The sequence below is a fragment of the Lynx rufus genome, unplaced genomic scaffold, assembly GCF_022079265.1.
Source record: "Lynx rufus isolate CCGP_SWC_20201006 ecotype Redwood Valley unplaced genomic scaffold, mLynRuf1.p SCAF_7, whole genome shotgun sequence".
Classification (NCBI taxonomy): domain Eukaryota; kingdom Metazoa; phylum Chordata; class Mammalia; order Carnivora; family Felidae; genus Lynx; species Lynx rufus.
This window is the reverse complement of record NW_025814889.1, coordinates 49,334,678-49,478,856: the sequence shown is the minus strand read 5'-3', so window position 1 is coordinate 49,478,856 and position 144,179 is coordinate 49,334,678. Positions and strand designations below refer to the sequence as shown.

General features: G+C 38.0%; 1 protein-coding gene across 1 annotated transcript; it reads left to right on the top strand.

Moving 5' to 3' along the window:
* The first annotated feature begins 62,050 nt into the window (after positions 1–62,050).
* EPS8 (epidermal growth factor receptor pathway substrate 8) lies at positions 62,051–133,834 on the top strand. Its single transcript, XM_047065971.1, has 20 exons — positions 62,051–62,125; positions 64,019–64,095; positions 73,035–73,102; positions 74,691–74,852; positions 76,883–77,032; positions 83,288–83,370; positions 83,967–84,103; positions 87,851–87,924; positions 89,174–89,300; positions 91,479–91,567; positions 91,942–92,016; positions 97,833–97,981; positions 100,742–100,925; positions 105,696–105,826; positions 111,365–111,473; positions 112,364–112,507; positions 122,154–122,376; positions 129,366–129,546; positions 130,680–130,809; positions 132,588–133,834. Exons 1-20 carry the CDS (start codon positions 62,067–62,069, stop codon positions 132,699–132,701), a joined length of 2,466 nt encoding a protein of 821 aa, XP_046921927.1. The 5' UTR covers positions 62,051–62,066; the 3' UTR covers positions 132,702–133,834.
* Positions 133,835–144,179: the final 10,345 nt, after the last annotated feature.

Sequence of the window (144,179 nt, the reverse complement as noted above, 5' to 3'; positions counted from 1 at the left end):
TTATCTGGAATGAGTCTACAAAGAAAAACTCCCCCTCATGTACTATTTGTTTAGCTAATTGTATAGTTTATATGAAAGAGTTTGGATAAATGCTTCATTCTTTATTCCTTTCTGAATTTTTATTTTTTTAATTTAAAAGATTTATTTTTTTATTTTTATTTTTAAATATAATTTATTGCCAAGTTAGCTAACATAAAGTGTTTACAGTGTGCTCTTGGTTTCAGGAGTAGATTCCCATGATTCATCGCTTACATACAATATCCAGCGCTCATCCCAACAAGTACCCTCCTTAATGCCCATCACCTGTTTTCCTCCTCGCCCCAGCATTAACCCTCAGTTTGTTCTCTGTATTTAAGAGTCTCTTATGGTTTGCCTCCCTCTCTGTTTGAAACTATCTTTTTCTCCTCCTCTTGCCCCATGGTCTTCTGTTCAGCTTCTCAAATTCCACTTGTGAGTGAAAACATGATATCTTTCTCTGACTGACTTATTTCACTTAGCATCATACCCTCCAGTTCCATCCATGTTGTTGCAAATGTAAGATTCTTTCTCATTGCCAAGTAGTACTCCATTGTATATATATACCACATCTTCTTTATCCATTCATCAGTTGATGGGCATTTAGGCTCTTTCCATAATTTGTCTATTGTTGATAGCACTGCTATAAACGTTGGGGTACATGTGCCCCTATGAATCAGCACTCCTGTATCCTTTGGATAAATTCCTAGTAAGTTTCAGAATTTGTGATAGTAGGAGTCATTGGGGAAATTTTGACATATTTAAGCAAAGCATCTGGACAATATAGAATAGTTATAGAACCAAATCCTAAACATGAATTGATAAACTAGCAAAAATGGAAAATTGGTTTTGAAGGAATATGAAAGTGTTAATGATTATAGCTGTTTTTAAAAAATGTTTATTTATTTATTTTGAGAGAGAGAGCATGCATGAGCTAGAGTGAGCAGGGGAGGGAGCAGAGAGAGAGAGAGGGATAGAGAGAATCCCAAGCAGGCTCTGCTCTGTCAGCACAGAGCCTGATGTGGGCCTTGAACTCACGAACTTGAGATCTTGAGCCAAAAGCAAAAGTCAGTTGCTTAAGTAACTTAGCCACCTAGGTGCCCCGATAGTAGCTCTTTTTAAAGCAAACAATGTGTGGTACTTTGAGAAGTACACCTTCTATAAGAGAGTATATCTTTACGCGTTTAGTACACTCTTAGGTATGCAGTGATGAAAAGCATGGATTCTGAAGCCAAATTTCCTGTATTTTAATTTTGGTTCTTTACTTACTGGTGTAACTTTGGGCAAGTTATTTATAGTCTGCATGCCTCCATTTTCTTAATTTTAAAACAGGATAATAATAGAGCCTTCATCATAGGGCTGTTGTTGAGAACTGAATGTGTTCATACATGTTAGGCCCTTATAGCTGAGAACACAATAAATTCTCAGTAAATATTAACTGATCCTCTTGTCAATAGTTTTCTTTGCTATTATAGTGGAAAGGAGGGAGGGAATTTCTGATACTTATCTTTAATCCATGTCATAGTTTTACTTTTGATATATTTTTTTTCTCATCCATTTTATATATTCCAGCCTTCTTGAAGTCACACTTATGACCCTTACTGAATTAAAGTGTCTAGGCATTGCACATCAATGTGCAATAATGTTGCACGTTGGTAACATCATAAAAAGAGAAACAACCAAATATTATATGTCTCTTGCTTATACCTCTGTTACACATCTAAATAGTATTAAAATTTAATTATATATATGGTGGTGTTTTCTACTGAACTATGAACCTTATGAGGGGAGAGACTGTTTAATATAGTGCTTGGTTTTAGTTATGAGGCCTAAGTCCCTAATATTTGCTCATTTAACTACATTAACATTTCATTTATCAGGTTTGCCTAATAATATGCTTTCCAAGTTCAAAATAAGTGCATTTCCTAGCTATATACTTCAGAGTTAATACTGAAGTATATTATAATTCTGTATATATAATTCTGTAAATATTAGAATTTTATTTATTTTTAAACTGTTGGTAATTTTTCTTCTAAGTATCAAGTCCTTTTTAGTCTTCTTAAACAGAATGTTACTTATTACTATGCATACTATTTATTTGGATCGTAATATAGTGTATCCTTGAAATTAATGTATGCATGGGTTCTATGTCAAATATTCTAAGGATGCCTTATACAGTTTTTCTTCCCATTGTGTCATAATCTCTCATTACAATCTACCAATTTCTTTCTGCTGTTGTTTCTTTCTGTTAACCTCTAGCAGTCCTAGCTCCCCAAATTCAGATTTAATGCTTCTGATCAGTGCTTCTCCCTGCTGTGGATTGATTTGACTACCAAGTTCATTAGAACTTTTTCTACAATAAGATTTTAAAAGATCTAAACTGAGCTTCAGGGCATCTTCTCAGAGTCAAGTGCAGAAATTTAGCACGTAGATGATGTGGCATCTATTTCACTAGCCATATAACTTTTTAATTTACTCTTTGACATTGCTGAGGTTGTCATTTATGTGTGGCCTCTAGGCAAGTGAGATTATATTATATTAGGATATGAACAGAAGAATGAGGTGCTGGTCTTCAGTGTTTCCATGCTGATACAGAGTTGGGATTTCTGTTCGAACTCCTGTACTCCAAAGTCTGTTTTCATTGCTCTTACAGTCACATGTCAAAAAAGTCCGTACTTGGGGCGCCTGGCTGGCGCAGTCGGTTAAGCGTCCGACTTCAGCCAGGTCACGATCTCACGGTCCGTGAGTTCGAGCCCCGCGTCGGGCTCTGGGCTGATGGCTCGGAGCCTGGAGCCTGTTTCCGATTCTGTGTCTCCCTCTCTCTCTGCCCCTCCCCCGTTCATGCTCTGTCTCTCTCTGTCCCAAAAATAAATAAACGTTGAAAAAAAAAATTAAAAAAAAAAACAAAAAACAAGTCCGTACTTGAATTATTATAGTTCTTGAACATTATATGGTATTACTGATTGTTTTTTATTTACAGCACGAACTCTCTGTCTTATTTAACTTAAAAAATGTTTTTAGTTGTTTTTGAGAGAGAAAGAAAGAGACAGAGCGTGAGCGGGGGAGGTGCAGAGAGATGGAGACACAGAATCCAAAGCAGGCTCCAGGCTCTGAGCTGTCAGCACAGAGCCTAACAGGGGGCTCAAACCCAAGGACTGTGAGGTCATGACTTGAGCCGAAGTCAGACACCTAACCGCCTGAGCCACCCAGGTGTCCCATGTCTTATTATTTAACTTAAAATTTTTTTTCACACATATGGATTCGTTAAATATCTGATGGATAGGTACCTGTTGAAGATATATATTATTATATATCAGTTATTATCAGTGAGATTAATATCTGCGATATTATCAGTTACACAGATATAAGTCATTTGATAACATGCCCTTACAATGTTGGGGTGTGCATTTTAAATGTTTGTTTATAGACCTTGAGCTGAATATATAGGTCCAACTATATATAGGAAAAAATTGAATATGCCTAATCTACATATAGTTTGTAAACTGCTAGGAAAATGTTAAAAGTTGCAAAATAAAGTACCTCTGAGGCATTTGGTCCATTCAAATCCTAGTGTAATAAGTCTTAGAATTGTAGTTTGTTTGGAAGTTAGTACTTCTCAGAGTTACTGCAATGCAGGACTAAATCAGAGGGCGTGTTAATATGCCCATCCCAATATTTGATCCCTTATTCTTTCTTTCTTTTTTATCTTTTCCATCCATATAATTTTTCACTACATAAAGAGAACAAAAAATTTAAAAGAGAACATACCTGTTTTACGCAAAAACGACTGCTGCTTTCATACTGTGCTTCAAAGTGGAATTTAATTTGTATTCACTTATTTCTATGTACAGGTCATCTTTAACACAGCTCTCGTTGGACTGAAGTGGAAAAATGAGAATTGGAGCATATTTTCATTTTTGAGGTGAGTCCACTTGTAGAGAGATGAGTGTATTTCAAGCTGTCGGCTGTTTCTCAGGAAATTTTGACATTTGCATGTACTCTGAGAAACACTACAGTTACACATGAAGTGCTGAGTGTGAGCCTGAGAGTCCCGGGCTGAATCTAGGGCTTGCCCCTGACTTCGTGCCCAGTCCTGCTGCAGGGGCCCTTGGTGTGGTGCCCTGCTTACTTGACTTCTTTGTGTCAGTTTGCCTGTTTTTAAAAGAGGGATGATGGGACTGTTGACTTGGCTTACCTTCCAGATTACATGTTTTGAAAATAAATTGAGATCATGGATATGTAAGTGTTTCATTAAGGAAAATGTTAGGTAGAGGTATTAAAACTGTCAACTGTCAGTAAGTTCAACGGGTCTTAACAGTTATATGCATAGAATCTTTTTGAGTATGAAATTTTTGGATGTTACTGTAGCCTACTAGCAGCAGAACGGTAGGAAGACCGTGCCGTCTTCTATATTATTTCTGAGAAAACTGGCAAGCACAAAAAGAAGAGGGGAAAGTAAGAGGAGGAAGAAGCAGCAGAGGAAAGAAAACAAAACCACTTGGGTGGCTTTGAAAGTACTGGCATTTTTAGAATTAAAAATTTCTTTATTTACTGGGATGTATTTGAAGGAATTGTTAATCTGGGGATTACTAAATGCATTTTCTTTGTGTGTATGTGTGTGAAACAAAGTATTATTAATAATAGTTCAGATGTACTGAATTGTTCACTTTAAAAGGGTGAGTTTTATGGTATGCAAATTATATCTCAATATTTAAATGCATTTTCTATTAAAAACCTGTACACATTATTTTCAATATTTTTATATTCTGTATTTTACATTCTTTTTTTTATTTATTTATTTTTTTATTTAAAAAAAATTTTTTTTTCAACGTTTTATTTATTTTTGGGACAGAGAGAGACAGAGCATGAACGGGGGAGGGGCAGAGAGAGGGAGACACAGAATCGGAAACAGGCTCCAGGCTCTGAGCCATCAGCCCAGAGCCTGACGCGGGGCTCGAACTCACGGACCGCGAGATCGTGACCTGGCTGAAGTCGGACGCTTAACCGACTGCGCCACCCAGGCGCCCCTGTATTTTACATTCTTGATGTGGGGGAAAAAATCTAGTTCTGATTTTTCTCTTCCTTGGAGTTTTAGCCATTCATCTGGATACCCTGGTATAGGTGATCTGAGGCTTGTTTGAGTAATACTGAGTGGGTGTTTCTTTTAGCTTCATAAATTTGTTTGTTTTGTTTGTCTTCTTAACTTCCTTTATTTCTCTTGTTTTTCTTCAACTCACCCGGCACACGTCATGTCTTTATCTCTTTTTGGGCTTAGGATTTGCACATAACCTTTTATTCTGGGTGTCCCAAATTGTATCCTGAAGCTTTTTAAAGGTGCCAGGATACTATTTAGCAATTGTGGTTACGATATTTCTTCCTAGTAACTATGTTTTAAGAGTATTTCCTTATATCTTGGGAGAGAAATATCGGTCAGATGGTAGTAAAATTAACCGTCTTCCTGCACTCTGTCTTCAGATATTATGGATTCTAGTGCAGTGGCTGTTGCTGTAGCTAGATGATTTGGTTATCTTTTGTCTAACATTGCAGTTGCTGACTCTCTCTGTGTCTTAGTCCAGAAGAAAATGTTAAAATTTTCTCGTACAATGTACTTACTCAGTTCCTTGTTGAGTGACTGCGGGGGCGGTGTTCAAGGTCCCTCACAGCCATCAGCCACCTGTCTTTTAATCTTCAATCCGGTTTCAACAGTTTTAATTCTCTTGCTCTAACCTCTAATTTATTGCTTGGCTGAGTCATCTAGCAACTACTTTTGTGCTCTGTTAATACAATTGCCAGTCATATTCTTTTGTATTTTTAAGAAATGTTGTTTGTGACTTACTAAACAACTGGCTTATTTAGTTCCACCTAAAAGTCATTTCTTTGGTTTCCCCCAAAAAAGTAGTTGACCAGTCTAAAGAAACATAATTGTAGAGGGGTTTTACCAATTGCCTTTTTATCTAGATAGTGCGTGTAGGCTGTAGGAGCAAAGCCTGTTCACAGCTTTCACCATCCAACACTTGTAAAATTTAGGACATGTAGTCTCTTGAACCTCAAATTTTATAGTTGTAAAGTAGGTATAGTGTTACTGACATCATAGAATTGTAAGGATTGAATTGAGATAGCATACAGAAAGTGCCCAATACAGTATGGAGCACAAATTTGTGCTTAGGTAGTTATTGTCATTGCTGATTCATCCTCTTCCTGCAATTTATCATCATTGTCATGGTTGTGAGATGAAGCCCAAAAGGAGTTTTGTACCAGTGAGCTCCAGACACAATGCAGTATTGATAAAAGTCTGCTGTTGAAATTGTGTGTAGATACAGATTCTTTGATACACCCTTCGTCTTCGTTACCATGAGAAGGTCCAAGCCTAGAGGTAGGTCAGCATGTGTAAGATTACTAAAGACTTACAGAAATGGGTTAATTGGTAGCTAATGAGCTGTTTCTGAGAATAGCACTAGAGTTTTAGGAAATACACAGTTTCACTTCAGACTTAGCCCTTGGAAGTAAGCAGTTATTTAAACTGTTTACCTTTGCAGAAACAATACACTAAAAGTATTAACCACTTAAAAATTTTACCTTTTTCAGTATGTGTTTCTGTTTTTTGGATATGATGAAAAAATTCAGCTACAAAATCAGATTTTAAAGAACAGACATATATAGCAATTAATCATTCAGCTTTCTTTTGCCTGCATACAGGCACACTTTATTTTCTTTCATTTTAGAGTGTGAGCATACAAGATGTCGGGATTAGATAACAGCACATCAGGTGGCTTCTTGCTATCAGTTTGGGGATGATTGAAATTACTGACACATAAAATGCAGTGAAATCTTTTTATGCAAGAATACCAGAAAAAAAGATGTTTCTATTTGGAAAATACCCTAGCTCTTTGAATCTTTGGTGTGAGGTTTGCATGAGGTGAGAAAGACCTGAGTGTGTGAAACATTTAAAATGGTGAAAAGTTTGTTTTAAAGTTTTATATTCTGAATTTAACTCTTAAAACTCTTTTGAAAAGGGAATAAATATTTCCAAGATGACAAAGATTCTGTGCAGGGGATTTGATTAAATCAACAAAAAATTGGGGGTAACAAGATTATTCTATCCGAAAAGGATTTATTTCCAGATGATATAAAGACAGGCTTTTAAGATACCATAAGATATATTGTTGACTGAACTTTCTGCCTGAGATGCATTTCTGAAATGAGTAAATGGAATATTTAAATGTCATATGTAAACTTGTCATTTGTGAATCCATTTTTGAAGCAATACTTAACGTCTAATAGACCTTTTGTGCAATTAAAGATTTTCTTAAAAAAAGACTCTCTTATTTACATGGAGATAAGGGAGGTGATGCTGTTTGTCTGTATTTTTGTAGTTATATGGGAAGCGTAGTTATTTTCTGAGGAGGGGTGAAGGCAAGGAGGAGCGTGCTCTATTATAACTTGAGAATGTGGTCACTATGGGGAATATGGTGTGGAGTCCACCACAGTCAGAGACCAACTAAGACTGATACAGATTTATAGTGTGTCTCATTATCAAGTTTATAATTCTCCTTAGTAAACCAGGAAGCAAATGTAAAGAAGGTTGAGTAGTACTAGGCCACAATGAAGATAAAGTCTCTGCCCTCAAAAACTTCATAGTTTCCTTTACAAAATAGAATGTTCTGTCTTAAAGTCCCCGAGTTTCTAGGCTCCCTGTAGACATGAACAACCTAGTTCCAGTGTATCCTATTGAATCTCTATTTTTTTTGATCATCTCCAAGTACCTAGCTCAAGTACCTAGCTGTTTGGAATGTGCACTGATTAAATTAAACTGGCAATATGGAATCAAATGCTAAAGGGAAAGGCTGTGCTGTTATTCTTTTTATTTTTTTATTTTTGAGAGAGTGAGAGAGGCAGAGAGAGAGGCAGACAGAGGATCTGAAGCAGGCTCTGTGCCATTAGCCCAGAGCCCAATGCAGGCCTTGAACCCATGAACCAGGAGATCATGACCTGAGCTGAAGTTGGATGTTTAACCAACTGAGCCACTCAGGCACCTCTGTGCTTTTATTCTTAATAGTGGCTAACATGATGTAGCTCACCTTTAGAGGAATCACACTGGTCTTCTCCTCAAAAACCATGTAAGCAAGAAAAGAATATAAAGTGAAATACTTAAAGTTATGGGAAAACCATGGAGTGCGTGGGTGGCCCAGTCGGTGATGCATCTAACTCGATGGCAGCTCAGGTCTTGATCTCAGGGTTGTGAGTTCAAGCCCCGCATTGCACTCCATGCTGGGCATGAAGCCTACTTTAAAAACAAAACAAAAATGTTATAGGAAAACCAAATCCAAACCACCAGTCTAGAATTCTGTATCCAGGAAAATTATCCTTCAAAAATGGAGACATAAAGACCTTCTGAGACAAAAGGACAACACCGCACTGGGAATTTGTCACCAGTACACTTGCCTTGAAAGAAATGTTAAAAGAAATATGATTTGTAAATATTCTAGTCTGTGGCTTGTCTTTTTATGTTTTTGTGTTTTTTAGCATATTTTTACCGGCTTAAATATTTTGCTCCCAAAGTTTGATATCAAAATATATTGTGCTTTAACTGTTTCTGGAAATAGTATCTCTGAAATGACTATTTTCAGTAAAGCTTACTTAAAATCTTAGATATGGCATGATTAGGCAGTGGGGCGGGGAGTCAGGTTACATTGCAGGACCAATTGCAGACTGCTGACATCACCATGAGTTTTGGAGCAAAAATGGCCTAAAAGTTGTCCTGCGTTGGGCTGAAATGGCCAAATGTCTGTACCCCCACCTTGATCACTCATTGGTCGTGGGCCTCCCTGGGAAGGGCATGACCTTGGACTTGGTAGCTTACTGCCCCTGAGGCAATCCCTCAAAGGGCTGATTGCTCAAGGCTGTCTGCTGACTGTACAGCAAGCAGCTGGAACAAGGAATCATTCCTTGAAGGGATATCTGGGTGGCACCTCTCCAGGTCTACGTCAGATCTGTAAGTCTGGGGCCCATTTTATGTTTGGTAAGAGGCCCTGTAGATCTGGGGCAAGAGGACTCTAATAAATCTGTATATGTGGACAAACCAGCGTTCCCTTAGAGGAGCCACCTGCAAAGCAAAGGGCTCAAAAGCAGAGCTTGGGGAAACAGTTAAAGGAACTAAGTACAAAAAACAGTAACGAAAGTATAAAGTCTTAGATTTGTAATGTTCTTTTGTGTTCAACGCGTAAAGCAGAACTATCAGACTTAAATTTTCACCCAAAAAGGTACGTGCTTTCCTAAAGTAGATATGGTGCCCTGAAGAGACATGCCTGACCTTTGAAATTCAATTAATGACTCAGCACCTGGGAGGATGTTCCTGATTATTGTCGTGGTGCTTTTGTAACATCCTTTGTGGTTCTTTGCCTGAGGAGCAGATTACCTTAGGAAGCATCAGGAGTCAATATTAAAAGGGCCACTGCTGTAGTTTCTGTAAGCTTCATCTCTTGGACTGTTATTAGTTTGGTACAGGACACTGATTAAATTATATACATGCATATACCCCCAAATCGCTGCCTGGTTTGAAAATGGAATCTCTGAATTGGCTTCTGTGTCTGTTTTAAGAGTTATTACCATGGGAATGAATAGCCTGCTTAGTTTTATAGTTGGCATGGTTCTTCCAGGTTAAGTCACCTGTGTTTTCTTATGACCAGTTGGCCACACTAAAAAAAGCAAGTAGTTAGAATGCAAAACTAGTGATTTAGTAGAATTAGCCACATCAATGCTTTTAATCTGTTGATTATTTCCTTTCATGCTAACCAGCAGGGGTTTCCTCGTTTCGGTTTTAAACTTGTCCATTGCAATCAGAACGGGTGGGGATTTTTTATCCTGTGCTGTAGTTGTGAACTTTTCTTCATTTGTTGAAGCATAATGGGGGAGAGAGAAGAAAACGGACAAAAACATCATGATAAAAGAAACAAGGTTTATTCATTTTTAATTTTCTTAATTCTTACTTTTGCTTAATTTTACTGAGTCATCATTTCATATACTTTGCTTTACTGTATGTACATAAACTGTGGCAGTGGATCAGCTGTCTTAAACCTGTAGGTTTCTACAAACATTAATTAAGGTATTTCAATTAGGTTTACAATATAACACAAGAATGAGGAGGGGCAAATACAAGCAAAACAATGAATTGGGGGTAATGATTTGTTGATTTGGAGATAGACACACACATACACGCATGCACGCTCTATTTTGCCTAATGGCCGAACTGGATATGATGAGAGTTTCCTGCTTGGGGTCAGTGCTCCTATAGCGAACCCAGTTCTGTACAGCCCGAGATCTTTAGAAGTTAAATCAGCTGGGAAAACAATGAGAACCCCAGATGCCACAGGCCTTGTGAGATTTAAACAGTAAAACTGTAGTTACTTGTGTATAACTCAACTTTACACAAATTAATAAGATTTCCTGAGTGGAATGAGGATTTAAGAGAGCTAGTAAATTTCAAAGCCTGAAAAAATAACCACCTACTGAATTACAGTCTCATCTATTTAATAATTTAAATCTGAGGAGTCACATATGCAACAAAGTTTAAATTAGTTCAGTTCTGGTTATGATACGTCCTCTTTAACTTATGACTCAGTAATCAAAATGATTTTCCATTTAATTAGTTGCAGTTGAAGAGATTTTTCTCTTTTATCTCTACATCATTAATAAAATTATAGGGGTGCCTGGGTGGCTCAGTCAGTTAAACATCCAACTTTGGCTCAGGTCACGATTTCATGGTTTGTGAGTTGGAGCCCCATGTTGGGCTCTGTGCTGACAGCTTGGCGCCTGGACCCTGCTTCAGATTCTGTGTCTCCCTCCCTGTCGGCCCGTCCCCTATTGGCACGTGCGCTCTCTCTCTCAAAAATAAACATTAAAAAAATTAAAAATAAATAATTAAAATTCCAATCATTTCTGCTTCTAGGATGACTATATAATTTCATTGATACCTAATATAGTACACACTACATAATAGTGTTACTGTAAGTATTTATTTATTCCTTCTTTCAGGAGGCAAGGAGAGGCAGGATAATTAATCACCAACTTGCATCAAATAAATTAAAGGAGAAAGCTATACACTGTCACTTCAAAACCTGCCTCTTATTGCTATTTAACTGTTTTGAGGAATGCCTACTGTATCACTAATGTGTCCAGCACGAAAACATCCTGTATGTGTGTATGCATGTATATACATATATATGTATTTTTCTTCACTCCTTGCTGTCACTGTATAGACAAACAGGCTTTTGACAAAACCTGGCACTTCCCTCTTGACTGTTTTTCATAAATCCACCTGGCATGTATTACTGTAGAACTTTTGTTCTAGTTCTTTTCCTGACTTTGGCACATATTTGAATTCGAAGCCAGTGCTGCCTTTTCCAGGTGATTTGTTTGTAAGATGTTTTTTCCTGCTAGCCACAGGGACTGAACTTCCTATCCCATAGGTGAATATGAAATTCGCAGCCCTCTCCCCAAAACCCACCACTCTGCCGTCCTTGACAGTAATGAACCCTCTTCTTTCTTGATGTTTTTCTGTTTGTATTCTTTTCAACTTGTCTGTCATGTGAAAGAAAACAATCCTCCTTGCTTTATCAGGCTCTTCGGTTTTTTGGGGAAATTATCTTCAGATATTAAACTCCCCACGAAGGCTTTCTCACCTTATTGGAAAAGAAGTGGCAATTTGCTTCCTGAAAACTTTTATTTATTCAGTTTTTATGTAAACTGACTGACTCCTCACTGGTCATCCTATTAAAGTCTTCTGATCTTTTATTTATACATAAGTGTGATTTCATTAGATTTATGTGGTGTTCAATGTTTATGCATATACCTGTGCTACTTGTATGCTTTTAGCGTATACATGTACTTCTGTAATACAGATTAACCTGAAGGGCAGTCTGTATTTAGAGTGTGTGTTTATATCTCTAATACAACCTAAAGGGAGAATTCTACATTTTCTATGAGCAAGTCAGCACACTGATGGGTTCAGGACAGGCTGCCCCAGAATATACCACTTTGGCATAATGATTATTGTGGATTAAAGTCACTTAAGAAACAGCCTGTGCCAGAAGGACACTGACCTTCTTCTCTCCCTCTGAAAGCAGGAATTAAATTCTCCGTGTGAAGGATACCCTCCCTGCACCTGGAGAGTAAAAAGCATCCTTATTTACCAAAGAGAGGGAATTCAAGTCTGAGAAGCTTGTATAAACAAACCTTGTTACTGCTTCCTTACTAATTTCCTACCACAAGCACAAACCCCTTTGTCTTGTCATTTCCTCACGAATGTACTTTTTCTTTGTCTAAAAGATGTAAAAGGTCCTTGTTTTGGTGATTTCTTTGAAATTCATGTTTCTTTGAGCTCCCATATGTATGAATTAATTTTGTTATTCTCCTGTTCATCCGTTTTATGTCAATTTGTTGTTAGACCAGCCGGAGAACCTGGAAAGGGACAAAGGAAAAGTTCTCCTTCCCCTTCAGTACTCACCTGAGACAAATTTCAACAAATGTTTAAGACACTGTTTATTGACAGAGCTTATGAATTTTTAAAATTCATATTTCCCCCCTCATTTGTATTTTTTTTTCTTCATTCATCTCTCAGTTCTTGGTGAATCAGGGCTGTTGTAATGAGATTTCTACAGGTCTGAAGTCCAAGGTCAGTACCGAGTAGTGGGTAAGGAACTGTGTGACTAAGAGTTGCTAGTGTAACCCCATTGTATAATTTTTGATAAGGTGACAAAAGTCAAAGAATTAATAACGTAAGTGAAAGTGCTATGTAAACTATATACTGTGTGTGCCCACACATCCTCTGAGAGTGATTTCAGTCTTTGCAAAGCTAGTGGTAGAGATAAAGCATGTTGCTGCTGTAATTACTGGAAGTCCCTGTGAATGAACTTGGTTTGGAGATCTAGCAGGTAAGTATAAGATCTGCTGATTTATCCTGATTTATTGGCGTGGATCCCTGGGCTAGTGGTATCCTAATAGAATGCAGAAGAGTATTCACCTCGAAGTAAACAAAGTAGATGTTTTTTATGTTCCCTAACAGGATGCCTATGTGATCTTTTGTTTTGACATTGAATTTTATTTCATTGTTAAATGAATCAAAATGATATAAGACTCATTATTCTAATGCATCTTATGGTATTTTAGTTTGGGAGGGGGGAAACCTTGAAGACTGATAGGTTTTAACAATAAAGCAGTATCTGTTCCTTGGAGATACTGGCTTGTCTGTAAACAAGCCCCCTTGCAAAATGGAGCAAGACCAGCCAGGAAAATTTTGTGTGGGAGTTATGCATATGTATGTGTCTTTCTACAAGATGCATGTAAAAATCTAAAGAGCCATGTAACCCCCTATTCAACATGTACTTATTATGCTATAGCAGCCAAATTTTAAAGTAGAATTATTGCTAATTTGAATTAATTTCTGTATTTAAAGATATAGAAAGCTTTTGCCAAAACTTATTGACAGTCAGAAAATCTGCCTTGTTAGCATCTTAGTCCTTCTCTAACGTCAAAGTCAATTGATGGAGACTTTTTGGTGGTATTTGAGACAATACCATACATGTGAAGTGCCCGATTTATCCCAGGAGTCTTGGATAAGGATTATATTTTGACACCAAGTTCTGAAAGTTCATGAGCATTAGACAGGGACTGACTGACCCTTGGGTGATATTTTGATTCCTTATTATGAAGCCATACAGCTTTTCTGTTAATGAGTACTGTAATATTCAAAGTCAGTAGGAAGTTAAGAAAGAATGACAACAGGCATCCTTACAGAAATGAAATAATGCTTTAATACTAGCACAGTCAACATATTGGTTACCTTAAAATTGAATTCTGTGTTTGCAGTAAAAATTAAGTTGTGGCCTCTTTGAGATGGAAGAGGTTAAGAGTTAGCACTAAGTTAATGTGTAAGTTTTTTCTTCTGCAGTATAAAATGATCTTTTTTTTTGAGAGAGAGAGTGTGTGTGCATGTGGGAGAGGAGCAGAGGAAGAAGGAGAGAGAGAATCTTTTTTTTTTTTTTTAAAGTTTATTCTGAGAAGAGAGGTCGCGAGTGAGTGGGGGAGAGGCAGAGAGCGAGGGGGGCAGAGAGAGAGAGACAGAATCCCAAACAGGCTCCGCACTGTCAGCAACGACCAAGCACCATGCAGAGCTGGAACTCAAACTGTGAGATCATTACCTCAGCCGAAGTTGGATGCCTAACCAACTGAGCCACCCAGGTGCCTGGGGGAGAGAGACAATCTTAAGCATGCTCCATACCCAGCCTGTAGTCCAACACAGGGCTCAGTCTCATTACCTTGAGATCCTGACCTGAGCTGAAATCAAGAATTGGACCCTTGGGGCGCCTGGGTGGCGCAGTCGGTTAAGCGTCCGACTTCAGCCAGGTCACGATCTCGCGGTCCGTGAGTTCGAGCCCCGCGTCGGGCTCTGGGCTGATGGCTCGGAGCCTGGAGCCTGTTTCCGATTCTGTGTCTCCCTCTCTCTCTGCCCCTCCCCGTTCATGCTCTGTCTCTCTCTGTCCCAAAAATAAATAAACGTTGAAAAAAAAAAATTAAAAAAAAAAAAAAAAAAAAAGAATTGGACCCTTAACCAGCTGAACCACAGAGATGCCCCTGCAGTATAAAATGATTTTAACTTGGGAGTTGGTCAACAGGCACTTTTGGTTTTGGATTAAATGTAATTAGAATAATCTAGGCAGGTATATAGAAAGTTTTACCACATGTGTCAGATTTATAAAAAGATACACAGATGTGGTTGTTAATTTAGGGAATCATGTCTGATATTCTTCATATATATATATGTATATATATATGAATAATTTATTGTCAAGCTAGCTAACATACGGTTTATACAGTGTGCTCTTGGTTTTGCTGGTAGATTCCCGTGATTTATCACTTACATACAACACCCAGTACTCATCCCAACACGTGTCCTTTTTAATGCCCATCATCCATTTCCCCTCTCCTCTGCTCCTGCCCCATAAACCCTTAGTTTGCATTCAAGAGTCTTTGCATTCAAGAGTCTCTTATGGTTTGCCTCCCTCTCTGAAACTACTTTTTCCCCTTCCCTTCCCCCATGGTCCTCCATTAAGTTGTCTCAAGTCCCACATGTGAGTGAAAACATACATCTGTCTTTCTTTGACTGACATTGTTGAGAGTACCAAAAGACCTAACCTACTATCTTTTCTTTTTTTAATAGATGTAGAATAGGTCTACATTATAGTTTTCTAAGTTAGAACTTGACACTGAGAACCTCAATGCAAGGTGTATGTTTCTTTTGGTCTAGAGGAAAATGTTATGCATGTTTGTGTCTTGTACATACATAATAAAAAAAATCCATGCTGATAGCTAACAGAATGAATCCTATTGATCTAAAAGAAAAAGTGAAAAATCGGCAGGAAAAATTTGAGGTTAAGGTTTTAGTGAAAGATCACTGCTAAACTAAGAATGGCATAAAAAGTTTTTTCTCCTTCAAATTGGGATAGATTTTTACAAGTGATATACATACAGTTTTGGTGAGAGTATAAGTATAGCATCTGTGGAGTGTAGGGAAGGAAAAAGTTTTCCTCAGCTCTCTTAGGGTCTCTGGATCTGTAAATTAAACTGACAAAGAAGGATTAATAGGAGAAAAGAATACAGATTTATTTAATAGAAGGTTTTCATGAGATAGGAGCCTTCATAAAGAAAGGAAAAAGGAGGCCTGAGTATTTTTATCTAGGTTAGATGAAAACTGATCAGTTATGGAGGAATATGATAGAATAAAGAGTATGGGATAAATATAGTAAACTGGAGGAGATTTAGCAAAGCCTGTTTGTTCTGATTCTTCTCAGTGTCCCTTTGTCTTCAGAGATAAGGATGCTCCTTTCCTCCTGGTGAATGGAGGGCATCTCTCACACTAGGGTTTTATGACCTATTTCAGGAGAGAAGGACCAGGGAAGGTCAGAGTGATCTTCCTGCTTCTTCCATTTTCTCAAACTCCTTTACCCTAAAATATCCAATATGCCAAGGTTCCATATTTTAGGGTTAGCTTGTCCTAAAACATGTCATTTGTTCCCCTATCTGAAACTTCCCCCAAGAACTTCCAAGGTCTAGAAACTGATTTAGTAGATTATCTGTTGAACCAGTTTCTCAGTCCTGGACATTTCTGTGGATACCAAAGAAAAAGAAAAGGTTAATGGTTAATGGTTAGAACAAACCATTAACCAATGAACGTGGTTTTTGAGTCCAGAGGGCAGTTAGTCATCAAGAATATTTATAGATGTTCGACTCAAAGCATCTTCAGATAGGGTGAGGGCAGGTCGTAGTAACCTGGCAGGTTTTCCTGGTTTGCAGTTTGAATGTCTCTGGTGATGTCATCAGGTGTTCTGGTGAACTTTCTGAGTGGCCCACATAGCAGTAGGCAGGAAGGGTTGTCCATATGAGTTGTTGTGGTGATTTCTCTGAAATTGATCTCAAGTTGTCCAACTTCAACTTGCAGGGCTTTGGGAAAGAGGCAGTTTTAATTTTTAGTAATTCCAAGTCAGAAGGGTGGGAGAAAAATTGGAAACATTAGTTTGGAGAATTGTAGCTAGATATTGGAGGAGACTAGAAGAATTCAGGATCCCATCTACTTTGTAGGTAGAAAACAAAACCTTAAAGACAATGAAGAGGACTAGAATTTAACACCCACATGGGTATGCTGTAGTTTTCCACTGAAACACAATTTTTGTCTTTATAGTCACCCTCATTTCTATCAAAGATAATTTAAGTAAGACCAATCTGTTTGCCACATAAGTCTAGTTTCATTAACTTGGCCTGATCATATCGGTGCAGCAAGGATAGTGGTTGACCATATATACTTTTTAAAAGTCTGCTTTGCCAAAACTTTTTTTAAGTTTATTTATTTATTTTGAAAGAGGAAAGGGGGAGAGAGAGAGAGAGAGAGAGCGCATGCGCACAGGAGAAGGGCAGAGAGAGGGGAGACAGAATCCAAAGCAGGCTCTACGCTGTCAGCACAGAGCTTGATGTGGGGCTCAATCTCATGAATCTTGAGCTGAGATCAAGAGTCTGGTTGCTTAACTGATTGAGCCACTCAGGCACCCCTGCTTTGCTGGAGCTTCTAATGAGGAATCATAGATTGGACTTTCAAAAGGCTCTTGAAGCTTGTAGACTCAGCCAGTGACTCACTGTCAGATTTTGCCTGTAACACTTATAAATGTGAGTAAAGTCCTCTGTTCTTGAGGTCCCCCAAGTATCCTGAGGTTCCTGGATTCGGCTAGGAAGTAAGGGTACCAACCTGTTAGGAAGAAATCCTATAAGCAAGCTACCAGGTAGTTTTTAGAAGGGTAGCTTTATAAGCATTGGCTCCTGAAAGCTAACCTTAGTTCCTTGAAGCTGTCTGGTCACATCTGATTCTGTGCACATCATTTTCAAATATGACATTCCAGTCAAAGCCTTTGTAATATAAGCAATGTTTACAATTGTGTCCTGTTACAAGGAGGACCAATTTTTATTGAACTTATGCAAATAACGATATTGCCATGAAAATACGAATACTCAGTAAGAATTCTCAAATTCTGGAGAGATGAGTTGGGGAGAAAAGAGAAATGCTTCAATTCTGTTTACAAAAGTATAATTTACCAAATTGCTGTGAGTTATAAGTAGCTCCAAAGGAAAGAGAAAAAGGTTTCCTTAAATTGGAAAAACACAACATTAAAGAACAAGTGCTACTTCAAACAGAAGTTATAATCATCATATCAGTCCATTCAGTCCCTTATAATTAATTCTTACTCTGCTTGCTCTTGGGTTAACAGGTTTACGAGTCTATCAGCTCCTACATCAGTTCTGGAAATTCTTACCCATTCCAGTGGCATAGTGTCAAAGTTTTTCAAGTGATACCATCATAGAGCATTCTCATAGTAGATGATTGTAAACACTTTTAAGAAAGAGTCGGAGCAGAACAGTAACTCTGAGCTGTCCGCACGGAGCCCGACGCGGGACTCAAACTCACGAGCTGTGAGATCATGACCTGAGCCGAAGTGGGATGCTTAACTGAGCCACCCAGGCACCCTGGTATGGTTAAAATTCTGATGAGAGTTCATTTGATAGGAGAATTAGTTATTTCTATGGTATACAACAATCTAAGATGATAATTGGATAGAGGGTGGTGACAATTTCTATGAACTTTGTACGACTTCTGGAATACCTATCTTAATACGATGTATCCATAAAACATAACCTGAATGTTTATCACCACTTCTTATTTCAGTCTTTCCCATGTCAAACCTAATTATATTAACATCTCTCTTGCATAAGATGAGAGACAAATCCTTTAAGATTTTCCAAGGGCCCTCTGGATAACCTGACAATCAAGTTGATGTCAACAAGACTTTAGGAATTTTGTCAAAAATATCAAAAGGTTTGGACTAGTTGACTAAATAGGGTCACAGATCATTGACCTGTGGTCACATTATCTATGTGACCAAAGTGAAAGAGGATTTTAAAGGCAAATACAGAAGGTTACCTAGTTGTGAACAAACTTTTTTTAATATGGAGGGAACTCAGTTTTCTTAAGTAACCAGTGACCTGATAAAGACAACATGGAGCACAGGAAATTATTCTAAGACAACATCTAAGGTAGATTACTTAAAAGGTAAAGAAAACTAAGAGAAATAGCAATGTTCTTTAAGCTCACCATTTAATACTTAGTTAACCACTTTATTACACTGTACTCTTTTATGCATTGTTTCATTCAGTCTCTCTGAAGAAGATACTATTATTTTTATTTCATAGACAAGCAGACAGATTTGGTGGAGTAACTTGGCCAAAGTGATACAGCTATAAATAATAGCACTGGTGTTTGTACCTGTTTTGCACATGAACCTGAGTTTTTTACAACTATGTTCTATTTCCTACATTAATGATTTGTTTAAGGTCATATGATACTAAATGATAGAGCCAGGGGAAAAAAATTAAGCTTTTAGGTTTCAAACCCATGGCTCTTTGGACCATAACATTTCACCTCTTGACATAGGTTTATTTAACCTCTTTTCCATAGGTCCATCTCCCAAATACAGAGGAATTAGATACTAGTGTTAGAATTGTCATTGGAAGGTCTTGAAACTGCAGATTAAATAAAGCTTAAGAAGTTTTTTGGAGGATCAATATTTTATTGACGAGAAATAAACTTGAAAGTAAATCCTTAATATTTTGCTCAACCGCGGTGAACTTGCAACGTATTAACACTTCAGCCAAAGGCCATGTAGTTATATATTCTTCTGCCTGTGCAGACTCTAGCCTGGTGATATTCAAAGAAGTTAAATCACTTTTTGAAATGAATATAGCCTCTGGCAGTTTAATATAGGTGTTTCACTGTGACATTCCACTTCAGATCCTGTTGAAGCTTTGCTGTAATGGCTTCTCTTTATATGACCACGGTACTATGTGCCACTGACACAGCTTGTCTGATTTAAGTGCCCTCTGCCGCCCCTCTTTATTGGTAACACATGAACTTTAAGGATCATTTGATGTGCAAATTTAATTGCAGGTTTTATTTTTGAAGGATGACATAAGCTATGTCATTCTAATAGCTATTTCTACAGCTTTTTCTAAACTGCTACTCTGAAAACATGCATTTCTTTCTGTATTGTAATGCTTCCTGATTTACTTTTTCAAGCCTGCTTGCTCAGTTAACTTGTTGAAGTGTATATGTGATGGTTCTTTGCAGTATTTCAGTAGGTATATGCTTTGAAATTAAACTTGGGCGTTTCTCATTTTTTGATAAGATAGGTCCTTAAGAGCCTTTGTCTTCTGTATCTGTTGATTTCCCCCTCCTCCCTTTCTTCCTCCCTCCCTTTCTTCCCAGTGCTATAGCACATGATTATAATACTCAAGAGCGGTTGAGTCTCATTATATGGCTAATGTGATAATTTCTTGACTGTATTACAGAGTTATGGTAAAAATACTCTGGAAAGGATCAGTAGGCTTATATGAAATGCCATTTTCTTTCCAAACGACACTAAAGAATCCAGAAGCACCGATGATTTTAATAAAACAAGTACTCCTATCTTTTTTTTTTTTTTTTTGAGAGTAACGTTTTGTGGAAAACAAAGGTTTGGAGGATGATATAGGTTTAAAAAATGCTGTTTTACAAGGAACATCTGTTAGTTCTTCAGATATGCATTCACTGAGTCAATTATGAAGGCGAGTACCATGTGAGTCAGGTGAAATAAGGAAGTTCTGAGTGAAATCTTAATAATGATAGGAAATATTGGTACTACCTGCCAAAAGCTTCTACTTTTCCTGCCTCCCAGAAATTCTTTATACCTATTTGTTTTAGAAAAGTCTGTATTTAAATTGGAATTTTTTAGCAGAAATTGGGGGGCCTCTGAAATGTGTTATTTCATAATTTGTGAGGTAAATTGACAAATGTCCTCATAGCAACTAATACTTTTTCCTCATTTGTCATTAGATTTCCTGACTATTCATTCGGTGATTTAATTTTTCTGAAAATTTACCATTTTATGTTTAAAAGTGTAAAACTGCCATTTACAATGATTTAGCCAAAATCTAATTAAGTAGATTTTCTGTTTTTAAATTTGAACTGTGAGAATGTTCCAGAATAGATCTGAATGCGAGCTCACCAATTTGTCTCACTGATCTCATTTTACAGGTGAGGAAATGGAGGCTGAGAGAAGTTAAGTTACTTGCCTGAGGTTATAGAGCTACTAAGTGGCAGAGGTGATGCTTCAACACAAGCCTTCAGTTTCTTAGTATTGAGGTCTTTACACTTTACTACTTGTCTTTGATTATAGGACTTGAATAGAAATGAGACATCACTTTTTTGTTTTCACCATTAAAAAAATGTTTGTGTTTTTTTTTTTCTTTTTGATTGTAATTGTCAAATAAGGGTGTGACTTCCTGGAACTGTATGGGGATTCCTAAGTGGAAAATTGACACACAATATCCATAATCAAATGAGTTTGTGTGGTGTTTCCCTGAGTATATACCTAAACTTTGCTACTTAAAGGTGAAACTACCATTTTGTTCCCTTATATATACCCTGTTACCTAATTTTGCAGTTCATTTTTCTCAAATTCCTACTTCTGTTATTGGAGACTCAAACCATCTGTAGACTTGAAAATGTAATTATGGTACCACTCTTCTAATAGCTTATGTAAAGAATGAATATTGTTTGGTCCTGCTATTTATATTTATTCATCCCAAGAAGCGTCCATTATCTTTTTTTGTTTGTTTTTCACCTTTAATCCAGATTCTGTGCCCAAACAGTATCTCCAAAATGATAGTGACTCATTTAATCTTTTTTTAAATTTAGTATTTTTTAATTAATTTTTTTAATATCCAGTTATTTTTGAGAGAGAGAGAGAGAGAGACAGAGTGCAAACAGGGGAGGGGCAGAGAAAGAGGGAGACACAGAGTCTGTAGCAGGCTCTAGACTCTGAGATGTCAGCACAGAGCCTGACGCGGGGCTTGAGCCCGCAAACTGTGAGATCATGACCTGAGCCGAAGTCAGATGCTCAACCAGCTGAGCCACCCAGGCACCCCATCATTTAATCTTTTTTAATATGAGCAAGTTGGTTCTTCATCTCATTCACATCCCATGCATATTTGCTCTTTTGTATGCCTGTGATATATTAATAATTTTACATGACTCTCCCCAAATATGAATTATATTGCACTGCTATTTCATATCTAGATAAGTTGTTAAAGGATTTGGTTGATCATTCTACCCATATGAATTTAGCTAGCTTAACTTGCATGTTATTGAGATTTGGCAATGTGCAATTTAGAGTTTAGAAACTTCTTTTGGATTCTCTCATTAGTAACATGTTAGTTTCTTACTTCCAATGAGAAAGAGTTTTAAAGTTAGAAGAAGAAGGATTGGTTTACAGAAAACAAAGCAGATTGTGATTCTTGGGAGAGGAAGTGCTGAAAGACAGATGAGGAACCGCGATTGAAGTGTACAGAAACTGAGAGTGAAGTTCTGCATATTTCCAAGGTGAATGTATTGTGACATTGTTGATCTGTTCTGCTTGCCTGTCCTGATAATTTATGTTAATGACTTCGTGTCATTTTGAATCTGAAGGTCTTGATACGTTTTGCTACGTTTTATCTTGTCTGCCTTTGTATTTGTGGTTACAAAGTGTGGAATGTAGGGCAGGGACACCAGTAGAGAGGTGTGTGTGTGTGTGTGTGTGTGCGCGTGTGCGCAATTTCCAGCTTCCTTTAATAGTTATGGAAGATGTGTGGCAACCAAATCTATGTTCCAAATATATTTCTAATGGCTACTTCTGGTACACTGCCTTGTCTTAGAAGGGTGAGGCAGTCAACAAATACCCATGAGCCTTGCTTGGATTTGTCCCGTGTCATTGACATCCTTTAGTGTGCATATGAATGAATATAGCTATAGTCCATGCAGTTTTTTTATTAATATTCTCTTTTTTTAAGTATGCTTCATGCCCAGCTCAGAGCCCAGTACAGAGCTTGCACTCATGACCCTGAGATCAAGACCTGAGCTGAAATCAAGAGTCGGACACTTAACCAACTGAGCCACCCAGCACCCCTATTAGTATTCTTAATAATGATTAGTTATATACTTGCCTGAACCTGATTAACCTTTTATAAAACTGTCATTAACATCTTTACTGCTGGTTCAGAACCAAAAGGTGTATCAGAATTCTGTTACTTGGAACATGGGGTAAATATAAACAGGGCTCATGGGATTTGTAGATTTCCTCACCCTTAGAAGATAGGGCATTTACCAGAAGTAGCCATAAGAAACATGTATTTGGAATGTGTTAGATTTGGTTGTTGCACATTTTCCCATGACTGTTGAAGGAAGCTGGAAATTGTACACGTACATCTCTATTGGTAAACTTGCCCCCCAGCAGGGAATTAAATGTACCAGTTAACTTACTGTTAGGAAAGTGACTGTCTTAGAAGAATAAATGGCCTATATCTAAGCAGCAACGTTTTTGGCATTTAGCAGACCCATGGACCTAAGAGGTATTGTCTTCACAAAGACACACTGGAATTGGTATACCCTTGAGATGTTGTGAAATGTTGTGTTGTGGAATTTTATGATTATATTTTCATTTTCAAAAAGTCTTTCCCTTGTGCTACTGGTCTCCTCACCAAAGAGATATTAGTACTTTCTGGTGTTCTCCTCATTGGTTTCAAAGTTTTATTATTTTTCTTTTCTCCTTTTTTTTAAAAAAAATATTTATTTTGAGAGAGAGCATGCACGAGTGGTGGAGCGGCAGAGAGAGAGAGAGAGAGGGAGGGAGAATCCCAAGCCCCGATGCGGGGTTTGAGCTCATGAACAGTGAGATGATGCCCTGAGCTGAAATCAAGAGTCAGACCCTTAACCAGCTGAGCCACCCAGGCAGCCCTTTCTCACTATCACTCCTTTCATAGTGCTGTCCCATATCCTGTCCTTTTTTTTTTTTTTTTATGATGCTCTTCTGTTGCAGCCTGGGTTCCCCAGGATACAGACTCTCAGATGGAAATTAGTGTGCTAGAAGTTTCTTAAAAAGTGCTCTTTGGATCAACCCCTGTGGAAGGGAAGGGAGATACCAGTATTGGGCAGAAGGGAAATTAGGCTACTGTGCAGTCTTGATGGAGGTATGACCCAGAGGGGAGTTCTGAAGCCAGGATGGCTCCCCACCATTGTCCCCTATTAGGGAGAGAGGGCCACGTCTTTATATTCCCTGCAGCCACCTGTCTTTGAATGTGGGCTGCCCTGGAAAGGGAGCATGAGCTTGTGTGAGAAGAATCTTCAGCCAAGGCCGTTCTCAAGAGAGCTGGTAGCTGAAGGCTGTCTGCTGGCAGCCGTTCAACAGGGGGATAAATCATTCAGTCCTGAAAGGGGATCTGAGTGGCACATCACAGTTTCCACTCTGTCCTTTTTGCACAGGTGCTGGAGAGGGCTCACGGCGGCCTGGGGGATGGGTCAGGATTTCCAGCAATGGGGCGTTGCAAGGGCAGAGTGGTCATCAATGGTAGAGAGGGAAAGTTGGTGTGCAATAGATCCTGCCATATAATTGAGTTCCTGCTTTGCTTATTGTCTAAGTAAGTTCTTAAACTTCTATCCATCTATACTAACAATGTTCTCTTTTTAAGTTATAGAAACCTGATGAAAACTCAGGGTGCTCTATGTAGAGAATATGCATGTCTTTGCATATAAATTCTGTATGGTTTTGTAAAACCTACTTGTTTTTTCTGTTTCCTATTCTTTATAGGCTCTTTTTTCTTCCTCCGTCTCTTAATAATTATGCTTTGTTTTTCTATCTTCATATTAAAAAATTAGTTGAGTGCTGTATTTTCTATTTGGTGTGTGTGTGTGTGTGTGTGTGTGTGTGTACCCATTTCTTTTTTAAGTTTATTTGTTTATTTTGAGAGAGAGGGGAAGAGAGAGAATCCTAAGCAGGCTCCATGTTGTTAGTGCAGAGCCTGACATGGGCTCGATCCCATGAACTGTGAGATCATGACCTGAGCCGAAATCAAGAGTTGGATGCTTAATGGACAGAGCCACCCAGGCGCCCCTGTTTGGTTTGTTAATGTTCAATCACAGTAAATCATTTTCTTACATGTTTTGTAATTTCTAAATTCTAGGCTTATCTTCATTTGAGATTTTTGTTCTTGTTGTTTGGTTTAGTTTTTCTAGCTTATAGAGGTCCCATGTGGCCTATAGAGTGTTACTCTAGAGTGGTTTCATTTCTTCTGGATACTCCAGGGATATCACAAGCCTCGGACCCAATTTTATCTTAATTTTTGAGTTTGAAGATTCTCATAGAAATAAGATTTAGACTTCAGAACTGTTGTGACACAGGTGTCGGGTTTTAATTTCTGGTTGTTGCATTTCCCCTATGCTTTTACCCAGATTCCCAGAGACAGGTTGTCTTGAAGTCTTACTAAGACAGTGGGTGGATTTGTCCTGTTCCCTGCATCATTTTTTGACTGTGATTGCAGCCTTTTGAAAATAGCTCTGGTTTTTTGAAAGGATCTCAGTACCAACTTTATACCTTGTGTGTCTGAGAGCTCTTTCTCTGCCTGCACATGGTCATCAGGGTACAGTTGGGTAGGTGGTATCCTGTGTTGAGGAAAAGCAGGGCCAGAAATCTAGACTCTTCTTCTGAGAGAATACTTTCTTCCCATCTCATTGCTTGAGAGGGCATCTCCTTACCAATTTCAGTTAGGCCGAAGTGCTAAGGTGATTCCTGTGGTCATTTCTGGAGGCCATAACTGGCAGTATTTACTTTGGTGCATACCACTTTGGCCCTTGGTTCTAGCTTTGGTGTAGCACCAGGGGATTTTCTTTGTCGTAAGTGAAGCTGTGTTATTTCTTTTTAAATTTTGTTACAGTCTTTTTCATTTTTTCTGTGTGTTTGCAGTGGAAGGTCTTCATTAGCTCAGTTAACCACGTTGCTGTACCTGGAATTTCTTCCAGTTACTTATTAACCTCTGTTCCTCAGATTCCACCGCTAACAATGGGAATAATAATAGTGTCTGTCTGTATGGTGTTAGTTTGGAGCACATCTTAAGTTCTCAGTCATTGTTAGCTATTATTATTTGCACCATTTACAGCTGTACTTTAGCACCTTAGGGAAGAGTTGGAAATGAAGTGGTTGTGTTTCTTACTTAACAAGAAGAGGAAGTCTTAGTTAACGCCCTAGAGAAAGCAAAGAAACTTTGTTCACTATAGTAAAATGCCGAAACTGAAGCTTAGAGTCCCACCCTTTCTGTTGATATGCCGAAGGTCACTTGGCACCCAGAGTGAGCTGAGAGGAATGTCCTCTCAATATTGCCTGGCGGATCGCTTAGAGGAGTCTTGCTTGGATTGTGTGGGTAGGTAAGTTTGACTTTGTGAATATTTACTTTGCTAAGGAGGGCTCTCAAAGGCATAATTATTTTAGAAGATATATATAGACCTTGAAACACGCAGTAATACTTTTTAGTCCCAGTTAGCCTTTTGACAATTTCTTAAATTCCCATTTGGTATTCCAAGTGGATTCTGAACTTGTTGAAATTGGTGCCTCGGGCTCCTCAGGGCCCTGCCTCCTGCCTCTGGGGGATTTTAAAGGATTTCTTTCTGTTAGGTCATATGTTTAAGAGAATCATTTTCCTCCATAAATTGTAGGTGAGAAGAAATCTGTTGACGATTAATAGTTGGGGAAGCACAGATAGAATATATGAAGTTTTCTTAAAAATTACTTTTAAGTTAATCTGATAGGCAAAATACTGTGATTATCCTATAAATATTAACTGCTTTGGATTGTTTATACAATGTCAGTTGTACTATGAAAATTTGCTTATTAACCAAGTTCAGTTTTCTTAGGTTGTTATTGGCTTTGAGTCCACAGACTTAACACTGCCAAATTTCTGTGTAAACATTTTGCTTGGGACCTAAACTGTAGTGAATATGTGTATTTAAAGTTTTTTTTTTTCTTCTTCCCCTGAGCCTGTGTATATTAATGGAACTTGTAAACATTTAAATAGTCAATTAATGGAAATTTTTAAGGAAAAACTCTTCCAAAAAATTCAATCATGTGATTATGTTGTAAGTATAAAATTTGAGCTTAGTGTGAAATATCTATATATATCTATAGATAGATACATAGGTATATATAGAGATATATAGATATATAATTCTTACATAGAGATGTTTTTGTAGTTTTTATCGATTTGTTACATTTAATTTTTTTTTAGGAGGAGTCTTTTTGTTGTTATGTTACGAGTAATTAAGTGCAAGGCCAAGATTTATACTATTTAAAAACAAGAGTTAATAGTATTGTATCACAGTATACTAGATAGAGAACAAAAGTAAATAACCGGTTACATCTCTGTTTTGGTGCTGGGAAATGTAATGCATTCTTGAGTTCAGGTGCCATGGTTATTATGCCTATATTGATCCATTGAAGTACATTCTTGAATATGTTGATTTTTCTCTAATGTGTCTGCTATTTATTAAGACTCTACACCATAAGGAATGTCATCTACACCCCAAACTTAAACTTCCCATATAAGCACAATGTGCAACTGTTTGGTAGCATACATAGGTGAGATTCCATGGAATGTTTATGGCCTGAGTTATTCTTAACCTTGTTGCAGAGCTTTGGTCAGCTTTACAGGGCAAACTCTAAAGCAAGTGTCAGTGTCATGCTCAGTATAAATTTTGTATAAGCTCTCGGAATGGTATGTAATGTTGGGGAGGGGCAGAGAGCGAGGGAGAGAGAGAATTCCACGTAGGCTCCATGCTCAGTGCAGAGCCCTACATGGGGCTTGATACCCCAACCATGGGATCATGACCTGAGCTGAGAAAAACTGAGCCACCTGGGCGCCCCACCTGGAGTTTAGTTTTAAAAGTGGTTTCTGTTTTTCTGCAGATGGACTTGGAAATACTTTCTTCAGTTTAAGTAAATTACATATAGGAGAAAATGACTTTGGGAAGGATAAGATGTTTATACTGATTTTCTGTGTAATTCTGAAATAAACTGTACAGAGAAGTTTCCTTTTTAGTTTATTTTTCAGAGAAATCATGTTGCATTAATTCATCAAGGTAGGCGTGAAGATAAAGAGATTCTTTTGAGTTTTAAGCAGACAAAAATTAGCTCATTATATTTTAGATTTTTAAATAATACTTTAGGGGCCCCTGGGTGGCGCAGTCGGTTAAGCGTCCGACTTCAGCCAGGTCACGATCTCGCGGTCCGTGAGTTCGAGCCCCGCGTCAGGCTCTGGGCTGATGGCTCGGAGCCTGGAGCCTGTTTCCGATTCTGTGTCTTCCTCTCTCTCTGCCCCTCCCCCGTTCATGCTCTGTCTCTCTCTGTCCCAAAAAGAAAATAAATAAATAAATAAATAAATAAATAAATAATACTTTACTTGAATTGTGTAAAATTTTTGTGTGGATGATATAACAAAGTAGATTTTCATATAGTCTTTTGATCATTTACCCTGTAACAAAGTTCTAATTTAATTAAACAATTATTCTTTATAATTCTTTTTTCTGTTAGAGTTTAAGCTTGTGTGTGTGTGTATGTATATATACATATTTTTCATGTTTATTTTTGAGAGAGAGAGAGAGAGAGAGAGAGAGAGAACAAGCGGGGGAGGGGCAAAGAGAGAGGGAGACTCAGAATCCAAAGCAGTCTGACGCGAGGCTTGAACCCACAAACTATGAGATCATGACCTGAGCTGAAGTCAGACACTTAACTGACTGAGCCACCCAGGTACCCCCCGTGTGTATATTTTTAATTTTTAATTTTTTCATGAAACACTGAAAAGTGGACTTTCAGCTAATAAAAATGTATTATTTTAGTTAAAATTTGTGGCATTTCTGTCTGCTGTATAGAATTCATTAACAGATTCAGGGACATGATTAGAAGAAACTTGTAGTAGTTGTAATTCTTAATATATATTCTAAGGTATTAAAGCAATATGTGAAATCCTGTGCTCTTTGTACTTAGTGATGTAAAATCTGAGCTGAAATGGAACATGTGTTTCTTATACTTGCCTTAGACCTTATGTGCACATTAATCCAAGAAGGTTTTGCTTTGGGAGAACATTGATATACAGCTTCTTGACTATTAAAAAAAATATTGTGTCAGATATTTGGATGTAATTCAAAACCATATTAACTTTCTTAATTATATGATCTAATGATCAGATTTAAATATCTGCTAATATTATTATTACTCTTAAGTTGTATTCTTTTTTTTCCCTCATTGTTTCCAAAAATATACTTTCCTCTCATTTTGCAGGTAATTTTTTTTATTCCACTATTTTTTATAATTTGCCAGACCAAATGACACAGTTAGGATCCATTAAGTAGAGCTGTGAATATCAATCTTGGACACAAAGCTGGGGATTGTTGTTGGGAAAGCCCTCCTGCTGCTCTTACTTGGCATTCCAAAGACTCTGAATGAAGTCTCTTCACTTATTTCAAAGCCTGGGTTTGTGAAGGCCAGTTGGGCTCCCTTTTGCTCATTCATCACTGATGTTACACTCTTCTGGTTAAATTACACTCTTCTGGTTAAAAATTGTCAGTGACTTTCCCATTTTCCATCAGATAAAATTCAAAGTTTGTTATAGAACTTATTATTTGTCATCATGTATCTTAATTTGTGGCCTACGTGTCTTGATCTTTATGCTTTATTGTATATTTCCTGCCTTTTTCTTTATTCATGCAGCAATTAGAAAACGTTTCCCTCATAATCAAAATTTAACTCATCCATAAGGTCTGCTAATCACCCCCATTAAATTTCTCCTGGTCCCTTTTTCCAACATTGAAAGTAATCTGTTTTTTTTTTCCTGCATTTAAAAAAATTTTTTAATTTATTTTTGAGAGAGCATAAGTGGGGGAGGGGCAGAGTGAGCCAGACAGAGGATCTGAATCAGGCTCTGTGCTGACAACAGGGAGCCTGAAATAGGGCTTAAGCTGAGAACTGCAAGATCATGACCCGAGTTTAAGTCAGATGCCCACCTGACTGAGCCACCCAGGTGCCCCTTCTGCATTGTCTTTGACATAGCTGTCTGAATCCGAGCTGTCCCCAGAAGGGAAAGCTGAGGGAACAGTCAAAGATGCAGTTAAGAAATGTTTTAGATCATGTTTAATGGCTCACTACTGACGAGGAAAGAACAACGTTTTCTAGATAAACACTTTGGGCTAATAGGAAATTGAAGAGTAACACAGGCTTTGTAGATCGTGACTAGAGTTCTGAGTCAGAGAACATTAATCATGAGTCTGTAGTTTGGGAATGAATAGTCAGTTCTTCTGTAATGCTTGTTTTGAAAATGGGAATTTATTCCTACATTATTGGTACTAGGGAACAGTTTGAGGATAACGTATATTTCACACTTGTCATGTGTGATATTATCTGAGAAATAGTAGGTGAACACCGAAAGTTCCACCTGGTTGACCTGAGCCACATAGGAATACACAAAATGCATGGGCACAGTCCTCGGACGTCTCCAGCTACCTCACTTCATTGTACGCTATGAACTGCAAACACACCCATATCTTTTATAGTTTTCTCTCCAATTTCAGATAACCCTTTTCCCTCCATTTCACAATAACTTACTTATGTGTAACCCTGTGGCAGCCAGTTCCACAAGCAAACTTCAGGTCTTTTTCAAGGTAAGGTACCATGTTTATTGTGGTTTTTATTTTTTTAACCATTTAACATACGTAAAACTGCTACAATCTTTATTAGTTTCTTTCCTTTTTTTTATGAAGTGTCACTGACAGAGTTTTTGAGTGGTGTGCTTCTAACCCCATTTTCTCCATAAGCCTTGTGGTTTTAATGATGTGATTTTGCATCGCATCATGATTTTTAGGAATATGTGTGTTGCATTATAACAGAACAGGCTTGTCCTAATTGTTAACCTACAGAGTGCAAACTGATGGTTCTCCCTCTCTCTTTCCTTCATTTCTGCTCTTCCTCTTCCCTCTCTTTTGATGGTGAAAGAAACTAAATAGACCCTGTAAGGAGGGACACAGCATGACAGAGCAAAATACCAAAGGACTTTTTTTTTTTTTTTTTACAAAAAAGGGCATAAATTTACCGGTGGACATAAATGGGTATCTTCAAAAGCAGGCAGGGACTGAGAAGTAAATACAAAAGCCAGTGGCCTCCTGGAGTAAAAATATATCTTACCTTTAAATAATAGTAATTATGTTTAACATTTTTTGAGCCTTTACTATATGCTGGGCACTGTGATAAGTGCTTGACATAGTTTACGCCATGTAATCGTCATAAAACGCTATAAAGTATGTGTTATTACTGTCTTCATTTTACAGATGAGGAAAATGAGACTTAGAAGGGTTAATTAACTTGCCCAAGGTAGGTAACTCATAAATATAAAGGGCAGAGCCAGTTCTAGAATCAGGTCTGACTTCCAAGCCTTAGATTTTAGTGGTCTGTCACAGTACTTTGTAGATTATAAATTAATAAACTACAGGTGTTATTTCCTCTACGCTTAACTGTGTCTGATTGGCATCACGGGCTATTTCTATGCCTGTAATAATTGAAGAAATGGAGGTGCCCAGGCTAAGAAATGTGCAGATTGTCAGAGGCAGAACAATAACAGAAATTAATTCTAATACCTAATTCAGGTTTTTTTTTTGTTTTTTTTTTTCTGGAGTTTATATATAGAAAGGGAGAAAATTTGGACAGTTGGCAATAAGGAGGTAAGCTGAGCTGAATAGAAGGAGAAATAATTGCTTTGGAAGTTGGAAAAAAAGGAGGTGAATTTGTAACAATATGTTAGAATTGAAAGATGAGAGCCCAATGGAGAATGAGCAAAAGGGATTCTCACTCTATGTCGTGGGTAGCCCAATCAGATTCTCATAAAAGAACTAAAATCAGTACCAGTTTTGATACAAGGTTATAGCACAAGAAATCTGAGGTCATGAGCATAAAATAGCTATATTATAAATCCTGATTAGTAGTAGGCTCAGGGAAAAAAAAAAAGAGGAAAGAGAGAGGTTATGCTAAAGGATGCTTTCAAAAGGCTTTATTTGTACTGATTTTATTGCTTGTCCTTAGTCACTTTTTCTTTACATGGCCAGTTACCTCACAGGGCCTTACATAGAAACACGGACACAAGTGTTTAATCCATACTTGTTAAATGGAAGCACTGATGAATAGTGGAGAGAGTAGTTCTTCAATTGAGTGTTGATTAAAAGCTAAATATTATACAGGTAATGGATAAATAAGGGTGGAATTGATGAGTATTTATGTATTTAGAGCAAGGGATTAGCAAACTGACCAATAGACTATTTTCTTTCTATAAGCCAAGAATGGTTTTTACATTTTTAGTAGGTTATTAAAAACAAAAACAAAATTATCAACAGAGACCATATGGGACCCACAAGCCCCAAATATTTGCCACTTGACCCTTTATAGAAAGTTTGTCAACACCTGACCTGAAAAATAGTCCAAAAAAAGTTAGATTGTTCTCTTTTAGGAAATCAGATTAGGAAATGGAAACTGGTATTATATTTTATAGCTACATTTCTGAACATGTGCCTTTTTTCCCCTCATATGTGGGAAGGAGTTGATATTTACTAAAAATATTTTGCTAGGGGCTCTGTATACCTTATATTTATTTCTCATACCCTTAAAAGATATCATAACTACTTTAATTTTTTTAATGTTTATTTATTTTTGAGAGAGGGAGAGAGAGACAGTGAGAGGTGGGGAGGGGCAGAGGGAGAGGGAGACACAGAATTTGAAGCAGGCCAGCACAGAGCCCGATGTGGGTCTTGAACTCACAAACTTTGAGACCATGACCTGAGCCAAAGTTGGACGCTTAACCGACTAAGCCACCCAGGCGTCCCAGATACTATAACTACTTTAAGTGAGGAATCCTGGCTTGTAGAAGCTAAGTAAGCCTAAAGTTTCACACTTAATGAGTAGTGGGATTCCTATATATTTGGGTCTCCCACATAAGAAAATGGTAAAAGTTGAGTATAGACTATTCAGAATTCTGGCTTGAAAATATCTAAATAGATATCATATGTGGACATTTGTAGTATCTTTAGCTAGTATCTCAAATATAAACAGAACATTTAAGTTTCACATACAAAAAATAGGACTGTTTGAAGAATTGTAATTTTATTGTAAAATTTGCATATGAAGGAAGATCTTTGGATAAATTGTGGAGTTACAGAGATAAAGTGTAAAGAAAAAATTCAAGACTCATCTGTTTTTTTTTTTAACGTTTATTTATTTTTGAGACAGAGAGAGACAGAGCATAAATGGGGGAGGGTCAGAGAGAGAGGGAGACACAGAATTCGAAGCAGGCTCCAGGCTCTGAGCTGTCAGCACAGAGCCCGATTTGGGGCTTGAATTCACGAACCGTGAGATCATGACTTGAGCCAAAGTTGGACGCTTAACTGACGGAGCCACCCAGGCACCCCTGAAAGAATTAAAATAATATTCACCTAAAAGAAAGATGAGTCTTAAAACGTTTTCAATATAAAGTACAGAATAGAAAAGTTTATTCTGCTTCAATAGAAAGTATACTGGGCAGCCATTTATTTTTGAAAAGCTCATGTTACAAATATTGGCCCATAAGTCTAATTATAAAGCCTTATGAAGAAGATTTCAGGGTACTCTGAAAACATGCAATGAAGGATCTAATAATATAGATTGGAAGGTCCGGACAGGACATCCCAAGAGGGGTCATTTAAGCTGCGATGCAGGACTCAGGCAAAGACAAAGAGGATAATTATTCCAGACAGATAATGATAGGCCTTGAGGATGGTAAGAGCTTGGCATATTCAAAGGAATATCAAAGAAGGTCATTGTGTCTCCTAACGACTCTGAGGACAGGAATTATATGTGTTTTGTTCATCCTTGTATATCCAGCTTCATACACATAGTATCTGTTGGCACATAGAAAGCCCTTAGCAAGATTTATTGAATGGACAAAGAATGAATGGACATTTCACAGGGAAATTCATGGTATAATTGTGAGTATAGGGATTCCTTGGATGAAGGCTACTACTCTCTCTGTGAAGCCTACCTAATTACATCAAACTATGCAGATTGTTGGTAATCCCAGATTATCCTAGGTCACTTGCAGCCCAGATGTCCCAAACCTTGGTAACTACGGTCAGAGAGTCTGAATGGAACTTGGACTGAGAGTCTGCATAGAAAAAGCAGGAAAAAAGGAAGGTAGACTGTTTCAGCTGGGTCTGAGCCTGAGAAGGAAAGTACATTTGCATTATTACAACATCAGGAATAAATCTGAGCTAGAATGTATATTGCCATTTTTCTAAAAATAACCAGCCGAAGGGAAGGGTGTTCCTTACTAGAACATGTGATCCCTGATTCTCTGGGTGATCACTGGTGGCCAAATAGCACATGATCATCAGGCTTAGAGGTTTAATTAAAAAGTTAAATACTCAAATGCTTATTATTTGTGTAGCTTATTTCTTCAAAATCATATTTGGACTTCTTTTTTTTAAAAAAAAATTTTTTTTTCCAACGTTTATTTATTTTTAAGACAGAGAGAGACAGAGCATGAACGGGGGAGGGGCAGAGAGAGAGGGAGACACAGAATCGGAAACAGGCTCCAGGCTCTGAGCCATCAGCCCAGAGCCTGATGCGGGGCTCGAACTCCCGGACCGCGAGATCGTGACCTGGCTGAAGTCGGACGCTTAACCGACTGCGCCACCCAGGCGCCCCTGGACTTCTAAATTTAGATAATTTCACTTACTGGTTTGAGTGCATTGAGGAATTTATAAAGTAGAAAGAATGGGGAGATGATTGCGTATTTCCCAGGTCTGTGATATAAAGTTGTAGTAACCACGGAAGGACTATTTTACAAAATATTAAGCATGCATTGGAGGTAAAATAGAGGTTTACGACAATTAAGGGAAGAGAGGATGACTTTAAGTGGGAAGGTAGATGGGAATTAGAGAAGGAAAGAAAACATTTCACAGTTATTCATAAATGATGGCCTTTGAGTTAAAAAAAAAAGCCGCTAACTGGTAAAAACAACACACGTACAATTGATTATACAATTTCATAATGCCACTTGCGTATGCCTTACTTAAGCTTAAACTTCAGTGAACTTTAGTTTAATGGTATCACATTGTTGGGGGTTTAATATGAAATCTGAGGCATTCCCTACTGGATGTCATAAGTCTATTTCCTTACAAAAAGAGAAATATTGGACAGCAGATGAGGTAAGTACTAAGACCTCTAAGTTTATTTGTATCAGTGAGACAAAAAAAAAAAAAAAAAAAAGACTCTTCCCCTTGCCCCCTGGAGATAATACAAGTTTTACAAAGGATATGTTGGGAGGGGAATTGGCAGTACTGGCATGTGAGAAACTCTTAGATGTTTATTTTAGATGGATTCTCTCTTGAGTATTAAAATTTGTGAGTTAGATATTGTCAGTGCCATTGGGCTCATTTGCAGGAACAGAAGATATTCTCACTATTGCGGGTAACAACTGATTTGTCCTAAGGCATCAATTTCATGACAGTTTTCTTAACCAAAAGTACAGGCATGTTCTTTAGGCCTTTTAAATAAATCTTAACAATTTTTGTTAACATCATTTTATAATTACTATTGATATTTGGTATGATACTTAGCAATGGACTAATTCATTATAAAAGCAAAATCTAAATATTTTCTTCCTTATCGCTTTAAAAGCTAGACCTTTGAAGCCATCTTATTTAATATATGTATATTTAATATGTCACCTGATCCTTGACCAATGTGGGGGTTTGGGTACTGACCCCTTGCAGAGTAGAAAATCCACATATAACTTTGTCCCCAAATTTAACTGCTAATAGCCTTTAGTTGATTAGCACAAATTTTGTATATGTATTATATATTGTATTTTTAGAATAAATAAAGCTACAGAACAGGAAGTGTGATTAAGAAAAGCATAAGTAAGAGGAAATAGATTTACAGTATTGCATGCATTTATTGAAAAAAATCCTTGTATAGGTGGAGTGCAGTTCAAACTTGTGTTTTTCAAGGGTCGGTTGTATATGTGCATATATATACATGTGTATGAATTTACCCCCCTTGGAATACTGATATATTTTATTGCTCAATGCCTGTTTTCCTCAAAGTTTCTGTGCCTACTAAATTGTTTAAAAGTTCAATTAAAAAGTGAAAAATGCAGAGAAATTTAAAAAAACTCTTTAAGCCCTTTCATGAGTCAGATGATCCTTTTGTACAGGAGCATGTCGATTCCAAATCATTTTAAACTTTGAAAGTAATTGTATGTGTACCTTGTCTTATTTTATCCCCTCAACACACTGTGAGATCAGTGTGTCGGGATGGAGCACGGAGCCCTACTCCATTTGACTAATAAGAAAGTGAAGGATCGGTGAAAAACGGCCTTTGCAAGAGGGACTGCCAAATCATGTTAGCGCTGATGGTAACATGGATTGGTAAAAACTTGATAAGTGCTTTTTGTTTGTTTGTTTGTTTGTTTGTTTCCAAAACACAGTTCCAATTTGTTGGTCTTACAGATTAGGAATTTTGTCTCTTGATCTTTATTAAAGTGGAGTGTATGATAATCTAGTGTATTTCAAATAAAAAATACATACATATGTGTATATGTATGCACACACACACAAGATTGTAGGATGGTTTTAAGTTTTTTTTACAAGTGTGTTTGCCACATGTAAATTCTTTATGCTTCCATTACATCCTCATTTACAGCCTTCACCTTAGTGGACCAGGTGGCCACACCTGATGGGCTTGCCGGCATGACGCAGTCTTTTCATTCCTCAGGTTTATTTTTTATTGTGTAAAATATCCATGACATAAAATTTACCATTTTAATAATCTTTAAGTGTATATCTTCATGAACCGAAACTCTGTACCTGTTAAACAGTAACGACTACTCTTTTTTTCCTCCCTCCTTCCCCCCCCCCCCCCCCCCCAGCTCCTGGAGTCTTCCTTTTTTTTTCCTTCCTGGATTCTACATTCTATCTCAATGAGTGTGACTACTCTGGGTCCTCATATAAGTGGAATCATACAATATTTGTTGTTTTGTGACTGGCCTATTTACTTAGCATAATGGCTTCAAGGTTCATCCATGTTGTTGGATGTACCAGTCTTTCCTTCCTTTTGAAAGCTGAGTAATATTCCATTCTGTGCATATACATTTTCCTTATCCATTTACCTGTCAATGGACACTTGGCTTGCTTCCACCTTCTTCTGATGTGAATAGTGCTGCTGTAAACATGGGTATATAAGCATCTGTTTAAGTCCTTGTTTTCAGTTCTTTTGGGTGTATATTCAGAAGTGGAACTACTACAATGTACACGGTAATTCTGTGTTTAAGTTTTTGAGGAGCTCTGCCATGGGTTTCCACAGAAGCCACTTCATTAAAGGAATGTTTTCAATGGCTGACAAACAAAAAACAACCTTCAGTTCTCTTACTCTCTGGATTTTTAAAATGAACTTTCCTGGGGCGCCTGGGTGGCTCAGTCGGTTAAGCGGCCGACTTCGGCTCAGGTCATGATTTCATGGTCCGTGAGTTCAAGCCCCGCGTTGGGCTCTGTGCTGACAGCTCAGAGCCTGGAGCCTGTTTCAGATTCTGTGTCTCCCTCTCTCTGACCCTCCCCCATTCATGCTGTCTCTCTCTGTCTCAAAAATAAATAAACGTTAAAAAAAAAATAAATAAATAAAATAAAATAAAATAAAATAAAATAAAATAAAATAAAATAAAACTTTCCTAAAACAGGATGTATGCAACTTCAGTGGATTTCTTGTGTATCTAGTAACTGTTGAAAATGTGGGCTGTGTCCTTGTACTATATTTTAGATTAAATTATCTTCCTGTTTCTCTTTGGAGAATTCAGATTTGAAGAAGTTATGGGAATGACATGGGTGAATCTTAGTTTTTCCAAAAAGATATCTAGCACAGAATACAGTTGAGATGGTTCCCATAGGAATGAAAGAAACTGATAAAATTTCCTTAAAATAAGTTAGCTTTAATTCCTAATCTTGTCTGTCCTCCAAAATGCCCCCATACTTAATTAAAAATTAGTAATATGATTTTGTGTTTCCGTAAAGATTAAGTCTGAATTTCTGTGCATGCTCTACAAGGCCCCTCACGATCTGGCGTCAGGCTTTTCTCAACTACATTATCTTTCTATACATCTTGTACTGCAGCCACACTGAATATCTCCCTGTTCTCTGAAGCTCATGTCCTTCCATGTACCATGCTTTACATGTGCCTGGAATGCTCTCTCACTGCCCTCGTACCTTCCAATTGACACACTCCTCTGTGTCTTTCAACACCTGGTTCTACTGTCAGTTCTTCTACCAACAAACTTCTCCAGGTGGATGCTTCCATAATACATTGTTCATGCCATGACAGTAGCATTTATTAAATTGCACTGTAATTATCTCTTTGCTAAACTGAGTGCTCCTAGCGGAGAGACACCATGTTGTTTATTATATGCCCTTGCTGTGAAGCACAGCACCTGGCAGGTGTAGACAAAAAATACTGGATGCATTTCTTAGACGGTTTTGCTCGCTGTATAGGTTGTTTGTCCATATAGTCCTGCTATATAGGATGTTTGTCTTTAATAAAGAATCATTCCTAAATAAAAATAAGTAAATAAGTAATCATTCCAGGTATAAGATGGAATTCATTTCATAATTTCAGTAGTTATTAATAACTGGACATATCATAGGCAAAAGCATTAAGCAGGCAAATTTTTTTCTCAGTAGCTTACTACTGCTTCATTTCTGTGAAGCTTTCTTACATTTCCTGGCACACTGGCTTCATAGGTATTCTTATAGTACTTTAAATTCCTCCTATCATAGCAGGAAGTATCTGATAATTCATACTTACGTGATAATAATATATTTTTAGTCCCAGAAGTGATTGAAGTCTAAAAGTGGTTCCTAGGGATTACAACACATAATTCAAAAGAATAAATTAATTTCAACTGGTAGAATTTCATTCCCTGTGTCACTTGGGTAAATGATACATTTTAAAAAAGCAGGATGACTGTCCTGGCCCTAAAATCACACTGGGCAGGCAGGGCTCCACAGCACCTCTGCATCTCAGCACCTCCAGAGTGGTGTTGATGCTGGGAATATTCTGTCTCCATAGGCTGCTGCTTTAAGGGCTTAACCCTCTGTGATAAATTTGCCCTTCTTATACTGGTCCTTAATAATCTGAAAGGCAGAGTGGTGTGGCATATTTATAAGTGCTTATTCTACCTCATTAGCTAACTAGGAATTTCCTTTTCAAATGTTTAGAACTAGAAATATGCAGTCATTTAATATTTAAACTCATTTCTATGAACCAGGTATAGATACAAGTGAACATTTATTAGCTGAATTGGCATATTAAAGGATGGTCTTTGTACTGAAAGCAAAATACTGTGAGAGTCAGATATTTGAACTCCTTCCAGTCTAGATTACTCAAGAGGAAACAAACAGCAAGATTCAGTTTAATTGCTTGTTATTTTGAAATAGGAAATGTTATGTGTATTTTTGTTCCCCAAGGGCTGTGTCCAGGACAGTATCATTGTGGTGTTTTTATAGTTCTGTGAGATGTTTACAGTGTTGTAGAAATAAAAAACAAATGAAACTGATATAAATGTATCCAGACAGTGGAGTGTTTCAAAGCTCATCCAAGTAATTGTTCTTCTAGTTCAAAGACTTGGTGTTTGTACACAAATCCTATCAATATAATAGTCACGTTAGGATTTATAAACTAATAAGTGAGGACATACTAAATTTTGGCACATATTATGTAAATGAAATATTTATACATATATGTAATTATATGTGTGTTGTGTGTGTGCTTAATTAAGCATGTTTAACTTTTAGCGAGCATTCTAGTGGGAGGTGTGTGGTCACATGCACAGAAAACGTCAAAACATTTTGGGCTCAGGGCACCTAGGTGGCTCAGGACGCTCGGTTAAGTGTCAGACTCCTGATTTTGGCTCAGGTCATGATCTCAGTGTTTGTGAGTTCAAGCCCCATATCTGGCTCTGCTCTGACAGTGTGGAGCCTGCTTGGGATTCTCTCGCTCTCCTGCTCTCTTTACCCCTCCCCTGCTCACGTGAGCGTGTGCTGCACCTTCTTTTCTCTCTCTCTCTCTCAAAATAAATAAACTTAAAAAAAAAAAGTTTAGGCTTTTGTGGTGGTCTGCCTGGGGTTTGAGGCTTTACTGTGTAATAGGTGTGATTCTGTGTCTCAGTTTCCTCATCTATGAAATTGAAGTAATAGTTGTATCTGTTCCTTATTGAGTAAATGCATGCTAACAACTTGTAACATGTTTGGCATGCATAAGCACTTAAGAAGTGTTATTTATTGTTTTTGTAAATTACTATTAAATATTGGCCACACAGTTGACACAGTTGATTCAGAAGAGAATTCCCTTGGAAAAAAAAAAAAAAAAGACTGTTTTGAAGCCAAAGACATTAGTTAATTTTGTGGATTAAAATCATATGGTTGTTTCTTTATCATTAAGAGATTATGGTATAAAGAGGGATATGTGTAGGTAGTCAGTGGTTTATTCATTATAATATACTTTGGATTATCCATTTTGACTGTATTTAAAGTCTTCCCTTTTATGACCAGATAATATATGTTTATGAAATGGTCTCCTTTGAAACTTGTTGGCTTTGGAAAATATATGTCTTTTTGTTCATTTTGTGTTAGACTTCAATTTTGTCTAATCAGTGTTTGAATGAAATGGCACTTGTTGTATAGACTTCCTTCCAAGAAAAACATTGGGTGTTTCAGGAAGTGGTCTTGATGAGTCAGAGGATAATACTTTTTTCCTCTGAGTCAGTTCTGAGTCTCCTTGATATAAATAGGCGTACTTTTTCCCAAAGTTCTGCTTTTTAGATCATATGTTAAAATCATTGACCACACCAACAACAGTACTTTTATTGGTATTTCCACTGAATTAACACAGAGAGTCTTATATAATTGTGACTATAGAAATTCTGTTAAATAAATTTTTTTGAACAATTTCAATTCAGTTTCTGTACTTCTAAATTAGTTCCTATTTTGCAACAAAAATGTCCAGTCCTCGGACAGGACTGATTTGTGCTAGGCGGTCATTTGTGTAAATCTTAGAGGAAATTTATATTGGTAATGCTATCTCCTTTGATCACTAAAATTCTAGCACATGTACATAAAACTCCTATAGCGCAATTTTAGTACAGCAGTTATTTTGCAGAAGATTGTGCTAGCTTGCCACACCCCAGAGCTGTGTCAGAGATACGAAGGAATAATCCAGAGTTCTTCTTCATAACTACGTTAAAAATATTAAACATGATAAATAGTTGCTGTATGACTAGATATTGTTGATGTTGAGTTGGTCAGGGAAGACTAAAATAGGGGTAGGAATGGAGGAATTGAGCTGTTGTTCGACGGGAGGTGTGAAGTGGCAGGAAGGGTATTTAGGGTAAGAGCAGAGGCCTGAAGGTGGCTCAGTGCTCTGTATGCTCAGAAGAGAGTGAAGGATTCTGGGTGGGAGTGTTGGAGAGAATATGGAGGACTGGAGAAATTCTTTAGGGCAAAATCGTGGTAGGCCTGGAATGGTAAGCAAAGGAAATTTCTTTTTGGGTGTGTGAGTATGTAATTGGTAACATTCTTTACTCTGATTCTCATGTATTTCACTTGACTTGTATTTGATTGATTGCGATTGGTTTTTACCTCAGTGGATTTCATTATTAGAACCAGTATTTAAAGAAAGCTTCCATTACTATTTGTCTCCAATATACAATTCTTCAGGGAGATAAAGAACTCATAGATGTCGATATAGATAATAAATCTTAAGTGACCTGTGTGTGCTTTTGCATACAGTCTTCATAACAACCTTATTTCACAGATGAATAAACAGAGGCTCAGAGCCGATAAAGTTTGTTCAACGTCATAGAGATATGGTAGAGTGAAAATTTACATTTAGGGCCTTCTACCTTCTTTTTACTATCCCGCAATACCACAATGCAAGCATGGCAATATACTCGGCAAGTTTTTATTGTTTCCAGTAGCTCTGAAATAGCACCCCAAAAGCATTTTTCTTCTTGGCGGAAATACTATTATTATTTTTTAGGAATTGGAAGGTGGTCTTTAGATGGTGGGAAATCGCCTTATGGGCAAGCTGGCTCACTCCCTCCCAGGGAGCAGCAATAGGGCTTTGCTTTCTAAGACTAGAGTATTGTCATTTGAAGCTCTGTGAGGTTTGCAAGGGCCGTCAATTATGTTTAGGAACATTTGTGGGTAGTGGTGATCCACAGCATGGATCCTATCCTTTGCCCACTTGTATAGTAGATTATTAGTTGGTCATTTTTCACTTCCTGTATCTTAAGCATTTGGGTCTAGATCAGTTGGAGTCTTTGATTTTTTGTCTTCACGCACACAGTCACTTCTAGAGTAGGCTGCTTTCCTTCATCCTATTTCTTTCATGGCAGGGAAGCAGCTGTGTGACTCTTGGCAAAACTAGTCTTCCCTGAGGTGACATCAGTGACAGTTAAGATTAAGTATTACTCTCATAAACATATCATATGTCATAAAATTCAAACACTTGTTTTCTAGAAAAATTTCCTTTTTAGCATCCTGGAATGGAGCAGCTTCATTTCTTGGGAGATCAGGGAAATTTATCTTATTTTTCCCAGCTAAATAGTTAGAGGAGTGTGCTACTATATGCTGCTATGTGCTGTTCCCAGTGCTTCTTACCAACTAAATTGAAACCAGACCAAAAAATTATGGCACATGCTTTCTTCGTAGGCAGGCTTGGAAGTTGTGAGGGTAACATATATCCAGTCCTCAAAGGACTAACCTGAGTTAACCTGTGTTAACTCCCCCCCCCCACCCCCCAGTAAAATAGGATACTTTCTCCTGTGTTCTGTTTTGTCAGGTGGTCTGTAGAGGTAAATTTAGATGACAAGAAGCAGCACACTGAGCCAGCGTGCTGGCCTATGACTGATGTCACTGAGCTAATCTTTGGAGCTGCAAAGGATTCTTGGAAATACCCTAGTTTCCAGCTTATGAAAAGGACTGATGAGGATGAGTTTAACATGTCCAAGGGCACAGAGTTGGGAATGGTATTGACAAAGCAAGCAAGAGTATTAACTTCGGTGTTCAGTGTTTTCTAATTTCACAACAAACCTAAGTCAAGTTGACATCTAGGTAGGATGTTCTAACGGCAAGCCTAGGAATGAAATTTCCTCACACCCACAGAAAGTGGTTGGATTCTGGTAGAACTGATGCTCACCATCAGACAAGGGACAGAATTGGAATGGTGAGAGGATATGGTTAGATGAGGATTTTTATTCCATTCCATTTGAGGAAAATAAGGAAGTTGGCTAACAATAACAGAGGTCAAGATGGAGAGGCTGGAGGAAGGAGGTGCAAAATATGCAGTGCGGATGGGGTGACTTACAGGGATTAGGGCATAAAGCAGACCATGCTTGCTGTTTTCCTTGAGTGGTTCTTGTTAGAAGCTAGTGATGCTAAATATTTTCTGTTTTTAACTCTTCAACAAGCTAACATATTTCCTACTCAGATTTTCTTGCTTTTAGAGCATTGTTTCACTCTGTCTTTCCTTAATAAGATTTTATTTATTTATTTATTTTTATTTTTATTTTTTTACATTTTTTTCTGAGAGATATAGAGAGACAGAACGCAAGTTGGGGAGGGGCAGAGAGACAGAGGGAGACACAGAATCCGAAGCAGGCTCCAGGCTCTGAGCTGTCAGCACAGAGCCTGACACGGGGCTTGAACTCACAAACCATGAGATCTTGACCTGAGCCAAAGTCAGATGCTTAACCGACTGAGCCACCCAGGGCCCCATCCTTAATAAGATTTTAAAATAAACATTTTAATTTGGACATAATTTTTTCACTCATTGAATAAATTTTTATTGAGAACTTACTGTTTTTAGGAACTACACTTAACCCTTTATATTCGGTAAAACTATTTAGCCCCTGCCCTCACGAAACTTACAGTCCTGTGTACAAACAACAAAATAGGAAGCTGACTTCAGTATGATAAGTGCATCTTAGTGTTAGACTCCAGCATTATGGGAACACATGGAAGAGGCATCTGTCTATCCTACTTTGCAGAAATCAGGGAAGGTCTCCCTAGATTGATAATCTGAAGTTTGAGTAGGAGCTGGCCAGATGAAGGTGGCAGGGAGGTTTTTGGCTGAGAGAATATTCCAGATAGAAGATGTAATTTGCTGGCAAGAATCTTTAAAATGATGTATGGTGTGCCTGTGTAGTTATAGGGAGGGTTCAGGGTGGAGGAGTGGGTCTCGGACAGAACAGGGGAGGTGGCAGGAAGGCAGAAGTGGAGAGAAAGGAAGCTTTACAGGTGTAAAAGGCCAGATCACAGAGTACTAGGCGGTTTCATCCAACTGGATGTTTCCTGGAGGGCAGTGGGGAACCATTGATTGGATTTATGTATAAGAATGATTGGGGCGCATGGGTGGCTCAGTCAGTTAAGCGTCCGACTTCAGCTCAGGTCATGATCTCACAGTTCGTGAGTTCAAGCCCCTCAACGGGCTCTGTGCTGACAGCTTAGAGCCTGGAACCTGCTTCAAATTCTATGTCTCCCTCTTGCTTTGGTCCTCCCCCGCTCATGCTCTGTCTCTCTCTCCTTGAAAAATAAATTTTAAAAAACATAAAAATAAAGAATAATAAATTTAAGTTTTAGAAGGCAGGAGTATTAGGTTGATTCAGATCTTATCTACAGAAGCTTCTGAAATGATTCCAATTTAGATTATCAAAAGATCACTTAAAATCCTGGCACCTCTCATTAATAGATTTTTACTGCTTACATGACACAAATATTTTGAGTTTGAAAACTATTTTTAAGAAATAATACCAAATATTAAAAAAAACATGTTTATCAGAAACAATCATATATCTCTCTTAGAGAGTAATATATTGAACTTTTAAAAGATTTTGCTGAGTTAAACCTAGGCTGACACTTAGTTGAGCAGCTTGAGGAAAACTTAACTCCCTTCCTCATCAAATTCAGTAAAACTATGTAAGATTATGTTAGAAAAAGCAACACGTTTTAGGTTGATTTGTTGAAGTTCCCGAGAAAATAAATTTTCCAAAGAAGTTGGAGGAAAAGCACCCACTGTGTATCATTCTGTTTGATAGAGGCAGAATGGATTATTTCTACATTTTCATAGAGGCTTTTTGAAGGAATAGAGCCTATTTGAAGAAATATACATATTGACACATTTCTTTTATAATAATTCATATGTTCCATGTTTGTAAAAACATGCTATCTGAAAGTTGAATATAAAAGTCAATTCTAGTTTTATTGATTGCCATTAAACAATTGGAAATATGTTACCATAGAGAAGTACTCTGTAATAGACATGGATTTTGCTGATCAGAAGTCAAGGTGATGCCATGACCCTTTAGAATTTTGTAATTCTTTGAAATTCAACGGGCCATTGTTTTTATTCTGGTCTGACCATTGCCTTTATCTTGATAATATTTCTGACACTCCTGATTGTCTCCTGCCTTTACTTCATGAACATTCTGAATCCAGTGGTTTTTCTTTCTTCTTTATAAGTAAAGATTCACTGTTAGTTCTTTTCCATACAAATGTATGTGTTTTCATTTATAATAGCTTTATAGCAAAACAAAAAAAATCCTATTAGTTCTATTTGGATGCTAGGTGACCATGTGATTTGGGGCAAAAAACAAACTCTGACCATTATTTTCCTTTATATGGCAAAGCTGTTGGATTTTATTTCATACTAACTACTTATTGGGACTTTGATTAAACTCTGTCCCTCTCTTAACTCATCTGTAAAAGTCCATAGTAATGGTCTTAACTCATGAGGTTGTTGTGACAATTAAAACAAATATATGCAATGGAATTGTGCCTGGCACGTAGTGCTCTATAAATATTAGCTCCTCCTCCTCCTCCTCTCAATGCTATTAGCACTTGTAGTGGTAGCTTAGATCTCTTAGTGAATGGATTTTATAAAAACAGTTGGTTTAAAATGGTAGACAGTGATTATGCCAGCTAAATTATACCTCGTTTATTTAATAAAGAGCTGGAATAATTGGGGGGGCTATTTAGAAATATTAAACTTGTTCTTCTTATGAACAACACATTTCAATTAAATCAGGTCATGCTTCTCCCCCCCGTTTTACTTACCTCAGCCTATAGGCAGGGTTCCCACTTGCTTAAAAGTGGGAATGATGGGAATGGAAAGAAATGCAAATGTGACATTACTAGCCCTTGTGCTAGATCCCTCTTCAAATTTCCTCTTCCTTTTAACTTCAACTAGCCTACTTACCCAAACAAGTCTATCTTAACTTCCCAAACAAAAATTCACACCATATGATCCGGGAACATGAAAGTGTTTGGTGGTTCTCCCTTCCTCAGCTGACCCAAGCACCTCTCTTTAACTTATTAATTCACTATCTTGAGTTGTGTTTGCTCTGTTTCTTTTCCAGGTGCTCAAATCTAGGAATGTAACTCCTGGAAGCATTTATTATTTTCTTCTTCTTCTTCTTCTTCTTCTTCTTCTTCTTCTTCTTCTCCTTCTCCTTCTCCTTCTCCTTCTCCTTCTCCTCCTCCTTCTCCTTCTCCTTCTCCTTCTCCTCCTCCTCCTCTCCCTCCCCCTCCTCTCCCTCCCCCTCCTCCTCCCCCTCCTCTTCCTCCCCTCCTCCTCCTCCCCCTCTCCCTCTTCCTTCTCCCCCCTCCTCCCTCTCCTCCTCGCCCTCCTCCTCCTCCTCTTCCTTTTTCTCCTCTTCCTTCTCCTCCTCCTTCTTCTTCTTCTCCTCCTCCTCTTCCTCCTCCTCCTCCTCCTCTTCCTTCTTCTTCTTCTCCTCCTCCTCCTCCCCCCTCCCCCTCCCCCTCCCCCTCCCTCCCTCCCTGCCTCCCTCCCTCCTTTCCTCCTCCTCCTCCTCCTCCTCCTCCTCCTCCTTCTTCTTCTTTCTTCTTTCTTCTTTCTTCTTTCTTCTTTCTTCTCCTTCTCCTTCTCCTCCTCCTCCTCTCCCTCCCTTCCTCCTCCCCCTCCTCCTCCTCCTTCTTCTTCTTCTCTTTCTTCTTTCTTCTTTCTTCTTTCTCTCCTTCTCCTCCTTCTCCCCCTCCTCTCCCTCCCCCTCCTCCTCCCCCTCCTCCTCCTCCCCTCCTCCTCCTCCCCCTCCTCTCCCTCTTCCTCCTCCCCCTCCTCTCCCTCTTCCTCCTCCCCCCTCCTCCTTCCCCCCTCCCCCTCCTCCTCCCCCTCCTCCTTTTTCTCCTCTTCCTTCTCCTCCTCCTCCTCCTCCTTCTTCTTCTTCTCCTCCTCCTCCTCCCCCCTCCCCCCTCCCTTCCTCCTCCTACTTCTCCTCCTCCTCCTTCTTCTTCTTTTTCTTCTTTCTTCTTTCTTCTTTCTTCTTCTTCTCCTCCTTCTCCTCCTCCCCCTCCCCCTCCCTTCCTCCTCCTCCTTCTCCTCCTCCTCCTTCTTCTTCTTTTTCTTCTTTCTTCTTTCTTTCTTCTTTCTTCTTCTTCTCCTCCTTCTCCCCCTCCCCCTCCCCCTCCCCCCTCCTCCTCCTCCTTCTAAAAAATGACACTGGCCCAAAAGGAGACATGTTACCATGAAAAAAGTTCCATTTAACCCCAAGTGGAATAGTACTTCACTTGTTTTTCTCTCACTTCCTGACCCATCAAATCCACATTTTTAAACTCGAAGTACCTGAATTTGCCATTTTATAGATTTTATTGTTTTATTTCTTATGATTCTTCTTCCCTACTCTCTTTAATTTTATTTTGTTTAAATTCAAGATATTAACAGGATACAAAGAACATTCCTTGTTCAGAATCATTTTTACATAAATTTCTTTGCCAACAGCACTGTTTCTGTGCATCGGTCTTAACACATTGAAAGCAGTTTCAAAAAATGCATCAACTCTTTGTTTCAGTGTTCACTAATTATCTTGTTTCAGTGGTTCACTAATTATTCTGGATTTTGAAGGGGGAAAGCTTGAAATAACATTTTCAAAATGAATCATACAGTTTTTAGATGTTCCTAGCTACATGTGACTCAGTCTGACTTTGTAACCTTTATAAATACTATCTTTTCTATCCTTTTTCTTCTAAGCCACTAACAAATTATAATATTATATTTATTATTGTACTTACTTCATGCTGGCTCTCTTACGAGACTGTAAACTCCATGAAGGTGGGAACCAGATCTGTTTGTTAACTGTGTGCTCAGTATCTAGAGCTCACCTGTCTAGTATGATAGCCATTAGCCAGATGTGGCAATTTACATTTCAGTATGAACTAATTTAAATTTAATAAAATTAAAATCAGAGCTCTTGGGGCGCCTGGGTGGCGCAGTTGGTTAAGCGTCCGACTTCAGCCAGGTCACGATCTCACGGTCCGTGGGTTCGTGCCCCGCGTCGGGCTCTGGGCTGATGGCCCAGAGCCTGGAGCCTGTTTCCGATTCTGTGTCTCCCTCTCTCTCTGCCCCTCCCCCGTTCATGCTCTGTCTCACTCTGTCCCAAAAATAAATAAAAAAAATAAATAAATAAAATAAAATCAGAGCTCTTGAGTAGTGCTAGCCACAGTTCAGGTGTTCAGCACTTGGACTCAGCGTCTGTTTTGGGCAGTGGTGATACTGCACATTTTCACCATCATAGGAAGTTTTATTTATCAGTGCTCATCTAGATCCCTGATGGGCACATAATGGTTACATAGTACATGCTTGTTGAATGAGTGAATGAATGAATAAATTAGTACTGATATTGGCTGGTGGCAATTACTGTTGAATGAATCTTATTTGAATAATTATTTACAAAGGTCCTTTTGGCTTTTATTTAATCAGTGTTGACATATCCCTGACCAGTTTCCAAATTCCAGATTTATCCATAGTTAAGGGGAAGTACCCAATAGTTAAAAATCTCAGATTCCTCATTAACATGGGGATAATAAGGACAAGTTGACCAAAGTAAAGCCATTTTGGTTTTAGGCTGAAAGTCAGTAGGTCATAGAAAGAGTCACAAGATCCAACTCATAGAAAACCACAATACCTCACTCTCTGTGGCAGTAAAAGCCTCAAAGACTGGACATTATTAACAGTCTCCCCTGTGGGTAATTCCACAACCTAAGACAATGGAAAAACTAACCACCCAATGTAAGTGATAAACCCAAAGTTAGAGTATGCCCCTTCCTATATGGTCAGCTAATTAAAAAACAAAACAAAACACTGATAAAACCCTTGTTAGAAGCAAAGCAGGGGTCCTTTTTCTTATCTGGGAGGAGAGACCACTTCTTTGTGAAGTTGTTCCAGTCCTCTATGTATAATAAATCTGTGTCCCTTCCCTATAAAGGGCTTGCTCTTGAATTCTTTCTCACACAAAGCCAGGAACCCTCTTGGTGAGGGGCCTTGGCCTGTCTGGTATCTGTGACCTCTCAACAATCTCATAAGGTGCGTAAGAATTAAGTAAGATAATATAAGAAAGCGCTTGCACCGTGACTTACTAAAATGCTTATAAATGAACATTTTTTTTTTGACGACAGCAAATAGAGATATGTCTAAATTTATCCCTGTTCATGGATGGTTTCACGTTTATGAGGAACTTTACTCCTATTTTTGAGAGCTTCCATTGTTATTATATGGTAGACATTTTTCAAGGGTAATATTATTCGTAACCAAAGCTTGCATTATACTGTCTTTAAATATGAAATTTAGTAGCCTCAATTAAAAATGTTTTTCCTTTGGACTTAATTTTTTTTTCTTTAATTCGTATGACTATGTAAATAGCTAACTTCCCAAGAAAAGAGTTTCACACTACTTTTATAGGCAATTTGAATTTTATTTACTTAAAAATTTTTTTTAACGTTTATTTATTTTTGAGAGAGAGACAGAGTGTGAGTAGGGGACGGCAGAGAGAGAGGGAGACACAGAATCTGAAGCAGGCTCCAGGCTCTAAGCTGCCAGTACAGAGTCCGACGTGGGGCTTGAACCCATGAACTGTGAGGTCCTGACCTGAGCCCAAGTCGGTTGCTTAACTGACTGAGCCACCCAGGCACCCCTTAGGCAACTTGAATTTTAAAACTAATGCACAGATATCTCTGACTTCTATTCTGGGGAGCTGACAAAGATTTTATTTCCACCTATATTCATTTAAATAGGGCTTCTCTTTGGAATCAGATTAAAAATCTGAATAATTAAAATGAATACATCACTGATTATTTATCTAAGGGTAATTTCAGGTTTCATTTAGTCACCTAACTGCTGTGCAGTTAAAGCTATGGTTTAATTTCTAGAAAAACAAGGCATTTTTTTTAAATCAACAATAATGCCTGATGTAGTTGGGGATATTGCCTCACTTTTACTCACTATAATTGTTGTTTCTTTCCTGGGATTTGAAAACAGCATTTGTTGTTATATATAACATCAGGTAGTTAAACATATCTACCAAAATATCAGCTGACTTATGTGAGGTAAATTTCCTTCATTTTTTATCTTGCTTTCACTGCGGCTATTCTGGTCCTTTTGTTTTTGGTATAAACTTGTGCTCATATTTTATAGTCCACCTTAACCTCTCAAGTTCATATTGGAGGTGACTTGAATTTTTCCCTTGAGTTTTCCATTAACAAATATTTGTCAGTGTTTTGACAATGAAAATATGTTACAGGAAAAGGCAGATCAAGCACATACATTTATTCCACTCCTTTCAAAAGAGTGACAGCAAAGGGATTCAAAAAAATGCAGGAATTCAGTGAGATAAAATGACTCTGGAAAGCCTGTGGGTGATTGTTACTAACCTACAAGATCTAAGAAGCAGGCACCTGAGCTGCTAGCGAGAGACTCTGAGAAGCAGCCTGATTTTCCCTTCAGAACCTCAGAAAGGCTCGACAATGAGAGTGAGGCTGAAAACAGGAGAATTAAGTGGTAAGTGTGTTTAAAGTGAACTTAGGCCCCAGATGCCTCCCCACACTCCAGCAAGACTGGAAGTTAATTCTGTGGAGAATGTGGGCTAGGGAACTCTTGAGTAGGGGGACACCAAGGCATAGAAGGAAGCTGGAAAATGAAATACTAAATAGTGAGGTACTCTCAGCACACATCCTCTACTCATCTCCAAAAATTTGGCAGTTAGATATATATTCTCCAGGATTTCCATTGGAAGATGCTTTTTTGAAGAATCTGACCCTTCTGTGCAAAAGTCCTGTGGATACTGTTGGTTGAGGGTCTCCCGCTGGAATAGCCCAGCCAGATAATTCCACAGTGAAACCTATGTGTTGGCAAGTCCCACTCACCTACACAGATTTTCTTTTTTTTTTTAATGTTTATTTTTATTATTTTTGAGAGAAAGAACGAGTGCTGGAGGGGCAGAGAGAGGGAGACAGAGTATCTGAAGCAGGCTCTGTGCTGACAGCAGGCTCTTCACTTACAAGCAGAGAGCCCGATGTGTGGCTTGAACTCATGAACCCTGAGATTATGACCTGAGGAGCCAAAGTCAGACAAGACTGACAACTGAGCCACCCATGTGCCCCCACAGAAATTTCTAATTAGTCTTCAAGTGTTTTATCTTCACTGTGAATAGTGACCAGTGATCATCAGACATTTGAGGAAATTTAGAGACCAAAACAAGCCTGGAGAAAACAAAATTGACAGCAATAGGCACAATAAAGGGAGAAGAAGAAAACTGTTAAGTATTGTCATTAATATTTTCAGAAAGATCAAAGAATATACTGCAATCTGGAAATAAGAACAAGTATCATGATAAAAGGAACATGTAGGGCATAAAAATGTACTCCTGGAAATTGAAAATTGATAGAAGACTTGAAAAATTTTAAATGATCTTAGGAGATAAAGTTAAGGAAGCCACCAGAGAGTAGAACAAAATACCAAGAAATGAAAAAACAAAAGTGAAAAGGCAATAAAATTAGAAGCTCAGTCCTCAGAATAGAACAATAGAATTTTTTAGAAAAGCAAAATTTTAAAAAAATGTAGTGAAGAAACGATCAAAGAAATAACTCAGGAAAATTTACTAGAATTTAAAGACCATGATTTTCAAATTGGAAAAGATCCATTGAATTTCTAATATATTGAATTAAAAAAAAAGTCTATACCAGTGTGTTCATGAGATTTCAGAACATTAGGGGAAAAAGAGTGAAGATTCCCAAACTCCAGAACTGCAGAAAGAAGAAAATAGGCCACTGAGAAACAGAATGCCACCTAATATCTCAGCAGGAACCCTGGAGACAGAACAATGGCTTCAAAATTTGGGAGCAAAAGTAATTTGCAAGATAGCACTGGAAACCAAGACAAACTACTGGCCATCTATGAAGGTATAATAAACATGTTTTCAGCCTAGTAAAGCTGCAGAAATTACGTTTCTTATACCCGCAAGTATGTACTCTTCCAAGATAAAAAAGTAAAAGTAAAGAAGAGGGAGTCCTGGGATCCAAGAAACAAGGATTGAAGATAGGAGGAAGAGGAAATAATGGGTAGGATAAGGCTGCTTTGGAAACCACAGTGAATGCTGTACAGGAGACCTAGGGATTAACCGATTGATTGTAACAGGAAGGTGTAGGAATCAGGGAGAGATGCCTGCAGAAAGATAAGAATAGTGGTAGAGTAGATTGTGTTTAAATGCATCAAAAGAAACTTCACTTTTGGTGGAGAGGGAAAGGATCAAATTAATGGAAATGAAGGAGAACTAAGGGTTGAAGGTAAGATGATTATTAATTCTAAAGACAAAAGATTGTACAATGAAAGAAATGTAATCTTAGTCTATACTGTGAATAGCATTACACAGATATGGTGACTAAACACTGAATTTTGGTCTAACAAAAGCATGGTACCATGCTGTCTCCTGTGTTTGCTCTTCTGTTTTCTGGCTTACTCAGCTCGTATTACAGCCTGGAGGAAGGTTTTTTTTTTTTTTTTTTAATTTTTTTTTTAACGTTTATTTATTTTTGAGACAGAGAGAGACAGAACATGAACAGAGGAGCGGCAGAGAGAGAGGGAGACACAGAATCTGAAACAGGCTCCAGGCTCTGAGCTGTCAGCACAGAGCCCGACGCGGGGCTCAAACTCACGGACCGTGAGATCATGACCTGAGCCGAAGTCGGACGCTTAACCGACCGAGCCACCCAGGTGCCCCTGGAGGAAGGTTTTTATGAACTGAATGCCTAGCCCCTTCCCAGCATAAGCTGCCCACTTTGCGTTCTGTCTTTTTACTTGCCACGTTGAACTGCATAAATGATCCTGTTGATGTCTCCTCCCCCCACTGTGCCATTATTTCTTCTCCTTCTCGTCCTCTTCCTCTTCCTCCTCCTCCTCTTCCTCCTCCTCCTCCTCCTCCTCCTCCTCCTTCTTCTCCTTTTTAATGTTTGTTTATTTTTGAGAGACAGAGGGAGAAGCAGAGAGAGGGTGTGAGACAGGATCTGAAGTAGGCTCTGCACTGACAGCAGAGAGCCCAATGTGGGGCTCAAACTTGCGAACCCGGAATTCATGACCAGAACTGAAGTTGGACACTTAACCAACTGAGCCATCCAGGTGCCCCTACGTGTGCTGTTCACTTCTAAAGATCTTTATCTTACCTTCTTTGATTCAACCCTTTTTTGAGGAAGATTTTGGTTTCTAGGCCCACTCCTCTGACTTCCCTTGAACTTTATTTATTTGTTTGTTTATTTATTTTTTAATTTTTGAGAGGGAATGAGAGAGCATGAGCAGAGGGGGCGCAAAGGGAGAGAGGGAGAGAGAGAATCCCAGGCAGGCTCCCCACTGTCAGCACGGAACCCAACATGGGGCTCCATCTCACGGTTTGGGAGATCATGACCTGAGCTGAAATCAGGAATCAGACTCTTAACTGACTGACCCACATAGGAGCCCCTACTTTTTCATCTTTTTGTTCCCCCCTAAAATTTCTGTATAAGATGGGAGAGTTTTCAAGGAAGGTTTTGTTAGGATTTGTTTTCTTCGTGGGAGTACGGACTATCAGTTATTTTTATATTCAGCCAAATGTAGATAATGACTGGAATTGATTTTTCTGTTGTGTTTTGACTGTTTTTTGTTACATCACTCTTTAGTAGCATATGGGGACTGTCTCTGATTTTGAAGATAAGTGAAAAATAGTATTTTGAAAGGCATGCACTGTTATCTCTGTCAACAAAATGTTAAACAGTGTGGAATAATAGGAGTAAGGAGTCGTTAAGCATGATTGGAGAGTTTTACCTTATTAGTCCAGTCATGGACTTTGTTGGCTTATAAAGTGATAGATGTTGAACTTGAGACACCTGCCCCCATATAACCATTATGCTGGCATTTGGATCTCTAAAACTGTATCTTGCCAATATAGAACAAATTGAAATCATGAATAATCCTTGATGAGATATGCTATCTCTGTGTCCTCTTACCGAAATGATCACTGTTGGAGTAGTATGGCAAACAGGCAGAAATGAGGTTGAGGTGAGAAGTAGCATCTTTTTATAAACTATCTGGGAAGCAGTTTGGGGGTGATGTACATTATAATCTGGTAGAAAGCTTTATTTAACCTCCATTTAAACAGAATTGCATTGCTTAAAAAAGTCCTGTGTAGTTTAACACTTAAGCATTTTTTACTTACACTAACCTTGGGGAGATGTATTTATGATTTAGAAAAGTAAGATGAATTGAGTATAATAGTTGCTTAAAGGTGACATTTGCCGCTTTGTGTGGCGTTTGCTACATTTGCTATAAAGCTGTGTGGTATGTTTGTACACCATCAGTCCTCGTAAGGAGGTGTACTGACAGAGCAGAGTGAGTCACCAGTGGTGTCTTATTTACTGCTTCATGTCCTTTGCTCTGGGTAATGCAGAGGGAGGTAACCATGTGACAGCAGGGTAGTTAAATATTAAAATGTTATATCTCATCCGTAGGTTAAAACTCTTCTCACTGTACCTGTGAGGTTTTATGATTTACTATTTTTAGAGGCCATTTAATACATCATAATGAAATTTGAATTCAAGACTTTTGGGCTCATTAAAGATGATTTTAGAATGTATTTTTCTTTCTAAACCCATAACGACGATTTTAGAACATATTTAGAATAGAAAAGTATGGGTTATATCAGGCCCAGATAGCTCTTTATCTGTTTGCTTCTGTAAAATGTGTTGAGCTGTACTAATTTGGCTGATGGCACACTATGGAAAAAGAATATCTCACAATAAAAAATAGTCATATGTGAGATCCTAAGTTCCTCAGTAGCTTTTGTTTTGCACTAGCAGTGGCACAAAATTTCATTTTGAAACCTTTCCAAAAGGTTCATAGAATGTCAGTGAATACTAACCCTTAAGGCTGATTTTCAAAAAGTAGAGATTTGAAAAAAAAATTCCTGGGAGTGGGATGAGATGAGTTAGTGGGATGGTTTTCTTTACTTCTTGTTCCAAAATGTTGTTCCCTGATATGTGTTCAGTTGAGAACTGAACTGACAGAAAAGTTGTACTTTTATTCTTATTCTGTGAGAAAATACCCACAGTAAATATTCTTCTACCTCTTCTGAGAATCTGCACTCAACAACTTTCTGCCTGGGAAGATTTGAACTTCCTAGATAATGTTTACTTTTTAAAATTCCAATCATCTTTTGGTGGTGTTAGCCAAGGTTTTTTTTTTTTTTTTTTGTTAAGGGCTGTGATCTCTCCCATGCTTCAATTTCTTTCTCTTTCCCTTCCTATCTTTCTCTCTTTCTCTCATTTTCTTTCTTTCTTTCTTTCTTTCTTTCTTTCTTTCTTTCTTTCTTTCTTTCTTTCTTTCTTTTCTTTCTTTCTCTTCCTTCCCTTCCTACCTCCCTCTTTTCCTTCCTTCCTTCCTTCCTTCCTTCCTTCCTTCCTTCCTTCCCTCCCTCCCTCCCTCCCTCCCTCCCTCCTTTCCTTCCTTCCCTTCCTTCCCTTCCTTCCCTTCCTACCTCCCTCTTTTTCTTTTCCTTCCTTCCTTCCTTCCTTCCTTCCTTCCTTCCTTCCTTCCTTCTTTCCTTCCTCCCTTCCCTTCCCTTCCCTTCCCTTCCCTTCCCTTCCCTTCCCTTCCCTTCCCTTCCTTCCTCCCTCTTTTTCTTTCTTTCTTTTCTTTCTTTCTTTCTTTCTTTCTTTCTTTCTTTCTTTGTCTTCACTCTCTCCGTCTCTCCCTCTCTCTCTCTCTCTCCCTCTCCCTCTCTCCCTCTCTCCTGCTCTCCCTCTCAGCACTATCTATACCCAGAACAGAAGGGAAGGTTAACTCAGATCTTGTCTGAAGCACCTGAAATAGGAGTTTGTAGGGTTTGAATAATCAGGAGTTTCTATTTGATGAATCTGATCCCCTCTTGTTTGTTTTTCCATCTTTTCTGTTGACTAAAAAATAGAATAAATGAGTAAATAGTGGAGAATATACAAATCTCCCATACAGAAGAATGCCAAATAATTTATGCGGATATTCCCTCCTGTAGAAAGTGGAGCATAACTGTCCACCCCATAAGTTGTGGGCTGCATGTAATCACTCCTTCCAAACAGGCCTGTAGAATGGTGGGGAGGGAGGTCACTTTATCATGGAGAAACCTGACAAATACTGCCTCAGTCAGTGAGCAAGGTTAGCATAAACCATGTTCTCAGAGCCAGAAGCGTGGACTCTTGATATGATATGGTGAGAGTGGCCAGAAGCGTGGACTCTTGATATGATATGGTGAGAGTGGCACATATCTCTGTGGTCTCCCTCTCCAAAACCTATAATTCCAGCTTAATCATGAGAAAACATCAGACAAATCCCAACTGAGAGACAGCCTACAGAATATCAAAATACAGTATTCCTCAAAAAAGCTATCAAGGTCATTATTGCAGGTTGAATCGTGTTCCCCCAAAAGATAGGCTCAAGTCCTGCTACCTGGTACCTATGTCTGTGACCTCATTTGCCCAGGGTCTTTGCTGATAAATCCAGATGAGGTCATACTGGATTAGGGTCGACCCCAATCCACTGACTGGTGTCCTTATGAGAAGAAAGAAATTTGAACACAGACATCCAGGGGAGGCCATATGAAGATAGAGCAGAGATTTGAGTGATGCATCTACAAGCCAAGGAAAACCAGAGATTACCAGCCAGATAACTGTCAGAAATTAGGGGAGACAAAGAAGGATTCCTCCTCTATACCCTTCAGAGAGCTTAGCTCTACTGACACCTTCATTTTGGACTTCTAGCCTTCAGAACTGTGAGAGAGTAAATTTCTGTTGTTTTTAGCTGCCCACTTTGTGATACTTTGTTATGGAAGCCCTGGAAAACTAATATAGTCCTCAAAAGCAAAGGGGGAGTGTGAGACATGGTTACAGTGTAGAGCAGCCTAATGAGACATGAGGACTAAATGCCATGTATTATGGAGAGGATCCTGGAACAGAAAAACAAAACAAAACAAACCCAACAGCTTTAGGTAAACACATGAAGGAACTTTGAATAAAGTATTGGTTTTAGTTAATAAAATACTTATATTGGTTCATTAATTGTGACAGATACGTCATGCTAATGTGAGATGTTAACAATAAGAAAATGGGTGTGGGGTATGCAAGAACTCTCAGTACTGTTTTCACAGATTTTCTATAAATATAAATAAAGTGGTTCCAAAAAAAAGTTTATTGCCAAAAAAAAAAAAAAAAGACCAGGATTTAGCTGCAGTTTTATTGAGACCTCTGCTGCATGTGATGGCAGTATTTTTAAGGATGGTAGCAGTGGTGATGAGGCACCGAGGCCTGATTAATTATGCTGATTAATTATGTTGCAGGGTAATTGAATCAGAAACTTCCGCTAATAAAATGTATACTGCTTTAAAAGTCAGTTTCTTGCAGCTGTCATTATATAAGGCTAACTGTAAGTCCATTGTTAATTGTGGAAATAATATAGTCAGGGGATAAACATTTTGAAGAAAGGTTTTATTCAAGCCTATTTGCCAAGGTATATGAAAAAAAAGACTCCTGTCAGTTGATTGATTGTCCAGCTTCTGCTCAGGTCACATGCTCTCAGGGTTCTTGAGTTCGACCGCCCCCCCACCCCCACCCCGCCCCAGCCCTGTTGGGCTTTGCTGACAGCAGGAGCCTGCTTTGGATACTCTGTCTCCCTCTCTCTTTGCTCCTCCCCTGCTCCTGTGCTCTCCCAAACATAAATAAACATTAAAAAAAACTAATGTTTATTTGTGTTTGAGAGAGACAGAGCATGAGTGGGGGAAGGACAGGGAGAGAATGAGACCCAGAATCTGGAGTAGGCTCCAGGCTCCAGGCTCTGGGCTATCAGCATAGAGGCCGATGCAGGGCTGGAACTCACAAACTGTGAGATCATGACCTGAGCCCAAGTCGGATGCTTAGCCAACTGAGCCACCCAGAGGCCCCTAAAATTTTTTTTAAAAAGGAAAACTCCCACATAAATACTTGGAGATTTCAGTTAAAATTCCTCATGTCACTTGTGAAATTTAATGGACACTTTTCTGAGAAATAGTTCAAGATCCAATCCAACCGCCATTTCTCCTAACCCAACCCCCAGCATATGGTTCAGTGGGCAATAAAGAAAGGTTAAGACAATTTCTTCTCTCTCTGAATTTCATTCCCCTTCCTACCAAATTTTTATTTTTGTTGGAGGATTCCAACTAAATTGGAGGCTTACCCTCACCCCCCCCCAGTTTAATATGTATTTCATTATAATGGAAGAAATGCTAATGATCCAGGTAAATTTATGGGTATCACACGCTATTTACATGTGCATGAGCACTCAGAAGACCCACTTTTATAAACTTGACCTTGAACAACATGGGGGTTAGTGGCATGCCCCCCTCACAGTCGAAAATTATTATATAACTTTTGACTTCCTCCAAACTGATCTATTCATAGCTAACTGTTGACTGGAAGAGACGTGAATTTAATTACATTGAAATCAAAGTAGAGATACCTCAAGATACTCTGTCAAGTATAAATAAACAAAAAGTTAAAGAAAGTCTGTGAGATTTTCTGAGAGAACAAGTTATTTCAAGGACAGCTCAGTCTACAGAGAGCTACTAGCAGTTTGGTAGCCAGATTGGGTAGGTGGTATTCTGACATTGAGTAATGACTACATACTCATTCAGCAATTTGAAAACTGATATTGTGTGTTAGCAAGAGTAAAGAAAAGGAAAGGGAATCTAAATATTTATTTATATTTGGGATCTTAACACTTTCTAATACCAAATTTAACTTTATGGTTTTGCCATATTATAGATAGCTTCATTTATTTCTGCTTATGATGATTTTCACGGACTCCAACTACTCTGAAAACTTCAGTATTTAACATTTTTGGTGTGCTTAAGTTAGATCTTAAATTTACCACTTTTATCTTAATACTTGCTGAAGAATGTTATTTTCTGTAGAAAAGAATAAAATTATAATAACTATGACTTATAAAAGTGTTTTTATAAGGAAAGTGAAGCTCTAATTTCACATCTGTACAAGGTATTATGACAGTTTTAGTGTACCCTTTTAGTAGGATTAACTAGCTAACTTAATAGAGTTAACTGAATTTATGACATCTTTAAAGTGATAAAGAAAGTGTTTATCTCCTTAGTTTTGTTTTGCTTAATAGTTAATAAAAATGAAAACACCTGTATTTTTTCTAGTAAGACTTGATGGTTCTTCTCAGTTATATATATGATCTACATAGCTGTAATTTGGATATGTCTTCTAGAAGCCTAAAGGAAAACCCGGCATTTGTCATTGTTTCCTTTGTAAGGTGCGCACTCTAATTGCTATAGTTAAGGATTTGGAAACTCCATATTGCTGCATGAGCATCTGTGACAAGTGACAGTGTGATTGCCAAAGAGGAAAAGTTTCTATATTTAAAATCCAATTTAGCAAATTGACATTTTCTATTCCTGTTTCTAATATTCTCTTATTCTGACAGATCACTGTTTTAAACAAAACACAAACCACACATTTATTTGACTGTCATGAAGAATTAAACATGAAAAGGATTAGATGCTGTGGCTATCACTTTTCATTAAACCAGCTGCTGTGGTTTTGAAATGCAAACCAGATCAAAATCAGTTCAAACCCTAGCGTTTAACTTATATACTGAATGAACCAGCTTGTTTTGAAAGCACACTTAAAAAAAAACTTAGAAGAAACTTACACATCCGTCATTTGAGTTTTTCACTAGCGCTGTGAGTTAGAAGGATCCAAGAATTTTCTCTATTTTGGTGGTGAGAAAATTGAGACAGAGGCTTAATTGACTTGTGTAGTCTAGTCAGTGCCAGAATAGAGTTCCAGGCTTCTAACTCTGAATGAATGTGTCTGGCTATGGGCTCTAGATCTAGAATGTTATTCCAGGCCTCTGTCCTGGCCCACATTCTAGAATGTAACAGTTATGTGCTCTGTTCGGATCCTATAGGTTTATGAGAACCAATTGTGAAATACTTAAGAATTTTGTAAGCTGCTATAAAAGTATTGATAGCTTGAGATGAACCATAGTGGAAGTATTCATACCATGGAAATCGGTAAGCAGTACAGATCAGGATTTAATTTTTCCCCAGAGAACTGGTTGACCTGTACACTATGCATTGCATCCAAGTATAAATTGGAGGAGAACAAACAGTAACAGCAACAATAAAAACAGAATACAACAATGTAACATAAATGTAATGTAATTTTGTAAATGCAGTATTTATCTAGGGGAGAGGTCAGTATTTCTTTGTTCCTTAATTTAGAAATTTGCTTCTAAGCTGTGAATAAATATGGGCAGGACTGTTGGGAAAGCTTGAATTAAACTTGAGTGTTTTGAGGACCTCTATAGATTCTTAGTTATTCTTCAGGAGCTACGTCAAGTCTCAGCCCTTCCCAAAATTATGGTAGTCGACCTGGCTTTTTCATTTAAAATAGGATTTTAAATAGATTTAAAATGGAGCCTTATACATTGGGACTTATTTGTGATTCATATGAATTAATTTTATATCCTTAGGAATGCAATGCAGCCTTTCAAAAGTGGGACATGGACTTTCTTTTTTTTCTTTCCTTGAATAAATATTTAATTAACACTTATTCTATGCCTAGTATTGTTCCTGCTGCCTGAGAAACAGCAGTCATTAAACAAAAGTCTCTGCCCTTATGCAGCTTTTAGTCTAGTGAAGAATCAGTCATTTAGTTACACAAATGAAAAACTATAACTGTGATACATACTTTGAAAAATTGATTATAGTATGAGAATGTCTGATAGTGGGCTTTTGTGTCTAGAAGGGAGGTGAGTTAAAGCTTCCCTGAGGGCATTGTGATTGAACTGAGATCTGAAGAATGAGAAAGAATTAATTTGAAGTTACTGATCATGAATACAATTTCTTTATGTGGGCTTTCGATGGCTTCCTAATCTGAATTACATTCTCTTTTAATATGCACCTCCATATCACCCTAAACTTTTCCTTTGTAATGGGAACATTCTGTAGTTTCATATTTTTTCACTAAGTGACTGTTTTTCCCACTAGAGTGTTGGCCTATAGCTGGGACTGTTTTGTTCACCTTGGCAGTATCAGCTTTATTGCCTGACACATAATAGTCACTCAGTAGTTATTAATTCTTCTGCTCCCTTTGCCTTTATCTTATAATAAAGCTGGGACGTGCCCTACCTACCTCTCAGTTATTGAGAAGACACGGTGATATAATGTCTACAAAAGTCAGAAAAATAAGATGAGACCCAAAATTGTTTAGTGTCATAGAACCTAGGAAGGACCAAGTATTCAGGAGAGAATAGAAATAGATCAGGTGTAGCAGTATTGTCTGGAAGCACAAAGAAAGAAAAGGCCGTTGGATTTAGCAGTAAGGAAGTTTTACTTATTCATCTTGTTGAGGGAATTTGTTCAATTTGTGAAACATATTAAAAATGTTTTCTGAAGTTAAATATCATTTGGTGTTGACTTTAAAAATTGCTTTCTCGTGAAAAGCGGAAGGAATATGTAAGTGGATACCTTCTTGGAAAAAAAAAAGGTGTATCCAAGTGTGTATGTATAAGATGTCAAATGTGCTTTGAAGGAAGGGAGAATAGGAGGAAGGGAGAAAGAAGAAAAGTAGATGCAGGAAAAAGTCTGGAGGAAATTGACAGACTGTTAAATGGTTATCTTTAAATGGTAGGGCTCTGGGTGGTATTTTTCCCCTTTGTGCCTTTCTGTATTTTGTACTTCCCTGTATTTCTCAAGTTTTTTAATGTAATGAACCTGTATTACTTTCCTAATGAAACAATACACAAAGTAACATCTAAAACATCATAAAACTGACCTTTGATTATGAGTTTGAGCAGAATGTACAATTAAGCCTATATATGTAGAGGATTTGGAACTATATTTTAGATTTTTTCTTTTACTCACCTAAATTTGCTTATAATTCTAGTACATAATGTTAAATGCCAGTTGAATCTTTTTTTCTGTGTCCCTCTGTACTTCTGGTGCGCGAGCTCTTTGAGGGTGGAGATCTTTATCTTCATATTTCTGCCATCATCCTGGCAGTGACTGTATTTGTTGAATGAATAACTTGAAACTGAAATGTCTTGACCTTTTTATTACCTTTAATCTACGTACCTTTCTTTTTTCAGAACAGAGGAGTGAAAACCACAATGAATGGTCATATTTCTAATCATCCCAGTGGCTTTGGAATGTATCCATCTCAAATGAAGTAGGTTGGAAGATTTATATTTAATTTGTTGGGGTTCTTTTTGGATTTGATTTGGTGGCTTTGTTTTATGTTTCTAATGAAAGGACTAGCTAGCTCCACTTATTTATGTAGTTTATTCCTCATTAATATTTACTCTCTTTCTAATACTAAGGTATGATAGTATTAAAAGTTTACTGTGTCTAGTGAGAAAAAGATGGTAAAGTAACATCAACCTCAATGACAGTGATCAAATAGAAGACATTTTGTTCTAGGTATTTTATGTATTATTGTTTTCCATAGTTAAACATGTTCTTTGCTTCAGAGCTTTCAGTTTCTCTGGAGCATTCTACTATTTTGACTTATAAAGTATTGGCATTTGAGGAGAATTAAAGGTCTCTTAGTCCAGTCTGTCAGAATACTTACCACTACGTAAACCAAATAAAAAGACCAGACAAGCAAACAGAACTATCCCTGTGGCTTCAGGTATAATTTGAAATCACAACCCTGGCTTCAGTTGCCATCCCCTTATATATCATGGTTAACATTGTTGTTATTTTCTACTGGCCATTGTGGTATATAGTCATTTTTCAGAATTCACAGGTTACTCCCTTTGTAAAGAGTTATACTTCATCTTTTCTCTCTGTAAAGATTATTGCAAATCTCTTTATAATTGGCCAGTAAGAGACACCAGGCGAGTATTGTCAGGTGCCATGTTTACCTTGTCCGTCAGTTATGCAAGCCAGAAAGTTTGACCACATTCTCAATTTTCCTCCTTCTTCTTACAACAAATATCCATTTAATCGTGAATTTATAACATTTTCTTCTATTAGGGAACTCTTATTTCTGTCCCTTTCTTCTGTTCTTTCTATTCTAGCCCTACTTAAGGCCCTTTTTCCTACCGTAATTTTTGCAGCACCCTCTACGTGGTTACCTTGCCATTAGTTCTGGGATTATTTTCTTTAAAAATGTTTTTGATCATGTCACTTCCCTGTATTAATATACATACTCCATCTAGAGAATAAAAACTTAATTCTTATTTCTTAAGCCCTCTATCTGCCTTCTGTATGTCTGAAGCCATTCCTCTCTTCTATGCATACCCCACTAGATACGTTTTTTTTTTTTTTTTTCCCCCTTGGACACCAGGCTCGTCTTTGAGCCAATTCCGCATGCCTTTTCCTCACTTAATTCTCCACCCATCTGTAGAGCTTCTTTCCAAACTTTTATATTCTGCTGAAATGCCAACTTGGCGGTAAAGTGTTTTTGGACATCTGATGAAATCTATTAGTGTTATCCAGATGTTACATTCTGTTGTAACTGTTTTACTTGTTCTATTAGCTGAACCCTGTCCCCTGCCATTATCCTTATTCTTCTAGATTTTAGGGTTTAATAAATGTTTACTGAATGAATTTTAAAAATTCAAATAATATGTTTACTTCACCTAACATATTAGTAACAGGAGGCTAGAAATAGGGCAAAGCTGGTCAAATTTAATGATAAAGTGTTATTTTGCATTTTAAATTTTTATGAAAATAATGTCTGTTCCATTATAAATTGAGTCATTTAGTGCTTTTTATAACTGGATCACTGCTCACAACTCGATTTAGTATGGCACTCTTAAACTCTTCTAAGATAGTTTCAACCTTGTTGAATCTTCTTGGCTAAGGTTCTGCCTTCAAGTTTAAGACGTGGCTATGATTTACATCTGCCTCAGTCTACATCAGGGTAGTGTCATTCATGTTCTGTTTCTTGACCAGAGCAGGATCTGGCTCATTTTGACGCCTAGGTATCATTAACTCTGTATGTTTTTAAAAAACTCACGGTGATTATGGTACCTTGGAATTTTTATTTGTCGTTTTGAATTTTTATTGCTTACTTTGGACTTTAACCCTGCACCATGACCATTTTTTATTACAGTGGCTACGGATCATCACCCACCTTTTCCCAAATGGACAGAGAACACGGTTCAAGAACAAGTGCAAAGGCCCTCTATGGTATGTTTGTTTATTTGATGAGGTATAATTCTATTTCCAACCACATTTCACAGACGAGGTTTTCGAAGTTATAATTTGAATCCATGCCTCGTTTATGTTAATTGGAGTGAAGTAGTGAGAGATAAGGATTGTTTAAAAAAGAGTTTTTATAAAAGCTACTAAAGCTGTGACTTCTGCTTACTGTCATATAATTTAAAGCCACAGGCAAAATGTATTATAGTGTTTTCTAAGGAGTCTTTTATATGGCATCAGTGCCTTAGGTGGATTTCCTGGCCAATTATTTGTGATATGATTGTTGATCTTCATGACTGATCCATTTGATTGTAGGCTGACAGTTGACAGGACTTCTTCCTTATAGCTCTTGAACTTTTGGGTAGCACTATAGTATGAGGAACAGTCCTTACGGTATTTCTCTCTGCACTACAAAACCAGCAGGCTTTCTCCCTGATTCTTCTTTAACTTCCCTTGTCCTCTCTAGATTGTCTCATATGTAAATAATATATTTTTTAACTTAGGTATAAAATAGAAGTCATTACTAAGAAGAAATTGAAGACTCCTGACATACACTACATGTGTTTAGGAATGCATTGTTTTCACAGGGTCTGTCTGGGCTTTTATTATTGTACAATAAAGAATAAGAACAGTATTATGTCCTAGTAGTTGTGAATAGTAGATCAGAGAATATATTCAACAAATATGTATTTTATAATTAATATGTGCTCAGAACAGAGCTAGTAATATATGGTTCTTGACTTTAAGGGACTTGCAGTCTAGACAATGACTTGAAAGAACTGAAAAAGAAGGGGTTTTTTTGCCTTTTCGGTTTTTGCAAAAATAAAATACTGAATTCCTTCAGTCTTTTATTTCTAGGTAGGTAGTCTAGGTACTTCTGTGAGCCAGGCCAAGGTCTTCATAGTGTCTGTTTCCATGACCATTCAGTCATTCCAAAGATGAATAAGACACATATTCATTATGCATTATTTTGGTGAGGTTAGGTTAGTAAATGCATCATTATAATAAAGAGCTAAATGAGCTTGGATGGCAGCGTGTGAGGTGCAGTGGGGGTGGTCACTTCTTCTACATGGGTAGGGGCAGTAGTCAGAAGAGATTGCATAGAAGACTTGAGCCTTGAGCTAAAGTCTGAAATGTAAGTAGTATTCTCCAGGCATTTGGGAGGCTGGAGAGTACCATAAACAGCAGTATGAGTCCTTTATAAACTTGACTGTAAGTTCTGTGAAATTGGGCCATATCTGCCTTGTTTACTTTGGGATTCCCTAAGCATAGCACAGGGACTGATGTATAATTTACTCTCAGTAAAATACTGGCAGAATGAATGTAATGAATGTATGAACTGCGAACAGTTTGGTCTTAACTGGAGGGTGCAAGGTGTTACATTGGGAAATAAGATTAGAAAAATAAACATGGGCCACAGTAGGAACAATCATACTAAGGAAGTTGAGCATTGTTTATGGGGAATGACTAGTCACTGAAGTTTTTTAGTTAGAGGAAAAATAGTTCTGTTGTCTTGGGTCACTCTCATAGCAGTATTGAGGATGGGTATGATGAGTGTGGATGGAAACAGGTTAAGTCAGACATCTAAACAATAGCCTTGAGACTTGTTAAGGAGAAAGAGTATTATTGATCATCTCACAAATACTGTAGATCCAAAAGTCTGTTCTCAGCTAAGAAAGGGATAAGGGATAAAAAAGTGGAATTCACCTCAAATTTTAATGTTTATTTTGTGTTAGGAGCACCTTCATAAAAGTGTAGATCTGGGGATTGAAAATCTTCAGGTTTAATCAATGAATTTCTGTGAATCAAGAATTTCTGTGTTTTACATATAGAGAAAGCTGAGGCTCCTTTCTAAGGTGAGGTGATTGTCAAGGTCACATAACTTTAAAAATCTTGATTGTGAGAAAATGTGACAACTTTGTGTAGTGTGACAAAAATGAACAGTGTATAGATAAAACAGAGGACATAAAGAGAGGGAAAGAATGGAGGAAATCCAAGAGTCAAAGAAGAAAGAAGACTTAGCAAATGTGTTTGGTTTAGAAGTAAGCAGGTTTTAAGCTTCTTGAAGTTACAGATGATGTTTCATTCCTCCTGGTATCTAATCCTCACCCCTCCCTCCCAAAAGGGGCTCTCAGTCCAATGCCCATGGAATGAATGGAATGAATGACAGGGAAGAAATATGTTCAGATTTTGAACAATCTTTTTCAGTAAATAAGTTGGAGTTCCAGCTGTAGTTAGTTAATATAGAATGGTTAACCTCCCAGTTTCAACTTTTTTTTTTTTTTTTAATGGGAGGCGGTAAAGGAGAGGTTTGTAATGTAGTTTGTCACAATGTATGCATTTTTTTAACAATTTTTCTTTTCACAATGATTAAACCAGTTGAGTAAATCAAGAGTTCATTTCTTTTGTGGATGGTACACGAACTTCTTTGGGATGTGACGATACTGTTTAGTGCACTGGAACATGAGTCTTACAGTAATGACCGTTGTTTTTCATACACCGGCCACAGGTTAGATACTGCATCTAGAGTTTCATGCAGCTTGTCTTTCTCATGAGAACACTTTTCAGATGTGACACCATAATGTGCCTCCTAGACTGATTCAGTAACTCAGGAACTTCTGTCTCAAGAGAGGCATCATGGGTTTTGGAGGCCAAGCAGTTTGGGGCTGAAGCATGGCATTTCTACCAAAGCACTGCCAGTTTGAGCAGGTGATTTTACCTGTTGGCCCCCGTTTCTTCATCTATAAAATAGAAATGATAATAATATTGTGGTAATAAGTTTATATGAGGAAACAGAAGTAACGAGTCTGTCATGGCGTTGAGGGGGAATGTAGGAGAGTTATTTTTTGTCCTGGGTGCTCAGATTAATCAAGGCCCTCAAATTTGATGTTTTGATGTCATACATACGGTATATAATTACAGTGAAACTTGGACAGGATCAAGTGGTAATCTTCATCATATTTTTTAAGCTTATATTCCAGATATTACCAGAAATATTTTTTGTAAATCCTGTAAGTGTATTGTCAATTATAGAATTATGATGATAAATTTTGATTCTTTTGGATATGTGTAATTTTATTCAAGGAAAGTAGTTAAAATATACTGCAGTGTAATATCCCTGTTTTGCCATTTCTTCATTATGATATAAGAAATTTCAGAGCCAGTATGTGAGAAGCTCTGCATCACTAAAGTCTCTGACAACATAAATAAACAGAAAATAAATATTAATTTCATTCTCCTCCACCTACTGCATGACAGTAACATTTCATTTGGCTAGTGTTATCAGGGAATTGAAAATTTTGTAGATATGTACAGTTTGTAGTTAGCCTGCTTGTCAAAGTCTTTAAAGCACTAAAATTTAATATCATTTTTAAGGGACGTACTTGTAAAATATATTAAACATTCCCTTCTATCAGGGTGTGGTGCCTGTAATCTCTTGTCGATGATTCGGAGGGTCATCAATGCACACTAGCTTGTGTACTGTCGTGTGTTCAGAAGGTCTATTCTTTACCTTTACGCCAAATCATTCAAAATCGTTTCCCTTTTGAATATCTGTGGCTGCCTTTTCTGTGCATCTGTGTCCCATACCCGTCACTTTTCCCTGTTGTTAATGTGCCTTCTTCTAACATTGCTTCTGATATGTATGGGCTGATCAGCTAGATAGAATATCTTTAGTAGAGTAAGTAGATTCTGAGTGGGGAGTTGAGAGTCTTGTTAAAGTCTACATATTAAAATGTGCAAGTTTCGATGTGTCGACGTCGTGACATCTCTCCGCCCTTCAGAGGACTTCTTTAAGTGTGGGCTCTGCTGTGTTCTGAATAGCTGAACTTCCTAGAAAAGTAACTTCTCTTTAAGTTAGATATTGCTGAATTTGTAATATAGCGATTTATAATAATCAGGTATTTAAAGTCATCCTCTATCCAGAAAAACTCAAGTTTCACAGAATCATCAGTTAGCAATATTTTGTTGTCATTACCAACATTTATAGTAATTTTAAGATTTGTATTGTTGGAGTCCAAGTAGTACTGGATAAGTATGGTAGACGGGCACCCTCTTAAGTCTCATTCTAGCCTTCAGTGTGAACTTTTTTGCAAAGATAGCAAGGAGGAAAATATATTTGTGTTTTTCCTATTTTTCTTTTTTCTTCTCCAGGAGGTACTGGTAAGAATTGAATGTAAGTAGTCTGTAAAGCGTATGGCTTCTGTATAATTGACTTTACTGTAAACTTTTCTGTATCTTTGCATAGCACTTGCCTTCTCTTTCTCATAGCAAGATTTCTGAATATAGCAGTTGTCTTAATAGATATATACCCCACATGTTTTACTTTTTGTACCTATCTTTCTTCTCTTCCTGTCCCTTTCTAGGAGTTAGTCTCTTTGTGTAACTGTCACAATTGAAGCCCAAGCAATCTCTTACACATTCAGGTGGCATTCACGAATTAAAGCCCATTTCTCTTTTCTCCACATGCATCACTTACAGTGTGTATTTTACTTGGAGAAAACGTTTAAATATTCTTTTTTAAGAACGATTTTCTTTTAATTCTTATGAAGCACATGGCTCATGATTATATATTATCAGGAAGTTGGGCAATTAAGAGTCAAAATTCAGTTCCATAGAGTGTGCTGGTGCTTCACCTTATCTGAAAATTTTAAACTTCTTTTCTCCTCATGGGACAAACCAGGAAAATTCATTCTTAAATAATGCAGTTTTATGAAAATGACCTTTTTTTGTTTTTAGTTACTTTTTTTAAATGTTTATTTTTGAGAGAGATGGACAGAGCGCGAGTAGGGGAAGGGACAGAGAGAGAGGGAGACGCAGAATCTGAAGCAGGCTCCAGGCTGTCAGCACAGAGCACACCGTGGGGCTCGAACCCACAAACCGTGAGATCATGACCTGACCCAAAGTCAGATGCTTAACCTACTGAGCCACCCAGGCGCCCCACTCAGCAGCTGCTTTTATGTTACATTTTTTTTCTTTTTAATTGCAAAATCCTTACTTTTTAAGATATGCTTAATTTTTGGAAAAAGAAAATAAAATTTTCTGTATATTAGCTCTTATAAATTTTGCTGTGTATATAAACAGCAATACAGACAAAAGGGAATTGCATTTAAATATTCAGACCTGCATGTTGTTATAGTTGCCGTTGTACTAATTGAAGAGTTAAATGAAACCTACCTGTTTTTTTTTTAATTGAGACTTGTAGTTTTAGACTCATAGCAAAATTGAGTGGAAGATACAGAGATTTCCTATCTATCATCCCGCATATGCATAGCCCTCCACTGTCAACAGCCCCCACCAGAGTGTTGTGTTTGTTACTATTGATGAACCTATATTAATATATCCTAATCACTCAATGTCTTATGAAACCTGAATTTAATGTTCCTGATCTGCAAGTTGGTTATCACATAATAGCTTGATAATGCTAAAAAAATCTGTAAAAACATATCAACTCAATAGTGCTAAAAAAAAAGCCTGTAAAGAATTTTTATCATTGGTCACTGAATTCACCTAATTCTGTTTCTGTGGGTTTGTATGTTCTGTTCTGCGGTGTAAAAGCAAGTGAGAAAAGCAGTAAAACCACAACCATTGGTACTACAATCAAGTAGTTTATTCCTAGCTTTAATTGACTCAGATTGAGAAAGTTAAGGAGACAGAAACTGAGGCTTTTATATTGGGAGTTGAGCAGCCTATATATGAGAAACCCAAAACTCTGCTGCCGGATTTATTCAGTTATTATTTAATGTACTATTTGTCCGTGCTTTACACTCTTAATTAGGAAAGAAAAGTTTTCAACCTAAAGAGGTAACATGTAGTAGATGAGTTGGCCTTTGTACAGATTTTGGAACAATCTTGGCTGTCCATTAGAATTGCCATTTATAAATCCCAGTGCCCAAATTGCACCCTAGACCAGCTACGTTAGAATCTCTAGCAAGGCATTATTTTTCAAAGTTCATTCTAGTGTGCAGCCAGGGATGAAAACCACTGTTAAAGTGGGGAACATCATTAGAGGCTTTGTCTGGAGTATCATTGAGACTTTATTTAGACTTCTCATACTTTTTTAAGGCTTTTGGTGAGATTTTCAGCTTAGGAGCATGCTTACTATTTACGACTGTATTTGAGAGTACATATGATTCTCATAAAAAAAGAAATGTACCATAATTGCCTCTTAGGAATCTTCTTTCAGAATTTCCTATTAAAATGTTAACATTAACCTTTATTTATTCATCGACTTAAATCATTGGAACTACTAGTTTGTTTATAAATCCGTTTCGTGGCATTTATATATTTTTAGGGTCTTTAAAAGGTAATTTCTTATAACACATACATCTTATTTATTGTGTAGCATTGGAGAGAAAGCAGTTTAAGAATTTCTAAAATGGATTTTTCATGTGGAATATTCGAAATAACATCTATCTTCCAGGCAATCAGAGTGATCAGTTAATGTCATGTTTTTGTTTTTGTTTTTACAAATATCATCGAATAGTCAGTGTTTTTCTATTGTACTTATAAAATAAGCTTCTATGGGATTAAAAAACTATGTTAGAAAATTAGGGAGAACAAATTCTTACTACTTCATAATGAGAAACTTGAATTACAAAACACGCCATTGGGCTTCACTTATCTGAAAGACTCAGTGAAGCATTTGAATGTCCTGGGGTTGCCATATCACAACTGGATACCATGGCAACCATTGCCATTTCTTTTGCTCTAGGTCAGACCACAGGAAACAGAACCACCTTCATGTTCTGAGTCTGCCATAGAGAGTTGTGCTAGAAAATGATAAACTAGTGATTCTGAAATAGTGATTCTTTCTTTCTTTCTTTCTTTCTTTCTTTCTTTCTTTCTTTCTTTCTTTCTTTCCTTCCTTCCTTCCTTCCTTCCTTCCTTCCTTCCTTCCTTCCTTCCTTCTTAAATATAATTTATTGTCAAGTTGGCTAACATACAGTATATACAGTGTGCTCTTGGTTTTGGGGGTAGATTCCCATGATTCATCACTTAACATACAGCACTATTTAGAAATAGTAATTATTTCTGGGGCACCTGGGTGGCGCAGTTGGTTAAGCGTCCAACTTTGGCTCAGGTCATGATCTCACGGTTTGTGGGTTCGAGCCCCACATTGAGCTCTGTGCTGGAGCCTGGAACTGAGCCTCCAGCTCAGAGCCTGGAGCCTGCTTCAGATTCTGTCTCCCTTTCTCTCTGCCCCTCCCTGCTCATACTGTCTCTGTGTCTCTCAAAAATAAATAAACATTAAAAAACATTTTTTAGTTAAAAAAAAGAAATAGTAATTATTTCTAAAAGTGCTTTTGTCAGAAATGTTCCTCAGTTACATATTGTATTTCAGTGGTTCTCCTGAGAACAGTTATCTATTTGTTAATATCTCACCTTGATTAATTCTCAGCTAAGAATCAGAAGAATCATGGTTGTTTCTTTTCTTGATAAGTAGACTATAGTCATGTAAGTGAAGGTTATGTTTTGTATATTGGAGTAGAAAATTTAAGGTGAAACCAGATCTTTCTTTTTGATCACATTGTTTTGGTAGGAACGGATGGATCATACTTCTTCAGGTCATCATCCAAACAAAAAAAGAAAGGTAGCAGATACTGAATTTTGTAGTGTGTCTGTTTCTATTAAGTAACTTTAATGCTGCAAAAACAAAAATAGAGTATATCAGAATAATATCAGACTGATGTAATATAAAGGACATAGGTATTTTTCATCTCAGTTTCAGATAAATATAAATGAAAAGATAATTACTTTCATATATATTATGAAATAAGAATTTATCAAAGTTTTAAAAAAATTCTGTTAACATTCTTGATCTGTATATGTGCTTTATATTTTGTACTTGGTTTGAGTTCATGTTCAGCAGAACTTTTCAACCTCTGAAGTTGTAGGAAGGTCTAGAGGTTTCATATCAACTGAAAGAAACATATTTATATTTGAAAAACAATTGGATATCAGGAAAGTTAAGGGGTGTGTACGTGTGTGTGTGTGCGTGTGCGTGCGTGCGTGTATGCGTGTGTGTGGATATTAGTACTGCAGGAGTTTTGACGTTTGATCTTATTTAACCCTTTTATTTTACAATAAGAGTGCTGAGGTCCAGAGCTAAGCACCTTGCTCAAATTTAGTGTCCTGCTTAGTGACAGAGCCAAAGCTAGAGTCAATAATCTCCTGGTTCCTACTTAGGGTTCTTTTTCATTGTAGCATTCTGCTTTAGGAAAAATAGGGCAACTCTGAATTTACAAATAAGCAAGTTCCTTGATTAGAAAGTAACATGTACAAAATATTTTATATTTTATTTTGGTTTTGCAGCATTATACAAAAGAAAATAAAGGTTTATTTTTGCTTTTTAAATAGTGTGGTGTGGTGACTTTCCACCTGACTTTGTTGTATTTTCTAACAGCTGATATCTACAGTTTTGAGCATCATGTTTGTTTGTTCTGTAGCTGTGTGGAGACTGTTAAAGTTTAATGGCACTCAGTATGATTGAGTCATGTTTTGAATCTCCTCTGACACTCTCCATAGTTTGGATGTTGTGAAAGGAGATGTTCCTTGTCGTGGCCATTATTTTGATAATATAGTCTAACTCACAGAATACAGTATCTGTGACAATATTTGCAATTCTGTTGTGTTCTCAACACATTAAAAAATGAGAGTTATAAGCCAGTTTTCGTCTTTTTTTGCCAAAGAGTAGGTATCTGATTAATAAAGCCCTTAATTAAATAACTCTTTTTAAATAAGCTTTCTGGTGGCTTATTCATTTAATGTGAATAATGAGTGTTTTCAGATACACCACACAACAGTGACTTGTCAGCTGCTATACTTATACGTGAGCTAGACTGGTTTTAGAGATGGCCACAAGGCCCTGGTACACAAACTTTAGCCTCTTAGTGGGTACATAATGGCTTTTTCAACTTCTCTTTCAGAACAAAGGAAGAGTTATGCCCGGGACAGTGTCAGCAGCGTGTCCGACACATCTCAATACCGTGTTGAGGTAAGATGTTTTGATGTTTGCTAAAATGTAGAATGAACCTTGAGGGACATACAAATTTGGTAGTAAAATCAGAATTATGTTTTATTGTATTCCTATGATGTACTATGAATTGTGTTCACCTTTTTTCTTTTAGAGTTTTGCAAAATTTAGATGTAAAATATCAAAGTATCTTGTTAGTCTAGGGTCTATTTTCATAGAGAGTAAATTAAAATAACTACTCATTTATTATTGCCAGCCTTGTTTTGGTTAAAAACAGGACAAAGGCTTCTATTTTATATTATAGAATCTTGAACTTATGCCTTTGGTGGTTTCACGGAGTGGTTTGGTTTTATTTTTAATTTTACCTAAAGTTGTTAGTAGTCCTATTTATTTATTTATTTTTTTAAATGTTTTTATTTATTTTTGAGACAGAGACAGAGCATGAACGGGGGAGGGGTAGAGAGAGAGGGAGACACAGAATCGGAAACAGGCTCCAGGCTCTGAGCCATCAGCCCAGAGCCCGACGCGGGGCTCGAACTCACGGACCGCGAGATCGTGACCTGAGCTGAAGTCGGACGCTTACCCGACTGCGCCACCCAGGCGCCCCTAGTAGTCCTATTTAAACAGTGTTTTCTTATTAGTTTCCTGTGTTGTTATCTGTTAAGCTATATTTGCTCTTGAGTGGAATCTATTTAGTGACTTTTGTTTGTAATAGAAAATATTTAAGTAGGGAGTAAATTTTAAATTGCTCTTATTTTCAGTTTTCTACCCATAGCAAGCATGCTTAATTAGATTTAAAGTTTTATTTAAGGGCATGTGTGATTGGCTCAGTTGGTTAAGTCTTCTACTCTCAATCTCGGCTCAGGTCATGATTTCACAGTTCGTGGGATCTAGCCCTGCATCAGGCTCTGTGCTGACAGCCTGGAGCCTGCTTGGGATTCTCTCTCCCTCTGTCTCTGCCCCTCCCTCCCTCCCTCCCTCTCTCTCTCTCTCTCTCTCTCTCTCTCTCTCTCTCTCCCTTCCTCCCTCCCTCCCTCCCTCCCTTCCTTTCTCCTCCTCCTCCACCTCCACCTCCGCCTCCTCCTCCTTCTTCTTCTCTCTCTCTCTCTCTCTCTCTCTCTCTCTCAAAAATAAATAAACTTTAAAATTTTGTTTCAAATTTCTTCAAATGAAGACTTTGACAGTTGTTATAGTAGTAGTCAACTGCTTCTCTCATTTATCAACGTCTGTAGTTTTCCACCTGCAGTGTAGCTTCCCTGCTGGTATTCAGCACTTAAGTAACCAAAATGAAATAAAATGGGAGGGATTGGTTTTAAGAGAATGTTATTTAAGCTGTTTGGAATTTATGTTATGTTTATGTAGCTTGACATGGCTCAGTATTAAGCAGATTTAGGTATTTTATGACTCAAGGCACTGTTGCCTCTATTTGACAAAACCTGGCTTGACTTTATTATCTCAGTAAGATAGCCATGAAGTTGTAGGTGCTTTGTGTTGGTTCCTCACCACTCTACTCACCGACTTCAATGAGGTTACCATTGATTTCTTTTGGAAAACGCGTACTAAGAGACTGTGAGCATTATATATATTTTTCCTTTTTGTCAATCATAAGCACTTGACTACCTTTGTTCTGGATCGGAAAGATGCAATGATAACTGTGGATGATGGAATAAGGAAGCTGAAATTGCTTGATGCCAAGGGCAAAGTGTGGACTCAAGATATGATTCTTCAAGTGGATGACAGAGCTGTGAGCCTGATTGACTTAGAATCAAAGGTAAGTTTGTAAAATTTGGACTATTTTACTTGTAAGAAAGTTCCACAGGTATTTACATTTACAAGCAGGTCATACTGTATAAAAGTGGATGAAAGTTGGATAAAATAAAATATTTTGTCAGTGATTTGAAAGAAGAAATATAATACTGCATACACATCATGCACAAAAAAATCAGTTCCTTAAACTAAAGATCGGGGATCCCTGTTCTATTGTTTTATTTAAACCACAAACGATGAGATGAAGGAAGTGACAAAAACAATTCAGAGCACTGACGCAAGGCCCCCACTGGGCCTTTATGACATCTATCAATTACTTGCTAGGCCAAACCATATGCCAGGAAACGAGTGACCTGGGATGACGAGGTGTGTCTGTGTGTACGTATTCACTTCTCCCCAGCCATGTAGCAGGCACCTTTATTTCGCACTAGGCTGGCGGGTAAGATGCTGGAGCTCCTGAAACAGCACTCTTCTGAGCCCCATCATTTCAGAAGCACTTGAGTTGCGAAGGTAAAGAATACAACTGTTGAGGGGCGCCTGGGTGGCGCAGTCGGTTAAGCGTCCGACTTCAGCCAGGTCACGATCTCGCGGTCTGTGAGTTCGAGCCCCGCGTCAGGCTCTGGGCTGATGGCTCAGAGCCTGGAGCCTGTTTCCGATTCTGTGTCTCCTTCTCTCTCTGCCCCTCCCCCGTTCATGCTCTGTCTCTCTCTGTCCCCAAAATAAATAAACGTTGAAAAAAAAAATTAAAAAAAAAAAAAAAAGGAATACAACTGTTGTAATCATTTTAGCGTATTCTGTCTGATGGGACTTGGAGTACAATTTGCCCTTTCTTTCACCAGTCACATCCATCGTACCCTGTGAGAAAATAGCAACTGAGTGCCTCTCCGATCCTCATGGTTTCAAGTAATTCTAGGGAAGGGATATTATTTAATTAACCTTTGCAAAGAAAGAAAATTTGTTATTTCCCTGGTACTCTGAGAAATTGCATTTTATTCTGACGGAGCCAGTATTTCTTGTTTTGCCTTCGCTGGATGTCAGGGAATCAGAATTTAGAATGAATCTATGGTGTGATATATGTATATATGTGCCACCTGTAATAAAAGTTGATGCTTTTTATTTTTACTTTTATTAATTTATTTTTATTTATCGGGGATATTGTATTTTCTTTACTTAAAAAAATCACTGTTTCTCCCATCATGACCCACTTACTATTTGTATAAAGGCATTAGTCTAACAATAGACACTTTAAATTTATCTCATGAAATTCAGAATTCTGATTGTGAACAGAAAGTTCATTTGTTTAAGAAATAATTATTTAATCTATCAGTATTTTATTTAGTGGGCTATTTATAGGTTAAAGAGTATTCACTTTTATACTACTGAACATCTTAATCACTTTGAAGAATATATGTTTTTAGTGAGATCCTTTTGGCCCAGCTGTTTGATATTTTGGGCTGGAATAAATAAATATAGATATTTTTAATGTTTTCATCTGAGAGATTCATTGAAATAAAAAAAATGTACAAATGATGTATTATTTGTAGCCCCACATTTATGATCACAGAAAATAGAGACTTCTGTGTATGACTGAATATTACTGTTCAATGTTCAAATAAAAAAAAAAATTCTGACACTATATAGCCAGAGGGGAAAAAATACCATGTAAGATGGGGAATAATCTTGGAAAGAGGCCTCAGTTTACTTCTTTTTCTCTTAAAGGCGTCATCTCCACTCCATAACCTAAGGAAGTCAATATTACTAAGTTCAGTATTTCTTCTGTTTATTAAGAAGATAACTGCCTTCCTCTGCTAAATATTTCCTTTTTGTTGCTTTTTCTCCCACTCACCTGGCCCCACCTTGTTTTCTGCTGTCACCTTGTATCTGCTCATCCTCTCCATCCTAGGTGTTTACTTGTATTCACTGTCAGTATGATTTACACACTTTAAAAATGATGTGTACAGTGCCAAGAGGTCTTTGTGGAATCGATTATATTTATACGATAAAAATTAAGACAAGTTTTTACTTTGTTTATAGAATGAACTAGAGAATTTTCCTTTAAACACAATCCAGCACTGCCAAGCTGTGATGCATTCCTGTAACTATGATTCAGTTCTTGCCCTGGTGTGCAAAGAGCCAACTCAGAACAAGCCAGATCTTCATCTTTTCCAATGTGATGAGATTAAGGTAAATGAATGGTGTATTTTTTTTCCCCTCTGAGTAGATGTTCTGACAGCTTTTGGATTATCTACTGCAGTCATATGACTGGTGGATTTTTAGTTTCTTAGGATTTTGTAAGGAAAACAAATACCTTAGTATGTTCCTGAGGGCTTCCAGGAAATAAAGAGGAGATAGAGTGGTATAAAAAGAAAGAAAGAGAGAGAGAGAGAGAGAGAAAGAGAGAAAGAGAGAAAGAAAGAAAGAAGGAAGGAAGGAAGGAAGGAAGGAAGGAAGGAAGGAAGGAAGGAAAGAAAGAAAGAAGATGCATTCTACTTATTAAAAAAAAGCAGGCATAGATAATATATTAAATTCTTCATTGAGTTACTTGGACTTATAATTAAAAATTGATCCTTCAAGAATCATACTTCATGGACAGTAAGTAATCATATCATCTTATTTTATTCTGCACTAAACATGGATTATTGCGATGAAACACTTAGACACTTCCCATGATATAGATTTAAAGTTAATTTTAATTATGTGTCTTGAATAATTTCTCAAGATATGTAATCCCCAAGTGGTAATGTGAAAGTGGTTAAGCACAGTTACCTGTAAAAACATGCTATATCCTTAAGATTTGTATTTCAAAGTACACTGTAATTTTCAAATGATTATAACTTGCAGTGCTTTGTTGGACATTAGAAATTATCATCAACCTTGATATCTTTATTTCATGAGTTTATTTCTGCAAAAGGGAAATCATTTTGGGTTGAGTTGATTGGTGCTTTGTCAAGGCAGTGATTTATCACTTTGATTTTATATTATAAAACATACAGGTAATTTTTATCTTATAAAGAAGTGCTGGGAGATTAGCATAAAGTGTCACTTGATCTTTTCTGTATTTTTTGACATGATAGATAAATTAGACTGTCATCAGGATATTTTATAATTTTCTTTTTTTTAAATTTATGTTTAGATGACTTTCTAAAAACCTTACTTGAACTGTGGCATTAGGTAGATTACATATGTGATGTTCATCAAAATTTTATATAGTACCTTTTGAAAGTCATAAAGGGCATTAAGAATTTTGCAAGGTTAGGGGCACCTCGGTGGTTCAGTTGGTTAAGTTTCCTATTCTTCATTTCAGCTCAGGTCACGATTTCACTGTTTGTGAGTTCAAGCCCTGCATCAGGCTCTGCACTGACAACACAGAGCCTGCTTGGGATTCTCTCTCTCCCTCTGTCTCTGCCCTTCCCTCTCTCCCTCTCTCTCAAAATAAATAAACAAAAAAAATGTGCAAGGTTAGATTTGTTAAGTATGAAATTAGTATGAAAGTGTATATTTTCTCTGGAAAAATGAAATTATAATGAAATAAAATTAAAATATTTTGAAAACAGAGGACTAAGCTAAAAGACATGTTAAATCTGGTGTTTGCCTCAGTGTTTTATTTTTTATTTTTATTTTTTATTTTTTATTTTTTATTTTTTTGCCTCAGTGTTTTAAAACTTACCCTGAAACTAATAGTAACTATGCTGAGTAGAGTTTCTGAATTTCAATTCTGAGGATAAAGGACTTATTTTATCTGATAGGGGATGGTAGTATTGAGGAGTCTGAAACATTTACTGAATTATTGTTTTATGTAACTAAAAGCTCAAGTACCATATATGCAGCTATATGTTTTTACTCATTAGTGCCATATTCTCCATGAGGCCATTTTTTTCCTTGAGACATTGAAAATATAAACACAATGAAGTATGATGTGGTTTCTTTTATATGGGTCATGTTGCAACATCACTTTTGAGTTATAAAGTTTCTTTTTATTTTTTTCAAGTTTCTTTATTAGAGGATTTTAAACAACGCTTCTGCCCACTTCTGTAGTAAAATTTTTCTTAGAAATATGATATCCCCTCCCCAAAAAGAAATATGATAGTCCCCCCCTCGTAGGAAATTCAGGGTTCCTGGGCATCTTCAGTTTTTTTAAATTAATTAATTAATTATTAATTAATTAACGATTATTCACCTTTTTGAGACAGAGAGAGACAGACCACGAGTGGGGGAGGAGCAGAGAGAGAGGGAGACACAGAATCTGAAGCAGGCTCCAGGCTCTGAGCTGTCAGCACAGAGCCCGATGTGGGACTTGAACTCACTGACTGTGAGATCATGACCTGAGCTGAAGTCAGACGCTTAACCAACTAAACCACCTGGGCGCTCCAATAATTTATTAATTTTTTAAATTTACATCCAAGTTAGTTAGCATATAGTGCAACAATGATATCAGGAGTAGATTCCTTAATGCCCCTTACGCATTTAGCCCATTCCCCCTCCCACAACCCCTCCAGCAACCCTCTGTTTATTCTCTGTATTTAAGAGTCTGTTATATTTTGTCCTCCTCCCTGTTTTTATATTATTTTTGCTTCCCTTCCCTTATGTTAATCTGTTTTGTATCTTAAAGTCCTCATATGAGTGAAGTCATATGATATGTCTTTCTCTGACAAATTTCGCTTAGCATAATACCCTCTAGTTCCATCCATGTAGTTGCAAATGGCAAGATTTCATTCTTTTTGATGGCTGAGTAATAACTCCATTGTATATATATACCACATCTTCTGTATCCATTCATCTATCGATGGACATCTGGGCTCTTTCCATATTTTGGCTATTGTCAATAGTGCTGCTTTAAATATTGGGGTGCCTGTGCCCTTTCAAAACAGCATACCTGTATCCCTTCGATAAATACCTAGTAGTGCCAATGCTGAGTCATAGGGCAGTTCTATTTTTAATTTTTTGAGGAACCTCCATACTGTTTTCCGGAGTGGCTGCACCTGTTTGCATTCCCACCAGCAGTGCAAAAGAGATCCTCTTTCTCCACATCCTCGCCAACATATGTTGTTGCCTGAGTTGTTAATGTTGGCTATTCTGACGGGTGTGAGGTGGTATCTCATTGTAGTTTTGATTTGTATTTCCCTGATGATGAGTGATGTTGAGCATTTTTTCATGTATCAGTTGGCCATCTGGATGTCTTCTTTGGAGCAGGGTCTATTCATGTCTTTTGTTCATTTCTTCACTGAATTCTTTGTTTTTTGGGGTGTTGAGTTTGATAAGTTCTTTATAGATTTTGGATACTAACCGTTTTTCTGATATGTTGTTTGCAAACATCTCCCATTCTGTCAGTTGCCTTTTAGTTTTGCTGATTGTTTCCTTCGCTGTGCAGAAGCCTTTTATTTTGATGATGTCCCAATAGTTCATTTTTGCTTTTGTTTCCCTTGCCTCCAGAGATGTGTTGAGTAAGAAGTTGTTGCAGCCGAGGTCAAAGAGGTTTTTGCCTGCTTTCTTTTTGAGGATTTTGATGGCTTCCTGTCTTATGTTGAGGTCTTTCATCCATTTTGAGTTTATTTTTGTGTATGGTGTAAGACAGTGGTCCAGGTTCATTTTTCTGCATGTCGTTGTTCAGTTTTCCCAGCACCATTTGCTGAAGACACCAGCTTTATTCCATTGGATATTCTTTCCTGCTTTGTCAAAGATTAGTTGGCCATACGTTTGTGGGTCTATTTCTGGGGTCTCTATTCTGTTCCATTGATCTGAGTGTCTGCTTTTGTGCCAGTACCATACTGTCTTGATGATTACAGCTTTGTAATACAGCTTGAAGTCCAAGATTGTGATGCTTCATGCTTTGGTGCTATTCTGGGTCTTTTCTAGTTCCATACACATTTTAGGATTGTTTGTTCTAGCTCTGTGAAGAATGCTTGTGTTATTTTGATGGGTATTGCATTGAATATGTAGATTGCTTTGGGTAGTATTGACGTTTTAACAATATTTGTTCTAACTGTCCAGGAGCATGGAATATTTTTTCATTTTTTGGTGTCTTGTTCACTTTCTTTCATAAGCTTTCTATAGTTTTCAGTGTTTAAATTTTTCATCTCTTTGGTTAGATTTATTCCTAGGTATTTTATGGTTTTTGCTGCAATTGTAAATGGGATCAATTCCTTGATTTCTCTTTCTGTTGCTTCACTATTGGTGTGTAGGAATGCAACCGGTTTCTGTGCATTGATTTTTATATCCTGCAACTTTGCTGAATTCATAGGTCAGCTCTAGCAGTTTTTTGGTGGAATCTTTTGAGTTTTCCATATAGAGTATCATGTCATCTGTGAAGAGTGAAAGTTTGACCTCCTCCTGGCCGCTTTTGATGCCTTTTATGTCTTTGTGTTGTCTGATTGCTGAGGCTAAGGCTTCCAATAGTATGTTGAATAACAGTGGCAAGAGTGGACATCCCTGTCTTGTTCCTGACTTTAGGGGGAAAGCTCTCAGTTTTTTTCCATTGAGGATGATACTAGTGGTGGGTCTTTCATATATGGCTTTTATTGTCTTGAGGTATGATCCTTCTGTCCCTACTTTCTTGAGGGTTTTTATCAAGAAAGGATGCTGTACGTTGTCAAATGCTTTCTCTGCATCTATTGACAGGATCATGTGGTTCTTGTCCTTTCTTTTATTGATGTGATGTATCACATTGGTTGTTTTGCAGATATTAAACCAGCTCTGCATTCCAGGTATAAATCTTACTTGGTTGTGGTGAATAATTTTTTAATGTATTGCTGGATCCAGTTGGTGGTATCTTGTTGAGGATTTTTGCATCCATGTTCATCAGGGAAATTGGTCTATAGTTTTCCTTTTTAGTGGGCTCTTTGTCTGGTTTTGGAATTAAGGTAATGCTGGCTTTATAGAAAGTGTTTGGAAGTTTTCCTTCCATTTCTATTTTTTTGGAACAGCTTCAAGAAAACAGGTGTTAACTCTTCTTTAAATGTTTGGTAGAATTCCCCTGGAAGGCCATCTGGCCCTGGACTCTTGTTTTGGGGGGAGATTTTTGATTACTGTTTTGATTTCTTTACTGGTTATGGGTCTGTTCAAATTTTCTATTTCTTCGTGTTTCAATTTTGGTAGTGTATATGTTTCTAGGAATTTGTCCATTTCTTCCAGATTGCCCATTTTGTTGGTGTTTAATTGCTCGTAAGGCATCTTCAGTTTTATTTAACATCCTGCGTAATAGAGAGCCTTTGACAGGATGTTTATTATATCTTCCTGAAAGTAAGATATTCTTATGGCAGTAACACTGAACTAGGGTGCATTAGCCCTCACAATTATTTAGGAATGTGACCTTGGCCAACCTATCATGAGTATTCTTCAGTTTCATTAATTATAAAACAAGGAGAACATATTAGATAATCTTCAAGTTTCCTTTCAGCTCTAAAATTTTATGATTATCTGTGCTTATGGTAAAAGAATATACAACATACATATTTGAGAAAAACATACATAGTTACAGAGAACCAGCAGGAATAAAAAATGGAAGATGAGTACATCCTAGCAAGAATCTAATATGCAGTAATAATCACTGGCCATAAATAAAATTCTTTGCTACTAATCTTACCTTGTTTCTCAAGAAAACCCAATCAGATATTCTTGTTGGGAAAGTATTAGAGAAGTTAATTGTTTGGAGAAAGTTAACTTTTATCTGAAATGACAAAATAGGATACAGAAGGATACAACCTAGTGTTGGGGGTTCATTCCATGATTATAGTGTATTTGTTCTAAACTGAGAGTATCTGCTGGGTCTGAGTGATATGTTGCAGTAGGTTAATAGGCGCCCATTGGAGCCTGAGGATGAGAATGGGAAAGGAGCTCTGTTCCTCATGCGTTCACTTCTATTTCCTTCATTTCTCCTTAGGCAGAGATTTTCCCCCGGTTATACTTTCTGCATATACCTATACTTCCAGCACATGCAAATCCCTCTCCTCTTTGCCTTTATGCGAGGATAACTTGTGTCTAAACTAATGGAATCTGGACTAGATAATCTTTAAAAATTTCTTCGCGTTTTAAATTTTGTCTTTGGGGCGCCGGGGTGGCTCAGTTGGTTAAGCGTCCGACCCTTGATTTTGGCTCAGGTCATGATCTCACAGTTCGTGGGGTTGAGCCCTGTGTCGAGCTCTGCGCTGACAGAGTGGAGCCTACTTGGGATTCTCTCTCTCCCTTTCTCTCTGCCCCTCCCCCACTTGCATTCTCTCTCAAAATAAATAAACAAAATAAATAAATAAATTTGGCCATTATAAAGTTCACCATCAAAAAACCACAAGAGTCATGTTTGGAAAGCACGTTTAAAAAAAAGAAAACACTTCTTTTGTGTCAAGACACTTACTGATTCAGACAGGAAACATAATCCCTTTTTTTGTTGTTGTTTGAACCTACATATCAAGACAAGAAAAATCTATGACCTCCTGTCTTTCATTGCAGGCAAACCTCATTAGTGAAGACATTGAAAGTGCAATCAGTGACAGTAAAGGAGGGAAACAGAAGAGGCGGCCCGAAGCCCTGAGGTAAAATCATTAAAAGAGATTGAGGGGTAGAATTGTTTTGTTTGTTAGAAAAGTTTTTTCATTTGTGGTTTTTTGTTTTGTTTTTTGCTCTAAAGATTTAGAAAGATTGCCTTCAGTGAAGGTATATTTTAGAGATTACAACCTGTGATTTCAACTCATTTGCTCTTCTGAGTTTGTCAGTTTATGGGTTTATGTGTGCACATTTTCCCTCCATGTTTCTGGTCTTTCTCTGAGAAGGCTTCTCTCCCACGTGTGTTGTCCAAGAGAGTCAGGACTGATGAGTGACAATTTAAGGGAAGGTCAGCCTAAGGGAGTACAAATAGATGTGAGGAATATAGTTAGTTCACAGCCTTTCCAAATCACAGGAGACACAGGAAAAAAAAAATTAAACCTAGTGATCAGTTGAATTAAAATGTTCCTATGTTTTTGTATTTGATGTACATTTGTAAATATATATAATATGAAATGGTTAGGAAACCCTTATTGTTCTACCTCTTGACATAGTTCCTAAGGTTGAAGAACTAATACCGTAAACTGAGAGAATTGATAGAAAGTAAGATGGTAAAAAATTCTTTTTTTTTTTTCGTCTTTTTTAGGATGATTTCAAAAGCAGACCCTGGTATACCGCCTCCACCAAGAGCTCCTGCCCCAGTGCCCCCTGGGACTGTTACCCAGGTGGATGTTAGAAGTCGGGTGGCAGCCTGGTCTGCGTGGGCAGCTGACCAGGGGGACTGTGAGTGTTTCTAGGAACTGCTACTTCTTGAACATTTATTATGGGTTGTGACATAGTTCTTGCTTTCAAATTCTGATGCTGATTTCTGAGCTAAAGCCTGAAGTTAGCTTTTTTAATTGAAACAAAACTTAGAAAAGAAATTTAAGCCTTGGACACTTTAAGACTATTGTATACGAGAGTTCAGGCCAGTCATTTAAATAAATATGGTGTTAGGATTATGGTCCCTTTTTTTTTTTTTTTTAAATGCAATCAAAGATGGGAAGTTTGACTCAGCTAACAAAAAGATGGTAACATGATATATACCAAACAAGAGTCTGCCAGTTTGTTTGTTTTTAAAGACTATACTTCAGAATTCCTTCCATTATTATTATCTTTCCTATTTGGAAAAAGTGTTGTGCTTTCATGAAAAGGATATCAGGGTAGTATTAGGACAAGAGTAAAAGGCATTCTCCATCTGGCTAAGCTTGTCAAAGGGGCCCTTGTGGGCACCATCATTTTACCTTGGTATTCTTTTTAAAAGACAAATCACAGAACAGAACATAGTGTAACATTTTACATGTCAGAATGTTTCTTGCCAAATATGAAATTGTTATGACCGATAATGCCTTATGATATGTTGTTAGGTCCAGTGTCTTCATTATAAGGGTTAATAATTGTGATCCAGCAAGTTTGAATTTGATGAAGCTTCACTCTTTTGCCTCACAGTTCAATAGACTTCTTAAATCACTTACCCTTTATCTAATAAAGCATTATTCATACAGGATATCTAGCAGGGTAGGTAAACAATAGAACTTGGTGGCCAAAATGAGTGACACTGGGCTTTATTTTGAATCTGATGAGTTGCAAGTTAGACTCTGGAATAAGACCAGGATCTACTGTGTGACCTTGGACAGTATCTCTCTGTGCTTCAATCTCACTTGTAAAATGGGGATAATAATTCATGGGTTGCTGTGAATCTGAAAGCAAGTAACGCCTCTAACAGTATCTCTTGCAGTGTAGTACACATAATGTGTGGTTGGTCTCACTTTTGCCAGATGGAGTTCATTTTATTTCTGAAATGCTTTCCATTTTATTTAGTTTTTTGTTTTGTTTTGTGTTGTTTTGTTTTTTGGTATCCTTGAAGCTATTTTTAGAGATTTACACATAAGCCCAGCTACCAAACAGATGAAAGAAAGAAATCTTTGAAACATCCATTTATCAAAAGTGAAGTAACAGAATTACTTACTTTAACTTTATTTTTTTTTTTCAACTTTTATTTATTTTGGGGACAGAGAGAGACAGAGCATGAACGGGGGAGGGGCAGAGAGAGAGGGAGACACAGAATCGCAAACAGGCTCCAGGCTCTGAGCCATCAGCCCAGAGCCCGACGCGGGGCTCGAACTCCCGGACCGCGAGATCGTGACCTGGCTGAAGTCGGACGCTTAACCGACTGCGCCACCCAGGCGTCCCTTTTTTTTTTTTACTTTAACTTTTATAACAATTTCTGTTTTTAGAAATTTATAAGGTAAATTTCTGTTGATGCTTTTTTTTTTTTTTTGTAAAATTTTGTGTTTAAAAAAACTGGTAGGAGTTTATAGTGTTTTTTACTTTTTGTTCTTATGGTACTTTTGTTGTTGCTGCTGTTTGGCGGAAGAAATGTGGGTTTTGAGAGAGATCAAAATGGTCTTCCTTGAAGTTGAGGAAGGATAAGACATCTTAAGTTTACAAATATTCTGAATAAAATTGTAAAAACATCTGTAAAACTAATATAATTTACAGAAAAGAGAAAATTTGTTCCTGGGGTGTTTGTGGGCTCTCATTAGGTTTTGTCTAAAATATGCTGTGCATTCTTATCTATTTAAATTAGAGTAAGAAACGGTTTTCAGAACTTCTAATTTTCTACTAGACCAAATAGAACATAACACTTACCCATGTGAGGTTCTGTCTGGATCCAGGCCAGTTTTTAGTTGGAAATCCACTGCACGCCCCCTGCTTCCGTGACCCCCCGCAAGAAGTATCTTTTGGTCCCTCTGCAAGTTCTGGCTGACTCAGGCTAAAATCTCCTTTGAATCCTTGACATAGCCTTACCCATGACTTCTAAAAGTGGTCTCTGTAGAATAGTGGCAGAAGGGGTCCTAGGTGATGAAAAAGTCTGCAAGATATTGCACCTCTCCCTTATCTCACCTGCCAAGTGACATTTTGGGACCTATCTGGAGTTCCTACTAGCTATATTTCAAGGTCAACTTGCTGCTTTCTATAGTATACAATACCCAAGGAAGTAGCTAACCCATGCAAAACAGCATTTAACTGGCAAGATTTCATGAATGTAAATTCTAATTATCTTAAAGTACTTTACAGCCACTAATTAAGTTTCATAAGACTCTGTAATTTCTTCTTTTGTGTGTGGGGGGGTACCTATTCCTTTTTTGGGGAAAAGTTAGGCATAAAAAGGCATAGCAATACAGAATTTTGAGTATTTTTTTATAGTTTTCTGTATTGAATATCATGAGTCATGATGTATTATGAGTTGTATTTCCATTATTGATGGTACATTTTTCCTGTTTCATCTGTACAGTTTTTGGGTTTTTTTATTCCATATACTGTGAAATGTTTGTAGAAGTATCTGTGTTTAGTAGTAGTGTTAACCAGGAAGGAGATCATGATAATGACCTTACAATTAACACATGCTTTAGCTCAATGAGCTAACTTAATATCTTGAGTGCTCTTAAGATATCTATTATTTAATTTACAAATCCTGTAGGGCATTTATACTTTTAAAGTGTAAGTCAGTGAGCCCAACATTGCATGTTTTAAGCTTAATGACATTTTAAAAAGCACTTTACTGGGGCACCTGGGTGGCTTGGTCGGTTAAGTGTCCGACTTTGGCTCAGGTCATGATCTCACGGTCCGTGAGTTCAAGCCCCACATCGGGCTCTGTGCTGACAGCTCAGAGCCTGGAGCCTGTTTCAGATTCTGTGTCTCCCTCTCTCTCTGCCCCTCCTCTGTTCATGCTCTGGTTCTCTCTGCCTCAAAAATAAACGTTAAAAAAAATTTTTTTTAAATAAATAAAAAGCACTTTACTGTCAGAATTTTTTTATTTTAAAAAAAATTTTTAATGTTTATTTTTGAGAGAGAGAGAGCACAAGTGGAGGAGGGGTAGAGACAGAGAGGGAGACACAGAATCTGAAACAGGCTCCAGGCTCTGAGCTGTCGGCACAGATCCTGATGTGGGGCTTGAACTCAGGAATGGTGAGATCATGACCTGAGCTGCAGTCAGAAGCTTGGCCGACTAAGCCACCCAGGTGCCCCTACTGTCAGAATTTTAAAAAGGACTTTACTGTCAGAACCCCCAAAGCTTTATTATAATCAAAGTGTTGGAATGTGTAAGAATTGGGAGGTTTGTTGCGTTAGAAATAGTTGGCCAGTTTTTGAGGGGTAGGTGCTTAAATGTGAGTTGGTACTTGTTTTCTTCTGTAGGAATTATAGGATGAGAAGTTAGGATTGGTTCCACAGGCAGCTGTCAGGAAGAAGGGAGAATAGCGGGGAAGTTACAGGGTGAATCATCATTGTGAAGGTTGAAAGCTCTGCCCAAGTCCTTCTTTTTTAGTGGTAGCAAGAGGGCATGTCATTCATAGATGACGAGCAATTTTGATTCTGTATCTAAAGAAGGTGTTCTCTTTTGTAAATGGTACTCTTTTCATGTCCCATTACCTATATTGATACTGCTCAGGCAACAGGTGGAAAGACTTAATGGTTTCCTTTCTTTAGTTGAGAAGCCAAGGCAGTATCATGAGCAGGAAGAAACGCCTGAGATGATGGCGGCCCGAATTGACAGAGATGTGGTAGGTCTACCATTCATCTTTAGATCATTGGCTTTTTGTTTTGTTTTGTTTTTTAAAGGGGAGAAAATATCAACAAGGAAAATGAAGTTGATTTAAATAAAGGTATTCTGTGGAAAGTATATTTTCTCTTTCCATTGGTGGTTATGCCCTTTGAATTATTTATCTTAACTGTTTTTTGCCTTTATGCCAATATTTAGTAGAATAGGGCTCTGATAGAAGAACTAGCATATTAACTAGTTTACAAAGGAATTTAAACTGAATTATCAGATTTGAGGGATTTTAACTTTTTCATAGTTTGTAATTCATAATTGAAATATCTTTTAAATATATCTTCATGACATTTATTAAAAAAATTTTATAATTCCTAAAAAATAAAATGTAAATTTTAACTCTTTATAAAGGATAGGGCTGTATTTATTTTTATTAGTCCATAGTAATTTAGTTATACAGTGAGAATGTCCTGTGATGTAATAACAACATATGATCGTAATATAATTATTTTTATAACCATACACACATTCCTAGCTTATTTGTAAACAAATACTTAGAGGAATTTGAAGTTTGGAACTTCATTTTTATATCACACCATTATTTATTACACTTAGAAGTTTATTTAATCCCGATTTCTAGTCTTTTAAATTAGAAGAATGTCAGGTTTCACACAAAGTAGAGAAAGTCAGCTAAGACTGTAGTATAATCAAAATTCGTCCAATAATCCCTGAAAGCATAATTCATCATTGATTCTATTTAACCATGTAGAAACTCTTATTAATGACTATTCTAGGTTATCTATGTGTTTATTAGGTTATACAACATTCTGTATACCTTTTTCCATGAAATAATACTGTTGGTACTTTATTGGGACATTTGTTAAAAAAAACAAAAATGCTTAGTGCTCTTCTAACAAGATATTTCTTAGAAATTTTTACCCTAACTTTATGTGGAAGAAACACTATGAGAAAATTAGAGTAGTTGAAAATAATTAATAATCTGAATAGATACTGTGAATGCTTTCTTGATGGTATTGAAAATAGAACAAAATTAAACTAAAGAAAAATGTGAATGTCAGACTTCAGCCACAGGTATAGATATATTTAGTTTAATTCATTTCTTGGAATTAGTGCTAAACTTAAAATTTGCACGTGGGAGGTATTTTTTTTTTCTAATTTTCCTTTACTGACAGTATAAAGTCAAGGCAAAAAATTGTCTTATTTTGTTTTACATTTCATTCTGTAATTTCTAATTCCAGCAAATATTAAACCACATTTTGGATGATATTGAATTTTTTATCACAAAACTCCAAAAAGCAGCTGAAGCATTTTCTGAGCTTTCTAAAAGGAAGAAGACTAAGAAAGGTAAAAAGAAGGGGCCAGGAGGTAAGTTGGATTTTCTTAATCTTCTAAAGACCTTTGAGAACCCAGTGCTAGGCAGAGTTTCTGCCCTTGTGAACTGCTCAGCAAAACTCCATTGACAGTGGGCCAAGGTCCCTTTTTTTATTTTGGGATAGCACCTGGAAGTTAGGCAGAGACTAAGATGAGCCCAGGGAAAAGTCCATTTTGGTTCGAAGTTGGCTATGGTAAGGAAAGAGTCTAGGATACTTCACCTAAATCACAGAGACTCTGAGATGCAGCTGGTGACCATCTGTTTATAGTTTTAATTAGTGACTGCAAAATTAATGTCTGCTAAAGTCATAGCTCTGTTCTTCCCATAATTGGATGTATTTTATTGTAAATATAGAACCTCATTATTTTGTTAGAAGGATTGATTTTTCTCATTAATATAGTTGCAAATGTCAGTGGATTTGATTTTTTTTTTTAATCACAGAACTCCCAAACAATATGTTCAGGTCACATACAAGCAGTTTTTGAGTATGCTGTAGTTAGCTATTTAAAATGGCTTCAAAATATATAAGCTTGCAATTGTAGAACATAATGAAACACATAAAAAAATAGTAAATAAATATCCCTTTCATGACACATGACTTTCCAGTCTTTCCAATCTTTCCAGTCTAGCTCATGTCTATATCATAAGCATGTGACCTGTAGACTTGTCTTCCAGATGTGTATATCTGGATATATACGTCACTTCCTTATATTCTGAGATTAAGTATTATTGCTTCCTTATGTCTCACACCTCTTATTCCTGCTGTATTCTTTATGAAGGGTGTTCTATCCTTTTGGTCACCCAGATTCTAGACCACAGATTCTTGTATGATTTCATTCTCTAGCTTACAGCCAACATCAATATTATTTTTTCAATGTGTTGGGTTTTTTTTTTTTTGTTCCTTTGTTTTTGTTTTTTTTTCTTTTTGGGAGAGAGAGTGTGTGAACAGGGGAGAGGGGCAGAGGGACAGAGAGAGAATCCTAAGCAGGCTCCATGCTCAACATTGAGCCTGACATGCGTCTCGATCTCACAAACCATGAGATCATGACCTGAGCCAAAATGAAGAGTCGATGCTTAACCGGTTGAGCAACCCACATGCTCCTTCACTGTGTTTTATATCCAGTTGTTTTAATTTTAATTTGCATAACTAGTGTCTGCTTCAAACTGTGATCATTTTTACCCAGCTCTCTAAGTAGTCTTCAAGCCTCCAGTTTTTATTCTGGGAGGACAGTTGTCTTAAAGCTCTAAGGCGGTCACTTTGTTCTTCTGAAAAGCATGTTAATTCCATGTTCTGTTGAGTTAAGTCTACTCCTCCCCTTGGCAGTCAAGGTCACCCACAATCTAACCTTGATCTACTTTTCCATCCTCGTGTTTCTTTTAGTTTGTTGTTTCATGTACATACGATTTCCTTTTTTCATGTTTTTTACTTATGCTGTTTTTATCCAGCCATGACATTTTCTTACCAAATTGCCATGTAACAGACTTTCCAAATCTCATCTTAAAGGCTACTTTCCCTGTGAAACATCTTTTAGGTGTACATCCTCCCAACTCCCAACCAGGTGTAGTCTCTTTCTATAGTACTTCATTGGTGTATCTTTGTTACTTATCTGATTCATGTCTTCCATTAGATTTTAAGGCCCTACAGAGTGGGGCCTACAACTTACACATTTAAAAAAAAAATGTTTATTTATTTATTTTGAGAGAGAGCAGTGGGGAGAGGGGCTGAGGGAGAGAGAGAATCCTAACCAGGCTCCATGCTCAGTACAGAACCTGATGAGGGAGGGGCTCAGTCTCATGACCGTGAAATCGACTGGAACCAAAATCAAGAGTCAGATGCTTAACCACTGAGCCCCCCAGAGGCCCCATAACTTATACATTTTTATAGTCTTTGCAATGATAAGCACAGTAACTGGGACATAAAAAGGCTACAGTATACGTTTATGGAATTGATGAGTAATTGGTAGTGCCTAAGGATAGAAGAATCCGTTTCAAATGTCGGATCATCTTAGTTTGTTGCAGTTAGTCTATGACATGTGGTAGAGTAGCTACACAGCGTGGTATCTGGTATGATCATCAAATTTTATAGACGCAAATGTGTTCTACTTTTTCATTTAATGTATTTTCTTAGAACTTTGCTTTCATCTGTCCCTCTTCCCATTTATTTCTTTTAGAGGGCGTTTTAACTCTGCGGGCAAAACCTCCTCCTCCTGATGAATTTATTGACTGTTTACAAAAGTTTAAACATGGATTTAACCTTCTGGTAGGTGAAATTTATTTATATATAACTAAAAGAAACAAATGAAAGAAATCAAAGCCTAGCCAGGATGCTATTGATTAAATTAAGAGATAAGCTTTTTCCTGTGGGTTTTTTGGTATGTGTGTCTTGATTTTTCTTTAATTAGGACAATAGCTAGTAAAACCTATGTATCTAAGCGAATTATCAAAAAGGAATGATTCCTAACTTTTTAAAAACTAAATTCCCCTAATCTGACTTACCTAGGCTGATTAATACACTAAAAGTGAAAGTAGGTGTAAAGAACTCTTCCTCTGAGTCTGTGTTGGACCTTCACGAATGTCTGTTTTTTGCTTGATTACATCATAGTAATCTGTTTGTCTGGTTTCTTAATGCTACAGGCCAAACTGAAGTCTCATATCCAGAATCCGAGTGCTGCAGATTTGGTTCATTTTTTATTTACTCCATTAAATATGGTAAGGCTTTGTTAATATAAGAAAGGAATTACTCTTAGTACGTTTTTCAACCCCATGTGCCTGGCTGGAGTTACCTAGACAGTTTTTCTTCATCACCTTGCATGAATACTATTTCCCTTGGCATCTATGCACATATCAAGAATGTGCAATTTGAGAGTTTGAAAGAACCTTAGAAATCATCTAGTTCAAACACCTTATTTTACAGTTGAGGAAACTGATGTCTGTGACAGTGCTAGGGAAATGAAAAGAAAGATTTATCGGATGCTGGTGTTGCAATGTATACTAGTATATAATAGAAATGGCTATAATAATATAAAAGCTTTTCTCTTTCTCCCAAAATAGGCTAGACATGAGGAGGCGGTGGTACTGGATGGAAGGTTTTGCTCATGTATTTATGTATTCACAAATATTGAGAGCCTGCTGTGTGCTTTGTATTATTCGTAGCTTATCAGGAACAAAACAGACATAAATTTTTACCCTCTTGGAACGTATATTGTAGTATGGAGGGGCAATTGTTAATCTAAATACATGCATAAATAATGCATTTTGCTAAAAATAAGTGTTACTTGAAAAAATGCAGTAGGGACAGAGAACAGGGAGCATTTCAGGTGTGTGCTCATGGAAGTGCGCGCATGAGTGTGTGAGCTGGAGTAGTACCCTTTCTGAATAGGGTTGGTTAAGGTGAGAAGGTGTCATTTGAGCAAATGAAGTGAGGAATGAGTCATGTGGATTTCTGAAAGAAGAGAATTCCAGATAGAGAGCAGCTATTGTAAATGCTCTGGGGTGGTAATTACAAATTATGCTCTTGGAATAAATAAGTGTTGTGACTGGAACAGAATGAGGGAGATGTTAATTAGGAAATGAGGTTAGCAAAGAAACGGAAGGTCATATTTTGTTGGTCCTTGTAGGTGATTGTGAAATCTTGTACACTTTGGAAGGTTTTCGCCAAAAGGATTCTTCTGGCTGTAATACTTGGAGATCTGGCGGAAGAAGGGACTGGAATGGTTATTAGAATAATCCAGATTGGAGATGACGGTGTTTGGGTCAAGTAGCATTAGAGATAGTAAGAAGCCCGATTCTGGGTGTAAACCATAGAAGCAACACTTTCTGGTAGATAGGATATGCTGTGCAACAGCCAAGTGTATCTCCAAAGTTTGGCCTATGAGTGAAGAGATGGCCTAATTATTAACCAAGATGTAGAAAACAATAGGTAAGACAGAGACTACTACCAAGGTAGTAGTTACAAATAAAGAAGAGGAGTAAGGACTGGTGGATCCCTGTGCAGTTTCAGTGTGAGGAGAATAGAAAGAGCCAACAAAGATTTGAGAAAAAGCAGTTAAGTCGGGAAAAGAAAAATAAGAATATTATGGTGTTCTGGAAGCCAAATGAAGAAAATGTTTCCAAGAGGAAGAATTGAACAACCGTGTCAGATATCTGTGTGGTGGAAGCTGATTTTACCTCCACGTTCTTGTTACAGCTGTACAAAGACAAAGAAAGATGATTTGTCTTTAAGAAACTGACTCTGAAATTAAACAGATAATCTCTGCCTTTGTCCAGTTGGCCTGAATGTTCTCATATAGCCACACCGAACACCAGAGTAATATAGTCTCCATCTGTGTTGGTTCATCTAAAATGTAGGGGCTTCTCTTTCTAGATGGGAGAAGAGAGTGGACACTAGGGAACAATTAGTAGTCCTTACATTGCCCACTATATGTCAGGTTGAGTGACAGGCAGGTAATACAATTTTTTTCTCCCCAGAAAACTCCCTTCTCATACAGGTATATTTTTATATAAGGTATAATTAAAAAAATTTTGTTAATGTTTATTTTTGAGAGAGACAGAGAGAGAGAGACAGAGTGAGAGTGGGGGAGGGGTAGAGAAAGAGGGAGACACAGAATCCAAAGCAGGCTCCAGGCTCTGAGCTGTTAGCACAGAGCCTGACACGGGGCCTGAACTCACAGACCATGAGATCATGACCTGAGCTGAAGTCAGAAGCTTAACCGACTGAGCCACCAAGGCCACCCCCCTCACATAAGGTATAATTTTTGAAGCTAAAAAGAAGGGTGTGTTGGAAACAATTCCCTTTGTAGAGGAGTTGGACTTTCCTATGAGCTTATCCAGCAAAAGGTTATATACCCTTGTGTCATAGGCCAGGATCCAAGATACACATCTTCATTTTCTGAATTTTCAGTATCCAGGTATGTTCTTTCCTTATATGGTATGATAATATACTTCCCTTCCTATTTTATATTTCTTATACTTGCAAATATTGTAATAGCAATTGTTCCAAGCTGACTTTATGTAGAACCGTCTTGTCCTACAGGACAGCTAGGAGAATTCACTGAAATATTTAAGAGTACACAAAAAAAGTGCTGGGGCTTAGGAAAAGCATGGCGACAGAAAGCAGGCAGAACAATTGTTGGCCCCACATACAGACAGATATGAAAAGAGACTGGGCTACAAATCACTCTTTTCTACAATTCCACCAATTAGCTAGGTCATTCCCGTTTTGTGGGAGGACAAGTGAGCAAGGAGTAAAAAGAAGGCAGAATCTGTTTTAAATACTTCCAGGAGGACAGAGTTTCCTGTTTTCTGGGCTAAGGCAGGCACAGGTGGAGTGGTTGTGAATGGCTTTCCCTGTCAGAAGGGCAGACAATAGAGAACAGAATGACAATAGCAGTAATGATAATTGTTAGTAGTGTGTGATTATTTGGTGTTATTATTTCTATGGCTGTTTTTTAAAGAGTAAGAACTATGGGGCGCCTGGGTGGCGCAGTCGGTTAAGCGTCCGACTTCAGCCAGGTCACGATCTCGTGGTCCGTGAGTTCGAGCCCCGCGTCGGGCTCTGGGCTGATGGCTGGGAGCCTGGAGCCTGTTTCCGATTCTGTGTCTCCCTCTCTCTCTGCCCCTCCCCCATTCATGCTCTGTCTCTCTCTGTCCCAAAAATAAATAAACGTTGAAAAAAAAAAAATTTAAAAAAGAGTAAGAACTATATGAAGCCAATAAGCTTAATTTTGGTTTAGGGCATATGGACATTATAGTTTGAGTTCTTTAATATTTATCAAAAATGGAACAAATTCAAATGCATTTTTCATAGCTTTTACTTGATTATCAGAAAAAAAATGAGAAAAACAAAATCCAAGTTACAAAAAGGAATAATAAATCTTATCCTTTCCTCAAGGGCAACTAGACAAGACCTGAAGTAGAATATGAAATGAATATTGCTTTACAAACATAGGAAAGTAACATTATCAGCATAAATGTCAGAACTGGGCAATAAAAGATTAGAAGATGAGAGTCCAAGGCTACATCAATAATTTATGAATGCTCCCATATGTTGTTGCTATATATAGAACATCAAATTTCTACTTGTCTAGTTATTATTGAATAATTCTTGCTATATAAGCTCTTTTAAAAATTAGATCAAGGCCATTCACATGCAAAGAAGCCCAGACTAGCTCATTAACAAAATTTATATTCCTCACTCCTTTTTAAAAATATTTATTTAGGGGCGCCTGGGTGGCGCAGTCGGTTAAGCGTCCGACTTCAGCCAGGTCACGATCTCGCGGTCCGTGAGTTCGAGCCCCGCGTCAGGCTCTGGGCTGATGGCTCAGAGCCTGGAGCCTGCTTCCGATGCTGTGTCTCCCTCTCTCTCTGCCCCTCCCCCGTTCATGCTCTGTCTCTCTCTGTCCCAAAAATAAATAAAAACGTTGAAAAAAAAAATTAAAATAAAAATATTTATTTATTTTTGAGAGACAGAGAGTTTGTGTGTGTGTGTGGGGGGGTGCGTGCACACGTGTATGAGTTGGGGAGGGGCAGAGAGACAGGGACACAGAGAATCCCAAGCACTATTAGTGCAGATCCTGACACCAGGCTCAAACTCACAAACTGCGAGGTCATGATCTGAGCCAAAATCAAGAATCGAACGCTTAACCTACTAAGCCACCCCCTATATTCCTTATTCTTTAACACATTTGATACTGTCTTAGTTTGTGTGTTAGGAAGTGTTGGTTATAGAGCAGTTTTTTGCCACCTTCTCATTCTTTCAAACTCTTTCACACATTGTAAGTAATTGCGTAGTCATTACATAGAGGAGAACTATAAGATAATAGGACTGGTTTCCCTAGCATGTAGAAATTAGCCTTTGCGATCAGGCTATGTATCTGAAAATATGATGTATTTTATCTTTGTTTTTCATCAAAAATGACTCCTTATTAATGGTGTCTCTGATCAAAATATGTCTGTTGCTCTTTTAATGTTCTGCCTACAGAGATCCAGATGTATTACTTGGATAAGAAACTTGGGAAGGAACGTTCATAAAGAGCCTACTTCCAGCCACACAAAATTGAATGGCTTTAAACCTTAAAAAACCTGCTGCCTGCCCCCAGCATCTGCACACAAGCTTACCTACAGCACACATACATGCAAACCTGCCTGACATCCGTTCTCCAGAGGGAACTATGTCTTGCAGCTTTTTATTTACATTTCTTTTGTTTCATTCCCTCCTCCCTCTGTGAAACCAAAGATTTAAAAATTCCTTTACTCTTAGATTTTACTCCTTAACTTTTCCTTCTTAATCATCCCTACACATTTACTAAAAGTGCTTATAGGGCTTGGAAGTAAGAAAATTACATGCCAAACAGTCACGGTGGGTTTTGTTCTCACTTTGATCTTTCACTGATTCTCATTCATCCCTCCAACACTGTGTTTTCTGCAGTTCACTTGGTCCTAGTCCTCACAGGAGGGAAAACTGAAGAATAAGCCATAAGTTAAAATGTAATATGTTGCTAATACATATAAATTGTTTTGGGGACAGTGAGGTGCCTCAGAGCTATGCTGTGGGGTTAAGAAGGGCTTCCTAGAAGAGGTGGTACTGGAGTAGAGTTCTGAGTGATGAACGAAGGGCCTCATGGGGAACTGGGAAGAAACATGTGCAGATACACAGAGGTATACGATAGATAGCATGGCATGCTCAGGGCACTTGGATGACTGGGGAGAAACTGACTCTTGGTCTGAAGCCATTCAAAAAAAATCCCTTTTTACTTGTGCCATATCTCTGGGAAAGTGAAAATTTTTATAAAAGGGCTCTGGTTTCTGCTCTAGGAGATAACTACCATTCTTTAGCCAGGAAATAGCCTCTGAGAAGTCAATTTGGAGCAGTTTCCAGACATACACTTATCATCATTTTGTTTATCAGAGAGTTGCACCTGTTTATTTGTTTCTGCTAGTCATTAAGTTATCCATTTTAAATCAGGACAGTTTCCTAGAATTCGATTCTGGGAAAAGCTGTCCTAGATTCAGAGTACCAGTTCTCATTCTTCTCTCACTTTTCTCTCCGGATCCTTTTATTTTTGTATGTCTTTATAGGCACAGCCATAGGCTGTTAACTTGAGACTTATTTCTCTCTAGAGTATTCCTTTATAGAACCGTATTTTTCAAGTTGGGCATAATAGATTTGCCAGGAAAGATACATGTACTTTTTTTTTTTTTTAAGCAAAAAGCAGATAGTTAAACCACCTGACTTAGAATTCTCTGGATAGCCATTAGTATTTTCCAGGGAAAATACAGTCCTGTGCAGCCAATAGACAGATCCTGTGAAAGTCGTTAAACTATTAACTTTTCATTCTAGATTATTAGGCACTATTAGCCTGGGCAAGTTGACTTAACAAACTGTTTTTCATTCAGTAGTACACTGCACAACGTCAAAATTTGAGTATATGAAAACAGTGCTTGTTTTGGGCATAGATTTTACATATTTTGAAAATATACAAGTAATCATCATCTTCTTGCTAAAAAATGATTTATTGTCATTTTAGGTGGTGCAGGCAACAGGAGGTCCTGAACTAGCCAGTTCAGTACTCAGCCCCCTGTTGACTAAGGACACAATTGATTTCTTGAATTATACTGTCAACGCTGATGAAAGGCAGCTTTGGGTGTCACTGGGAGAAACTTGGATGAAAGCCAGGTAAGTGTATGAGTTTAATACCTATAATACTTTAAGTATTGTTCTTTGTTATTACATGAATCTAATGAGACATATTTTTAGCCTTCTACTTATGAAGGACCAGGCATTACAGAGAAAAAGCCTAAACCCTTCAAAAGCTAGTCTAGTGGAAAAGATATAAAGTATGCGCAATATAAGGCATGTTAAGTACCAGGAGTGACACATAAACTGCTGTTGTTTGGCAAGGTGGAACCATCAGGAGGAGGATTTAAAGAGGAGGGTAGTTAGCTTTCAGAGAAGGACTGGCATTTAAATCAATAGATAATAATAGTCATATATTGTGTAATATATATGTACACACCATACATATAGGGTTTGCTAAGCAGTCTTCCATGAACTTTACGTAAGTACTATTGTTGTCACTATTTTACAGATAAGGAAACTGAGGCATAGAGTGGTTAAGTAATTTGCTCAAAGCCATATAACTCTTAAGTGGCAGATCTGCCATTTGTATTCAGGCAGTCTGGCTTTGGAGTTGATGTCCATAATTATTTTGCTATGCTGCCTCTCAGTAGGATGAGTAGGATTTCCACGAATACATAATTGGGAAGGGGTTTTTCTAATAGAGAAACACAAATGAGGGCATGAAGCAGGAAGTCAAGAGAATGGAGAATGAATATGGGTTTAGCTGACATATAAACTTTGGGTAGCAGGTGCTTGTGGAAAAGGGGGAGAGGAGAAAATGGTGTTAAATGAGGCACATGGAAATGAACAGGTGGGCTATGAGGGCTCCCCCTGCCATGCTATGGAGTTGGAGAAGATTGTATAGGCTGCAGAGAACCACTAGCTTTGTGAATAGGAGTGTGACATAATCACATCTGTGTTTTAGAAAGATCAGTCTGGTAGTTGAGCTCAGGAAAGACAAGATCCTTCTCTGGGTGGAAAGAAGGAGGGGATCATTTTAAAAATTGTATCTTGTCAATAAAGTGATTGTGTAAGACAGATCATTAACATTGCATCATTTATCATTGCAGTATTAAAGTTTTTCTGAGCAAAGCAAGGTATAAAACTTTCTCATTTTATGACATTGAATAAATAATTTTTGCCTTTCTTACCCAAATCATTTTATTGCTCTCACTACTTAGAATAAGCTATTCAGGTGGTCATTTAGAAGCTTTTCTTCCTAATGCTTTTGGATGGACTAGCCTAAAAGTAATGGATCAATTCATACTTTCTTTCTTCTGTTTCTTTTGTGGAAATACATATAAACTGTTCCCACTTGTATTTTACACTTTGGCAACAGCTTGTGTTGGAATATGGCTTACATATTGAATGGTTTACCAAGCAAAAAATTCTTTAAAAGCACTGTAGTTGTTACTTTTATATTGAAAGCATTATTTGAATTTATTTTTATTATTTGTATATTAATATATCATGCTATTTGTATATCATACTATGTAAAAACTTGGTTAAACAGATTTCTTAAATCCATTAGATATTTGTAGGTTATGATCTTTTGATAAGTCTAGGTGGGATCTTTTAATATTTCCACATAAAACTTACTAAATTAATCAGATCTCATAGTACAAAAATAACCTATATTTTTAAATTTCTTGGTTTTGGGTCCTTCCTCACAATGAGAAAATGAATGACCATTGGAAAAACTACATCAAAAGAAAATACACTGTTAGCTCTTGACCTGAGAAACGGTCATTTCAAATCCTAATTGTTAAGAGTATTAGGAAAAGAATATACTGATTTAAAAACTCATAAAGATAACAAAAATTATGAAGGTACTTAATAATCTGAATAAAATGGCTCATTTTATCATAGTAGAAATATAACCTGAAGAATTAATCTTTCACTTGTGAGAGATAAAACAACACAGTGGAGCAGAATTGAACCTATAATTTCTGTCCCAGGTGTTTTTGTGGTTCATGAGTGATTAGGAGCTCGTAGAAATAAGTCTCACTCAGAGTCATTAAATAATGAATGGGTAATGATTACGGTTCCAGATTAGTCCTAACTTGATTTCACTGATTAAAGACTAGCTGATAAATTTAATTTATAAAATTGGTAATGTTTCATTTAGAGGACTTATTCCTTTATAAAGCATAAACATTCAGAACATTCTCTGTTATTTCTTTTTAGAAAGATATGTCTGACACCAGGAGGGTTGGTTATGATGATGAGAGGGAAGGGAAGGGAAAGATGAGAATCTGAAACTACTTTAGATGCAAGAGAAGTTCATGTTCTAAATACTTTCAGCACTTCTAGCCTCACACTCCCTTTCCAGTTTTTCAAAACCTATATCCATGTTACGAAGATGAATGAATGGAGAATGGAGGCAATGTAAAAAAACAGATCGTGAAGCAAAATTCAATCTTCATTTTGTTGGCATTACAATCTGGCATAAGCATGTTCCTTTTCCCTTTATGTGTGGAGAGAGGGCAGATTACGTATGCTTTGTTTTTGTTGGTTTTTGAGAGAAAAAATGTTTATTTTTGAGAGAGAGAGACAGACAGACAGAGCAGAGGCTGGGGAGGGGCAGAGAGAGAGGGAGACACAGAATCCGAAGCAGGCTCCAGACTCTGGGCTTTCCGCACAGAGCCCGATGGCGGGGCTCGAACTCACAGACCGAGAGACATGACCCGAGCTGAAGTCCAGCTCGACTGAGCCATCCAGGAGCCCCTGTTTTTGTTTTTTTGTGGCTAACCTTGTTGAAAGTAATTTTGAAAATGGGTACATTTCTTAATTTTATGCCTTAATGTCCCTCTACAGAGCAGAGTGGCCAAAAGAACAATTTATTCCACCATATGTTCCACGGTTCCGCAACGGTTGGGAGCCCCCAATGCTGAACTTCATGGGAGCACCGATGGAACAAGATCTTTATCAGCTGGCCGAGTCTGTGGCAAATGTAGCAGAACATCAGCGCAAACAAGAGACAAAAAGATTATCCACAGAGGTAAAGTTTTTAACATCACTTTTTGTAGAAAGTGCAGTAATCTGTGCATTCTCTTCTAATTCTGATTGCGAGTTCTAGTTTTATTGATCTGAAGATTGTTCTAGAACTAATGACTTAAATGTCCTGCTGCCCTTAGTTACCTCTCAGCTTTTTATCGTTGTTGTGACAGTTGCTCTGTTTCCCTGTGAAGCCCAAGTCCCCCCCCCCCCCCCACCCCCCATATCATTCTTCCACAGCCTGCCAGCCATCACCCTGCCAGTGCCCTGGTGAGCCAGTCTCAATTTTTGAGTGCTTAGTTTCTCTCCTTGTCAGGGAATCACCCTGTTGCCTGTTGGCTTGTTCTATTTTTCTCATCCATTATCATACCCTTAAGACAGCTCCCTGGGGTGCCTGGGTGTCTCAGTTTGTTAAGCGATTAAGCGGCTGACTTCAGCTCCTGTCGTGATCTGTCAGTGAGTTCGAGCCCCGCATTGGGCTTTGTGCCGACAGCTCAGAGCCTGGAGCCTGCTTCAGATTCTGTGTCTCCCTCTCTTTATGCCCCTCCCCTGCTCATACTCTGTCTCTCTGTCTCTGTCTCAAAAATGAGTAAACATTAAATAAAAATTTAAAAAAGAAAGCTCCCTGGACCTAGGCCTCCTAACCTGTCCCAAGCAGCTTTTTCCCAAATGTCCCATTTGTTTCCTCCTCTGTCCCTCCCTCCCCTCTCTTTCCTCCCTCCTGTCCCTCTTCCCCTCCCTCCCTGTCTTCCTTCCTTCCCTCCCTTCCTTCCTTTCATTTAGTTCTAAACCCTGGAGCCCTCTCAGCCTGGCTAGAAGGCCAGAGCTTCTCCTGGATTCATTCCCCAGGCTCAAATGAGCATTTCTAACAGTATCATACCTTGAGAAGAATCACAAAATTTACTGTACCTTTCAAGTATTTAGTAAGCTTTGGAGTAATAACCTATTTTGGGAGCCAATGGGGGGATTGAAATTGGCTATGTTATCCCTTCACGTCTCTTAAAAATGACTTTTCTGTGATTCTTCTTGTTCCGTCAGAAAATTAAACATTGCTTAAAGCTGAAGCAAACCAAACAGGATGATCAGAACCTGAGGAATTAGGTGAATGAGGTCTATTTGGAGAAGAAACAGTAAATGATGACTAGATCCCCTTTGAGGTCCTGTTTGTTTCCCTTATTTAATTCCGTAGATAAATTTTCTCAGACTGCTGTGGGTATTCATAGCAAACATGATAGGAAGGAATGATTAGCAAACCAGAGTAAATCTTCACTTTTAAGGAAAAACACTTATATAAATTAAATTTTTAAAAAATCGTTCCCTTGAACAATAACCATAATATTATAGAAGATTGATTAAATTCCAAAACTTTAAAAAAGCACATGTACTGCTTTGAAGATATGTTTTTTCCTAATGTAATTGTTTTTTCCTCTGGCACAATTAAGGGTAGAGTCTATAACTGCCTGTCCTTCTAAATGAGGGATTAAGAAGATGACTTCACAGCCCTTTGCCTTGGTTAGCAGGCACACATCCCTCTCCAGACCTCATCCTGATGGATGGTGATGAGGATTTTATAGTTCAGACCTCATCACTGTGGATTTCCTTTCCTCATAGAGGGTGACTTTTCTAGAGGGAAAAAAAGATGTAATGAAACAGGAAATTATGATACACATGTTGCTGCTATAGTTACAGCTGACTCTTCAAATCACAGGAATTTCTAGCTTACAGTCTTTATATCTTAAATAAGAAAATACATCCACTTAATAATACATGCCTCAGAAATTCACTTCTGTGAGTTCTTTTTCAATTTGTGTATTTAAAGGGAGAGTAATATGTTCTGGGCTCCCAGTGTAAAAGTTGTCTACTCTCACTGAATAAGTAATTTTAAAGGAAGAATTATTGAGAATCTTTCCTTATAATGAGCTATCATTTTCCTGTTGTAAACTATTTGCCATTTTATGGCTTAAGTACTTATTCCGAGGTTTTAAAAAAATGAAATGAAAAGCGCCTGCTAGCTGTTCTAGGGGAATTGATGCCTTAAGAATTTGTTGGAAAAGAGGCTGAGTAATGGTGATTTAAAATACGTAAAAAATGCAATCATCCCTAGAAGAGAAACTTTATTATACTTTATTGCTACTAAAATAAATGCACTCAGGACAAGACTTGGATGATTCAAGATCTGGTGGTTTTGTTTAGAATCGAAAGGCATAGGTGACGTGGGGTGTCAAATGTGGGTAGCAATACTCAACTTCTTTACTTCCTCTGAACCAGCAACAGCCCTAGACAAGGCTGTGTATGTAGTCATCACAGTTAGTCATTTGTCATCATTCTCTCCTCCCTCCCAATATTCCCAGTCACTCTTAGGACCCAGTGATCTCATGCTGGCTGACCTCACTCTGTTCTGTTCAAAGTTAGCCAAAGGTGAGGGTGATTCTACCAGGTTCTTGCACTCCGCACTTTATAACAGCCTTTAATAAAAAGCTGCCTAACCATCTGATGCCTCTGCTCTCAACCAGGGAAATGAGAAACCAACTTAATTAAGCTATTTGTTTTATTTTTAATTTCAGCTTTATTGAGGTATATAATTGGAAATCCTAAGATATTTAAGGTGTTCATCTGGTGATTTGATACACATTGTGAAAGGATCCCCCTGTCTAGTTAATTAACACACTGACACATCTATCACCTCACATATTTATCTTTTTTTTTCTTTTGGTGAGAACATTTAAGTTCTACTCTCTTAGAAAATTTCAATTATACACTATAGTGTTCTCAGCTATATTCACCATTACATTATATCTTCAGACTTCATCATTTATAGCTGTAAGTTTCTGCCCTTTTACCAAATTCTTCCTATTTCCCCCAGCCCTTGGTACCCGCTTTTCTACTCTGTCTTCATGAATTTGACTTTGGTTTTTCTTCGTGTAAATTTCACATATAAGTGCTATCATGTCGTATTTGTCTTTTTCTGTTTGGCTTATTTCACTTAGCAGAATGCTTTCAAAGTCCATCCATGTTGTTACACACAGCATTATTCTCATGGCTGAATAATACTCCATTGTATGTTTATACCACATTATCCATTCATCTGTTAATGGGCATTTAGGTTGCTTCCCTATTGTGAACAATGCTGCAGTGAACATGGGGATGCAGATATCTCTTCAAGTTCCTAATTTCATTTCCTTTAGTATTATACCCAGTAGTGAAACTACTGAACATTTCTCATTTTTTGAGGAACCTCCATACTGTTTTTCATAGCAGCTGCCCCAATTTACATTCCCACCAATAGTGTACAGGGATTTCCTTTTTTTCCCACATCCTCACCAGTACTTGTTATCTCGTCTTTTTGATGATACTCACCCTAACAGGTGTGAGGTGACATGTCATTATGATTTTGATTTACATTTCCTGGATGATTAGAGATGTTGAGCACCTTTTTATGTACCTGTCGGCCATTTGTATGCCTCCTCTGGAAGGATGTCTGTTCAGTTGCTCTACCCATTTTTTATTTGGACTGGGTTTTTGTTTGTGTTTGGCTGGTTGGTTGGGTTTTTTTGTTTTTGTTTTTGCTCTTGAGCTATGAGTTCTTTATATATTTTGGATTTTCAGTCTTTATCAGATACATGATTTGCAAATGTTTTCTCTGAGTTTGTAAGTTGCCTTTTCGTCTTGTTGATGATTTAAGCTAAGGTATTTAAATGGTGAGAATTTTTTCTTTGTGTGTTAAGTGCAGTGTATTCCAGTGAAATATATTCCAGAGGAGTAATATAGTGTGAGTTTTTTTGACATCTACACTTGTCCACTGAAGAAACCCTACCCACACTGTGTTTATCCGTACTCCAACTAACTCTGTCATTAGAATGAACTGTAGTAAACATGTATCTAACACTTTTCTAAGACATTTCCAGTTTCAAATATTCTGCCCCAGTGAGTTCACAAACACTTTCAATAGCCAAGGACTTCCATTGCTTCAGGGTCTATTGTATGTGTCCCATACTCATTTCACATAAAGAAACAGTTAAAAAATCTTTACGTACTTTTTTTTTTTTTTTTTTGGTCTTTGTTTCTTTGTTTTTTCCTCATAGCTTTAAAACTATGGTGCTCCTTGGGACCCACAGACCTCAGCTCCCCCTCCTGGTAGCACCTAGTAGGCTCATGTCAGAATTGTGTTAAACATAAAAAGAAATTACTCCCATCATTATCTTACCCTGGACTACTGACTCTCAAGATCTGTATGTTTCTGCCTTTCTGTATTTTCCTCAGTAGTAAATCTGGTAATAGTGCTGCCATTTAAAAAAAATAGGGACTGTGTACATTTAAAAAAATGAGAGGGTGGTATAATTTTAATACACAGAGTTTAGATGATTTTCATGTGACATTTACTTTGTTTGACTAGTAAAGGTCTGTTCCTTAAACTTAGAGAGCAAGGGGGAAGAGTTTTATTCTTGTTTTTAAACCAATTTCATTTTATATAAATTGTTAACATCTATCTAATACCAAAATCACCTTCAATGGAATTCCTAAGGAAAGAATGTATTACTTGCATACCCGGCTATTTTCAGAGTTAACATATAGCTTTTGTACTAATGACTTTTCCTGTTATAAATAGGTCTTTGATAAAAAAAAATGTACCAACCCCATTTCATAATTTGATCGTAATGGTCAATCACTTGAAAATGAAACTGATCATATTATAGTGGAGGGTTTTGTTCACTGACGTCACTGGTCATTCAAATAGTCTTAGCAATTCTTTAATCTCTGTTTCTCTGTCTTTCAGCAGTCCAGTGTATCAGAGTATCCTCCCCCTGATGGGTATGCATTCAATAACATGTACACAAGGGTGCCCCATCTGGACCAAGGGGAAGCTGCTGTGGCTTTTAAGCCAACTCCTAATCTCCACGTAGATAGGTAAGATTTCATGGGCGCCACTTGGAGAGCTGCGGATGACTGTCTCTGATTTAGTGCAAGTAGAGGTTCCAGTGTCTGCTTTGTTCACTACTTCTTTAAACTTTCCATCTGTTAATTGTTTGATAAAATTTCAGTTGTTCCTTTATAGAGCTGGCTTTGATAAAGAAAGCCTCTAGTCTATAATTCTAACTGGAAAACCTCCAGCCTATAACTCTAATTTAGAGAAAATGCCTTTGGATGACTTTCCCTTTTTAAAAAGGTGCTCTGACAAAATCTGTGAATTAAGAAGAAAGAAGAATTGTTTTTTAAACTCTCCACTAGTTTATACCAGATGGTCTCTAAGGATCTTTCTTTAAAAGGAAACAATTTCCATCTTTCTCTCCTTCCAACAAAAACAAACCTTCCTTTAGATAGAACTATTTCTAAATATAAACTAAATATTTAGAAGAAGTCAGTGTCTTATTTGCCATTCTTACCATTTCATCTTACTGTATTTTATTTTTACTTTTCAGTTTTAGCTTTCATTTATTTCCCCTTAGTTTCACTCTTGAAAAAAAATTCAGCGTGGGTAAATGTGGAGAACTGAGATGGGGGAGAAGTAATGGCACTGGAGAAGGTTCACTTCTTCAGTCTTGTTTTCTAGCCTCTGCAAATGAGGGTGACAAATGAGGATTGTGGCCAACCCATATACAAAACAGAAAGAAAAGGAGGATTGCATTCCCTTTACTTCTTTTCTTTAAAAAAAATTGTTTAATGTTTATTTTATTCATTTTGAGAGAGAGATAGAACATGAGCAGAGATAGAGGGAGAAAGAGCATCCCAAGTAGGCTCTTGATCCCAATGCAGGGATCAAACTCACAAGACATGAGATCATGACCTGAGCTGAAACCAAGAGTCAGACGTTTAACCTACTGAGCCACCCAGGAGCCCCTTAGTATACTCTTTTCTTAATAGAATATAAAGAAGGTAGAATTTAAAATTTTTTGTTTTTGTTAGGAACGACAACAGAGGTAATACTTAAGTAACTGGTGTAGAAATTTTCCAAGTATTACTCTAAGGACACCAGTAACATATTATATAGAATATAAAGTCAGCAATGAATAATACATTTTAAAGATGCCAACATATGAAATATTTTTTTTAATTTTTTGACGTTTATTTTATTTTTGAGAGAGAGACAGAATGCAAGCGGAGGAGGGGCAGAAAGAGAGGGAGACACAGGATCTAAAACAGGCTCCAGGTTTTGAGCTGTCAGCACAGAGCCCGATGTGGGGCTCGAACTCACGAACTATGAGATCATGACCTGAGTGGAAGTCAGCGCCTAACCAACTGAGCCACCCAAAATAAGTTTTAATTATAGATTCAATTTTTAGGAGATAATGCATGAAACTTATTTTTGAAGCTTAAAAGTTATTTCATTGAAATTCTTGAGTAACTTATTATTCATCCCAGTATTTTTTTCCTTTTTTTAAAACATATCCACGTACCAGAAATTATTTTAAATTGGTAATTCTTCCCTTTTTGTTCTATCTCTCCAGTAAACCAGTGATTTTTCATAGCAAAGTAACAAAGCTACAAAACCACTTGAGTACATTTCTCATGTGTGTTCAGATTTATAATATATATTGATAACTAACTTTGATCATTGTCAACCTTGGGACCACATCTAGCACATTGTGGCCACTCAGTAGGTGTAGATTTATTTGATGTATTGAATGATTGAATAGGCACATGATAGTGTATACAACATTTCAGAGTCACTACCTATGTCTTTGCCCTTCACCTCTAAGCCTATTAGGTATAGTGTTACTGATGGAAAAAACTCTGCCATTTATTTTGGACAGCTTACCACAAAGTGTTTTAAAAGTTTATCTTGATCATTTTAGAGGGTCAGGAGAGTGTACTTTGACTTAGTGATTTAGTTATATCTCTGTACCTCATCTGCTTCCAAAATGGATTCAGTCAACTCACTTAAGTTATATGCAGTTTAAGTAATGCTAATATTAAAAATAAAATAATGAGCAAAAACTACAAAATTAAGTAATCAAGAGTGGGGGTAAGAATTAAAATTTTGGAAGTATAGATTGATACTGTGATTGAATTTCAGATTTGTCTTTGAGGTTCCTAGCTGTCAGCAGAAAGAGAAACAATCATTTGCTGTCATTAGGAAAAGGAAGAAGTATATATCGGTTTATTAGGATAAATAATGTGGTTTTTTTTATCCAATCCTCAAAAATATTTGTCTCATGAAATTTTGTATAGAATGTGAGGGATGATGTAAGGGACATTACTTTTAAAGATTTTTTTTCCTCATTTAGAGAATGTTGTGGTAAATATCACAAAGTTTCTTTTAGTAACCTTTGAGAAATAAAAAATTTAAATGGAATTTATTGAAGGCAATTCCATGAAGGGATACTCAATTATATATAGAGTTTAGGGTTGTCAAAATTTACCCAGGGAAAGAATTTTTAAAAAAATACATTGAGTGGTGGGGGCACCTGGGTGGCTCAGTTGGGTTAAGCATCTGACTTCAGCTCAGGTCATGATTTCACAGTTAGTGAGTTCGAGCCCCAAGTCAGGCTCTGTGCTGACAGCTCAGAACCTCCTTCATATTCTGTGTTTCCCTCTCTCTCTGCCTCTCCCCCAGTCGCACTTTCTCTCTCTTAAAAATAAATAAACATTTTTAAAAATTCAATAAGGGGCGCCTGGGTGGCGCAGTCGGTTAGGCGTCCGACTTCAGCCAGGTCACGATCTCGCGGTCCGTGAGTTCGAGCCCCGCGTCGGGCTCTGGGCGGATGGCTCAGAGCCTGGAGCCTGTTTCCGATTCTGTGTCTCCCTCTCTCTCTGCCCCTCTCCCGTTCATGCTCTGTCTCTCTCTGTCGCAAAAATAAATAAACGTTGAAAAAAAAAAATTAAAAAAAAAAATTCAATAAAAAAATACATTGAGTGGTGGGTAGATTGTATATCTGAGTTGTCTTGTGGATCCCATCTCTCACTCAGGCTATTGTAATAGGTGCTGGATCGTTGACATAGGCACCTGGATTGTTGATGTTTCAGGTTGCTAAGAAAATGTATCATCATTATTGCAAAAGATAATCTGAAAGTTCTGGTCTGATATAAAATACACAGAGGTTTGGAATTTGCTTTTATAATTATTTTTTATTACCCTTAAACTCTATTACGTGCCTATGCCTGGAATGCAGTAAATACCATGTGAAGTATATTCACTCTTCAGTGAAATGTACTGTGCCATTAGGTAAACCACCTGTTGAATTTAGAGCCCTCTCCTTTGAGGGATTACAGTTTACTTCTATCCCAAAGCAGTTCATGCTTCAGAGATGTCTCCGATCATTGCCGACTCCACATCTGCTCTATATCAAGTGCATATCGATTATTCCAAACCAGGAACAGAGAACATACGTTTTTATATATTATAGATCTCTTAAGAAACTTTAGTATATCTGAAAAATTATACAGTATGATTTTCAGATTGATTATATGGTCAATATCGTAGCTAAGTTTTATCTATAGAGGGCAAGAAACTGTAAACCATAAAGATTTGTACTCTCTAAAGCACTTTTTGAGTGCATGCTGGGTAGTCATCTCTGAGACACTCAAAATAGCAAAGACTTCAAGGAGAGCTGTGGCAAACTTTTCTTTTTAATTCGCTGGTTCTGAAACACAGTGGCGGACGGGCGCCTGGGTGGCTCAGTCGGTTAAGCGTCCGACTTCAGCTCAGGTCACGATCTCACGGTCCGTGAGTTCGAGCCCCGCATCGGGCTCTGGGCTAACAGCTCAGAGCCTGGAGCCTGCTTCGGATTCTGTGTCTCCCTCTCCCTCTGCCCCTCCCCCATTCATGCTCTGTCTCTCTCTCTGTCTCAAAAATAAGTAAACGTTAAAAAAAAAGAAAGAAAGAAACACAGTGGTGGAGAGTTATTCTGCCCTGTTATAGTATACTCAACTCTCTATTATTAATGGTGATTATTTTCCAGATCATGGGAGGGGAACACGAGGGAAGAGAGAAAGAGAACTGAAATTATTGTTTTTCTGACTTTTGGAGTGGCTGAATTTTTTTATCCCCCCAAATGAAATCTAAATAGAATGTAAACATATAAAGTAGGGAAAAGGGGTAGGAAGCCCACAGAACAGCTGTTAAATTATTATTAATATATAATAATTATTTGGCTATAATGTCACTTTTCTCACTTTTCTTATTTTTTAAAACTATATCAAAAATAGCCAGTAGGTAGCATAGCTTTTGGGTCATCTTTTCTCATTGTCCCTTTCCTCTTCTGGAGTTACTAAGAGGCTGCCAATTATCTCTGATGGCAGAATACGTTGTGTCACAATTGTCGTGCTGGCCCTGCTGTGACTCATTATTCCAGAGGACCCTGGTGGGCCACTTGACAGGGGAAAGATGAACAAACATCTTTAGTTCCTTTCTGCTTTTTCCCTTGTAGAAATGAGTAAGGAAATGTGGAAACGTAAATGGAGGAGAAAATGAGGGAATGAAATTAAGAAACAACAGTTAAAGTGTTTTATTATTGAAATGAAGAAAATAGTAGTGCATTATTGATATATCAATTTTTGTATTACATATAGAGGTATATTTTAATTATATTAAATTTATTAGTGGTCATTTAATGATTAAAGGAAGTATTTGGTTTTTTAAGAAAGTTTTGTGGGTTTTTTTGTTTTTTTGTTATTTTGAGAGCGAGACCGTGAGGGAGGGACAGAGAGAGAGGGAGAGAGAATTCTAAGCAGGCTCTGCCCTGCCAGCTCAGAGCCTGAGGCAGGGCTCCAATTCACTCACCGAACTGTGAGATCATGACCTGAGCTGAAATCGAGTTCGGTGCTTAACTGACTGAGCCACCCAGGTGCCCCAAGAAAGTTTTCTTTTGAAAAAAGCATAGGACTCTTGGACCTGTTCTTACTATTAAAATAAGTTTATAATGAATGAATGGATTAACTAGTTAGGAGGTGTTATTAGTCTTACTCTTAATTCATACCTACCCTTGCAATTTAGGAACTGGACAAAGCTTTTCTAAAACTTGACAGTCATAATTTTTAAATATGAATTAAAGACATTGCTTGAGTTAGTGAAATCAACATATAATTTAAATTTCTACTATGGAAATTATCTTCAGTTTCTTTTAATTTTATAAAAAATGCTACCATTGATCTTTATCTCAGTTCTTTCATGGTAGAGTTGCTAATTACCAAAGTAATGTCCTGGTATATTTAATGGACAAAGAATTCATAGATTTGTATTCTGTATTTGGCTTAGTATCCACTAACCTTATGATTTTGCATTATTTAGTTTTGTACTAGCCATAGTTCGCTCATTTTAATAGTAATAACTCCAAAGTTTTGTTCAGTTCTCATATTCTATGAAATATAATAAACTAAACTACTCTTGTAATAATTTGTCAGAATGTTTTCTGGTAGGAATTGGCATTGATTTGCTTTAATGTCTTACTTCTGTTTTCAGCCTTTAGGAAGAACTCATTAAATGATCATTTTTCTTTCTTTGTATAGAAATTATGATCTACTGAAAGCACAACCCAAGAAGTATGCCAAATCCAAGTATGACTTTGTGGCAAGGAACAACAGTGAGCTCTCCGTTCTAAAAGATGATATTTTAGAGGTAATAGAATTTTACCTTTTTTATACTCTTAATAAAGTGGATTTATTTTGTATATTGTATACAATATACTGCATGTTGTATTTGGTATATATCTAAACCTTCCTTAAAAAATGCCAAGGTCAATGCCATTTTATTTTATCCAGGATAAAAGCATGTTATAGATACCTATATCTACTTAGGAGGGGGAGCTTGCTTTGTCTTATTTTTTGTTGGGTTTTTCTGGGGGAGGGGGTGAAAAACAGGTTGGTGGGGAGGACAGAGGTTGAATTTCTTGGCTTACTTGGTCCTCTTTTCTTCTGGGATTTATCCATTTTGGAATCAAGGCTACTAGTTATGTAGATACATCATAATATTTTAACGAGAGAAAACGTTTCCTTCTTCCTGTCATAGTCCCCTTGCACAAATGTACCCATCAGTGAGTAAGCTGTTGATTCTGGGAATAATCTACCGTGACTCTCGAATCCATTTCTTAGATCATAACTCGGAATTCATCTTCTTTAATATGTAATGTGAGATAGTCATGATAGTTTTTATAAAAAGAATGGTTTCCATTCTTTTCCTTCCTGTTTGAAGGGTGTAGACAAAAGACCTCTCCAAACATGTCATCTTAGTCATCTTTCCGTGCTTCAGATAGCACAAACAGTTAAACCTTCTTGGCAGGTGATGAGGACCTTGGGTACATTCACAGTAATGGTTCCATACATGTTTTATACTAGTAATTATGATTATCAGTGTAACTCCTGAGAATCATTCAACCCACAGTGTGTTGATAGTAAGTCAGCTTATTAGAAGTGAAAAGAGTTTCCTGATCTAAGGAATAAACATCGAACTTCTTTCATAGATTGGTTTTGGTTTGGAATGATGCCTTTATTTTTTTTGCATGATGACAGATCCTTGATGATAGAAAACAATGGTGGAAGGTTCGAAATGCAAGTGGAGACTCTGGATTTGTGCCAAATAACATTTTGGATATAGTGAGACCTCCAGAATCTGGATTAGGGCGTGCTGATCCACCATACACGCATACCATACAGGTATTTATTATGACTTTTTAGCAAAATTTAACTTTTATAAACTCTCAAATTGATTACTCTAAAATGGTACTTAAATACCTTTTGTGTATTAATCATTTTGGGACTTAATTTGTTGTATAATTTGTATAGTTTTTTTCCTAGGGTTAGCGGGGGAGGGGGGCAATGGAGCAAGATACAGGAAACAATTATATATACGTTTTTTCTGATTTATTTCTTCAGAAAATTGCTTAAAATGTTTACCAGTAAGTGACCTTCTCTTTTTTCATACACATCCTATAGTCCTTCTGATGTTCGGAGAAGCAGTATTTCTGCCTCTTCACTCTTGCCCATAGCCTTCCTATCCAGTGGTTTCTTCATAGAGGGTGGCACTGGGACAGTGGCTGGAGGGTGGCTCATCTTCACCATCTTTCGCCTTTATTCTCTTAAACGTTCTGTCACTGACCTTGAACTTGCACTCTTCCCCCCCCCTCCCCTTACACCAACACTGGGTATTCATTTGGACTATAATATTGGTCCTCTCTTGATTTTAAGATTAAAATATACTTATGACATAGGGTAGATAGATCAGGCTCTCTCTTGTTGATCATTAAATAATCTTTGAGTCACATGACACATTTTCAGGACTTTATTAACTCTGGTAGCTCATTCACCCGAACATCTGAATCCACTTACTATTTAACTCGGGATTTTTGACCTGTGACAGAACCTCTAGAGTCCAGTCTGCTAGCAGAGGCGGAATGGATGGACCATCTCATATGTAGCATATGAACCTGTGGTGGTTTCTATATCATGCCCCCAGGAAGAATTATTTTAATTCAGAATCTTCAGCAAAAAATCACATCTGACCCCATAATAATGTCATAAACTTGAGAAGCTACATATGCTGTCCAGTGACAGAGTTGATGTTCATGCCAGGTCTAGGCTTAGTAAGATACAGCTTGTCCACATGTAGGATGGTGATCATACCTCTGCTGCATGACCATTCATTACTTGTGGCCCCTCATGGTGTTCACACTGAGTATAGGTCCTATGGTCATCCAGAGTGACTTTTGGCCTTACTAGAATCCAAGAGTCAAGCAAACTTTTTTTTGTTTTTAATTTTAGAGAGGGGAGAGGGCAGAGGGGGAGAAAGAATCTTAAGCAGGCTCCATGTTCAGTGTGGAGCCCACCATGGGGCTCGATCCCACAACCCTAGGATCATGACCTGAGCTGAAATCGGGAGTCGGACGCTCAACTGACTGAGCCACCCAGGCGCCCCATGCAAACTTATAAAGTAAAGAATTATTGTACAATGTATGTATCTTGATAACCTAAGGTGATGTGGTGGAAATTCTGTTTGCCGTGCTTGTTTTGGCTAGCCTGATGTGCATATGTACTATGTACTTATTTTATGTTCATCATTTGTCATTAGCTTTTGATGCCAAAGAAGGAGTTTGAGTTATTCAAGGTATGGTCTACTACTCCATTTCCTGTGGATTTTTGAAGTGACTTTTCTAACTTAGTTTGAATACCTTTTTCTTTCCTGAGTTCCTTTCTGATTTTGAGATGTGGTTACCTGACATAACATAGGCTTCCGCCTGGTTTATAAGTGCCAATTCCTTACCTTCTTTCCTGTAGACAGTTGGACCAAATGCCTTAAACAGTGTTAAAGAGTGAAATATATGCCTAGAACAGTGATGGAGTATATACCCTTTGAGTTTATGCAATGTTAATGTTAAAAAGTTAACTTTTTAACAGCTAACTTGTAATAAGCTATCAGAGACACTGTTCACAGAGACTCTCCCTAGATGCTGCATATGAACAGGAGTCAAGAGTTAAAAACAATTATCCAAAGTTTTGTTTGTGTGCATCCTTACTAGGGATGAGCAAACTCCAATAAAATACCCGAAACATGCAAATAATGTCAATTCTAACTAAGTATTTTACCCCACCAGCAATTTCCTAAGGAATTTAACCTCTCTTACCTTTGTCTGTTTATTGTTCGGTCTTGTCTTTTCCTTGATTCTTGGCCTGAGCCATAAGTTGACTTTTCTGTTTAAAGGTTGCTTCTGTTTAAAACCAAAGCAAAACTGTTGATACATATCACAGGTAGGGAGAGTACTTTTTGAGGACATAAATTTTATTCCTCCTTTCTCGAACAGAGCCTCGTCTTACATTTTTGTCAACTTTGGCACAACCAAGAAATTTTTTAAGTGCTCACAAGCTTCAGGAGTTTGTTTTGCTACTTTATGTAAATAGAAATGTGTGGGAATTGCCTGTTTGGGCTGGTTCCTTTTAAACTTTTCAACACTATCTGACTGTCTTCTAAAAATTTCTGGATGCAGCTCTGAATACAGTGATATATGTGGAAACGTTATAGAAGCTGTGTGTGAGTGTGTGTGTGTGTGTGTGTGTGTGTGTTTAGGTTAAGAGCTCTGCTTTTAAAAGGTATTAAAAAGAGTTTATTTTTTAACAGCTCCTGAAAACTTTGGGCTTAGCCCAACAAAACCACCAAAATCTTGTAAAATTTTAATAAGCAGTCTTGACAATCTGCTATCTGGCATAAATCCTACTCTAAAAGAATTCCTTTTCTCAAAGCATCTATAACACACACACACACACACACACACACACACACACACAGTGACTAGGTAGAATAAGATGGAAAAGACAAAAGCATCCTTGGTCTAATATACCTAAAGAAAAACTGTGTGGCTTATTTTGAAATGACAATAAAGATACCACATATTTATGTAAATTCCAGTGATCCTAACCCTCTAGCCTAACAGACCTCCACCAGATTACAAACAAATCAAGAGCAACTCTGTGTCTTATTCATCTCCTTATTCACCTCCCAAATATTTATTGAGTGCCAGGATCTTGCATTTGATAAAAAGGAAGACAGAAAGCCTAGCACTGAGCAGGTCCTCCATAAAAGCCTGCTGTCTGGAATCGGAATCACCAAGCCATCTGCCACGGCTTTGCTCCACGGCTTTGCTCCTTTGTTCTTGAAGCATTACCAGTGACCCTCTCTCTCCTCAGAAAAGGATGATAAGGGTGCCTGGGTGGCTCAGTCAGTTAAGCGACCGACTTCGGCTCAGGTCATGATCTCACGGTTCATGAGTTCGAGCCCCACATCGGGCTCTGTGCTGACAGCTCAGAGCCTGTAGCCTGCTTCAGATTCTGTGTCTCCTTCTCTTTCTGCCCCTCCCCCACTCGTGCTCTGTCTCTCTTTCTCCCTCTCTCTCTCTCAAAAATGAATACACATTTAAAAAAATTAAAAAAGAAAAAGAAATTGGTGACATTCTTTCCCCCCTGGTATCTTCTATCCATTGAGATCAAAATTTTGAAGGAATTTAAAGAAAGTTCTTTTTTTTTACTGTTTATTTTTGAGAGAGAGAGAGAGAGAAGGAGACACAGAATCCAAAGCAGGCTTCAGGCTCCGAGCTGTCAGCACAGAGCCCGACACAGGGCCTGAACTCACGAACCACAAGATCATGACCTGAGCTGAAGCCAGACACTCAACCGACTGAGCCACCCAGGCACCCAAGAAACTACTTCTAGCAAAAACATTTTAGATCCCTGTACTGGACTGCTGAATGATACCTAATGATTAATTGCTTAAGCTTCCTTCACATGCACTGATAGCAATGGTATTACCCTCCGAGTAGATAATGGCCAGTAGTCAGTGTTTATGCCGAGTGCAGGCATTGTTTAAGGACGTCACAATACTGATTCATTTAATTCCCGCAACAACCTTATGAAGTAGGCACATTTCATATATGAGGAAACTAAGGTTTGGAAAAGTAAGTTATGCACAATTAACAGCTGTGTGAAGCTGGGATTGGGACCCAGGACTCTGGATTCAGAGCCCAGGGTCTGATGCACTCAATCAATAATGGAATCATGCTTAGAAAAGATTGTTTTCTCATTTTGTACATACATACAGTTTTCACTTTATGAATGCTTAAGAGACATTTTCTCAGAATAACTTTACCATGCATGGTATTGCGATAAAAGTTAATCTGATAATCACCATCCTCAGAGTGGAATTTTTGCCTTATCTGCCAATTCCTTAGATTTCATCAGTTCTTCCATTTTTTTTTTTTCATCCTTGAGGAAGGTAATCCAAATTACATAATATACTTAGAAAGTAGACATTTTGTGAACAGTGAGACTAGGGAATTAGATGTAAACTGTTCCATGTGGCGTCTACAAGTCGTCAAATGTTTTAACAGTGCACACAGTTGTGACTCTTATTGTTTCATACCCTTGTGTTTCCTGTCAAGAATGATGGCAGTCCCCCGGTGAAAGGCACAAGAGCAGTACTTGCTGTTGTTCAGACACTTTCGGTTGGAGATTCTTTTCTGATAGCAGGGATGCTAGTACCTGGCAGCAGAAGTAAATAGGTGTTGAGTTGCCACCAATGTCCCTGAGAGTCTAGGCTATTTAATATCCTCACATTTGGAGTGATTTTTAACAGCTCTGTAAAGACAGCCATTCCCACCTATTGTGTTTCCCCCATGGGTTCCACAAAGTTTTGACAATAAAAGGGAGGGAAGTAATGCAGAATTTATAAAAGATATGGAACATCAAGAAAAGATTAACTGAAACCACAGGGAAAAGGAAGTAGATGCTTATGAGAGACTATGGAGAAATGAAGAAAAATGATATACCTTTTCATAAAAATTTTGTTGTAGAGCATTCCAGTACTTCGTTGTATTTTAGCTGGGCGACAGATCGACATCCAGGGTGCTTTCTCCCCATATAATCTACTTGCCACATAAAGTTTCCTGATACCTCTTTTGATTTGATTCCCAGACCTCTGGCACTAGGACTGTTCATCTACTAGAATTACCTTTTTGCCCATATGGATTCTCATGCTGTATGAGGGCAGAAACTAACCCCACCCTCCTGTTATCTCTGGTGTGCTCAAAGGCTTGACTGAATGGGTCTTCCACTTACTATTAATTCTACGTACTTATTATTATTATTGTAGATATTCTTAGTCTACCAAGGTGCCAATAATTATGAATACCTGGTCGTTACAGTCCTGTGAATTAAACAGAAAATTTCCTGTCTTCTCTGTTTCCTAGCAAGAGATATGGTGATAGTATGCAAAAAGCCCCAATCTGTCACTAACTAGCTGTGTGAACTTCAAGAAAGCATTTTATTTTTCTGTGCCCAGTTTGCTCAGCTGTGAAGTGGAAGGGGTCAACAATCTCCACAATCCCATCTAGATACAAATTTATGGTATTTTTCTCAATGCATGTTTAAATAGCCCTAAAATAGGAAAGGAAATATTTCCTGTGACTTTTAAACCACAAACACCACTAATTTCACCCCATGTTATGAATGCTCTGTTTTTCAAGCTCAGTCCAGATATTCAGATACTGCTGGACAGTGACCATTTTACTAAAGATGTTTTTGTATTCGTTCCAGTAGACTTACTTCCTGATAGTACCCAGTTCTTTAAAATGTGTTTTCAAAATTAATCTCAGAACATTCTATTTACTAATTAGAGGCATGGTTTTTAGAAAAGGATGTTTACTTTTTATTCTGCCTTATGTGTTGACATTTTCCCCAGTATTTCTTGCAATAATTTGAAAAGTCATCTCCCTTTCTCTGTCTCTCTCTCATATGTATCTATATATCTTATGGATCTAGGTGACTTATATATGGCTACTATTTATGTATAGTAATGACTGCCCAACATGCATGTGCAGAATTACAAAATTTTGTTGAGACTGCTTACAAGTTTAAACCTAAAGCTCCCTAAAACACACCATGATATGTATTTCCTTTTGTAAAGTAAGCTTTTAAAGAGAAATTAACCTTATATATAGTGCACTCTAATTGTATTCTTTATAAACTATAAGAATAAGATGAACCTATCTTAATATTTTAAAAACACAATAATATACAAATAGGTACTGAAATACTCTATACGGTTTATACTGTAGCATGATTCTATATAATTAGTTTTCCATTGTTAGATAAGAATGATGGAAATTAATTATATAAGTTGATTTGTAGGCAGGTAATTTTACTGTCAAAAAATAATTTGCTCACGTGTTCTGATATTTGATGTGAATTGTAACTGATACTATTTTAGTTCCATCTCCTGTGTTAATTTCTCATTTAATGTGGTTTGCTCCATTTTCCTAATAGCAATTACTTGGCGAGCTGTCAGAGGTAACCCACATTTGTTCCCTCATGGCACTTCTTTTTAATATCATTTTTTGGATTCATTTTCTGGACTTAACACCCTCCAAATGTTCCAGCTGTGCCTTTTTTTTTTTTCCACTGCAGAGTTCCAAAGAGACCAAATTTAGAGGAAAAATGTGTAGGTTAAAATTTTAAGAACAGTTCAATTTCAATGGCTTGGTTGGGCTTACTTGCATAACTTCCCCTTGAAGCAGTCTCTTACATGAATCAGGAGCTTATCTGTAAATAACTGTCCTTAATCCTGGAGAATTTCAACTTTAGTGGCTAAAGTGACTCATTCTGACTTAATTATCAATAAGAAAGTAAATTTGCCATGGGCTCTAGTCATTCTGACTCCTTTCAGAGAAAGAGAAGACAGATTTTGTTTTAAACAGAACTTTAAATATATTTGTGGGAGATAGAAGGGTGACAGTCACTATAGAGAAGTTGGTCCACCTCAAGGTGACCAGTCATGCCGGTTTGCTCGCAAGTGAGGGTTGTTAGGGACTTGGGACTTCCAGTGCTAACACTGGGAGAGTTGTGGGCAAACCAGGAAGAGTTTGGTCAAGAGTTTTTGGAGGCAGGATTTAGAGCTTCAGGAGAAGAAGGTGCAGGGTGTGGTTCAACTCTCCAAGACTTCCTGGAAGTTGAGGAGCCATCAATTTGGATCTGCCTCCAAGAGACAGAAATAATGAAGGGAAGAGCAGTAACTGCGTGGTGGGTAAAGGAGAGTAAAGAAGATTGGGAGGGACACAGAGAAGTGATTTCAAGAGTCAGTACTGATGCTCTGTTTCCTCCGCACCAAGAGTGAGGAGTCGACTTCCACAGAAACGCTGCCCTGGTTGCTGTTTCAGAGCAGGTCCTGATGGTCTGAAGAGACACTTCTCCCCCTTTTCATTCCGTGGGTTGGAGACACGAGGCAGGAAGAAAGGATCAGGAAAAGGGGGAAATATGCAAGTAAATTCATGACAAGTTTTCATATGGTTTCTGTTTAATCAACTACATGTATTTTAAGCCTATTATTCTGTCAGCTGGTACTAATAAAGTTGCATTATGCAGCAATGACGGAAATGAGGTGAGGCACGAGTTTTGGTGAGCCTGTCTTCAGACTTGACTGTGACAGTAACACACAGCATATCCCATTTTTCACAGTATTGTTTGATGGATAGCAGAACACTAGCTGCTCTTGTTTTTATGAAAGCAGAAAGTATGAATCATATCATGGAATGCAGGGCTGATAGGATTTTTTGTTTGCTTGTTTAAGCTTTAAAAATAACAATTTAAACTGACACTTTTGAGATCCTAACATGAGAATTCACTGACCCTTTATGAAATTACATGCAAAGGCTATTCTTGTCAAAGGAACATTGCATCTACATTAATCAGATGACTTTGGTGTGTGCTAAGTATAACATTTTGGTGATATTTGCTGTATTTTCGTTGCTTTTAAATGTCTTATTGGCCCAAATATAGGAATATTATTTTATGGGGAATAATAATAATAATAATAATAATAATATGAACTCTATTATTGAATATATCAGGAACGTTTTTAGGCCTCCAGTGCCGGGGGCATCAGCAGCCTCTCTTTCTGATCTAACTTCTGTCCCATCTAACTTCGTGGCACGCTCTTATGGATCTTGCCCTCTATTCCTTCCTTCCCTCTTCCCTTCTTTCTCCCCGCTCTGTATATCCCAATAGCTGGCAGCATTGCAAACCCTTCTTTCGGTTCTGCGTTCATTTCTGCCTGATACCCTTCCCACCTTCTTCACCCCACTGGCTGGTAAGTGGTAGCTTTTAAAGAAATAGCAGAGAAGAACCGGGTTTCTTCCCACACCGGTTTCCACAGGTGTGACTCATTTGCTGTGAAGGCAACTGAGATGATAGTGTGTTTTTTTTGTTTTTGCTTTTTTAAAAAATTTTTTTGAGTAATGATTTAATTTAAAAACGGTGTGTGTTGTGTATTTTTATGTTTTTCATCTCTGTGGAAATTGGGGAGCCTTCTTTTAAAATCAATACCACCTTATATTTGGGCCAATTTAGGAATTAAAAGTACATACTGTTCTAACCAAAGGACCAGATTACCAAAAGGCCTACGTTTTTGCATTTTTTTCTGCTAATCTTGAACAGTAGCATAATTAAAATCATGCCACTATAGTATCTAAACTTTACCTAAATGATAAGTCATTGTTCTGTATCTTTGATCTTACCAAAAAACACAAAAAACAAAAAGCACCCAAATACTGCCTTTTGAGAATTTGGAACTTGTTATATTGCAGTTATCTATTAGTTAAGATTATTTTGTTTAAAGTTTTAATTCTCCTGTGTAGTTTAATAGGGAATATACATAAATAAAGTTTTCTAATAGCCTAACAATCATGATTTAAAACTTACTGAAAGTTATTGTGTATTTTATTTTATTTTATTGAAAATTGTTAATGTTTATTTATTTTTGAAAGAGAGAGAGGGACAGAGTATGAGCAGGGGAGGGGTAGAGAGAGAGAGGGAGACACAGAATCAGAAGCAGGCTCCAGGCTCTGAGCTGTCGGCACAGAGCCCAACGCGGGGCTTGAACCCACGAACTGTGAGATCATGACCTGAGCTGAAGTAGGACCCTTAACTGACTGAGCCATCCAGGCACCACTGTTACGTGTATATTAACACATTCACCTTTTTTAATACAAATCCCCACATGGACTGTTTTTAATATATGTTTTCGAGTTGCAGTCATAAACATTTAAAGACCATACCATTACCCTCCCACCACTTACCCCACAGTGTTCCTGTTTAACAAGGAAAATTTCTGATTTTAATAAGCTAACATTAAAATGACGGCAGAAAGTGTTAAGGCTTGAAAAAATTAACAGCATTTTAAAATTATTTATTGTAAAACATAGTCCTGAGATATTTTATCTACTGAGATATTACCCTTTTTCTTAACAAACTACATGGGAAGCAGCAGAATTAAATATTATTTAATCTAGCATACTTTTAAACTGAGGATTAAATGTTGCTTTATGTTACTGATATTTAAACTTCCAATGCAATTAGAGGTTAATATTGATGGAATTTGTAAAATAATCAGAAATCTTTTGACCTACCCTGGTGTTGTGTGATTCCAAGTTCAAATTTTATTTTTTTGACGTTTATTACTATCATTAATACTACTGTTTCCTACTAGTGTATCTTTTTGACTTTTTAACTTACGTTTTGAATTTGAAAAAATATGTAGAATATTTAAAAGATGATTTTTAATGATCATTCTACCATATAGGATTGGAGGTGTGTGTGTGTGTGTATGTGTGTGTGTGTGTGTGTATACACACACACAAATTTGCTATGGATTTGCAGGTAAGTTTACAAATAAATAGCCAACAATGTCCTGTTAAAGTATAAATTGTTTTCCTAGCCTAGGTTTTATATTTCTGCAATTTCTAATTAATTATTTGTCTTTTTATAGAAACAAAGGATGGAATATGGTCCAAGACCAACGGATACTCCCTCTGCTCCATCACCTCCTCCAACACCTGCTCCTGTTCCTGTACCCCTTCCTCCTTCTACTCCAGCACCTGTTTCTGTGCCAAAGGTCCCAGCAAATGTAACCCGTCAGAACAGCAGCTCCAGTGACAGTGGTGGTAGTATTGTGCGAGATAACCAGAAACACAAACAACTTCCGGTCGATCGTAAGTTTGCCAGGGGGGCAAAAATATACAGTTTCTTCTGTGAATTAAAAGCACTGCTAAGTAATAAAATATTGTTTATTATTAGTTCTACTGGTATTAAACATTATCCAATATAAATAGTGGTCCTTTATACTTGCATGGTACTTCACAGATTGCAAAGACTTTTCATCTAGTTTCTTGTCCTTCAGGTAGTTCTAAGAAGCATGAAGTTCTCTCTACTCTCTATTGTATACATGTCTATGCATATTCCACTATATTGTGGTGGTCGAATGCAGACTCTGGTGCCAGACATACTCGAGTTTGTACAGTGAAACACCACTTATGGCCATGTGACCTTCAAGAATTTAATAATCTTCTCTATACTTGAGTATCTGAAAAGTGGGGGAGAATAATGGCGTCTGCTTCATAGGATAATTGTGAGGATTTAATGAGGTAATACATTTAAAGCATTTAGATCGGTCATTCTCATCCAGAGATGGTTATATACCCACCCCCCACGAGGGAACATTTGGTATTGTCTGGAGACATGTTTTCATCACAGTGGGGTAGAGGCTACTGGCATCTAATAGGTAGAAGCCAAGGATGTTTAGCAACATCCTACAATGAACAGATCAGTCTCCCTACAACAGAATTATCTGGTCCGAAATGTCATGGATGCCGAGGTTGAAAAACTCTGTTTGACTGTGACCAATATGACACACAGTAAGCAGTCAGCCAGTGCTCGCTGCTGTCATCTTCAGTGTCATGATCATGGTGTCCCGGCTCTTCTTCCTCATATTTGCGACACATACACACTCACACTTGCTTGAGAGAGTCAACCTGCCAATTCCAGCTTCAAATTTGCCCTCCAATTCAGATTTCATTTGATTTAGACTTCAACTTCATATTTTCATAAATTTAAGTTTGATTTTTCACATGAATGTTTCTGTGAAAACCAGATTTTAAAAACTAAAAGAAAAGACACTATGGCAAACCTTGGATTATCCTCATTAGTGCCATTAAACAGCAGTATAGATAATTTGAGAATTGAAGGTACTTCTAAGGTAATTTTTCTCGTTATTTAATCTTCTTATTATGTTTGTATAAGTATTGTAAAATTACTTTGCCTTACCTATATTTGACATGTAAAAATTCCTGGAACACTAGAGCCGGGAAGATATTTCCTCAATATGATAAAAGTATATAAAGAGTATCTGTGTGTGTGCACATGCACCTGTGTGTGCATATGTATAAAGGATGTCTGTCGTTCTTTCATTGTGGCCTCTCCTAGGGCTCAGTTCTGGGTTCTTCTCTCCATGTAAACATACTTTTACTGCAAATGATCAGTCCATTTCCATTTCTTTCAGTACTGCCCATATTGTTAGAGAAGGAATGACTCCCAGATTTGTCAAATCTCACCTCTGCCATCCAGATACAAGTATTGAACTGTTAACTTCAAAGCTGAGATTCGATGATTAGATTCAAAGTCAAATGACTGGATCCTTCACTCCAATTTTCACCCTACATTTTGCTTATTTCAGTAAATCAGAGCCACATCTATTCAGTTGTGGTCATTCTTGATAAATTTTTTTTAAAAATTTAAAAGAAGACATGTATGTTACTGTTTAGTTCTAGAAATCCTGGCTAAATGCCATAAGCATTAGCCTACTTTTATACATTACTTTCTTTCCCAAAGTAAAGTTGATCCGTCACCTTCTTATCTATATCCCGACCTTACCAAAAGACGAACAGAAAAGTGACGTTTCAGAGAAATGGTGAACTGTGCTGCAAAAACTGTGTGTGTGTACGAGAACATGTCAGTGTATATAAGCATAATATGCTGCTGAAGTTTTTTGAATGTTTGTGTATTCTTTTAAAAGATGCTTTTACTTTTTTTCAAAGACACTTAAAGATGTAGTTTTGAGATGAGAAAGTTCTATAAATATGTTTATTGATTTCCCTAAGGAAAATTTTTCTCCTAGAAATGAACATTGTTTTTTCATTTTTACCACAAGTTTATAACCCATCCCTTCTTTGCTACGTCAGCATAGTGATCTTTGACACTGTGGACTGTAGTTAGTCTTTCTAGGCCTAGGTCAGACTCCATAGGCATCTAGCCCCCATTTGGAACAGTCTGTGGGTTGGGACAGTTTGTTCTTTGTCCTAGTCTAAGAAACTAAGAATAACCTAATGGGAAAGAGGCATAGCTTGAATACTTTCAAGATAGACAACTCTCCTGATAATTGTGACTCATCACTTTCAAATCTGTTTTTCATAAGTAAAAGGGTGACATTGGCATATAAAGTATAAACCTTTCTTCCCAAATTAACATTTGTATGTTTTTCTTTACAATAATAAAACTTTCCATGTATTTACACAAAGTTCTCTTTAAAGATATCTCACTCAGAAGCATAGTTTCATATTAAATAAATGTATTTCTTTTTCTAAACGAATTATTTTCGTGAAAGCTTTCTCCTGAGCACGCTTTTGGAGAACGGTTTTTCTGAATGAATGTTGGGGCTTCTCAAAAGTCTTTTAGATCCAGACAGACGTACCAAAATGTGTATTTGTCGATAGCCAGGTTTCTCTCAAACTAAACCTTTTATGCTTTCCTACATTCTGTGCTTACTGCTTAGCCCTGTGATTAAAATGGAAGGAACTGGAAAGTGAATACTCAACTCAAAAAAAAAAAGTTACCAAGTAGCCATAAACAAGGAAAAAAGTTAGCATGCCTGTTTTTATAAAATTTTTTTTAAACGTTTATTTTATTTTTGAGACAGAGCATGAACAGGGGAGGGTCAGAGAGAGAGGGAGACACAGAATCAGAAGCAGGCCCCGGGCTCTGAGCTGTCAGCACAGAGCCTGACGCAGGGCTCGAACTCACAGACCGCAAGATCATGACCTGAGCCGAAGTCGGCCGCTTAACCAACTGAGCCCCAGCATGCCTGTTTTTAAAATTTGGCAGGTAGCAGGAGTGAGACAGAATGACACTTCTTTTGCCGAAGGTAACTATGGTTGCCTATTCAAACTGGCTGTTGGGAGCCATGTGTCATAGAAGCTATTCAAATTGGTTTATCGCAGGATTTAAAAAGGTTCTCCTCTTACCACTTTTGAAGAAACCAATGCTTTAGTTATTTTGCATTTCTTCCACTTCCTTCGAAATGTTAGTCCTTTTATTTGGATTTAATCTTTTGTAATCAGAAGTGTTATTTCAGAACGAGGTGTAAAGTTAGTCTGGTTTGTTATTGTGTGCTAGAACATTGCAAATGGAAACCGAAAGTCAGGAGCACAGCAGAAGTTTTTGTGCTCCATGGAAGGTTATGCTGTGGACCAGACATGTTCATGCAGTGGCTAAGTTAGTAGATAAGAAAACAAGTCTTTTAGTGTGGTGACGCTTTTTCTGATTTCTTTGAGATGTACTCGTATTCTGTGTGGCAGTATGATGCAGTGAGTTAAAAGAGTTATCTGGTGAAACGCATGTAGTGTATTACTTAAATGATCAGTCAGTAATATTCCCTCTCACCCTCCCTAGCCCCCTCTTCTTTCTCCCTCTCTCCCTTCATTTCTCCTCTTTCTGTCTTTTGCCTTCTTCAGAAGGTTCCCAGAATGCCTAAGGCATTAAAAAATTCGACTGAAATAACACTTTTTGGTTATTTCATATTGTCATTTACTTCTCAAGGACTTGAACACTTTCTGAAACATTCTCCCTGGGGGTGAAAAAAAAGAAGAGAAAAAAAAGAGAAAAAAGACAAAAAAGATCATAGAACGGTGGTCACAAAAAGCTCCTTTAGAGGCCAGGTCATTGCCTGTTGCCAAGGTAATCAGTTAACTGGATTACTGTATCAGTTTTTGTATTTAATCCTTGAAGGTAACATACAAATAATGTATCTATATATATGTGTATGTACATATATATTTAATATGTCTATTATATATGTAATATATATAATATAATCTGTAATGTTTTAAAATACACAAATACATTATTCCCTTTCCTATACCTTCATTTCTTCCCCATTTTTCTCATAAACATATGTGCATATACACATATTTCCCATAAGCATAAAATGGGTGGGGGGAGAGGGATAACATGTAACCTAATCAAAGGTAGATTCAATGACTTTGATCATAAAGCAACCGTGAGCTGAAAGTCAGGAAATCCAGTCCTAACTAAATTCTGCTAATTAACAACAGTGTGATCTTGACGCATCGTCTCTCCTCTTTTGACCTCCGTTCTCTTAGCTATTAATTTAGGAGTTTGTATATGATGCCTTTCAAAGTCTCACTTAGTGAAAAAGTCAGCAGAATGCCTCAGTCATTCATTTACTCAGTGAGCATTCGCTGAATATTTAACTGCTCCAGCTGTTGCAGGCAAACATCCCTTTTCTCTTCAGGCATGTATTTTGACAACAAGAGATGGCTACCTAAGTGATTAAGTTGATGAGGAATATTAGAAGGGGGTAAGTGGTTTTGGAGAATAATAAAGCCATGTGGATGGGAAGTGTTGTTGGGAAGGGGGTTGCAATTTTAAATAGGAGAAATCTAAAGGAGGGGAAAGAATAAACTGAGTGGATTCTGGGGGAAAAGCATTCCAGGCAGAGGCCCTTAAATTTCAAGAGGGTCAAGGAACCCAGTGTGAGTGAGAGCAGAGGGCTCCAGGGGACAGTGGAGTTACCTCAGGAGGTGGTTCTCTGAGGCCTTTCACTGGGAGTAATTTGTATTACTTGGAAAGGTTTGGAGCAGAAGACTTGCAATATCTGACTTATATTTTAAAAAGGCCATTTTAACTGTTGTATTGAAAACCGAATGAAGGAGCACAGGGTGCCATGGTAGAGAATAGAAGGAAGGCCATACATAGGCCCGTGGCTCAGACCAAGCTGGTCACAGAAAAAAATGGAGCAAAGTGGTTGGATTTTTCGTACATTTTGACGATAGGACTAATAGAATTTGATGATGGATTGAATGTAATAGAAGACAAAGGGGAGTCGAGCATGACTCTGTGGCATTTTGCCAGAGGAACTGAAAAAATAGAATTCCCGTGAACTGAGCTGAGAAGTGTAGCATAAAAGCAAGCTTCAGGAAGAAGAGAAGCCTTTCAGATTTGGACATGTTATATTTGAGCTACCTAATAGATACCCAAACGAATATATCAAGAAGATGGCTGGCATATATGGCTTCAGAGTTCTGACTGGAGAAGTAATTTTGGTAGTCATCAGCTTTTAAAGGGCACACGGCTCGTTGATGGAGTGAGGGCAGGCAGAGGAAAGGTCCAAGCATTGTGCCTCAACATTGCTTACTGGGGAGATGAGAAGAATCAGAAAAGGATACTGAGAAGGAGAGGCCAGCGAGACAGGAGGAAAATCAGGTGAGTGTGGTGTCCTGCAGGCCACAGGAAGAAGGCATTTTAAGGAGTGAGCACCTTCTTCATATGTTGCTGGTAGGTTACGTGAGACAGTGACTGGGAATTGACTGTAGGAGTTTAGCAAAATGTAGTGGAGGGATGGGGCCAGAAGTCTTATTTTTTAATAGTGAGTTCAAGAGAAAATTGGAGAACAAGAATAGGAGTCAGCTAGTACACACAGCTTTTCATGGAATTTGTGAAAAGGGGAGCAGAGAAATGGGCAATAGCTAGGAGGCACATGGGGTCAAGAAAGGGTTTATTTAAAGGCAAGAGGAATAATCACAAAATGATAGTATTTGTATGCTGATGAAATGATCCAATAAAAGAGGAAAATGGAGAACCTAGGGTAAGTAGAGGAGAAATTAAATAGGCAGAGGAGAGGCACCTGGGTGGCTCAATCGGTTAAGCTTGTGACTTCAGCTCAAGCTCAGGTCATGATCTCACGGTTCGTGAGTTCAAGCCCTGCATTGGGCTCTGTGTTGACAGATTGAGCCTTGCTCCTGCTTTGGATTCTGTGTCTCCATCTCTCTCTGCCCCTCCCCTGCTCCTGTTCTCTCTCTCTCTCTCTCTCTCCCTCTCTCTCTCTCTCTCTCTCTCAAATATACATATAACATTAAAAATAAACAGGCAGAGGACATGGGGTCTAGTGCACACATAGAGGGGTGGCCCTTCCTTAGGAGCACGGAAACAGTTCATCCATAATGTAATAGGGAGGGAGGGAGAAAGAGAGAAAGGAAGAGAGGGAGGGAGGGAGGAAGGAAGGAAAGGAAGGGAGGAAGGAAGGGAGGGAGGAAGGAAGGAAGGAAGGAAGAGTGCATGAGGAAAGTGCTGGTAGGTGAACCACTAGGGGAACTTATGGAGGTTCTCTTATAACTTATTTTATTTGACATTAGGAAAGTGAAGTCATCAGTTCAGGGTGAGAATTGGGAAATGAGTGTCGGAAGTTTGCAGAGAAAGAAGATACTAAATACTTGTCTAACAGTGGTCTAGGGCACTTGTCTTACTTGGTCTAGGGCAGATTCTCAACCTTGTTGACACAGGACTGGATAATTCTCTGTTGTAGGAGACTGACAAGGACACTGTAGAATGTTTTGTGCATCCCAGGCCTCTACCTACTACATGATAGTTGCATTGTTTCTCCTCCTCCCCTCTCATTGTGCCATCCACAAGTGTCTCCAGTCATTGCCAGATGTCTCTGGGGTCAAAATTTCCCCCACTTGAGACCAGGGGCCTAAGGAAATGCAGTGCGATTGTCAGGAAACATTAACAGCATGGTTGAGGTTCATATTCATGAATTTAACATGAGATCATTCAGCATTGTTGTGTTATATGCAGTGTGCAGGTGCAGGCACAGAATAAGCAGAAAGTAAGATTTAACAAGGGGGGTGGGGTTTTGCCAAATGAGTACAATGAAGAGAGAGGAGAAGAGCCAAGGAGTGATTTCAGTAATTGATCATGAGATTTGTACTGGGTGAGGATGAAAGGGAAGATGGTGGGAATGCTAGATTATAAGTCCAGTTGGGGTCAAAGGATTTTTGGCACTGGGTTCTAGAGAGAGTGACGCATGTTAGGGGTTTCCAGAAATAACCTACTCTGTGTTGGTGTCTAGGAAGGAAATCTCAGATGGAGGAAGTGCAGGACGAGCTCATCCACAGACTCACCATTGGTCGGAGTGCCGCGCAGAAGAGGTTCCACGTGCCACGGCAGAACGTGCCAGTTGTCAATATCACTTATGACTCCACACCAGAAGACGTGAAGACGTGGTTACAGTCAAAGGGGTTCAGCCCTGTGTAAGTGTCTCTGGGAATACTTCACACTTCTTTGTGTAAAATCTGTCTTCTTTTCAGTTTGGTCGCTAAGACGCCACAAATGACTCTTTAAAACTTTGGGGAGCCCAGACTGCACATGTTCCATGCTCAGGAAATAGCTATAGATATTTACAGCTAAAACTCTATACTATAATAATAACTACAATTTGGTGGTGCTCTATTTTGTAGGTGATGGTGTCTGCTTACCATCGGTCCCTTAAGTAAACTGTCAGTAGCTTTGAGGTGGTAGCTTCCTTTCCCTCACATCAGGTTACACAGGGGAGGACAAAGGTCTTAGCTAGACTCCCCAGACCGTGGAGGACATATCTTTTTATCGACTGCAAAATGTAGATTCTCAGCCAAATAAAAAAATAAGTTACCTATCGTAGATTATAACGTAATAGAGCTTTTCCCTTGGTAAACCCATGGTAAAGATTCTATTTATAGTCTAAAAATTTGAAAATAATAAATGTGTATTTGATACAATGAACTATTTCAGTAATACATATTTAAGGGAACTTTAATATTATAAACTCACATACCCAACGTGAGTGAATGAGATACACTGGTTAGTCTGTTGACCGGTTACTACAACATTATCTGTTCCCCCTATGAAGCACCGTATTTCAAGGAATTGGTGCTCAACAATAATGGTACTAAACACAATCAGTTCCTTTTTGATACTTCATAATCATCTTATATAGCCTCAAGGTCATCATCACAAGAGTCCCTTGTTAGTGCCGTAATAAGTACCAAAGTACCATTTTATAAGAGTTTCATTGTATGGAACACTTGGAAAAGAGAGGTTATAGCAGGACCAGAAATTTTTTTCTTTTGTTTTAGCTATATAATTAAAAAAAATTTTTTTTAACATTTATTTATTATTGAGAGACAGAGCATGAGCATGGGAGGGGCAGAGAGAGGAGACACAGAATCCGAAGCAGGCTCTGAGCTGTCGCACGGAGCCCAATGCGGGGCTCAAACTCATAAGCCACGAGATCGTGACTCGAGCCAAAGTTGGACACTCAGCCGACTGAGCCACCCAGGCGCCCCATGTTTTACCTAGATAATATTTTTAATGCTGCACTTCTTTTTCTTTCTTCTGTGTTTTTCAGGACTGTCAATAGTCTTGGAGTATTAAACGGTGCACAGCTTTTCTCTCTCAATAAAGATGAACTGAAGACAGTCTGCCCTGAAGGGTCCAGAGTCTTTAGCCAAATCACTGTACAAAAAGCTGCGCTAGAGGTAGGACTTGTCAACCTGAGGTGGTGTTTTTCTGCATTAATCAGGAGTGTGGTCTGCAAATTGAAAGCTCTGAAATCAGCTGTTGATGTCCACATTGGTTATTTTCCCTTTCACAGAGAGCTGAATTAAATTTGACTCAGCTTTTACAATTTATCCTTGGAGACCATCAATGACCATTTGCAGGAAGATTAATTTATCATAAATGCTCCTGTAACATGAAGCTTGGAGCATATGCTTTTGAACAGTTAATGAAAAGCCCAATGTGCTGATTTTATATGCATTAACTACTTCTGTAGGAATTTAAATTTTGACACGATAATGGACATTCACTTCTAAGTGAGTAAATGCCTTAAGAGGCCAGAACTCTTTGGCCTGTTCTTAATATTGAGTTTGGAGGATTCCAGTAGGTTAGTGGTTTTAAGGTCTTAAAACTCTGGCTTTGTGTCTTAGGTCTTGTTATATATCTAAATAATCAGAGGGACAATAGTAGGTAGGGATCCCTGAAAATAGTGCTGAAGAGTAATTATTTAGTCCTAGCTGTGTGTATGAAAGGAAGAGAATGAATGTTTTTTAGATTGAATATCCTTAAGCTTCCAATATCCTATTCTTCTTAAAATGGGCTGTGTAAGAGTAGTAGTTTCAAACTGTTACATCTCACAGCTCTTAATAACTTTCACAAAATTATGCTTCGACTCAAATGAAAGGATATTGGCTTTGGTGTAAAATTGATACATATTTCTCTCTAGCAGGTGTATCATCTAAATTCAACAGTTAAATAAGTCAGACTGAAGTAGCTTCATGCATGCAACCCTGTAACCACTCTTAGGAGAAATTTTATTTCCTTGGAAATGTTTCCTATGGTCCTGATCTTAGGAGTTCCATATTAGATGAATCCCCGGGGTGTTCTGTATTAGGCTTTCTTTCTATTGAATATGAATAAGAATTATATCTTTTCTGAGGCAGTTTTTTTACCATTATATATTTTAATTTTATTGAGAGTATATAAAATTACTTCTTAAGAGTAGGATAGAAAGTTCCAGAATTCCCAAATTCCTTGGTTTCAGACTGCCTATACTTTGTCCTCAAAAGTATCTCTTGATCTCTGGCTTCCATTCCTCTGGATGTGAGCTGAGGCGGACTGACTACCTGAGGTTCTTCACCTTCCTCAACTGCCTTCCCATTACACCCTTCTCTTGTATCTAGTCCATCTTTTACATTACTCATCTGAGTTGCCAGAAACTTCCATTGATGAGAGCAGAATAAGGAGGATGCACAGGGATCGTAGGTAGGGCTTGGCAAGGAGGAGAGCTGACATGATATCAGAGGGTCAGAACCTTCGTGTATTCTGAAGGGAACTTTGGCATATTCTGAGCCCGGTCTCTGAGCCTAATTTAGAATCCCCTAAAGGCAGATGAACATCTTGCTGGACTTAAGAGGGTTCTTTGATAATTCACCATCTTATCATGTTTATTGTATAAACATTTTTCTTTCTCCCAGGGAGTCTGGGGCATTCCACATACATTATTGATTTATCTTTATCATGTTCAAGTAAAAGGCATAGTGAATGAATTGCCTTAAGACTTCCCATAAATGAGAAAATGATTCATGTGATGGATTAGTGAAGTCCAGAAGCATCACTTACATGAAGGGCAGCCTTCAGTTTTCCCCAAGAGATATTAGAGGAAAAACAAAGGACTTTTACCCTGAACCATTTCATTACATGACCTGCAGCTTGCACAAACCAGTAACCATCTTGTCTGACCATGTTTAATTTTCAGGATAACAGCGGCAGCTCCGAGTTGCAAGAAATCATGCGAAGACGACAGGAAAAAATCAGTGCTGCTGCTAGTGATTCGGGAGTGGAATCTTTTGATGAGGGGAGCAGTCACTAATTTGTTTTTAAACTCCATTGAAATGTTTGGCATTATTCCAATGTGCTTTGTTTTAAGAAGCCATGAAGGGAATGTCAGATCCTTATTCCTTGGAATACTTAATTTATCACCATAAAGAAACAATGCAAACATAAGAAATCAGAGGACTTGTTTCCTGGCCTATTATTTTTATTAAAACTGAATAATTTTAATAGATGTTCTGCCCTTGGGAAATATTTTGCCTACTTTACCAAGGTCAGGTTTCCTTTATTGGATTAATTATTTCATCCCCATCTCAGTGGATAAGCCAGCATTTTTTTTTTTGACAGCAGTGAATTTATTTCTTACAGCAAAACAAAGATATTGCCCATGATTTAAAATCTGTTGATTTCAGTCTTGCCCATGACTCTGGTGTCTGTCATTCAGAGTGTAGCTTACTGTAGGCTAGCCTCTGCTTACTTAGGTCTCTTCTTTGACATACTCAATGATAGAATTATTTAGATTTATTTAAAGTTCTTAATGCCAACAGTTTTTTAAAAAAATCAAAACATCTAATGAACTGTAAAATACAACAAGGCCTTGGACATGCAAATATAAACCTATGGAACATTCCCAAGACATTTTATGTATCATGGCTCTGTTGATCACAACTCCTTGTATAGCCTGTGTTTTGATTTAGTTTATATTCTGCTTATTATCTATATTGTGTTCTTATATATGAGAAAGCACAAGTGGAAAAGAGGTCATATGCCGTCAGAACGTATCACAGGAAGTAGCCCACATTGGTGTGCGTCACAGTATTTTGCTAATGAAAGCCTCAGTTCTGAATATTGATATAAGTAGTTAAATGGATATTGGGGCCATTTTATGTGTTTATCTGTGTCAAGTTTTTCTGGTAATAAGAAACACTTAATTTACACATATTTTAATCCTGTGAAAGATTCTAGATAGAGAAAAGAAAGATACTTAACCTTCAACAAATGTTATTTTTGGAAACACAATTTTTGTCATTAAATGTTATATTATTTCACATATATAAAACAGATGTTATGTAAGAATGTTGTATATTTTAACATAAATCCATTTAGAGAGATTATCTAGATTCATTAATTTTCATAGTGCCTTTTTCACATGAGTCAGCTGGAAAGTCTGCAATAAACAGTATTTGCTGTATGTTAATAAATGGCTTCTGTCTCATTGACAAATGGGGTCTTTGGTATGTAGACTGTGGATCAGGGTTGAATGGAATGGGAAGAACAGAGACCGCCCTTTTTTTATTTGTTGTGTTTTTGATTGATTTCCAGTGTATTTCGGAGTGGGTAAAAACCATTCTAGAATACTTTATCCACTGGTTTCTCTTCTTTCCACCTCTCTTGTTTCATTATCTTTTCCTTCTACCATCTAGTCAGAACTGGTCACAGTAGTAAAAACAAAAGTGCACGGCACTTACGATTACTAAGTGCTTCCACAGAAATGCTTCCTGAGGTTTCTGCAATAACTCTCTGAGTTTTATTTTGTAGATAAGGAAACAGCTTCCCAGGTCTAATTTCCCCCCAAGAGAATGATGAACATGACTCTAGATCTTTTCCATGTCATAAGCACAGGCACACATTTATAACTTGGCCCTTATTGAAAATCTCTGAAAATGTGGAAAATTTTCTCTCGATAAGACAAGAGAAAATAGATAGGAAAGGTGAGATAACCTGAGTGTATTGTGACATAAGTGATATTACAAGAACTGGTGTAATTTATAAGGATGTCCTTATGCTATAAAACTCCAATGGAAAATAGCACCACAGTGGTGATTACAGGAAGCAGTTACCTCCTTCTGGGCTGTGGTAAAAAAGGGGAGAACTGGGCTTAACAGAATTTCGAATCTTTGAGGGAGAGGGACTGCAGACTTTGGATCCAGACATCTGAGGAGTTTGGTCTGTGGTTCCTGAGAAGTTTAGAGGAAAGACCCCACAGCTGGTACACAAACCTCTGAGACCGAGGCACAACCTGTCTGGTGCCATTGCCTCAGGAATTCAGATAAGAATTCAGCTGAGAAAACAGTGAAGCAAACCCACAGAGCTGGGATGCAGACCTCAGGAGACCACGCCAGCCAGCTGGTACTCAGATTTCCTTGAGGGCACAGTGAGGCCGCTCGGGAGTGTGGGGGGAAAACAAACAAACCGGTAACTGGAACCTGCTGGGGATCAATTGCTACTTCTAGAGTAAAGAACTATTATGAGGGTGATGTTAATATGATCAGGAAGTAAAACAGAAGGGAGCAAGTGCCTTGCCCCCTCTAGCTTCTTGTCTGCCTGTAGCACACTCCTTGGGCAGAATCCGTTGGGAACACACCTGGCAAAGCCCCAAATCATAAACATGAGAAAAGGGGTAGATTTGAAAGAGCTCAATAAACAATCCATTCCAGTTCTGGCTACTTGGCCTGTATACTTACTCTTCTATACTTATTTGAGATTCCATCTAATAATTTTTAAAAGTTCATACTTTCACCTAACAAGATGCATTCATCCTTCTCTTGTTTAAATGGTATTTAACTTAAAGAATTGGTTAAATAGGCAAAAAGACAACACTGAGTAATAACAGGACACAGCTTCCACACCTTGGTCTGGGGGAGCAAAGGAAGGGTTTGGGTTTATTAGCATTTAGAAGTCTGGGGGAAGAGACCTAGAAATCTTGGATCCAGAGCCTTGGGGGAGGCACCGTCTGGCGTTGGTGCTGGTGCCTCAGGAGCACAGAGGAGAGATGCCATGAGGAGCTGGGACAGAGACCTTTGAGGAGAGGATTCTGGACACTTGATGCTCGTATCTCTGAGGGGGTGTAGTGAAGTTGGTTCTGAAAATGTAGGAGGGGGGAAACTAGAAACTAGAATCACCCACTGCTACTGGATTAATTGCAGCTGCCAAACTGGTGATCTCTTGACTGGTTAAACCATCTGATTATGGCGTGGCCTTTGTGTAGTTTTCTTCTTGTTCTTTGTGTTCACTGAGCGTCTTGGAATTGTGGGATCGCAGTTTTTACTAAATTTGGCAACATTTTCAGCAATTATTACTTCCTTTTTTTTTCTCTGTCCCTCCTGCCTTTCTAGCCTTGAAAGTCTCCCAATTGCATGTATATTAGACCATTTGATGTTTTCCCAAGTTCATTGATGCTCCTTTAATTTTTACCCAGTCCTTTTTCTCAGAGTTTCATTTTGGGTGGTTTCTGTTGCTGTCTTCAAGTTCACTACTCTTCTGGAGTTTCTAGTCTGATTTTAGTCTCTTTCATTGTATTTTTCATTTCAGACATTAGAGTTTCCATCTCTAAAAGCTTCATTTGATATTTCAAAATATCTCCCATGTCTCCATTTGCTCAATATTTCTTTAACTTTACCAATCATAGAGAATACAGGGGTGCCTGGGTGGCTCAAGTTAGTTAAGTGTCCGGCTCTTGGTTTCAGCTCAGGTCATGATCTCACGGTTCATGAGATTGAGCCCTGCATCAGGCTCTGCACTAACAGTGCAGGGATTCTCTCTCTCCCTCTCTCTCTCTACCCCTGCCCTCCCTCAAAATACATTTTAAAAAAATCATAGAGAATACAGTTGAAATATATGTCTTAATGTTCTTGTTTATGGGTTCTATCATCATAACTTACAGGTTAATTTTAATTGATCTTTTTAATGCTTTATGGAGTGTTATTTCTTTGCTTCTTTATGTGCCTGGTGATTTTTAATCAGATTAAAGACATTGTAGGTTTTACCTTTTTGGATTCTTTTGTATTCCTATAAATATCTTCATGCTTTGTTTTGGGATGCTGTGAAGTTACTGGGAAAGAGTTTGGTTCTTTCTGATCTTGCCTTTGTTAGGTGGAACTTGAGAGTGGCATTTGCATTAAACCTAATTTTATGCCACTCTTGAGGCAAAACCCTGCTGAATACCCAACCTCTTGTTCCATGAATCAGCATGTTTTCTACTCTAGCCAATGGTGATAAGAACTATTCCTGGTTCTGAGTGAGCTCTGAGAATTGTTCCTCCAAACCTTTCAGGTGGTTCTTTCCTCAACCTTGAGCATTTTCTCATGTGCCTGCACTGGTTCATTTTCAACTTAAGTCTCTGTGGAGATCCTATAGAGATCTCCAGAACTCTCTATTCACACAGCTTCCTCCTCTCAATTACTCTGTGCTATGAACCTTAGCCCCTCTGTCCTTGCTACATTATAAGATTTGTGTCCTCAACTCAAGGAGTCTGTGAACTCCAAGTGGGCTCTCCCTCCCTGCAGCCCAGGTTGGAGACAATATCTAGGTAGAAAGCTGGAGCACTTGTAGGGTTTTTTTCATTTGATTTTCATCTTTCAATGATCACAGCCATTTTAATGCCCAGTGTCCAGTATCTTGAAAACTGTTCTTTCATAAATTTCATACGTTTTGCTTGTTTTTTAATTTTTCAGGCTAGAGGGTAAATCCAGTTTCTCTGATTCCATCTGGGCCCAAACTTGGAGTCACCTTGCTTTTTAAAGTACACATTTCACTGAATATAGAAATGTAGGTTGCCAGTTTTTATTCTAGAACTTTAGAAGTGTTATTCCACTGATCTGTGGCTTCCATTGTTCATAATGGTAAGTCAGTCATCATTCATGCTTTTTCCTTCTGGCTGTTTTCAGGATTTTTTTTTCCCAGTGTCTTTCATTTTCAACAGGTTGATTATAAAGTTAATAGATGTAGTTTTCTTGGTATTTATCCTGTGTGCACCTCAATGAATAATGTTTTCCCATTATCGAAGCCCATACTCTTTCCAGTACTTTTTTCTGCTTTCTCTCTTCCTCTCCTTGGCCTCCTATTTCATGTATATTAAGCCAGTTGATATCATCCCAGCAATCTCGGTGTCTCTTAATAAAATTTTTTCCCATTCTTCAGATTGGAAAATTATGTTACTATGTATTCAGGCTCACCAGCTCTCCTCTCTCCTACCCCTGTGATCTTTTTTCCAACATGCTGTTAATACAGAGTATTTTTCTTTTCAGTTATTGTATTTTATTAGTTGTAGGTTTTACATTTCATGCTTTTATTTAACTTTCATTTCTGTGCTGACACTATCTGTTTACTCATTAAAATATTTCTCTTCAATCCTTTGAATGACTTTTAAAAAAATTTTTTTAGCACATAAAAGCTGCTTTATAATCCTTATCTGCTAAATACAACATTTGGGTCATCTCAGGCTCAGTTTCTATTGATTGCTTTTTCTCTCTCCCACTGTGGGTTCTAGTTTCCATTTTCCTTGCATGTGTAGTAATTTTTTTTATTATATACCTGGCATTATAGATATGTTTTATATACTCTAGAACCTGTTATCTTTCTTTGAAGAGTATTCTTGTTCTGGCAAGCAATTCAGTACTGGCTGATCACTTTGAACTTGTATGTCTTTGATTTTATGCAAAGGATGGATCCTGATGGCTCAAAGTGTTTCATAAGGTCTTCTAACTTGATTTGCTTTATCTACAAGCTCTCTCTGTTCTGCATATCTGGTTATTGCTTAATTTTAGGCTTTGTCTGTACCTGTCAAGAGTAGTTTTTACTGTGGAGTCTTACTTCTAAGGAATTCCTTACTTCTAAGGAATTCTTCTAAGGAATTTCCTTTTTTGGACGAATTTCTAGGGTGAATCTATCTCAGATAGATTCCCAAAGTGTTAAAGGGTGTTAAACAGGTCTCTTCCCTTCTGCTGGGCTGGACCTCTAATGTCCCCCAGCCCAACTTCCGCTGGTAGCTCTATTCCACTCTCACCCTTTTGGCAGCCACGCTCTGCTAAACATTGGGTGATGTTACCCTCTGCAAACTGGGGATACACTTCCAGATTTCTGTGGCCAGTCTCTGCACAAATAGTTCCACTCTGGTGCCCTTCTTTGGAAATTCTAGCCCCTTCCAGTGCCCTGACCTCTGATCTTTGCCTCCTCATTTCAGCAGGACTAACTGTTCAAGCCTAGCTTGCTGCACTGTTGGGGAATTATCCCCAAAGAGCCAGTGAGTCTCCTTATCCCAATGACTGTAGTCTTATACTGCTTATAAGAGGTGAGCAGTAAATTTTCTCTTTCCCTCCACTTAAGACGCACTGGGTCATAGGATAATCACGTAAAACTCTTCCTTCCAATACTTTTCTCTAAGAAAATCTATAGGAAATTGAGATTCACTTGTTTTCGAAAAGTAAATTTATGGAGGCTGCATGAGGGATTATGTTAGAGTTCTCACCAGAACTGGGTCTGTGCACTCTCCTCTCAATGCTCATGCAAGGAGACCGGAACAATATTAGAAAGTATGCCTTTGGTTTGGTGTGGGGATGGGATGGGCAATGAATCAGGGCTCCTGCCAGGCCCAGATGGTCCTGGTCCAGGCTGGTCCCATGAGCTCTTTCCTTCCTGACTGTAGTCCCAGGCACTTGGCCCAATTCCTGCTTCTTTCTGTGTCCCTGAAGCCTGGCTGTGGAGTGGAGCATGATTTCTCCAACATTAGTTATTCCTGTCATCCCCCCAAATGAACAGTCTCTTGCAGATAATGGAAAAACAAGGAATAACACACACACAGTGAGAAATTAATATGTATAGCTTGTCCTGTTTTAAAGTTTCTTACTTTAAGCTGGTATCACCCGCTAAGTCCTTCTGCTCCCCATCTATTCTAGGGAAAGGGAAACAACCGAATTCAGTACCCTACGATCTCTCACATTACAGATTTTACAGATAACGAGGCTGAAACTCAGACATAAGTCAAGTAGTTTGTACAAAGTCACACAGTAAGTAGAAAAACTAAATTTGGACTCCGCTCTCTTGGACTTCTGCATATCCTGCAAATCTTTACCCTCAGATATCATAGGCCAGTGTATAAAAAAAAATTGGAAGCATAAAAAGCATCCTTTCAAAACATGAAATTTTATATAACATACCACTGTATCAAACAGATAAAGTCAGAGCTTCTGTCACTGACGCTGCAGAGAGGAGATACGGAGCCTCATTTGGAAGCCCCTGGCCCAGGTCTCATAGGTTCCCTCCTCCACAAAGGCCCTTGCAGGTGAACATGAAGGTATATTGGGAGCTGATTATTCCATGCCCACAATTAGATCTGATCTCAGCATTTACACCGTTGGGAAATTTCAGGTGGCTGACCACCCCTTCAAAGGAATACTTTATTTAGACAGGAAAATAGCCTTTGGATATCATCTCTTTAGTTTCATACATAGGCTTTGAAGTAGACATTATAGAGGATGCTGATAAATTGTCAAATACTAGCTGATCCTGGTCCCAGTTTTCCTGGTGATGGCCGGGCTGGAACCAGGAAGAGGTACACATTTGCTGCAAGTCAGTCTGTGGTGTGGTTTATCCAGTAAACAACAGTGACAGGGTCTTCTTCGGCTCCTCGGAGGCATGTGGTAAGAGAATCAGCGTGACCAGTCACAAGATGAAAGTGGCAGAGCCATTGAGCCACAGGCAAAGACAATTGCCACGATCTGTTGTCTAGCTTACAAAATATAGCCCTTTGCAAGGCGACAAGGTCTAGAGTCTTAATGACATAGCAACCCAGTATTTTGCAGCCGATAAGTGAAGACACATTTCGCATCAGGAAAGCAGCCCAGGGAAGTGAATTTATTACCTCTTCACTACAACCAGTCTTACAGGGCAGAGTGTAGACATTTAGGTAATTCATTTCATTTGTCTTGTAGCAATAGGAAAAAGAAAAAAAAAGAAAAATGACTGTTTTATGCCTTGGTGACAGTGCAGTGGATTTACAAAACGCAAATTAAAACAGCTCTCTGGAAATTGCTTGGGTGCTTCTCACTTCCTTTAGCAATCGTCAGACTGCGTTTCCCACACCCCTGTCAGATGTACGTGCGCAGGTGGGGCCTCCCTTACCGAGTGGCTGACCCCAAGTGTGGCAGCACTCAGCGCGGAGGGTTGTAACTGCTAACTTGGGGAGCGGGCCTCATGGACCGGATCTCACGAGAAGTGCTCCCGCAGGGGATCCAGGAGTCAACGGGACACGCCTACTCTGGGGACGTCTCGGTGCTGGAATGAGCGGGAGGTTTGGTGTTCGGAACCCGCCGAGAGGCTTGGAGAACCGGACGGCATTTACGCCACGCAGACGCTGCCAGGCCCCCAGCTGGTGCTTTACACAACCAGCTCTGACTCTCAGCACAACTCCACGGGGCTGCTTGTACTTTGTGGGGACACTTGGGCTCAGCGATGGTGACTTCTCAAGGGCCCCCTGCTCTGACAAGCACGGGCCGCTGGAACTCCAAGTCTGCCCTTCCGCGTCCTCAAACCGCCAGGCACCACACCAAGGGCTTTACGTGTAATCCTCAACACGACCCTGTCCGGGAAATTCTTCTTATTCCCGCTCACAGACAAGGAGACTCATTCTCTCAGGCATCGAGCCGTGTCCCCAGGGGCGTCTGCTCACTCCGAGCCTGTATTCTTCAGTCCACCCAGGAAGGTTAACTCGTAACTCTTGCATCTTACAGTTTGTACAGATCAGCCTCTTTGTCTTCGAAGAAGTGGTCGGCTTTTCACACATTGTTTTATGCAGTGAATTTGCACAGCTTGCCTGCCCAATTACAGACGTTTTCACTGAATGCGAATCAGGCCGTGGCATGGCTTTGCCTCGAGTGGGGGTTCTGTGCACCCAGACGCAAAATACACACTGTTGATGCACAGGGTAGTAGAGAGGCAAAGGAGAAAGTCAGGCCCGGACCATCCAGGACTCTGATCTGGAGGACCAGCTCCTGCTTCAGCACCACATGCCTATGACCCAGGAGTCCACACTGGGTCACAGGCTGCACCTCCTTTATATTCTGAGGTTTGTGACTGTGTGTGGTAGGAATGGAGGTGGGGTTCACTTGTCATCCTGGGGAAACTAACCCAGCCCAGTTCAGGGACCAGCTCCAGATGCTCTTACCAAATCTATTCAAGAACTCCAAGATGGCCCTTGGAGACTGTGGGAGGTTTGCCTGTCCCCGCCAGCTATGTAATATGCCGTTTCTCCAGGTATTGTTTTCAGCCCCACCCATTGTTGTTTCCTTTATCTTCTTGAAGCCCTGTGCTACCATAAAGCTACCACCACCGTGCCTGTTTCACAGATGAGATAACTGAGTCACAGTCAGGCACAGAATCTCAGCTCAAGTCTCTCTCCATCTACAGCCCCTTGTTCTAAACTGCTCCACCCTGCGATGCTGCTTCCCAAGTTCACTCACAGGTTAAGGGCGGGGGGGGACGTGATCCAGTTTGGTTTTGGACATAAAGGGGCCCTTCGAGACCATTCTGTTTTCTATTTGTAAAGGCAGTAGTGGTTGCAGTGACCTCTCTGTAGTTTAAATGGCCCTTTGGACTTTTTGGTATTCGTAGAAGTGAACAAAAATACTTTGTGCCACCTGGCTTTGAACTTCTAGCCGCTGCTCTGGAACCTACCGTGATGTACAAGACACGAAGGCACGGCTGGCTGAGCTTCACCTCCCTTGCCGAGCCTCACGGCCTCCTGTGTGTTTGGGCTTTTATTGGTTGGAAACCACTGTGGGGCCTGTTGTTCACAGAAACCCTGGACTTTGATTCAGAGTCAATAGCCTCATTCAAGGCTAAAGACCTCAAGTGGGGTTCCTATATAATGGTCTTGTTATAGGGTTTAAAACGGGGGTGACAAAGAGAAGGAGAGATCTAACGTGGGGGAAAACCACTTCTGGAGAAGAAGGCATATATTTCCATAGAAAACTTTATTTATTAAAAGAACCATCATTGCTCCTGTGGCCTTTTCCTGAGCACTTGTTTGCATTGTGGGGTGACCTTGCTCTGCCCCGTTTCATCTCTCACCTGCCTTCTGGGAACTTTATTGGGAAGTCCACACCACTGCCCAGGAAAACTCCCACGGTAACTGAAGCCACACACAGTTGTAAAGCATATCCTGGTGTTGCCATATTATTTAAGAGCAGGGTGACAGCCAGAGCTGACGATACCATAATCACTGTGAGAACACAATGGAAATGTGTTACTTGATCACATCATGAGTCGGTGCAGCAGGCATTCATTCCTGCTTCAGGTAGTGATTTGGGGCCCCAGCCTCCTTCTGTATTTTTGCCATCACCATCTTGATCTGGAGGGATGGAAATAGATAGATGATAGATAGATAGATAGATAGACAGATGGACAGAGACGGAAGGTTGCTCCTGGGTGATCATCAGGGGTCACAGGCCAAGGAGTGGAGTTTAGCATTTCTGCCTACCTTGCCTTGGACAGCACTAATCGCAAGTAGCTGGAAAATGTAGCCCCAATAGGCTCTGTTACGTTTGCAGGAACAGTAAATTCATTGCATTCTGCTGAATAACACATGAGCTGGAGCTGTCTGTGGAGGCTTGGAAAGAAATTGTCACTTTAGAGTCAAGTGAAAAAGAAACGTTTCAGAAGGCAGGATTTGAGGTTAGGTTACTCACATGGGCCCTGGTGAATGATACAATGGGTTTTCTGAATGCTTGCTGATTGCAAAATGAGTGTACATCATTAGTATTCCTTAATATAGTTCAATAGTCTTTAATACTTTAATATGGCAGTGTAGTCTTTTTTGGCCCTTCTAGAAAACAAACACCTATCCTGCTCTTGAGCCTGCATTGGATGCTTTATGTTTTCCTATCACAGCATCTGTAACACTTTGTTGCCCTTAGTTTCACTTCAAATTTCCCCAAATAGAATGTAAATTCCTTGAGGTAAGAACCTTGTTTCATCCATCTTCACAGCCCCAGTGCCTCGTAAGGGATGTTGAGTAAATAAATCATTTTTCGAGAGGGTTAGAAATCGGCTGTTTCTCAAATTGAATGGCTTGAAATTAGATCTCTGTCCCAAGCAGCTCTGGACTCTAGCACTCACACAGCACCTGCCCTTTTACCAAAATGGGGAAGTGACTTGGGCTTCAAGCCTATATCCATGAGAGGCACAGACTCCTACATCGTTAGTGTCAGTAAAGTCCTTAGATGTGCAGACAGAGGAAGGGAATGCTGGTAATACTTTCTGACAAATGAAGCGATGGACTGCCTGGTGAGGGGGCAATCCTACATACTGGAAGGGTTCAGTAGAAAAGAATCCACGATCTTCCAGGGAGATATATGATAATTCTCATCAAGGAAGAGGGACTATGTCACAGTCTGTGGTGACTAATGAGCAACAAAGACGATGGGAACCTAGTATTGCTGTTCTATAAACCATAGGGGAAAAGCCCAACACCATTATCCTCACTGGCCCCTCACTGCAGAAAATATATTAAGTTTTGAGATATATAAGTGAAACATGTTGAAGAAGTCTTGACTGATGTTTTCTTGGTCCTTCCAACAACGACAAAATTGATTCCATGACATATTTTTAGAAGACAGCATATGGCACCGTTTGTGCTTACGATGGTGCCTAGCCTATTGCACGGGGTCAAGAAATCTTTCCTTGGTTGGTTGATTCATTCAACATGATTAGGTAAACAAATATTTGTTGAATTAATGATTGA

Coding starts and splice junctions, on each gene's coding strand:
- EPS8 (XM_047065971.1), top strand. CDS start 62,067: ATGAATGGTCATATTTCTAATCATCCCAGTGGCTTTGGAATGTATCCA. Junction 77,033..83,287: donor TCCAATGTGATGAGATTAAG/GTAAATGAATGG, acceptor CTTTCATTGCAG/GCAAACCTCATTAGTGAAGA. Junction 83,371..83,966: donor AGGCGGCCCGAAGCCCTGAG/GTAAAATCATTA, acceptor CGTCTTTTTTAG/GATGATTTCAAAAGCAGACC.